Source organism: Tamandua tetradactyla, chromosome 23 (assembly GCF_023851605.1).
Source record: "Tamandua tetradactyla isolate mTamTet1 chromosome 23, mTamTet1.pri, whole genome shotgun sequence".
Taxonomy (NCBI): Eukaryota; Metazoa; Chordata; class Mammalia; order Pilosa; family Myrmecophagidae; genus Tamandua; species Tamandua tetradactyla.
This window is the reverse complement of record NC_135349.1, coordinates 34,590,244-34,709,677: the sequence shown is the minus strand read 5'-3', so window position 1 is coordinate 34,709,677 and position 119,434 is coordinate 34,590,244. Positions and strand designations below refer to the sequence as shown.

Below are 119,434 nucleotides of genomic sequence, written 5' to 3'. Positions count from 1 at the left end.
TTGTTTTTGGTATGTTCTAATGCTTTTTTTTCTTTCAGGAATTCAAATAAGTGCAAATACTTAACACTCTACATTGTGAAAATAGAAAGAGGAAATGAGTAAACGTAATGTAGTTCTTGAACAGTTAAATTTTGCTTCTTTATAAAGCTGTCTGTTGTAAGCAGGGGTTACTGTTTAGACTGTTGAACAAGAGTGAAGGGATTTCAAAGAGACAGGTCGTCCCCCAAATGTCTCATAACTTCGAAATGGACAATTAATTTGATGGTCTATTTTTTGAAAATACTCATCCTTTACCCCTCCCCCCAGAAAAGCACAGAATGCACATACATTTTCATATTTCAAAGATAAAAATAGTTTCTCAAGAAAGTCTGCAGTTCTCTGAAGACCAACTTTTTAAAATCGTGACGTTTATGGTAAAGATTTATACCAGCAATCTTTCTAATTTGAAAATTTGGTTTGTCACCACTCCAACAGATGGCAGTGTTGCTTACCAAGCATCAATGGCTTTTTTTCACCTCTAAATGGAATCATGTTTATTTTTCCAATGTGCAATAAAGCTGCCTTCCTTTCTGCACCATTCCTTGTGTTAAGTGCTTCATATCAAGTTAAGGTTGTGCTAGAGAAATTAAGAAGAGCTCTATTTATGGTCAAGGTAAGCTAGCCAGTTGACCTTGAAGGTCGAGGAGAAAGGATATGCAAGTTGCACCTGTGGTTCATAGCTCCTTGCACCTGTAGTTGAAACTCCTTGAGTGTTTAGACCACTTATTTCAGAGAGGAAAGAAAACACAATGCCCTGAGTCAATTTCCCTTGAACAGAAGAGTCAAAAGCGGTATGGTATTTTCTCCCACTCTGTATTAACATGTAGTCATCAGTTTTTATATATATAGTTGACCTTTAACAGAAAAGATGGTAGATGGGGAAATAAAATAAGACTTAAATAATCTCTGAGTAAAGATTTGCTTTCATTTAGTTGTGAGTATAGTAATAGGCTTATAAGGAAGCAAGTTTTCATTAGTTACTTCCTACCACTTGGTTACTTCTAGTGCCATTCCACCATCGTTTTTCTTTAAACAACCACAGTGTATCAGGAGCTGCTAGTAGCTAAAGTGACTTACTATGCTCATAGATGCCTGAGTATTCAAAAATTACCTTCTCTTCAATGCATCCGTATTACAGCTAAAAGTGCTGTGAATTAGAGCGGTCTGGGCTGAGTTGTACTGTCTAGGAGTTCACTGAACACAAACTTGGCTCCTAAGTGACTTGAAACAATCAGGACGTTCACAAACTTACAGTCAACTTATCAAAGATAAAAAATAATGGATTGGCAGAAGTACGTGCTACCTGTGCCCACCCCAAGGAACATTTGTGATCCTGTGTACTTCTTACCTGCTTTCCCTTGTTAACATCTTTCATAACCGTGGTATGGTTTGTTAAGACTGAATTAATTTTGCTACATTACCATTTACTGAACTTCAGACTTTATTGGGATTTTGTTAGTTTTCCACTAATGACCTTTTTCTATTCCAGGATCCAATTTGGAATGCCACATTGCATTTTTATTTCTTGCTTTTAAAATTGATAATGTCACTGAGCTACAGTACCCACATTTGTTTTTACAGAACAACTTTGTGGCACTGGCTTCATTTTCTAGTTAATTGTGCTTTGTATTTGCTATCAATTGAATTGGAATCAGTATTCACTGATATCAAAATACTTCTTTTTAGCTATGGAATTTTATACTTTGGCGGAATTAGGAAAATATTCTTATATAACAAAACTTAAGATTTCCCTCTAGATTTTAGAGGTATGCTGTATTTACACAAATCAGATATCAAATATGTTTTCCTTACAAAGCCACCTTAAAATTACGTTCAAAATATATAAAATGAAAAGGTTCCTACCCCCTGCAAAAAAAAAAAAAATTACCCTGTAAAATTGGGATGTACTTCTTAAATTCTAGAAAATAACAGAATGCCCAAATGCAGTTTTCTTACATTCTATTCAGGAGTCAGGATGAACCCTCAATACTTTTTCAAATGGTAAAATTGAGGTGGTTTGAGAATTCATTGACCACTTTTATACCGAGTCCTCTTAATACTTGATGAGAACAAAGCAAGTTTTCCTGCACCTGATTTTGCCATCTTGTTTTTATTATTTATTATTTGTAAGGTGACTGTGACTGTGATCTTAAAGCCCTACTGGTTTTTACTTGAGAAGTAACATGTAGAAAAAACAGACAAAAAGAAGGAAATGAAAAACTACTCATCCCATGACCCTGAGAGCTCTACTAATGGCATGTGGGTATGATACATTTCTGTGCATGTAAATACATGCTTGTCTCTACATTTATGACTTTGTAATAGGTTAAAAAAATGTAAAATGTATTTTTATCCTTCCAAGATGAATCATGTGAGAGACACCTATTTTCTAAAAAATTGACAAGATAGGTGACATTTCACATCATTTAGGGCTTGAGAGTAAGCTTGTTTAAAGGACCAAAGAGGAGGGGATAAAAGGAGTTTTTGAGGTTGCTGGACTCTACCTTAAAAATATCAGGTATTGGGATGTGTTTCAGTATGGTGGATTACAAGGAAATCTGTAGAGTGCGCAATTGCGTTATAAAAGATGCAGAACAGTTATATAATCACCCTGCAAACCTACCATTTTTAAGTATTTCCAATTTTAATAAAAATACACTAACATTTGGCTTTTTTTAAGAAAAACAAAATCATATCCTTGTGTTACCACATGGTCTTTGTTTATTATCCACTTAATGGCTGCATGGCATAATCCATAGATTTGCTGGATCATAATTTATTTAATCATTTTCTATTTCAATATTTAAGTTTTTTTTCCCTATCACCTCTTTTGTTTGGGTGTTTATTTGTGCAGTTTGTGCAGTGGTAAATAATTTGGTGCCTAAACTGATTTTTTTTTTTTTTTTTGCGTTGACAACTTCTTTTTCTTCAGATAAATTTCAAGAATTACTGGCCAAAGAGTCTCAATATCTTTTTTTTTCAATTGTGTAAATATAAGACACAAAATTTCCCCATCTCAACCATTCCCAGGCATCCAATCCAGAGGGATCAATCAAATTCACAGTACAGTACTGTACTGCCAACCATTACCAGTAACTTCCCATCACCCCAAACAGAAACCCTGCACCTATTACGCATTAACTCCCCATGCCCCCCAACCTGTACTCGCTGCCACTGTGAAATTATATATTCTACTTTTTTCACGTGAGGAAGCCCAGGGCGGTGACTGTGATCCCCGCTGCTCTCCGTGCCTCTGTTTCCATCTTGGCCGCAGCAGGCTGGCACCGCCGTGCTGCCCCCACCTCCCTCCGCCTGCCCGCCCCCGAACCGATCGCTGGGCGCGCCCTGGGAGTGTCCGGCCGGCCCCGCCCCGCGCCCCCCGCCGACCCGCCGGCGGGACTCAGCACGCCCGAGCCCGGTACTTAGATGCTGCTCGCGCGGCGGCCGGGAGGAGGACCCGGCGGGGTAAAGCGCCGGGCGCGCGGGCGGGGCGCTATTCGCGCCACTGGCCTCTGCAGGGAAGGGCACAGGTGCGTATGGGGTGTGCAGAGAGAAGGGAGAGTGGGCAAAGGAGGATGCTCCGGCTCTAAGGGTCCAGGGGGTGGGGCGTGCTGGGGTGGGGTTGGGGGCGGCTGGTGAAACTTCGAGGAAAGGGAGCCGGACCCACATAGTAATAGTGATTACAAGACGATAACTTTGTAATGCTAATAATAGCAGCAAAACCAAGAGCATCCACCACACTGATGCTAAACTGTTATTCATTTTGAGTTCTTACGGGTGCCATCGGAGGGCTCAGTTCTTTACATGCTTCACACATAAGGAAAGTGATACCTAACATCGTGGCTATTATGAGGAAGAGATGAAAAAATGCAGGGCAAGCAAATAGCACACGATAAGTACTGGAGAAATTTATGAACTTAAAAAAATTTGAGTCCTTATGAGGGAAGTACTACCACCAATCCTGTTGTCCAAAGGAGATAGCACAAGCCCAGAGAGGTTAAGTAATTTGCCCAACAGCACACAGCTAGTAAGTGGTGATCCAAGAAGGGCTCCTAACTCCTGAGGTGCACTGGCCACTTGGAGTTCCAGGATCAGGACTGCTGAGCAGGGAGGCTGGAGAACAAAGCCAGTTAGCACTTGGAATCATTTAGCTCTGGATATGCAGCCTGACTCTGCTGCGTGACCTTGGGCAGGTCACTGGACCTTCTAGAACCTGTTTCTTCATCTGTGAAATGGGGATAATGGTTATACCAGCTTCAAAGACTTGGTAAGGAATTTAGTGAGGCAACACATACAAAGTGGCATTACTTAGTTCTTATTAAATGGTGGCTATGATTATGATTACTGGGGAGTCAGGCAGCCTGCATTGGAACCTCCTGCCATTTGCTTGCTCTGTGACCTCTGTGTGTCCTCTTAACTCGTCTGTGAAACTAAGTCAAGTACATTTCAAGGCTGATGGGAAGAGTAAATGAAAGGGAGGTCCTGGCATAATGCAGGACACAAGGAAGTTGTTCTGTGAGATGTGTTTCTTCCTTTCCCATTCTGTCTCTCCTTCCTTTCTTCCTTTGTTCACTGAAGCCACAGCTTTCCATTTTGCTGATGGAAAACCTGAGGCTGGAAGACAGGAGACTGAGCATGCCCAGGGCCTCACAGGTAGGGGCAGAGCTGGAGCAGGCTCAGCCCTCTATACCTCTACAGTCCAGACAGTACCTGTTCCCTTGACTTCTGCCATCTTTCTCAGAAGCACCGTTCTGACACCAAGCGTTTGAAATAATATCCAGATTCAATTCAATCAGCCTAGTGTTCTGCAAGCCCATTTTGCATTAGTAGTAATGATAATGGTATCTTCTCTTTTTTTGGTGGAAAATCACCAAGTTGGCATGTGTATGTCTATATGTATGTATCCCTGATAACAGACATTACACAGAGCTGTTTTGCAAGCGGTCCACCTATATGTAACTATGAATGGATCATGTGTCTGGGATGGGAAACCTCCCGGTAGCTTTGCAACTTTCATAGAAGATGAAATGTCTGTCACTCTAGGATGACCAAATTGTCCTGGTTTGCTTGGGATTTTCTTGGTTTTAAGACAGAACGTTTTGTGTCCTGGGAGAACCCTCAGTCCCAGGCAGCCGGGACGGTGGATCACCCTACTCAATCCAAACTCTCAGTTTCATGGAAACCGTGTTCGTTTCAGGTCTTTTTACCACTGTTTCTCACCCTTGGCGATACGTTAGAGTTACCAGAATGGGGCAGACTTAAAAAATACCAGAGCCTAGATCCTACCCCAGACCAATTAACTGGGCATCCCTGGGGGGTTTCAAAGGCCTCCCCAGTACTTGTAATGGGCAGCCAGGGTGGACACCCCCTGGGCTGTGGAGAGCAGCTTTCCTCACTAGCAAGTCAGCCTGCTTTGGGGGGGGGGGGGGGGAGGCCTGCCTAGTTAAAATGCAGACATTTTGTGGTTATTGTTGTTATTTCCATTTTAGGTCCCACCAAAGGAGTCCTTGCCTGCTTTATTTCTGCCAGTCTGCAGGGGTGAGTCTTTTGATAGGGAAGGAGGTGGTGGTGGGGGGGCCCATGAAGAAAACCATCGACCCCACTGAATTGCCACTGCCCTGTCCAGTCCTTTTAATTCTTTGGCTAGTCTCCTAAAAGAGAGTAACCCAAAGGGCTTTTAATTAAAGCCAAATCCCTCATTGGTGATGGGCTGGGGTTTCATTGGAACGAAGACATTATGCTCAACAGAGAGCAGAGCATTTATTTCAGTAATTGTAAACCTCCTCTCCATAAAGTTAATAGGGAGACCGGAGCAATCAGCACAAGAGGACTTATTGTCTGGGAAACTGGAGAATTGTGAATGAGGTCAATGCCTCGGGGCAGCTGACCAAAGGGAGGGGAGAAACAAGGGTCCAAAGTTCCCCCCAAACCTCAAAGCCCGGGAACAGTTATTATTTGTGGTCTAACAAGCCCGCCTGGGGGCGGGGCCGGTGGGGCAAGAGGCATCTAGAAAGTGCTTTGGTATCTGGGTTGGCCACAAACCTGTTAGAATGCATGGCTTATGGTGTCTGGAAGTTTCAAAAGTTTCATCGTTTGTTTTTCCTTGGGCAGTAGAATGACCATAACTGTTTCCAGAGCTGGTTGTAGAAGTCCCCGTGGGGGAAGAAGTACTCCATTTGAATAACAAGTGAGACAATACTGGTGGAATCTATATTGTAGAATGCTGGGACACCTGTGAAATAATTTCAAGAAACCATGGTTGTGCCTTATAAGGTTCCCTTCAAAGCCTGTTAATATCAAAGAGGGTGGTTTCAGGCAAAGGGGGTACAGGCTGCCTGGGAATCAGGTGAAGCAAAGCCAGTTCCCAGTCATCACCTCACTTGACCCACCAGCAGCTTTTGATGACATCACTGGTTCCTTCCTCCGTTCTTCCACTTAACCACGAGGATGCCACCGTCCCCTGGCTTTCCAGGATGCCACCGTCCCACTGGCCGCTCGTCTTGGTCACTTTCCCCAATGCCTCTTCATCTACCCACCCACCCACCCCTTATTAAAAACATGCGATCTCTTTTATTTTGTTTTTTCTTTTTAAAAACTTTATTATGGAAAATTTTCAAACACATGCAAAATTGATACGAGTATAATGAACCCCAATGTACCCGTTGCCCAGTTCCAGCAGTTGTTAGCGCATCTGTATCCCTATACCCACCTTCTCCCACCCCTGTATTATTTTGAAGCAAATCCCAAACATCACATCATTTCCTGCGGAAATGTGTAAGCATGTAGCTCTAAAACAGGGGTTGGCAAACTTTTTCTGTAAAGGACCAGATAGTAAATATTTTCAGCTTTGGAGACCATATATTCTTTCTTGCAACTCTGCTATTGTAGCATTAATGACTCCACAGACGATATATAAATGGATAGGCAAGGATGTGGTCTCATGAAACTTTATTTATGGGCGTAAAAATGTAAATTTTGTATATGAAATTTTCACGTGTTGTGAAATATTCTTTTGAATTTTTTCAACCATTAAAAAATGGAAAAATCAGTTTTAGCTCATGAGCCCCACCATAACAGGCAGTGGTTTGGATTTGGCCCACAAGTAGTAGTTTGCCAACCCTTGCTCTAAAAGATGAACACTCCTTAAAAATAGAAGTACAATTCCATTATCAAATTTTAAAATATTAACAATAATCCTTAAAATTTTCAATTATCCAATCGGGCTCTTAATTGGCTCATAATTTTTGTTTTTAGAAGTTTGTTTGTTGTTGACATATTTCTTAAGTTTTTTTTTTTAAGTCTGTAGACTTTCTCTTTCTACCACTATATTTGTTGAAGAAACCAGTTGCTTGTTCTTGAGGGTTTCCCACAGTTTTGATCTTACTAGTTGCATCTGGTCCACCCACCCACAGTTTTAAAATAGGTCTCAATCCTGAAAACTCACCTAGTTACTCCTTAAGCTCACTTTCCTGGTCATCGCATCTAGCCATTGGTTTATTTGCCTTCTTATTGAATTCTAAGAGTTCTTTTTATATTCTGGATACAAGTCGCTTGTTACGTATAACAGAGCCCATGCTTTCAGTTGCTCCTTTTTTCTAGATTGTGGGGAAAGAGGGGTAAGAGTGCAAATAGCCTATAGTAGTCACCCAGCAGAGAGATGATGATGTCTTAGACTGGAAAAGGGGTTTAGATGGAGTAAAATAGGTGTAATTTAAAAATTATTTTTAAGAACCTCAAGATATTCTGGGTCTATTTGTCCCTCCCTTTTGTCTTCTGAATGCTCTTAAATCCTTTTAAAAAATCCAAACCTGAATCACTTCTCTGCTTCAGTTAAACACAGGAGGATGTCTCAGGAACCTAGGACATACTCCTTTCTCCTGCTCCTTTTTCTGAGCCACGCAGTGCTGAGTCACAGAGTTCCAAATCCCAGGCAGGGTAAGTCCCAAGGGAGGAATCACCGCCCATGATTTCCACGTGTCTTAGGTAATATAGTGGGTTTGGTATAGATCAATTTAGGTACATGATGCCTTAAATTATTTTGGGCTGTGTGTGTGTGTGTGTGTGTGTGTGAGAGAGAGAGAGAGAGAGATGGATTTTCAGGATCATTTTAAAAGGGTTTTCTGGGTTTTTTTTTTCTCAGAGTGAGCACAAATGGGGACAGAAATGGTTCAATTCACTAAAAATTTCCTTTGTCAGTGAGTGAGTTCCTTTTTTGGGGCTCTTCTCCTAAACCATATTTGTATTTTTGGAAGGTCACAGAATTCAATTCTAGGTATATATTTAAAGGCTTTTTTTTTTTTTTTTTTTTACAGATTTGCATCCATTGTTGCAAAAAATGGCAGTGAGTAGTCTATTTTCTTTCATTCAAAATCTCCTTTACTGGAATATACTAATGTTTGGATGTTATACTTGACATTATCTCCCTGTCTTTTAGGAAGAAATAGTAGATGGAAGCTATCTGAAAGGTAATGCACCCACTCCGTCCCTACTTGCTTCTTCTGACAGTTTCAAACAGAACACAACTGTGATCTCCTTGGAGTGATTCCTTTTTAAGTTGTCTTTTCATTTTATTCCCATTGTAGCATTACTGGACCTCATACAGTTTCAAAGGTAAACCACCCTAGAGGGGAAGGGATAGGAAGGGTAGATTTTTAATAAAAATGCTTAATGGAAGTCTCATAATTGTAAAATTATGACATTACTAAAATGTCAAGCAATGCACAAGCATTTTAAAGGAGACTCATTTGTTCTACAAACATATATTACTCCGGCTCTAGCATAAAAGCTAACATTTATCGAGTGCTTGCTATGTGCATATATTTTAAGTTCTTTATTCACATAAAACTTTTCTAATCCTCAACGAGTACCCCACAAAGTACCCACAAGATAGCACCTTATGTTAAACATTGTGTAGAATAATGGAAGTGAGGCCCAGGGAGGGTGAATCATTTACCCAAGGTCACACAGCGAGGAAGTGGTGAAGCTGGAATGCGAACCTAGCAGCCTGACTCTGGTGACTATTCCCTTCACTACCGTGCTGTGTAAGGCGTATAGGCCAGTGTTAGGCACTGGGACTTGGGCAGCGAGCTAGATGACCCCATGGAAAGGTCAGTATTCATAACTAATTCTACTGAGTTCTACAATGGAAAAAATTGGAGGTCACAGGGCCCCATGTGAGGGACATCCACTTATGTTAAAGTGAAAAATCCCCGCTAGCAGTCCTTTTCCTAGGATAAGTCCAACTGATAGTTTGGGATACATCCTTTGAGGCTTAAAATATAAATAAATAAATAAATAAATAAATAAATAAATAAATAAAATAACAAAAATGGGATTACAAAAGGCAATTAGTGAGCATTTTCTATGTGTCAGGCACTGTTCTAAGTACGTTACCCGTGAACAAATTGAATCCTTGCAGTGATTGAATATATTTCATAGAAAGGGAAACTGAGGCACTGGAAAATTAAGTGAATTGCCTAAAGTCTACTAAATGATAGAACCAGGCTTTAAATTTGGGTTTCGAGTCCACACTCTTTTTCTCGGGAATCGAACCCGAGTCTCTGGCATGGCAGGCAATAACTCTGCCTGCTGAGCCACCATGGCCCACCTGATGAGCCCACACTCTTAACTATGCACATCTCACCCTCTTGTGGTGTACGTGGTATCTGCTTTTTAAGCAGTGTAGTAAGGGCATCTTGCCAGGTCAGTCTGTTCGGATCTGAGTGAATTGTTCTGGGGATTAGAATGTTGCAGACAGCTCAAAAACTGATCATCATTTTTGAGGGAAAGGGATCCAGGGAGAGACCTGGAATTGGAGCCCCCTCACCTTCCACAGGGTCAGGTTCACACATCTACTTCCAAGCACAAAGTTCCTGGCATCCCCAGCCCGTTCCCACCATCCTCCCGAACTCCCATCCCCTGGGCACTGCAGCGTTGCTTGAAAGAGAGCCTGTCATTGTGATCTTCTCCCATCTGTCTTTGACTGAAGCTCCCACCTGTGGACGGCAGACCTGTCGTCTAGAGTCCTGGCCTACCTGAACTCACAGAATGTCACCTTCACCACCCCCAGTCTGCAGGTTTGTGCCTGAAACTCATTGGTAGTTGCTCTCTCGGTGCTCAGAGATTGCAAACTCAGGGGCCAGGTCCGTTGGAGAAGTGGGCTGGGTGTAGAGATATTCTTGATTTCCACAAAGAAATGTGTTTTCTCATTTTTCTTGAAACATAGTCCATCTTTTGCTTGTCTTTCATTCTCCTACCTTTGATGGAGACCTGGTACCTGAAGGTATAGACTGAGCAGCTGTAACAAAGAGACCCCAAATTACAGCAGCTCAAACAATTTTGGAGCTTCTTTCTTTCTCATGTAATAGTCCAGAGCTGGTGGAGTTTCAGGGAAAGTAGGCAGCTCTATTTAAAAAGCCATCCAGGAACCCAGGTTCCCTTTATCTTGTTGCTCTGCCATCCCCTGGGGAGTGTCCTTGCCACATGGTTGGAATGGGCTACCTGCCACACAGCCATTGTCCAACCCAAGGAAAGAGGGGAAAGAGGAGGTGAAGGGCAAGCAGCTTCTTTAAGGAGTGACCTGTGAGTTGTGTACTTCCTCCTGGTCATACTCCATTGGCCAACATTCCATAGCCTCATATAACTGCAGGGGAGGCTGGGAACATTCTGAGAAGCTAAAACTTGAGGAATTTTATGGCTAAAAAGAACAACAAGATCATGGGTATTTGGATACAATTATTAGCCTCTCAATCGGAGATATTTTTCTTTTATACCCTATACCCTTTTATACCCTACTGTAAGTACAAACTTGTGGAGAGGTGACAACGAATATTCACCCTCAGGGACAGTAGGGCATGGTGCGGACTGTGGTGAATTAGCATGTGGGCATCTCGAGGACAAGCTACCACTCACCTCTGGCTCATGGTATTGCAAGAGTGAGGACTCAGAGTGGCTAGATCTTCAGTTCAGGGTGAGAAAGGAAAAACCTGATTTTATTTGCGTGTGAAATCCCTTTATTTTTAAACACTGGCAACAAATGCAAAACATTTTGTAACTCTATTGAGGAATAACATCGTGTAGACTGACAAAACCATGTCTGTCTAGAGTGTTAGATTTAGCTACCAGTTTGCATCTCTGCTGTTGATACCCAAAGGCGCTGTCATTTGCTAACAAGTGGTGATGGGGTGGTGCCCAACCTTCCAGCATCAGGAAGACTCTTAAGGAGCTGTCATCAGGGGCAGTGGCATGTTGGATTCAGCCCAGAACAGCTCTCGTGGGAGCTGACTATTAAATTTTCAGGAATTTTAAAGCTGGTTGTTAACCATTATTAAAAGTGAAATTATTAAAATTTACAATCAAATAAATTATATTAAAAACAAAAGTAATAGATACTTAAAACACATCGACTCCCAATTATTTTTACAACATTTTACAATGGTCTATGCCCTTGAGGTTAATTTGCATCTATTGTATCCATATGGTGGAGATACTATCTAGGGACTCTGCTTTCGCTGATGTCATGTTGGTCACTAGAAATCAATCATGGGGAGAGTATTCACACCAGGTAAATTGGCAAATACAACATATCAGGGCTTGAGTTATTGTTTTGCTGATTGTCTACGCTTAAGACAGTGACCGAGAAACTGTTCTTGATGCAGATTAGGCTTAAAAGTGCATTGCATTGGTAGCCATTGCATTGTGAATAGCATAAAAAATTGAGGAAATTTTCTTTCAGTGTTCAAAAACTGTTATGCAGCTCAGCACTCACATCATGGACAAACACGTCAACACATGTGTCTGTGTTATTTCAGTTTCTTCTCCCTCTTTAATGTCAGTGAAAATATCAACAAACATGTACGTCAGAACTACACCCAGAGAGCTGGTTGTTCTCCATTTATGAGGACACTGCTAGTTAGAGATTGGTGCTCCGGCATCTGCATTATCTGGCCTGCTCATCAACCTAAGAAGAAACAGAGCTGGCCCCTTTTCTTGTTAGCAGTAAGGTTTAGGATGAACATGCATATTTTAATCTGGTTAGTTGATTCATGAACTCTCTTATATTTCATCATTCAACATCCATTTTGAGCCAGGCGCAGTTCTAGGCTCTGGGGAATCAGTGGAGAACAAGACAGTTATAGTTATACCCACATGTGACCTTTCTAGTGAAAGACACATTAAGTTAGTCATTATTCAAGTAATTGATGATTGAGTACAGTGGCTAATACCTGTTGATCACTTACTAGGTGCCAGGCTTATCAAAAACACGTTACACATTCATTCCTCCTAACAACTCTACATGGTAAGTCCTATTTTTTGTCTCTCTTAATCAGATGAGAAAAACCAAGTACCTTCAGATATAGCAGATAAAAATGCCAGATGTAAAATAACCTCAAGAGCACAGATCATCGTAAAATTTAGTAAAAATCATTATGAAAATGATGTTTTTGGTATTATAACCTTTTTAAGAATATAATTTATTTAATTGTAAACATTGCATTTTGACATACACATGCTAAAGGATTATGAGTTATTTATCAGAAACTAAAATTTAACTGAGTATCCTGTATTTTATCTAACCACCTTGTTAAGTAACTCACCCAAGTCCACACAGCTAGTAAGTGGCAGTGGGGATTTGCACACAGGTTATCTGGTCCCAGAGCCCACCTCTTTCCCACACCACCACACTATGTTGGTAGCTAATGAAAAATGTTGGAGTTACCCAAATCAAACGTGTGTGAAGGGTGCCGGTTTGTAGGCTCTGCCATAGAATAGGTGGAATGACGGGCTGCTGGCCGTGGTGCTGACCCAATGCTCCTGTCATGTCCTGACTGACTTTCCCCAACTCCCCATATCCAGGCAGCCATGGAAAATCACCTGGAGCAGCGCTTGTATGAGCCCCAGAAGCTACTGGAAGACCTGAGGGAAACAGATGCTCAGCAATTCCACACTGCCATGAAATGCCTCTTAGGAGACAAGAAGGACCTCTTGGTGAGGTGTTCCTGGCATCCTGGGGACAGGGAAATCAGGGCCAGTTGACATTTTTTTTGAGTCAAATCAAATTGAGCCTGCCTCAAGCCTTGGCCCTTTTTAATCTTTTCCTGACCCCTTTCTCCCTCCTACCAACCTTTTGGGGCCTAGACTCTCACTTTCCCCCAAGCTCAGATGAAGAACTTTACAATTCATATTCGTATGGGTACTAAGAAGTGCGAGAAGGGGAGCTGAGCATTCTCCCAACAGTTTTGTTCAGTAGACATCCAGGAAGGATTGCTGTGCATCAGTGGGAGCTGGGTTCAGAGATGAAAGACTGCCCCTGCACTCAAGGAGTTTCTAGTCTGGAGGAGAGACATAATTTCCACAAAATGAGGATAATGGTGTGAGAACTGCACAAAGCAAGGTTTTGAAACCCAGAATGTCCTTGGGTTGCAGAAGGGTAAAGTTTGCTGTTTTCTTCGTGGAAGACAGTTTAGTGTGGAGGTGTATTTCCAAAAGCATTGAACCATTTAACCATTTCAATAATTATGCATTTATTAGAATATCTATTATTAAATTATAATGAACATGTCAAACCCATGGTAGGAATCTGTTTCCTTTTGAAATAAATTCAAGCTGAAAAAAGAGTCAGTTGAAAGGAAAAGATGAAGTAAATATTAGTAAGGGTGGTACAAAGATACAGTCAAGATGGAGATGATGGTCTATGGAAATGGTATTGATTGATGTTTAGTGATGTTTTACTTCGTTAAATATCCAGTATAATTCCAAGGGAGGGGTCAGCCAACTTTTTCTATAAAGGGCCAGGTAGTAAATATTTTAGACTTTGTGGGCCATACAGTCTCTGTCTCAACTACTCAAATCTGCTATTGTAGCACAAAAGCAGCCATAAATGATAGGTAATCAAATAAGCATGACTGTGTTCCAGTAAAACTTTGTTTACAAAAACAGGTGGTAGGCCAAATTCGGTCTGTGGACCATCGTTTGCTGACCACTGTTCTGTTGGCTCATTGACTCTTCATCAGGCCCTTTGAAAGAAGGATAATAGTCTTACCATTTCGTTATTCAGATGAGGAAGCTGGGCTTGGAGAGATTGACTGAATATCCTCAGGTTACACAGATTGGAAACGGTAAAGCTGGGATTGGGACCTGGGCCTCTTACTGCTCTCACGAGCCTCTCTAACATCTGGTAGAGCCCAGAGACCCTTCTCAGAATAATATTTTGAAATCTATAAAATAAAATACATAAGATTACAAAGGAAGCTACTTATATTGAAAGGTTGAAAAACATTCGTCAAAATAAATGAGACAGGGTGGGCCATGGTGGCTCAGCAGGCAAGAATACTTGCCTGCCATGCCAGAGGACCTGGGTTTGATTCCCGGTGCCTGCCCATGTAAAATAAAATAAAATAAAATAAATGAAACAAACTTAGGAATAGTAATTTTATGTAATAACTTATACTTTAACATGTTACATGAGATTTAGCAGCAGTTTTAGTAACTTCTGTGATTTTAAGGAATTTTTGAGGGCAAACAAGATGTCAAGGCATCTGCAACAACTTATATATTTTACAAAAGTATCTATAATATCTATTTATGACAAAATCAAAGGTCCTGCAATGACTGCTTGGCTTTTTTCCTGTGTCCATCATTGAGAAAAATGCTCAAGGTCAGTTCCATGTTAGTGAAAATAAAGGTGCTGTTTTTTTCCAATGTTGACGGAAGCCCTAAATTCTATCCGCAGACCTCTGCTTAGGAACCTCTAAGTTGCATTTTTAGCCACTACACTGTTTAGCCATCTACAGTAAATGACTAAAGTTGGGAAACCCTCAACAGTGGTTGAATGTGAGGGTTTAGGTGCAATCTGACTTGTTTCAAACCCTGGTTCCATGAACAACCAGTTGTGTGTGATAGGATAGGTTTTTTATCCTCTCTAAGTTTTATTGTCATCACCTGAGTTATTCAGACAATCACAGCATATAACATTTAGTGGGTGATTGCTAAGTACCAGGCATTTTATGTTCCTTATCTCATTGAGTTCTTAGACAAATCTAAGGATTGGGCACTAATTTTATCTCCGTTTTGCAGAGGCAATTGAGGTTTCAAAAGAATAAGGAATTTGCCCAAGTACACACACATACGAAGTTTGCACCTAAGAATGTCTGACCTTAGGATCGAAAATTTTTTTTTTTATTAGAACAGTTGTAGGTTGACAAAAATATCATTCAGGAAGTACAAAGTTCTCGTATACACCTGTCTCACACGCAGTTTTCCCTATTAACATTTTGCAGTAGTGTGGTAGCTTTGTTACGATTTATGAAACACTAATATCGTAATTGTGGTATTAACTTTAGCCCAGTTTACGCTGTGTTGTACAGTTCTATGGGATTTATGTGTCTGTGGCAACTTGCATGCAATCTAAAATTTCCCTTTTTTCTCTTTTCCAATATACAATTCAGTGATGTTAATTATATACACAGACTTGTGCCTCCACCTCCATCATCCATTGCCAAAATTTTCTATCACCCTAAATGGAAACTCCACACCAATGTAAACGCCTCATTCCTCTCCCAGACCTGGTTACTGGTAAACTGTATTCTAGATTCTTACTTCCTGAATAGGTTTACTTCTATAGAGGGAGTTTGTGAGGTAGGAGGGGATCACAGAGGACTCACCAAGGAAGTGACAGTTGAGCTTGCTCTTAAAAAATGAGCTGGATTTCTGTCGTAGAAGGAGGTGGGAAGGACATTCCAACCAGAACAACAGCACTAGGTGCAAGAGTCACGGTGTGCCTGGAGAGTGAGGGACCCCCTAGTGTGGGTGGAGCAGGCGAAGGCCTTGATTTCATTCTGTAAGTTTCGACATAGCCATATAGTGTTGAACAGTGATCCTGAATCTTTCCACTGCTGCTGAGTGTGGTCCCTCCAAGGGCTTTCCAATCCATAGGCAGCTCTCAGTACAATCTTAGTTTCTCTTCTTCTTTAGGAACTGGGGGACATCATCATCGACTTGGGAGAGATTCGGGAACGAGCTTTGCAGAGCCCTGGAGTGAACCGCAGCCTGTTTCTCATCACGCTTGAGAGGTGTTTCCGGGTGCTGAACCCCCTGGAGTGTGTGGAGATCCTGGGTAGGATGCTGAGAGGGTCAGCGGGCCGTTTTCTCCAGCCGGACGTCACTCAGAGGCTCCCCCGGGACCTGCGTGAGGATGCCTTTAAAAACCTGTGAGTGGTTCCTCTCAATCCTCTAGTTCACACTGTCCCTCAGAGGCTGCCGTGAGAGTGCAAGGAGGTGATGTACGGCAGATGGGAGAAGGTAGGTGGGTCAGGCTGAGATGTTAGGTGTGGATCAGAAGCTTAAAGTCTGGGCGGTTTGATTAAAATGCTGTCTCCCAAACTATTCGAGTACCATCCTCTCAATTTTTGCCATGTCTATCACACTACCTGTTTATTATCTACTTAGTGTTTGCCTTTATACCAACGCGTTCTTTTACTTAAAAAACACTTATTTTAAAAGTAAAATTGATGTCATTACTGTCAACAGGGAACCAGTATCCTCTGTCTTAAGTAAAAGTAACCATAAAAATAAATGCAATGAAAGCAAAACACTGTTACTCGATCCTAGCTAGATATGCTGCTTCCTATGGCTGTGAGCCTATGGTCTGTTCTCATGGTTAAAAAAGATGACATGTTAAAAACCCACTGGCACTAAGTTGAGATTTTCTGGAAAGCAGAAAGTTTGACAGTTGTCAAAATCAATTGGCCATAGGTGTGTGGGTTTATTTCTGAACTCTCCATTCTGTTCCTTTGGTCTGTCTGTCCTCAGTTCCCTTCTTCTACTAATTATAACTCTTTAGAGTCCTGAAAGCAATTTAAATATGATTTAGAAGAAGGAACATTTTGATATGGATGATAGTGAGTTGGGAGATTCCATTATCATTTTTTTTTTTTGTGCAGCCAACCCACTGCTGGACAAACACTCCAGACAATTATTGCTATTGCTCAGACAATATACTGACCTCACCTTGTCTCCAAGGTGTCTGTTTTCTGGCCAAGCTATCTATTTCATAAAACACCTTTGCTCGCAGTCATTATATAATCTCCTCTTAATTTTAACCTCCCCCACCCTTATTTACTTAGGAGAGAACATAATTGGAAGAGGCAGTCTGTGGGCCAGAACCCATCTGATTGTAAGTGATCAAAAACCCAATCATACTGGCTTGAGCCTTAAAGACTATTATTGGATCATGTAATAGAATAGTTGAGGTGTAGGTCTGACTTCAGGCATGGCTGGACCCAGGGGCTCATCCGGAATTCCTCTAGCTCTTTATTTCTCACTTCCACCCTCCTCTGGGTTGGCCTCATACTCAGGTGGTCCCTCTCAATGCAGTAGCACTGGCACTTCCAGGCCAAGTTCAGGGAAGACAAACAGCATCTCTTTCTAACAGTTCCAAACAAAGTCTTAGACAAGATTCTCTTTGGTTAGGCCAGAATCATCTGTCCATCCTTGAGCCAATCGCTATTACTAGGGAATTAATAAAGTGAATGGCTTACATGGACCAAGAATGAGAGAAGCATGCTTTCTCCAAGAAAAACTGAGATTCTGTAAAGAGAAAAAGGAGGATGGATATTGGGGACAAGAAATCCCATGGATGTCCTCCACAAAACCCACATTTCTACGGGGTCTGAATAAGAACCAGAGGAAAGGTTTCAAGCCTGGCAGATGGGAAGACAATAGAATAAGACAGATGCAACATGGCCTGACTCCAGATTCCCAGTTCTTGAGTGGGGGTTCTGAATATGCCCTCATTTCCAAAGAAGCCATCCTAATGAACATCATCTAATCCAACTTCTTTTCACAGACAGGGAAACTGAGGCCAGGAGAGGGGTGGGCATCTCTGAGGTGATTCTATGGGACTCAACTTAATCTAACTTAATGCCAATCTCCTGAATCCCAACTCTGTCCTCTTCCTACTATACCCTACCTCCCTCTTCTCCTTGTGAGGATGATGCTGTTAATCCCAGCCTCATTTTTCAGATGAGGAAATTGAGGCATGGAAAGATGAAATAACTTGCCTTTGGTCAGACTACTAGGAAATAATAGAATGATGGAGGCAGGCGTTTTGCAGATGGGAACACTCCCTTCAATGATGTTTGCCATTTTAACTTTTTTTGGAAGAAACCTATCTGTTCCCTGCCCCTGCCCTTTCACCTACTCTTGCTCTTACACACCTCGAAAAATGAGACAGAAGAGATGAAACTGGGTTTAAGAGAAAGATGACCTATTCACATGTGAAACGGCTGGTGGTGGCGGTGGCGGGAGGGATGCACTTTAAGTTTCGACAGGGTTGGGAGGATTGGTCATTCATTGAATTGATTTTCAGTGGTGGGCAGAGTTGGGGTGAGGGAAGGCTTCTAGGACCAGGAGACCCAGCTGAGTTTTGAAGCTTGAACCCAAGGGGTCATCAGCACCAAATGCTGTGGAAAAGTCAGGTCATATTTGGACCGAATGAGACCCCTGGATGTGACAACAAGTAGGTCCTTGATGGCTTGGGCCATAAGGAGCTGAGTGGTGGAGAAACCAGATGACGGTGGCTTAAAAAGTGACTAGGAGTGGGGACTTGGAAGAAGATATACGGGTCACTCTTTGGAAGGTGTCTAGCTGTGAAGGGGAAGAGAGAACAGTGGGAAAAGACCTACAGAGAGCAATGGAGTGGGGACATTTGGAAGGCGTGCAGGTGTTTTGATTCCCTTTAAAAGGTGGCCTCCACCTCTTGGTTCCCTAATCGGTACCGTGCTGGTGTCATTTAGATCCACAGTCTTCAAAGATGTCTACGACCAAACCTCGGCTCATTCCCAGAGAGCCCTGTACTCCTGGATGACAGGGATTTTGCAGCTGTCCTCCAATACCACCGGTGAGCCTGTGCTTTGGGCTGGGATCCCTCTTTGGGTGACATCCTTTGTGCTTCAACTCTGAGAACAAGGGTTTCATGTCTTTGTCTCTTACGATTTTTACTTTGCCTTCTTCCAAAAAGGATTTGAGGTGGTTTATGGGTTAACACATATTTCAAGTTTCTAGATGATTATTTAGTAACTAATTGAACTAAAAACTATATTGTGTAGTACCAAGTATAAAAAAATCTGCATTTCTTATAAGCCCCCAGATGCTGCTACTGCTGCTGGCCCAGAGACCACACTACTGAGAGCAAAACCTCAGGTGGTAGCATCTGTGATTGCCTAGAGGCAGCATTCATGAATGTAGGCAGGAGGTCCTGACATCAAGATGCTTTAGTGTGAAGGCTTTTATATTAATTAATATATTAATATTTATTTATTTATCGTAGATGACTCTGTTTCATGGGTCAGTGCCGAAAACTTATGGATTTTGGGCAGATATATGGTTCACCTCTCATTTGAAGAAATTATGAAAATTAGTCCTACAGAAGTAAGTTGAAAAGTATATATATTCCCATTACTAACAGGGTCAGGTGTATTTAGTCCAAACTTCTAATGTTCAGCCAGGCAGTCAAGGTGCCCTGGAAATTGTACACCCACCTGAGTCCAATATATTTTGAACCTCTATAGAAAATTCTTGACCTCAGGTGGTCAATCACAAGATTGTGTTCTAGTGTAGAAGTACTGAGAATGGAAAAAGAAGTCTGGACAACTAAGGGAGCTCTGATGTGAACAAACATGATATAAAGGGAATGTTGGCTATGAATCAAAAATCATTTAAGGGTATTTTTGTACTCACGAGAGGCCAAGGACAATAACTATAGAGTTTCGGGTCCTTGAAAGCATGAACCCAAAGCAAAAGCAACATGAATTAATAGCTATTCTATTTATAGTTACTTCTGCTAATAGTTTAGCACGGGAAACAATTAGATTTTAACTCTAGAGTTTACAGTGGAGAAATGCACATGTTCTAAAGTTACTTAGCTCTTTGGTCATTCTGTTTCTCTCCTTCTCCTGATGGTGACCCAATGACCCTAAAATCCCTAGGGCATAATGATTCTGAAATGCAGCCTCCAAAGAATGCTGCTAATAGCAAGGCATTCACAAAGAGTCTTGTGGGGCTTGCCTCCAATTTTTTATTATGTATGCCTTGACTTTCACCTGGCCAGTGGATGAAGAGTTTGTATCAAGTGACTGAATGTTTTTGAGGACCAGTTGACTCAACAGTGTCTGGTTATAGACAGAACTGGTGCCTATCTTTCACCCAGTTGACTGAAAGCACTTCAGATGTCTTCCCATTTTTATAATGCTCAATCCTAGTGTTAATCCTCCATTTTACTTTCCCAATGTTGAGTGACTTTCAGGAAGTAGAAAGAAGGAAATTCTTAGGGATTGGGAAAAATGTCTAGGACCTAGAGGCAATTTTTTCTTCATTTCAAAATGTAGAGCAGGGAGGTAAAGCCAAAGAACCAACACTATGAGGAAATTTTATGTGGACAAGCAGAACTATCCTCAAGGGGTTTACTTTAGGAGCCCCTTCAAACATAGAATAACATTACACCAAAGTATATATAATGCCGCCTGCCATGCGGGAGACCCGGGTTTGATTCCCGGCCTATGCACTTCGCAAAAAAACAAACCAACCAACAAAAACAAGCAAATAAAAATTCAACAAATGGTGCTGCAATAATGAGATACTCACATGGAAAAAGAATGAAATGTGACCCTGCCATATAGCATACAAAAGAAAAAAAAAATTAAAAAAAATACATAATACAAAATTTGGTAGAAATACAAAGGAAAATAGACATGAACCCTAGAATAGTAGAGACCCTCAGTATGACTTCCTTGAGCATTCAGGAAGAAAGTAAACAATATGGAGACTATGAATGACATATTTAATAAAGTTGATTATACAAATGTATGTATACATATATATACATATTGTATGCCAAACTTTGTGCATTACAAAGAGGACACACCCTCTTTTCCATCACCTGAGGGCCATTTACAGATTCTCTCATTTGTTGAAAAAAACCTGATTCCCTAAAAGCAGAACTTTCACGGACCACATTCTGTGACCCCAATAAAACAAATATAGAAATAAATTTGCAAATATTAGCTTTAGAAGAGTTCATCTGCTTAGATATTTAAAAAGAATAACTTCCTAGATAAGAGTTGGGCTGAAAAGAAACCAAGATAGCAGTTACAATCATTAAGGAGTCAGTGCCAATGCGAACCCAACATATCCAGGTGTCTGGGGTGGGACATAGCACAGATCTCCAGGCTGGGGTTGCACTGGACCACTTCAGCCCTCCTCACTGATCTTCTCATCCCTGCTGGACAGATTGGGCTGTTTATCAGCTACGACAATGCCACCAAGCAGCTGGACACGGTTTATGATATCACACCGGAATTGGCCCAGGCGTTTCTGGAGAAGATTGGCTCTTCCAACTTTGACATGAGAAATACCTCAACCATCCACAGGCAAGGACTCTAGGCTCTGGAGCCTTCAGGTTCTTTCCCAAGATGCAATCTAAGCACCAGCTTCCTCTGAGCAGCAAAAGACCCTGGGAAGGGAGGGAGGAGAGTGGCTGGTCCATCTCCTTGAATAGACCTACATCTCTCTGTGCATCTGAGGGAAGGTGTTTCCCCAAGGAGGCATCACCCTTTGAAAGGGTTATGAATTGGGGAAGGGAACAAATGCTTTCTGAGTATCTCTTATGTGCTAGTTATTTTATACAACCTTAGCAAGTGCCAAGATGCTAGCGCAAATGCTCAGTACTTGGCCCATTTCAGGATGAATGGGTGTGCTTCCATTGGATTGGGTCAAGTGTTGGAAATAGCTTGTGGGCCCCCATATTGTGAACCCCTTATTCTCTAGGCCTTCAGGTGGGGAGCCCCTGGATAAGAGGTTGTAACGATTCCCAGGAGCTTTTTCCAGTAAGAGAGGACAAGGAGCTTTGAGCCTGATGACCTCAGAAAGGGCAGATGTCAAGTTTGGAATGTCAGGGGAGGGAACCTGCCATGGGGAGGGGTGGCAAGCCCTCTTCTCTCCATCTCTAGGAGAGCTTACTATCACAGTGTTTCCTCTGACATCTCCATATTGCTTTAAATTCTTTCATATAGGCCACTTTTTAAAGAACGTACTCATATGAGACTACTACACAGTTTTCCCTCATCACTTGTGATTTTCACCCATTAGCAGTACTCCCATTTCTCAGTGGTTGCACAAAAACAGCATGCACGTGGAGACAGACTTCCTGGGTTCACTCCTGGCTCTGCCGCTTAGGTGTTATGTGACCTTGGCATGTTGCTTCACCCCTCTGTGCCTCCATTCATCTGTAAAATAGGAGATAATAATCTGCTGACCTCGATGAGGCCCTTGTAAGGTTTAAATACACCCATCATGTAGCAAGTGCTCGAGAAAGATTGCTTTTAAGCTGATTATTACTGTTGTCTTCATTTTCCCCGAGTCTTCTTTTCTTAGGGTTAAGCACATCCCCCTTTCCTATCTGATGCATTTTTTGAGCACTTTGCTGACTTGGTTGTTCTCCTATGGATATGCCTGAATGTGTCAATGTCTTTCTGAGAGCATGGCTGACCAGTTGAGTTCATACTCAAGTATGAGTTCATACTAACTCTAGGAGCCTCCATTAATGAATGAGTGCTTTGTGTCCACCAAGCATTATGCTAATCCGTTGACATGTCTCTTTGTTACTGGACAAAGGCTGTGGATTCTTTTGCTTGACATGCTCAATAACCAATTCCTGAGACACTGGGGTTCTCAACGAGAAAAAGAGTTTATTACTAGGCACGTAGTAGGAGAGGAGATGGCCTTGTGGCCCAAAATCTGTCTCCCTGAATTATAGTAAATTCTGATAGTTTTATTAGAGAAAAAGATGGGCAGGGTTTAAGATAATGAATACAGTGGCTCCAGATGATATAATTAGAGGTGATCTAATTATTGAGCATGTGCAGATTACAAGCTTAGTCAGAAGGGATGTAAGAAAATGGTGGAATGCAGTATAGATGACTTGTTGTCAAAGTCTAAGCTACTGTGCATGTCAGGTGGGCCCACTTTGGTTAGGTCCAGTTTTGGTTATCAAGATATCTTTGGACTTCGGGTGGGTTAGTTCTGGGCTGACCCAGGACCCTTCATTAATAAACCTTAGAGGCTGTCTTTGGTGATTACAAGACTCTGAAGTTGAAAAACTGGATATCTGGGCACAAATGAAGGTTCGTTATAAGGTTTTTACAATTACCAGGGCAGAAGATAAAGGCTATGCAGTCATTATCAGAGATCAAGGCAGGTGGATTACAATTTAGAGGTTTCAGGAATTTCCCTCTGTCTAGTCCAATTTTCCAGAAAGGAAAAAAAGAATATCTATATAAAGATTTAGTATTCAAAATCATCCCTTAAATCCTGATTTCTCAGTTCATCCTATTTGACTCTCGTTTGCAATATCTGGTGAAACTTGCATAAGAGTTACCCCTAGAATGACCTCTTGACTTGGTTTGAAATCTCTTAGCTATTGAAATTCTATTTCTTTTTGCGTTTTTGGTCAGTTCATCCATGATGCTAGGCCAGGCTCATCCTTGGAACTTAAATCTCATGAGGCCAGGGCCAGGTTTACACCCCTGGAAATTATGTCCCACATAGTGGGGAAGGCCAGAGTTCGACTTAAAGAGAGATCACATTTGAGCAATAGCAGAGATTTTCTAGAGATGACTCTTAGGCACTAATCATAAGTAGGTTCTGTTTACTATTACAGAAATAAGTTTCATAGGGGTAAGCCTCAAAATAAGCCTTTAATAAGCCTTTAATAAATAAGCCTTTAATAAGCCTTGGCTTATTAAATTGAGGGCGCCTCTTGCTTAAGAAAATGTCAGGAATTCCCCAGGTGGGGAAGTTCAATAGTTCTATTTTTCCCAGTCCCTCAAGGGACTTTGCAAACACTACTTCATTTTCTGCCCCAAATACTCTGAAATGCATCATGGTATAACATTGACTTGTATAGAATATTAATATTTTATTCCTTATTCTAGGTTCTATATCAAATAAAGCTGAATTAGGGTGTTTAAAAAACTGACTATATAGATTAACTTAGTGTGCTACAGAAAATTTAAATTTTGGAGGGAATAAACATTTTTCTTTTTATTTCATACAAAAGTTAAAGTTTAAAATACACACGATATTATTTTTTAACTTTGTATATTGGCTTACCTTAGTTTTAACTAGATCAGTTTTGTCATATCTTTAATCAGCATTTGATCTTTCTCAGTTTTTTTTTTTTCATCAGTTGCTGTGTGGACTTTATGCTGACTTTCAGAGCTGGGTAACTAATTCTGAATCTCAGGTGTCACACAGATAGTTAAAGTTCCAGGGAACTATTAGGTTATACAAGGAGTGAAGCATTTAGGAATTCAGAGATAACAGTGAAAGCTTACAATCTAAGCTTTAATTTTTATAGGCATTTAAAAATAAGCTACTTTCAGAAATAAAAACATGACAGTTGTTTTATATTAACAAAACATAGCAGAGGTTTTGTTGTTTCACTTTTCCACATTTACCATAGTTATGTTAATTAACGGATAAAATATATAATTTGTATATTTGTCCTGTCTTTTACACAAGTCTTTCCTTGTTACAGATGGAGCTCTGACCAATAGCTGACAGTGTATACTTTTAGAGAAGCATTAGAGCAAAGCAGTGCAAGTGATGATTTGGCTGTTTCTATGATCTGTAGCTTTTTAAGAATAACTAAAACCATGACTAACAACACCATACCATTGCTTAATATCATGCAGGTTAGTGTCAGGATATAACGTGGACAGTGAGAACATTGTCAAATTTTTAGGACTTTTAAAGAGTCTCTAAATATATGAGTAGTATTATTTTACCTATACAAATCTAACCAGCAAGAAGATAGAACATCCCTTTTAAACACTATAATACTTCCCAAATACCTCCTATGCAATAGATTAAACTATTTTAGCACCTTACTTTTACAAGGTGAAAGAACAGTTTTCTCTTAACAGTGAGAAGACTTGTCTTCTGAAATAAAGGATAAGGCCAATATAAACATTAACAAGGATTTTATTCTGATGTAAAAATCTTTGTTTTCTAAACAGAGTACTCGGATGATTAAGAAAAACTTTTTTTTTTTTTTTGCAAGCTTTATATTAAGAGCAGAGTAAAAATCTGTTCTAGTTTTCTAGCTGCTGGAATGCAATATACCAGAAACAGAATGGCTTATTTTAAAAAGCGGAATTCATTATGTTGCTAGTTTACAGTTCTAAGACTGTGAAAATATCCAAATTAAAGCAAAGCTATAGAAATGTCCTATATAAGGCATCCAGGGAAAGATACCTTGGTTCAAGAAGGCTGATGACATTCAAGATTTCTCTCTCAACTGGAAAGGCACATGGTGAACATGGTGGTGCCTGCTAGTTTTCTCTCCCAGGCTTCTTGTTTCATGTAGTTCACCCAGGGATGTTTTCCAAAGGTCTCTGGCTGCGTGGGCTCTCCTGGTTCTGGTGGCTCTAAAAAAGGGACTCTCTCCAAAATGCTTCTTCTTTTTAAAGGATTCCAGTAAAGTAATCAAAACCCGCCCAGATTGGGTGGAGTCACATCTACCTCTAATCAAAGGTTAATACCCACAGTTGGGTGAGTCACATCTCTGTGGAAATAATCTAATCAAGTTTCCAACCCACAGTACTGAATAGGGATTAAAAGAAATGGCTGCCTCCATGAGATGGGTTAGGACTAAAACATGGCTTTTATAGGGTACATGATCCCTTCAAACCAGCACACAGTCCATGTTATTTTGACAGGGGGAAAGCTAAATTTTAGTTTTGTATGAATACCCGACTTGACACTAAAGCTTTCTTTTTTGAAATATATGATAAACAGATTTATTAAATTTTGGTTGGCACTGACTGTGACAGACAATTCACTTTCATAGACTCCTTTTTCTTTTTTTACAACTCTCTGCATTCATTCAGAGCATATAGTCAACCATGACCATAACAGACAAAATTTACTTCCTCCAACTTTCTACTACTTTCTGTGTTCATTCAATGCTTGTAAGTTAGCAATGACTATAACAAATTCCATTTCACTAACTTTTTATCACCTGCCATATATATTCCATCTATAGTTTTTATTTATCCAGACAGCACATAATCAGGAATAAATTTGATAATCAATTCACAAAGCTTTTGAACCTGCATACTTCTTTCCAATAACAGTATTCATGAAGGGGAGAAGAGACAGAGATACCACAAAATAATGGAGAAAGGAAGAAATTTTTGCTTGGGTTTGGTACACAGCCGTGCATCTATATACTTTATACTGAGAACACACAAATGATTACTTTGCAATATGCCTAAAATCTCTCAGTCCAATTCAGCACTACCTTGAGAAAAGCCCTGAGTTTGAAATATAATCAACTTTTTGATATTTAAGGAATTTATATACAGAAAAAACTCAAACTTTTACATTATTTCCAACTGCTAAATAATACCAGGAATGTGTTAGTTCATAAAATTAAGTTATGGCTTCTAAAAAATAGTAATTCAGAGCTCTATTTAAGTGCTAGTTTCTTGTTAAAGGCCTTACAAATGTCATCTCTTCTATGACGTCCTCTTAGGTCTTTATATATCTGCTATTATCATCCTTTCAGCACTTTTGTTCCTTCATTCCTATTGTCTTACAGTACACTCTTGTACAAGTATATTCTAACTAGAATATAAACTCTTTGAAGCTAAGAATTAGGTTTTCTCTATTTGTGACAGCATTTACTAACAGAAATATTCTGATTGACATTAATAAAACCACTGCAAATTCAAATTCTTTCACATACTGAGATAACAAATGGCCAAGTAACCAAAAGCCAGATTCTTTGAAATCCAGATAATCAAGGTTATTAAAAAATCTATTTATATTTCTTACTAAACTTGACTGATTTCTTAAATGGATATGTTTTGAGCATTAGTATATGTTAGAATTTATTATACTTTATATGTATTATTATTACCAGATACATTTCTCAGTTTATGTAACTTATTTCTATCTAGTTAGGCTCTTTTAAGAGGAATTTTGAGAATGTATTTATAATACTAGCTTATTTTATCAGTAAGTTTATGTAAATTTAGGGAGTACATACCTAAGCAGAATAAAATCACATTTCTTCAATTCAAAATTTATCATAAACTTCCTTTTATTGGAGGTTGAAAACAATAAGTTCATAATATCTTGAAATACAAACAATCTCAAAGTACATTGACTATGTAATACTGGAAAGTATACTTGTTTAATTTGTCCCAAGCCTAAATCCAGGAAAACTTTTCCTTGTCTCTCAAAGATCTTTCAATTTATTTACTGAAAGTTGGTAATTAAATATTTTAGTTTCTCCTGTCTCAAGGATATTTATATTTTTATAACGATCTGATTCCTACAGTTACCATTGCAAAGGTACTGGAAAGAAATAATATTAACAAACATAGCCTATTCTGTAGCACTTTTTTTTTATGCTTACCATTTCTAATTCCCAGGCTCAGTAAAAAAGAATTCTAAACCACACCTCCCCATATCTTTCTGTGCCTAGACCTCCCCTTCCCATGACTGCTTTAGGTTGGACAGAAATAAACCAGGCTCTCTGAGCTTGGATTTGAAAGTTTTAGGTGAGGACCATGGGATTTTGAGAGTTCTTGTGCCCTTCTTTAACTATCTCCAATTGTTAGATTTACTTTAATGAAAGCTGTGACTAGGACTATTGGAAATGGTCTTTGTTTCTTCCAAAGGCAACCCTTTGGCAGTTTTCTGCTGCCTTAGGGAAATACCAGAGTAGTTTCTTTCTAATGTCCAGATTTGCTTACGGTAATTACAAAACTAAGGTTTTGAATCTTGCCATTCAGACAGTTTTTCTCTTTTTACTCTTTTACTTCAGAAGTACTAATTTATATAAAATTTATATAAAACCACCCATTTCTTTCTTAAGCAATTCCAGTACAGTTTTTAAAAAATAATTTTTGTTACTTTGTTATTACCATTCGAGGTATGAGAATAAACATTGAATAGGCAGACAGACAAACATAGAAAGTTAGTTACACAAGAAACAGAAACAAAGAAATACATTTGAGAGTGACAAATAAAGAATTGAATATATTGTCTCATCCCATTTTCACGTTTTGGCAGAACAATTTTTAACTGTAATATCTTTAATTCAATTGTTATGGTAATATTTTCATTTAAAATCATTTTGAGGCCAGCGTTTCTTATAGACTCGTAAATAAAATCTTTCCAATTTTCAATACAGCCCAAAGGTTCTTTTTAAAAAGAATTTCCATAATCAGTAACCAGTTAGGAACATTTGACCAATACAAATGCAGGAACATACCAATCAATAAGTTTAAACAGACACTTAACACTTATTATATTTAAGTAACACACCAATTAATAACTAGACTGAATATACCAACTAACAATTAAATAGGTATTAAATGCTTAACACACTGAATAACAATTAAACAAGCATTAACTTTTACTTTACCCAGGTAACACACCACCAGTACTTAAACAGGCCTACTTAATTTCATTAAATACCACTTAATTGTTGGATTACTCCATTTTTTAGGCGTGTACTCAACAGACAAATTTAGGTCAGGGCCTCAAACCCCGTGTAGTGTGGTTCCCAGAAGCAGATGTAGAGGTCAGAGCAAAGGGACTGTACTGGAAGTGTGACTCAGGCCCAGGCCAAGGAGACACAAACCGCCATGTTTACTCCCTCATCTACTGTTACCCTTATGACCCACTCACCCAGGCAGATGTCTGGACGTGAGACTGGAAACAGTTGTCTCTCTTTGAAGCCTTTTAAGGCACCAAAAGTCTCTGGAGTGGCGGCAGACCCGAGACCCCCCATGGCTGAGCCTCTAGACTAAATTCAGTCCAGTGGCCACAAAGGGCTCATTTACCTGGCTTACCTGCTCTGTTGGGGCTGGGAGCCTCGGACATTTGTCCAGTGGTTACTGGGCAAAGGCCTTGGATTCTTTTGCCCGATGCACTCAATAACCAATTCCTGAGACACTGGGGTTTCAAAGAAAGAAAGAGTTTATTACTAGGCGCTTTGTAGGAGAGCAGGTGGTCTAGTGGCCCAAAATCTGACTGTCTGAACTCCAGTAATTCTGATAGTTTTGTTAGAGAAAAGATGGGCAGGTTTTAAGATAATGAGCACAGGGAACCCAGATGATATTATTGAGATAATTTAATTATTGAGCATGCGCAGATTGATTACATGCTTAGTCACAGAACATATATAAGAAAATGGTAGAATGAGGTCTAGGTGATTTGTAGGTTCAAGTCTAAGCTACTGTGCATGTCAGGCGGGTCCATTTTGGTTAGATCCAGTCTTGGTCATCCAGACAACTGGACTTGGGGTGGGTTATTTCTGGGCTGACCCAAGACCTTTCATTAAACATTAGGGGCTGTCTTTAGTGATTACAAGACTCTAAAGTTGAAAAACTGGATAACTGGGCACAAGTGAAGGTTAGTCACAAGGTTTTTACAACCACAGGGGTAGAAGATAAAGGCTGCACAATCATTATCAGAGATCAAGGCAGCTCGATTACAATTCAGAGATTTCAGGAATTTCCCTCGGTCTACTCCAGTATACCAGAAAGCAAAAAGGAATGTCTGTATAATGATTCAGTTATCAAAATCATCCCTTAAATCCTGATTTCTTGGTTACGTCTTCTCATTTGACTCTCAAGATAATCTTCATCCCCTCATTCATCATATTCATTATGATGTACTGTGATGAACAAAGCAAACCTCCCTTTTATTAAAGATTCAGAGAGAGAGGGACACCCTGTACAGTTGTACATGGTGTGCATTGCACAATTGAGTGTAGCAAGCAATGCAACATTGCAGAGAAGTTACGTAACTCACTGGGGAGCTATGCTTCAAACCCCAGTTGACCTGCATCTGTGTTCCTCACTATTAGGTGTATTGTACCCAGCTAGACCAGGGTTCAAATCCCACCTCTGCCACCACGCTGTTCTGCCTCTTCTTTTTTTTTGCCTTCCAAAGTAAATCTGGATGGGTAGGTAGTAATGGCATCCTGGACATACATCTCTATCTCAGAGGATCCCTCAAAGTGGACAAGCCCCTTATCTGCATGTTGATAATGGAAGTTCTCTGTGACTAACTCAGCACCCCTCTTTCTGGTGCCCTTTACTGTCCTTGGAGGATGGGAGATGTGGTTGGATGTGCTAAGCCTCAGCTCCTTTTCTTGCCTTGGGCCAGTCACTTAATTTCTCTGAGTCTCAGTTCTCAGTTTGTCCTTCTGTGAAATGGGGGTAAGGGTTGTTGTGCTGGGATGATCCAGGGAAAGGACTCAGCACCATTGCCCGGAAGCAGCGGCTGCTTCGACCACGACCTCACTGGTTCTGACTGGGGCGGGGCCATGGCCTTGACCCCCCAGCCCTGCGCCCTGTCAGCCTCCCTTGTCTCCTCTCACAGGTTGGGGCTGCTGGTATGTTTCTACGACAACCTGGAGTTGCTGGATTCCACCATGGCCCAAGTCCTCCTTCATCAGATGATCAAGTGCAGCCACCTGAGGGGCTTCCAGGCTGGTGTTCAGAAGGTGCAAAGGGATGTGAGGCCCCGGGGTTTGCACCTTGGTTCCACCTGCCACAGAAATGGGAGAACAGCTTTGCCTGGCCTTTGAGAGGAAATGTGTAGGGTGGATTGGAATGTGAGTCCGGCCACAGCAGATGGGATCTCAAATACTGGGATGAGCTTAAAATGAGGAGAAATGACGGAAAACAGTATAGGAAAAAACCTCGGGTAATTAAAAAAATCCAACCCAAAGCAGCCATCTCAAGTTTTAATATGCATAACGATATTATGCATATTAAATGGGGCTCTTAAATGGAGATTCTGATTCAGTAGATTCTGGAGATTCTGTGATGGGGCTGAGACTCTGCGTTTTGAGCAAGCGTCTGGGTGGTGCTGAAGTTATATTGCAGAGAGCTGCAAGGAGATGAGCACCGTGGTTCTCGCCCCTGGCTTTGCAGTAGTTACACCATACGAGGTTCCACCCAGAGTTTCTGAGTATTGCTCGGGGTGTGGCCTGGGTGTGTGTGTTCTAAAAGCTCCCCGGGTGAGTCCAGGGCTGCAAACCCTGAATTACTGGATATTTACTGAGTTCCTAGACCAGGGTTCTGGACAAATGGGCAAATCCAAGCTGCCTCATTTTCCCTTCCCCCCCTTTGTAGCTCTCTCTTCTTCCTTCTCTCAAAGTCTCAATTCTACCCCCGCCATTACATCCTTTTGGTCTGTCTCATTTCATTTCTGCTGAAAAGATGACGTGACGGCAATATTAAAGACAACTTTGATAAATTATTGATAAAGCCGTCGCTAATTCCACAGTGACTTTTTATATATATATCCATGAAATCCTCAGTCACGTGTGACATTTGACATAATAGCTCTCTAGCTTGGTCGATGCATGTTTTTGTTTTCAAGGAAAAGAATCTTTCTCAGGAAAGCCCATGCAAAAATAAGAAAATAAATATATTTTATGGCCACAAGGGTAGCTGTGGCAACCCTGACTAGGAAGAAAGCCAGAGGCAATCGAGACAGAGAGAATGTGAGAGACTCCTTTTAGGCCAGTGGTTCTCCAAACTGAGGGTGCCCCAGGGTTACCCAGAAGGGTTGCTAAAATGGAGGTTACTGGGTTCTGTCTTCGATTCCCTAGTACTGGGCTGGGGCCTGAGAATTTGCGCTTCCAACAAGTTCCCAGGTATGCTGATGCTGCAGGATTGAGGTCCACACTTTGACACCTGCTGCTGACGCCCCTGTTTTGCTTTACAGACGTGGTAGGGGAAAGGGATTTGCTGAATTCAGAGAACCCCAGGGCTGCGACGGTTAAATGTCTTCTACTTCACTCTTCTGCCCCCTAGTGGCTATTCCAGTATTGCCTCGAACGGAACAGAATGGCTACATTGCTCATACAAAATCAGCTGTTAAAACGTGACCTATTGTGGTCAGGTTTGGCACAGAGCTCATGCTATAATAGTCAGATTTATCACCGGAAACAGTTGGAAATTATTTGTGACTATAACCAGGCAGGCATATTATAAAACAATTATCATTAAGGTGATTATAGAAACACGCAAACGTGTTTAAGAGGTAATTTTAAGTGAATAATGTAGAATGGAAAATTTCATTTCCCTTCCTATTACAGCTATGTAAAAAGTACATACGCTTTCTGTCAGCCTAAAATGTTTTGGAAGCATACCCAACCAATTGCTAATTGTAGCTATTTGTGTGTAATAAGATGGTTTGGAGTCTTTTAGTTTCTTGTACTGTTGAGAATTCCTTTTACGCAGATTAATTATTATCATGAAGAAATTGGATATTTCATGCATGAAAAACAACCATGCGTGTGGATATAGAGTTCAAAGTCACAAAAGGAAAGTAGATACCATGATAGTGTGTGTGGTCAGGCTGTGGGTGAAGCGAACAGAATCTCCTTCTGCCAGACTTTAAAGTCGACTCAGTAACACATTGGTGTTTAAACGAAGCACAATGTGAATTTGTGGCTGATTAAAGGCGAGGTGGGGGGACTTGGTTTCCAGGGGCGTGTTCACAGCCTGGGCTGGAAGGGGCCTCTCCCTCTTGTCTCTGGGCCCAGAGTCTTTCACGGGCAAGATGGGGGGAGAGTGTTGCAGGGGGCTGCAGTCAGGGAGCAACCCCCTGGGTGTCTGTGGACCCTCATTCTCAGCTTGCTCCCTTTCCAGCTCAAAGCTGACCTCCTGGACATTGCCATGGAGAACCACACCCTCGAGGAGACGCTGGGCTCTTTGTCGGATGCGGTGGTGGGTTTGACCTACAGCCAACTGGAGTCCCTGTCCCCTGAGGCTGTGCACAATGCCATCTCCACTCTCAACCAGGTCTCCGGCTGGGCCAAGAGCCAGATCATCCTCTTGTCAGCCAAATACTTGGCTCAGGAGAAGGTCAGTTGGAGCTTCTAACTCTTCTTTAATTGCTCGAGACCCAAGTCCAGTTATATGCGCAAAGCAGGGGCTCCCCAGTTAGTAGGAGGAGAGTAACGAGCAGGACTGGCTGGTTCAGATCCTCACTCGGCCAGCTGTGTGTCACTGGGCAGTTTGCTTGACTTCTCGTGGCCTCAGTTTCCCCATCTGTAAAATGAGGATAACAATAGTACTTCACCCATAGATTGTTGCAAGGATGATGCAAGTTCGTATACATATAGAGGTTGGGACGACTCTCATTTCATTGAGAATATGAGCTCAACAAGTGTTAGCTTTCACTGAGTTGTTGATGGAAGTGTGGGATCTACCTCAGAATTTTCTTGCTTGTTGAGGCTGCTAATACGTCCCTCATCCTGGAATCAGAGATGATGCCATTTTATTCTAGTCTTGGGCTGCAGGGAAGGAATTGTCACTGCAGAAATTTCCATTTGGAGGGGGTAGGAGCTGTAATCCATGATCTAGTTGCTTCTGGGAGTGGGAAATGGATCTTCTTCCTGGGAAATTAGTCTCCTGTGCTGCGAGTTAAAAGGGCCCTAGGCTCCAGCAATTTGAGCCTTAAACTTTTTTTTTGTTATTTTAATTACCGTGTCAATACCATGCCATTAAGGGAGAACAAGATTAAATCCCTTTATATCCCTTCAGCTCCAATTACCCAATCTCTGCCCTATTTCTAACTTCTGATGACCTCTGTTCTTAACTGAAATTCTCCAAGTTCATTCATTAATGTTAGTTCATATCAGTGGGACCATACAGTATTTGTCCTTTTGTTTCTGGCTAATCTCATTCAGTATATTGTCCTCAAGGTCCATCCATGTTGTTGCATGCTTCCTGACTTTATTCTGTCTTACAGCTGCATAATATTCCATTGTATGTATATACTACAGCTTGTTTAGCCACTCGTCTGTTGATGGACATTTGGGCTGTTTCCTTCTCTTGGCAACTGTAAATAATGGTGCTATAAACATTGGTGTGCAAATGTCCATTTGTGTCCTTGCCCTCGTGTCCTCTGAGTACCTGGTAATGGTATTGCTGGGTCATATGAGCCTTAAACTTTTCGATATCCGCTTTCTCAGTTCACATTAGTAGCCACTTCTGAGGATGTAAACTGCCTATGAGGATTGGATTGGGACCATTTCCAGCATGGTGATAATAATAAATATTTATTAAACACTTGGTGTGTGTCAGGTTCAGTTCCAACTGCTTCAAGAATGTAATCTTCCCAGCAACCCTGTGAGGTCAGTATTCTTATAATCTTCATTTTTCAGGCCATCCGCACGAAGCACAGAGTGTGTCAGTGGATTGCCAAGGCCACATAAAGGAATATAACTGGTATTGAACCTAGACATCTCGCTTTGGAGCCTGTTTGCTTAACTCCCAGGTGTCACTCTCACAATCGGGATCCTATGACCTTTGCCCACCCACTTTTACTTTCTCACTCAGAGCCAGGGCTATTCCCCTGGTCGTGTCCCTTCTAGCCACATAGTGACTTTATTTTGAAGGCATTTTAGCCCTTCCTGTTTTCTGGGCCGACATTGGGGCCACATGGGTCAACCTTGACAGGTCTCTGTGAATTTGATTCTAGAGAGCCGAGGGGTCCTGCTTCCTTCCAGACAAAGCAGTTACCCCTTCCCTGATATCCGGGTCGTCTTACCATGGTGTGAGGCAACTTGTGCTCAGAAGCCAAGAGGTCAGCAAGAGACTATCCGTTCTGTGGGCAATAACCAAAGGGAAACCACTGAAAAATCTTTTCGTAGACCCAAGACAGGTCCCTGATTGTATGGAAAATTATCCAGCATCTTAATTTTAAAAAGTATGATCTCTGATAGGGTACTTAGCCATAATCATATTTTTTTAAATGAAAAATTGGATTTATATCCAGAACAATCTTTATTTCAACTGAAAGCTTCTCCATGGAGACAGACAAGGGTCGGGGTTTATCAAGTTCCTGACAGTGGACAGAGGTGAAAAGAGTAGGGGCTGGGTGAACTGAGAGCTCCCGTTCATCCTAAGGGGCAGCTGCTGCTCAGCTCTTGACACTTGTTGCTAATGTGGGCTGATTATTGCCTCATCTTCAGATTGAAAAAAAAAAGATCTGAATTTCTCCAATTTTAACCTGTTTTCAATTAGGTGAATTTAAACACAAGATAATCACATCTTCTGGCTAGCTGTTGGCCTACAGGTTTTCCGTGTTTGTACTGTAGCTCAGAGAGCATAGCAATCCCAACTAAGCCCTTAGCAACACTTCTTGATTCTTCTTTATATTTTTTACTGTAGTCATTTATATTTTTATGTCATAATTTGCCATTTTAACCATTTCTAAGTGTGCAGTTCAGCGGCATTAATACTTTTACAATGCTGTGCTACCATTACCACCTTCTCTTACTGAAATGTTTCATCACCCCAAATCTCTGTATTCATTAAGCAACAATGCCCCAGTCCCTCCCCAGAGGTCCTCATAACCTCTAATCTACTTTCTGTCTCAATGAATTTGCACTTTCTAGGTATTTCATACAAGTGGAATCATGCAATATTTGTCCTTTTGTGTCTGGGTTCTTTCACTTAATGTTTTCAGGGTTCATCCATGTGGTCGCATGTATCAGAACTTCATTCCCTTTACTGTGGAATAATACCCCACATTTTGTTTATCCATTCGTCTGTGGGTGGACACTTGGGTTACTTCCACTTTTATCTATTGTGAATAATGCCACTATGAACGTTAGGGTGCTAGTATTTGTCCCCGTCCATGCTTTCAATTCTATGGGATATTTGCCCAAGAGTGGATTTGCCGAGTCATATGGAAATTCTATGTTTAATTTTTTGAGGAACTGCCAAACTGTTTTCTGCTTCTTGTTTTTTGGTAGTCAGTCCTCTTTCCTGTTAGAAGGGAGGAAGGTCTGCGAGCGCAGCCTCTGTCTTGTTCATCATCGTGCCTTTAGTGCCCAGCCTGGCACCTGCCATGCAGTCGGGCTTCATAAAGGTCTGGAGGTGGGAGACCCAAGCAGCGCCTCACCCCGTGGCCCGTCCTCTCCCAGGCGCTGTCCTTCTACAACCTCAGCCAGATGGGTGTGCTGCTGGCCGGGGTGGGCACCCAGGCCTTGTATGGCATGGACCGCAGGGACCTCTTGCAGGTCCTCAGAAGCCCCGTCTCTCAGCACATGTCCGATCTGTCACCTGCTCAGCAGCAAGGCGTCCTCAGCAAGGTGAGAAGATGTCTGGGCCTCAGCCACGTGGCTCGTAGAGGATGTGGTTTGGGATTTTCTGTGACTGGGATGGCTTTGGCCCTTAACGTATGGGGTCATTCTGAACCTGGAGAATGCTTTCTCCTGATGGTCCCACCTCCCCCCACCCCGTCCCCCCACTTCCCAGAAAGAGCCTGTTTGGTCATGCTGTGTTTCTTCCCAGACCCCACCCTGTTTCCTAGCAAGTCTAATCGGAAAGCTTTCCTTACATCAGGTTTCTTGATTGATTAGTTTGTTCCTCAAATCTAAAAATGAATCCTGAAGTTCTTAGAATGCTTCTGAAAGTCCCTTCCATGACTCAAAGTTAAACCGATGTTCCCTTTTCTCACTTAGTAGAGGGTCTTTTGGCCATCCTACTCTATCAGACCTGTTATGTTCAATTGCAAAATATGTTAGAAGCAAAACCAAAAGGATTTGGCCTAAACGCCAACACTTCACAGACAACAGTTGCACATGCAGTTAAAATAAAGAGTTTGAATTTTGGAGTGAGACAGACTTGGATGTGAATTTCACTTATTGTCTTTCAGCCAATTACTTTTTAAAAAACCTTTTGTTTTTTATTAAGGTGAAATTTGCATGATATAAAATTAACCACTTTTATTGTGGTAGCATATATTCAACAGAGTTTCCCATTTTAGCTGCTTTTATGTGCAAAATTCAGCGATACTAAGGATGTTCACAATATAGTGCTACCATCACTACCATCCATTATGAAAACTTTTTTTTCACTCCAAACAGAGACTCGGTATCTGTTAAAAATTAGCCATTTAAAGTGAACAAGTCAGTGGCATTTAGCCCAGTGACAATGTTGTGCAATCACACAACTTCTATCTAGTTCCAGACATCTTCATCATCCCAAAAGAAAACTGCATGCTCATTAAGCACTCATTCCCCATTCCTCTCTCCCCCAATACCCTGGCAACCACCAGTCTGCTTTCTGTCTCTATGGATTTACCTTCAACCAGTTACTCTTCAACCCTCAGTTTCCTTACCTATAAAATGGGTATACTCCCAGGTTGCTGAGTGGATCTGATGGGTTTTATCGCTCATGAAGCCTTTGACACAATGCCTGGTCTTTACCCAAAGCCCAATGCTTTGGGCATATTTCTTCTAACTTTTGGCAGGTGATTGAAGCAGGGGATACTGCCTCAGCCATTGTGGATATACAAGGTTCTTTCTTTAAGGAAGTGTCTCTCTATGATTTACGGAAGGAGCCTGGATTCAACTCCTCAGTCCTCAAGGAAAAGGAGCTTCGGAGAAGTCAGGTATCACCACGATACCCACAGATTGCTCCTGTATTTCTTATTTTCTCTTTTCTGGGAAAGGTCTACCTTAAGGCCAGTTTGGGAAGAGATATTGAATTCTTTGTGATTAAACCCAGCAGGGAGAACAGCATATTGATGAGATGTTAGATAAGACCTGAGCCTGAATTCTAGTTCTACCATTTACTAACTTTGGGGAAGCTACTTCTCCCTACCTGGTTTCAATTTCTCAAGAGAATCAGTGATATCAGACATATCCCTATTCCACCTGGTATGTGAGAAGTATGTTATAGATACTGGCTGTTATTCTGTGTATTATTAAATGCTGCCAGCATCGAGGCCACTTGGGAGTGGTATGCCAAGGCTTCCATTCCATTCAGCCAACCATTCATTTTATTCATTCACCAAATGTCTATTGAGCACCTGCCTACCATGTGCTAGGCACGGTTCACAGTGCTAGGATTGCAGATGTGAACAAAAGAGACAAACCCCCCTGCCTTCATGAAGCTTCCATTCTAGTGAAAGACAAGAAATAAGATTAGTGAATGAAATATATATTCTATGAGATGGTAATGAGTGCTAAGGAGAAAAATAAAGAATGGAGCAAGGGATTTTAGAGAGTGGGGAGTGAGCAATTTTAGACCGTGATCAGAGATGACCTCACCAAAGAGAGCATTTGAGCAAAGAGCTGATGGAGGTGGGGAAGGGCCACGAGGCTACCTGGGGAAGTAAGTTCCAGGCAGAGGAAACAGGTAGAGCTGTGGCAGTGATGCAGGCATGAACCTTGGTGTCTGAGGGAGAGTGAGGCAGTCCGGGGGGCTGAAGGGACTTGCGGGCCATTGTGAAGACTCTGACTGCTACTCTGAGTGAGACGGAGAGCTACAGGAGGGTTTTGAGAAGAAGGGGTGCGTTCCGACTTTTGGTTGAAAAAAGGTTTAGTTGCCTGCAATAAGGGAGCTGAATTGGGTCAGGAGCAAGACCAGTTTGGAGCCTATTGCATAATCCAAGCAAGAGATGGTGTTGGTTTGAACCAAGTGGTGGCAATGCAGGCGGTGACAAAGGATCCATTTCAAAGGTTTTAAAAACCAACAGAATTTGTTGCCAGGTTGGATGTGGGGTGTGAAAGAGAGCCAAGTGTCAAGGAGTCAAGGATGACGTTCCAAATTTAGTGGCTTAAAAATGTAGCAGTCATTTTATTATTTTCTCTCATGGTTCTAAGGGTCCTGGCTTGGGGTCTCTCAAGGGGCTTGGGTCAGGTGGTGGCTGGGCTGGAATCCTCTGAAGGTACCATCATTCGTGGAGCTGGCTGGGCTAGGAAGACTTGAATGGCTGGGGCATCTCTCTCTACGTCCATTGGCCTCTCCAGCATGGTAGGTTCAGGGTGGCTGGACTTCTAACATGGGTAGTTCAGGGCTCCCAAGATGTGTGTCTCAAGAGAGAGAACACTGTAGTAGCTGTATACCTTTTGTGACCCAGCTTTGACGTCACACAGCATTACTTCTGTGGCACCCTGTTAGTTGAGGCAGTCACAAAGGTCCACCCAAGCTTTGGGTAGAGGGACACAGACTCCACCTCTTGATGTGGGGAGTGACAAGGTTCTGGACGAGCATGTTGGACAGGAAATCTTGTTGCTTTCATTTAGGAAAATATATCCTGCCACGATTACATCAAGATATTTTTGTCTCAGTCAGTGAGGCGATGGAGTTTCCATTTCTGGACTTGGGAAGACAGTGAGAGGGCCACAGAAATTGACCCTGTTGCCCTAGAAAATCTAGAACACATAGAACATGCAGAACCTTTCTCCCCTGCTACTCCTTCTGCCAGGGCCTTTATGAGACTTCAAACTCTTTAGCTGCTATGTCATAGATGCCTCTCCCTTACTCTAGCTCCTAATTTATGCTGTTTGGGGAATTACGTTCAAAATTTCAGAGTCTATGAAATAGATGAATGTTGTAGTTGATTGTGTCTGCAAGTTAGGCTTTCTGTAAAATTGCATTCCTTAAAACAAATGACACCCCTGACTGTTGTGTACTGTTCTCTGAGTACTCATCAGGGACAGTTCGAGGGAGTTCATGTGGCGAGCAGGAGACACCTTATCGGTAGTAGTTCCTGGTCCATCTTGGTCTATTCACCCATCTCTTGCTTTCTGGGATACTACATTTTCAAGAAACAGTGGGTGGGACTACAGAGTTCTCAGCTGGTCGACAGCTTTATAAAGCACAGCAGGCAAAGCTCCAGCCTCGCTGCCCGGTGACTTTGCTCCTCACTCTCCTCCTTGAGCGGAGGGAATCACCTGGGGGGTGAGGGCATAGGTGCTGGAATTACATTGACACCGGTTCAAGTCCCAGCTCTGCAACTTGCCAGTTGCATGGTCCTGGGTAGGTAATGTAGCTTCCTAGGCTTCCTTTTCTCCCCAACAGGGCCTCCTGGTGCCGGGCACACAGTGAGGGCTCCATCAGCACTGCCAGTCATTCTCTTCCCTCAGGCCTTGTTCCTGTATGAGCTTCTGTCACAGGCGGCCAGAAGACCAGGCGAGCTCCTGAGGTAGGAGAAGGCAGCTCAGCCTGGGGGCTGAAAAGCGCTGTGGAGCCTCACCCCAGAGCAAACTAAGTTCCCAGGGGGGAGAGTTGGACAGCCACATTCACCCGGGTCAGACCTAATCTTCCGTCTTTTGTTCCTTCTCTCCTCCCTCTCTTCCTATTGCCTTCTCCTGGCCCTTGCTTTGTTTTCTAGTATGGGGCAGCTGGTCAAAGGTGTGACGTGCTCGCACCTTGAAGGCATGAGTGCAGACGCCTTTCTGGCCCATTTCCAGCATTTTGAGGACAACCTCTCCCTACTGTCACCATACCAGGTACCATTAAGGCACTTTCCTGCTTCTCTCCTCTCTCCCTACCCCAGTCGCTGGGCCTTGCTTGATCATGGCAGCTGAAGATTTTTATGCCAGATCTCTTCAGACATAAGTGATAATTTGGGGCCAAATATTAAGCCGGGTTTTCTCCAGATCTTTTTCAAAAGATCCAAACACTCGTATCTTTGTGGCCAAAGTTTCAACGGATTGGTTCTTCCATACTCACATTGAACCTTAAAATATGTTTGCATGTTCATAATTATGTTTTCCTGGGACTGAATTTAATCCTTCTTCTAACGTTCCTATCCTTTCCAGGGGCAGCCTTAATGGGGAACATACTCTAAGAACATTTTCTTTTTCATTTAAAATGCCATTTTTTTCAAACTGTTATGGATACTCTTTAATGCTCTGGAGAGATCAGAGGCTGGATTGACTTAATAAAATTTTTATTATTATATTATACATATTATGTATATAGGCTATATATACAACATAACATTTCCCACTTTAACCATTTTTGAGTATACAAATCAGCGGTACTAATTAAATTTAGAATGTTGTGCTACTGTCACCACCACCCATTACCAAAACTTTCCCATCACCATAAACAGAAATTCTACCCATTACCTCCTTAATGCCCCTACCTGTGCTCTATTTTCTGTCTCTGTGAATTTGCATAGTCTGGTGGAATTTCATGTAAGTGGAATCATACTATATTTGACCTTTAATGAATGGTTTTTTCACTTAACACAACGTTTTCAAGGTTTATACATGTTGTAACATGTATTAGAACTTCATTCCTTTTTATAGCAAAATAATATTCCAGTTTGTGTGTGTGTGTGTGTGTGTGTGTGTGTACAAAATGGTTTTATTTATCCATTCTTCCATTAATGGACACTTGGGTTACTTCTACTTTTTGATTATTGTGAAGAATGCTGCTGTGGACATTGGTGTACAAATATCTGTCTGAATCCCTGCTTTCAGTTCTTTTGGGTATATACCAAGAAGTGCGATTGCCAGGACATATCTTATGTTCAACTTTCTGGGGAACCACCAAACTGATATCCAGAATGGCTTCACCATTTTGCATTCCCAGAGAAAATGTGCAAGGGTTCTTATTTCTCTGTATCCTTACCAACGCTTGTTATTTTCCAAGTAACTGACTTTTCACAGTATCTAAGCAAGTACAAATGTGCCTTGTGAGCAAACAATTTTTGGGCTTTGAGTGTGAACCTGAGAAAGCAACCAGGACAATATGGAAGCCAACTTCTCAATTCTGGCCCTAAGTGTGTATCAGACCTGAATTATAAGTTTCTGAACAGTGAATTATCTTCCCCAAAGGCAGGAAGAGTAAAGCTTTGTGTATAATTCTTTGAGATCATTAGAGGATTATGCAAAATTTTGGTGAAACTCCATCATTCCCTTGATTATCTGTTAAATCAGTGATTCTAAAACTTGAGTTTGCATTAACATCTCATGAAAACAGACAGTGGGGTGGGGCACCCCTGAGTTTCCAGTTTAACAGGTCTAAGGTGAAGTCCTAGAATTTACCATTTTAGCCAGTTTCAAAGTGAAAATCACTGCACTATATTGAAAGTCCTGGCCAGGCTGGGAAGCTGATAGTGGTTTGCTGTTTTGAGGAAAGTCGGACCTGCTTTGAAGAAGTCCTCCATATTCAAGCTGGAAGAGTTGACTCAACCAAGTCAATTACCCAGGGTCTCCCCAGTTTTCAAAACCTTCAAATACAAGATAATTAGAAAATTCATCTCGATTTTCTCCATTTTTGCTGAAAATGCATAATCATAAAAAAAAATGAAACAAAATATAGAAAGTAAAATTTCCCAAACTTTCCTCTAAAAGCAGTGATTCTCAACTGGGATAGTTATGTCCCTCAGAGGACATTTGCCAATGTCTGGAGACAGGTTTGATTGTTACATCTGGTCTCAAGTGTGCTGCTGGCATCTAGAGAAGTAGAGGCCAGGGATGCTGCTACGCATCTTACAATGCACACGACAGCCCCCACAAAAAAGAATGATCCCACCCCAAATGCCAATAGTGTTTCTTCTTGATAGCCAAAAGATAGAAACAACCCAAATGTCCATCAGCTGATGAATGGATAAATAAAATGTGGAATGTCCGTACAGTGGAATATTTTTTGATCATAAAAAGAAATGAAGTTCTGATACTTGCAACAACATGGATCAACCTTGAGAACACTATGCTAAGTGAATAAAGTCAGACACAAAAGCCACATATCTTATGATTCCACTTGTATGAAATATCCAGAATAGGTAAATCCATAGAGATAGAAAATAGATTAGTGGTTGCCAGAAGCTGAGGAGAGGAGGGATTGAGGAGTGACTGCTTAATTGGTTACATGGTTTCCTGTTGGGGTCATGAAAATATTCTGAAACTAGATAGAGGTGATGGCTGCACAACTTTGTAAGTGTGCTAAATGTCACTAATAGTAAATTTTATGTTATGTGCATTTCACTATCATTAAGAAAAAATTTTCAATAGTGAGAAACTTTGCTTTAGAGATAATCACAGTGAAAAGGTGACTCCAAGACTTTTTCGTGTCTATGCATTGTTTAAAAGCACAAGTGAGCTCATACTAGACATATTGATCTGTTTCATTTTGTAGAACACACCTACACACACATATAAAATAGGGTATGGATGTTATTCTATGGTAATGTATATAAATTTATATTATTAAAACAAAATAGGGTGATGCAATGGTGGCTCTTACAGAATTCTCACCTGCCATACCTGGAGACTCAGGTTCGATTCCCAGTGCCTGCCCAGTTGAAAAAAAAAATAGATGCATAATCTTCCATTGTTTGGACTTATCATAAGTTACTTAACCAATCCCCTACTGAAGGATAGTAGGGTTACATCTCACTTTCTTGTAGTTATAAACAAAACTATGATAAGCATCCTCATACTTAAATTTTTGTGTTCATCTTATTATTTTTTGCTTTTACTTCCTCATTCATAAAATGGGCACAGTAATGATACCTATATTATAGGATGTTATATCAAATATGTGAGCATAGATAAAATGCCTGGCACACAAAAAGCACTATCTGTGTTATTATTATTATTATTAAACTGAATTGATAGCGCTGCTCCATTCTTTTAGGTTAATTGTTTGGCATGGAAATACTGGGAAGTTTCCAGGTCCTCTCTGCCACCTTTTCTCTTGATCACACTCCCGTAAGTGAACATTGACCCCCCTTTCCGGCTCAGCCGTAGTTGGGGATCACCAACATGATTCTCTTCCCTGGGTTGTCATGGGAACCAGAGGCAGAATGGGGAGTGTCTTAGCCAATCAGTCCCTTCAGGACTAGAATTTAAATCCTGAGCCCCACATAGACATGCCATACAGAGCCTCTTGTTTTGTTAATTGAAAACCAAAGGGAAGGCAACCCAAGCTCGACCGAGTGCCAGTAAAGCAGGTCGCATCCAGGCTGGCGTCACAGCTGTGCCCACGCTCCAGGGCATCAGGGCTGATGTGGGCAGTGGGGTCTCTCCCAGACCCTGCGACTTTCAGGCCTACGGGTTGCCCTGCTTTTCAAGCAGTATGTGGACCCTGTGTCTCTCCCTTTCTACTCCTTTATTTCTTTCTTCTTCCTCTTCCTGGTATTGTCTTCATTCATTTATTCAAACAAATATTTTTTGAGTGCTTTACTGTGTGCTAGTTCTTGGACAGCTAAAATTTCCCCTTACAATAGCTTGTGATCTTATGGGGAAAATAGACAAGCATGAGGGCAATTATATTATCAAACTGATATTTGGTTGAAATTAACAGAAGCTTAACTGAAACTGGCTTAGGTGATAACAAGGAATTTTGGTTCAGGTAACTGTAAAGTCCAGGGCTGGACTTCAGGTATGGCTGGATCCAGGGATTCGAATGATGTCATCTCTCAGTCTCACTCCCAGATTTCCCTATTGGCTTCATTCTTAATAATGTTCTCTCTCTCTGTGACGGCCCCTGGCAGTTCTAGAGTTATATCTTCCCAGCTTCATCTTCAGGAAGAAGAGAAAGATGGTTTCTTCCCATCATTCTTAATAAAAAGACAGAGATTTGACTCTCATTGGTCTAAACTGGGTCAGTTTGCTCTCTTAGAACCAATCACTGGGGGGTGAAAGATAAGCAACTTTGACTGGCTTTTGTTTGTATCATACTCCTGGAGCTGGGAGTGGGATTGGCCCCACCCAAACCACAAGGACTGAAAGTGAAGGTTTTTTCCAAGAAAACCAGGTGCCTTTACTGCAAGAAGAAATAATGAACACCAGGCACAGAGGAGGGAATAGCTCCTTCAGAAGGAAGAGTCAGGGAAGACTGAACTAAGGCTTGAAGAACGAGTTCAGTGTTAGAGTTAGGGTGGGTACTCTGGGTAGGGGCCTGAGAGGTGTCTGGGTCAGTAGTGGGCGAGGAAAGCGAAGCCCTCTGGGGAACACACAGTGTGTATCTGCAGAATAGATGGGAGGGAGAAGGTCAGAGAATAAGGGACATCAGATCACCAAGAGCCTTGTGTGGTGCAATGAGGTGTTTCACTAGTACTCCGGGTACAGCCATCAGATTTATCTGCTTGTGTAGAAGACAGAAGGCAGGGGGCTGACTGGAAAGAGGAAGACAGTGGGAGTCTTTCTCAGTCACTCAGATCTTGGCATGGCTGACTCCTTCCATCCATCCGTTTCTTAGCTCAAACAGTGCTACCTTAGAAGGGGCTCTCTTGGCCACCTCCATCACCATTCCCTATTAAAAAGCCATTTGTTTTTTTCCTTACATTCATAATGGGCTGAAACTGCCTGCTTTATTCATTAGTTGTATGTTTCTCTCCCCCACTAGAATGTAAGCACTGTGTAAGTAGGGACCACTCATGTCTTTTTCATAGCTGTATCTGGTGACTAGCACAATGTCTGGCATGCAGTATGTGCACTGTGGATATTTGTTATATGAATAAATGAATGAAGAAATACAAAAGATGGTGCTGGGAACAGAGAGGTGAAAACAAATATGAGTAATATTAAGGAGGTAACAATGACAGATTTGGGGCTAAGGGAAAAAGGAGTCTGGAATAGCATAGAGGAGGAAAAACATGTTTGGAGAAGATGCTGAATTTGATTTTGGAACAATAATGTAGCGATGATGAGTAGTCTACACAAGTCAATAGCAGTCTTTCTCAAACTTTTTTTTTCATTATCACCTTCCTAAGGAGAAAAACTTAATTTCTCTCTCACAAGAGAAATTCAGTACTAAGGCAAAGAATATTGTTGGGTAGGGTTGAGCTTTGGAGGATAATAAATCATTGTAATATCCAAGATATATTTTGTCTCCAAGAACCAGTTTTCTCCCCCTTTGGGAGTGATACTGTCCTTGTTGAAAGTATGTGGTCAGGATCTCAGGGGAAAGTTCTGGGCTGGAGATTACAGAATTGATAGTCATCACTCTCGTTTCTTCCACTTTCTCCTTCTCGTCTTTCTTTCTCACTTTCTATTTTATTCTCTCTCCTCTTTGTCTCTTTCTTCTTCCTTCCTCCTCATCTCCCCTCAACGGATCCTTAGTGAACATACATTTACGGAGAACTCATTCTCTGATCAGGGCTGCTGGGACACAGAAGAAGGACATGATGGGAAGTTTGTTTCCTGCTCATAAAAGAAGAGCATGATGACTGGGGGCACTTTTTTCCTGCCCGAAGAAGAGGAGCTCAGTGGGTGGGGTACTTATTTCCTGCCCATAGAAAAGGAGCATGATGGGAAGGTTCCTACCAACAGTAGAGGAGCATGATGGGTAGTTGCTTGTTTCCCACCACAGAAGAAGGGCTTGATGGGTAGGAGGCTTGTTTCCTATTCCCAGAAGAGGAGCATGATGGGTAGGAGGCTTGTTTCCTATTCCCAGAAGAGGAGCATGATGGGTAGGAGGCTTGTTTCCTTATAGAAAAGGAATGTGATGGGAAGTTTGTTTCCTTTGGCTACCTGCCAAAAGGAGCCTCAACATAACTGGGGAGAACAAACACTTAAAGAACATTCCTTGAGAAGCTCTGGGCTTGCGGACGCTGATTTCAGGGGCAGGTACAGAGCAGCCACCTTCTTCTTTCCCATTCTCCTCTTCTTTCTCCAGGGCTCACTACCTGGCTTCGGTCCCAGCCTCCCAGTGTGTGCCCTTTCTGATCAGCCTGGGGAAGAGTCAATTGGACTCCTTGGTTTTAGATTCCCACAAGAAGAATTTGGTTCTCAGGAAAGTACAACAGTGCCTGGTAAGAAAACTCTTCTCCAGTAACTCCTGCTCTGTCCATCCCGGGGAACCCTCAGGGGATCTGACTGGGCCCTTGAGCCTGCTGCAAGGACGGGAAGTCTCACCTGTGGATCTCAAAGTTGGCTCTGAAGCGACTGGTTGCAACCATCTTGGAGCTATTGGTTCTGGAGACTTCCATCCCAGGGCCTGAATGAAGGGAGGCTCTGCAGAGGACTGGAAAGAGCACTGTATTCAGAGTCTGGATTCTAGACCTGTATTCTAGACATGTCTCTTCTGGTGTTTAGTTATGTGACTTTGTGCAGGTCACTTCACCTCCCCAAATCTCAGCCTCCTCAACTGTAAGCGGGGGCAATAGCATTTAGCTCGTAGAGTCATTGAAGGGATGAAATAGGCAATGCCTTGATTAATGCAAAGGCTCATGGACAGACTCTCTGAGTGTGTATCCCAGCATTACCACTAGCTGGTGGTTTCTTTATCTTTAAAAAGTGGATAATATTAGTGCCTAAGTCTTTTGGTTCTTTGAAGATGAATGGGTTAAAGACACAGAACAGCACCTGGCACCTAGTAAGCACTCATTTAAATGTTAGCTCATTTTGTCATTTTGAGGAAGAGCTTTGGGGGCTTTCAAGTGGCATATAAAATATGAGGTGCTGTTTTCATGATCACTGAATTATTATCATCATGGTTCTTGAAATCTGAAATATCCCCATAGCAGTAACGACAATGACGGCGCCCTCACTTATTTATTTATTTAATTTTAATTTTTGTTCATTTTTAGCCCTCATTTATTGAGTGCTCAGGATATGCTGAGTCTTCTGCCCACAATCTCTCCCCTGTGGGATTTTCCAGAATCCTGAGTCCTGTGGTAAAACCAGGCCCTGCACCATCTCTTACTTGTCTGTGGCAGAGCAGGCAATTCAGATCCCAGAAACTTTACGAGGTTTGGGGTTGGGAAGCGTTTTTAAGGAATCATGATCTTGAGCCCCGTGGGCTCTTCCCATCAGCCCTGCATGTCGGTTTCAGAACAACTCCATTGTTGATGAGTTCACCGTGGACGTTGTGGGGACCCTGCTCTGCCACCTGCCGCCTGCCATCATCGACCGCGGGATCTTGCCCAGGGCCTGGCCCACCGCCCTGCACAGCCTCAGAGGCTGCCCAGACCTTGGGCCTGAGCAGAAAGCTGCTGTGCGCCTCAGGCTCCTGCAGCAGTACGGGTGAGGAGGGGCAGCTGCTTGGCGTGGGGGTGTGGGTGCCATGGGCGGAGGGGCTCCCAGACTTGGCTCTCCTTCCCTCAGAACAGAGAGAGTTTCTAGCTTAGAATGAGGACAGATAACATGTATTCTGGAACTCTGAGCTTTCTTCTTTTGGCTTCAGATTCCCTGTAAAGAATATAATTTGGCATTAAGAATGGGAAAGAATTTTGAAAAAATAGCATTTGACAAATGCAAGGTGGTGGTGTTAATTTTGAAATGAAATGATGATGATGGTGATGATGCTATTAATGCTGCAGGTAATAGAGGCACTACCACCTCTGGGTGAGCGCAAGCTTCCTGGGGGAAAACAGAACTGTTTTTTCCCATGTAAAGGCTTCTGAAGTTAGGTCAGTTATTTATGTAGGACCTTGCAATCAGTCAGTGGCCAGACAGAAAATGTTTCTTGAGTGATTTCTGGGTTCCAGGCACTGTGTTATCATCATATAAAGTTTAAAAGTGTGGATCCAGAAGCCAGATACCTTGGGTGAAAGTCTTATTTCTATCATTTAGTGGCTGTACCACCTGGGATAAAGTCACCTAATAATTTTGCACCTTAATTTTCGTATCTGTAGAATGGTGACAATAATTGTCTCCACAGTGTGGCGATGAAATGAGCTGATGCATGTCAAGGACTTAGAATTGTGCCTGGTACGTAGTGCTGAGTATATGAGAACTGTTGTTACCATCACGAGTGTTGAAGATGTGGTGGTTACTGAGATAAGTGTGGTACCTGCCTCGTAAAGCACACAGCTTTACGCTAATATTTTTTAATCAGAGAGATAAGGGGGGGGGGGTCTCTTTGGCCAGGGGCAGTTTTCCTCTGTCTTAGAGAGCAGCTATCGCTTCTAACTGGGCAGCCCTCCTTTAGGACTGTTACCAAATATAGCCTGATAGATGCCACTTTACATATTTATGATCTGTATAAAAAGCAGTAGATTCTGAAATCAGTTATTATCTTGTTGTCCTGTCAAGTTCAAGGGGAAATTTTGTCTTACTGTAAGATAAGACTGTTTTGCTAATTTAAAAAGAACAAATGTATCATCGCTGTTCTATTGAAGAAGGGAAGAAGGAAACACGGTAATGTAAAGAACAGACAGGCAATTGAAACAACAACAACAAAAGGGAATTTACTGAGTTAATAAATAGAATGTGGTGGAAAATTCCAAGCTTGGACTTCAGGCATGGCCAGATCCGGGAGCTCGTATGATGTCATCAGGAATATGTTTCTCCTGTGCCTCAGCTCTGTGTTCCTTGATGTGGCCTTTATATTCTCCATTTGGTGATATATAGGCATGGCTTTTGATATCCTCCTTGCTGCTAGACGGCTTCTCTGGTAGTTCCATAAAATTCCAAGATTTGACTCTGATTGGTAAAGTTGTAAAAAATACCCATTTTCTTGGTCAGGGAAGTGAGACCAGACCACGTGACTAACAGTTTCTTCAGGTGTGAAGATTGCCTGTACCTGCAAGAAGAGGGGACAAGGGCAATAAATGTGTACCACAGATTGTTTTTCAGCTTACTACTGATTATCTTTTTTTAGACTCCCTCAGAATTGGACGGCTGAGACGACAAAGGACTTGGGACCCTTTCTAGTCCTCTTCTCAAGAGATGAATTAAGCTCTATTGCCACAAAGGTACCTCTGTGCCATATCCTAAGAAGCCTGAAGAAATTTGAAGGGGAGAGAAGTGCAGACAACTGTATCCTCTTGGGTTCACTGCCAGTCAGTAGTTCTGGAAGCTTCCTCCAAGTTTCATTCTCAAGGTTTAGGGAAAAAAGGTTAAGGTTGTAGCCAAACAAGCCCCGGACCTTCCACATGGTCCCCACTTGACAAATGCACACAGCCTGGGAGCTGTTATGTAGCTATAGCTCTTATACCTGCCAGTGTCATGTGTACATGCATATCTGTGTCCACCCCCCAAAAATCTTTACTTAATCCAAAACAATCTTATTGAGTATGAACTTGGGGTACAGCCCTCTGCTGGGGATTGTGGAGCAGTAGATGGCCTAGGCCAAGAGACACGCAAAACAAGCACCAATTAGTCCTCTTTTGCTGCATAACAAACAGCCGCACAATCTCACTGGCATCAAACAATAAGCACTTATTTGTTGTTAACAGGTTCTGCGGGTCACTGGGCAGCCTGGCTCCACTCATTGTCTCTGGGGACCAGGCTACCTGGAGCTTGTTCTTCCCATGAAGTATGAAACTCTAGAAAAGGGAGCGGGCAAGTGCAATTGCCCTTGTAACCTAAGCTGGGGATGGGCACAGTCACTTCCATCAGCCAAAGCAGGTCACATGACCAAGGCCAGGGCAGGAAGTCATTTCCTTCTCTGGAGGAGGGTGATGGTGAAGTGAATACTCACTGGTCAATAATCAAATCAGCCATAAAGCACACCCACTTCTCAGCTCTGTATTGTACACACAAGGCCTGCATTCTCACACGTGCTAGGCAAGGCCATCTCACCCAGCACATCCCCCAGCACATACACATGTATGTCTGAGTAAAATCACCTGTGGGGACCAAATATATATTCATAAACCATAGATACATAAATCTTATAGATTGTTTTAATGTCGTTAAGTTAACTTTTTAAATGGAAAAAGTCCTGTATCAGCATGGTTAAATCTCAAAAATAGTGTAGAGAACGTTTAACTATGGGATGCTAGTTTAAACACACACCAAAGCATCCACATTTTGTTCATAAATTCATATATATGTAGGAGAAGTTTAAAAGCATGTATGAGAATGGTGAATGTCAAATTCAAGATGACATTACTTCCAAGGAAAAAGGAAGCAAAGGGTGAATGAAGGACCTTCAGCGCCATCTATTATATTTGTGATGTTTTATTTCTTAAGCTGGGTTATGGGGACATAGGTGTTTTGTTGTATTATTCTCTATGCTTTCATGCCTGGAATGTTCAAGAAAACAAGTAATACATGCTCCTAGTAAAAATCCCAACAAAAAGAATATGTGATGTAAAGCAAGTTTTTCTCCCACCTGACACTTCTAGTTCCCCAGTGTCCCTTCTGAGAGGCTATTGCTATTCCCAGGTTTTAATGTATCCTTTCAGAAAAAAATCCTACCCACACTTACACATACTCTCCCTTTTAAAAAACAAAATGGAAAATACCATTGAATCAGCTATGTACTTCACTTTTTAAAAAGTTTGCTATTTGTCTTAGAGCAATTGCTGTCCACCTAGGCTGCCCTTTAGAATCACCTGGGGAGATTGAAAAAGTGACTGGGTAGGTGGTCCCACTCCTACCAGTTGACTCAGCATCTCTAAGGTTGGGGCCTCGTCATCTGTAGAATTCTTAGGTGATTCTCACAGTGTAGACAGTGTTTTCTCACTACTGGTTGCGACTGTGCTTCCAATTCTGCAGATTCATTCCAGAATAGGAAAAGGAGCTAAAGTCTGAGGGTGCCTTCTCTGTGGCACCGGGGACCCAGTGGTGTGTGGCTGTATGAAAGAGTTTGATTAATTGTCTGGGTTCATGGACAGGCCTATCAGTGATATCCTGAATCTTAAGAAAATGTATTATTTCTAGATGAGAAATAGAAATTTCTAGATGGTTCTCCAAAGTAACTAGAAACCCTCTAATTGCTGGTCTTCCCTCTAATTGCTGGTCTTCACACAGAATCCAGATATCACTCTCCTTTTCCATTTAGTGATAAATACAAAATTGAATATTTATTTAAACAACTCCAAACCCAAAAGAGGTAGGCATACCTGCACTTTTTTTTGTTTTACACGGGCAGGCACCAGTAATCGAACCCGGGTCTCCGGCATGGCAGGGGAGAATTCTGCCACTGAGCCACCATCACACCGCCCATACCTGCACTTTTGATAGATATTCTCAGATTGCCCTGGTAACGATGCTCCATTTAACTGCCCCACGGAAAAATGGGTCGGCTCGTTTCTCATGTCTTGGCCAGCATTAGGTAGTATCATTATTTTATTTTTGGCAATCTGATGGTTGAAAAATGATGTATCCTTATGTTATTTAGCATATATTGGATTATTTTTGAGGTTAAGCATCGATTCATATGGTTCTTCATAGAGATCAAGTTAGTTGAGAAGCTGCTGTGACAAAAAACAGAATAAAACAAAGGCAGTAAGTAGTAGTTGCAGTTTAAACTCTGATTAAACTCTGTGTGGCCATGCATTTTACTTATTATTGTTTTTCCTCCTCTTTCATCATCTCTACCCTAAACAGTTCCCTGATATCCTTCAGCAAATAGCTTCCAAGATGGCCAAGACCCTGCCCCCCAAAGAGTTTCTCTGGGCTGTCTTTGCATCTGTCCGGAACAGCAGTGATGAGAGTGCCAGCTCTGACTCCAGCCCTGGTAAGTTTTTGGAGTATTTGAGCCTGAGCCAGGGTGTCTGTGTTTTGGGCTGAATTCCTGGCATTAAGGGATCTCTTTCCAGGGGGACTAGATTAAATGTCTGCAAAGCAATAAAATGGCAGAAATTCACAGGCCTAAGAATTACACCTTTGTAAAGGGATTTGGCATCGCGTCCTGCACTCCTTACCAGAGCTAAGAGGTGAGCATGTGCAACAAACCTTGCCCAAGGATTGACTTACAGGGCCCAAATAGCCAAGTGGTTAAGTATTGCCATGCTGGGGTCAGGGGTGCTGGATCTGAATCCTGGGTCTGCTGCCTGCTGGCTGTGTGCCTTTGGACAAGCTATTTAACCTCCCTGTGCCTCAGTTTCATCCTCTAAAATGGGGATAATAATAGTTCCTACTTCATTGAGTCATGGTGAGGATTAATGGGTTTGAACCCACAAATGTGTTCATAGTGGTGCCTGGCATGCAAGAGATGCTCAATAAGCCTTAGCTATTTTTCCATTATCATTACCATGTACTGACTAAGTGCATACTTGTTCCAGGCAGGAAGACACAGAATTAATCAGACCTAATAACAATTGTAATAATAGTTGACAGTCAGTGATTGCTTTCATTCATCCAACAAATATTTGTTGAGCACCGACTGTGTGTATAAAACAGACAGAAATCTCCATGTGGGAGTAGGTCATGGTGACATTTGGTGCTAGAGTCTTCTTGGCAAAGGGAAGGATGACTGGAGCAGGAGAGGAAAGGGGAGTGGGAGGCTGAAATGGAGAGAGACGAGGCCGGTCATGGAGGGCTTATAAAGGAAGCCATTAGGACACTGGCTTTTATAGTGCATGGGATGAGGAGCTATGGAATTTGTCTCTCCTTTCATTGTTCTATCCTAACACTTCTGCCTTAGAAAGGGGACTTGATGGTTAGGTTCAGTATCAACTTGGCCAGATGATGTTGCCCAGTTGTCTGGTCAAGCAAACACTGGCCTGTTATTGTGAGGACATTTTGAGGACTTATGGTTGATTACATCTTCGATCAACTAAGAGGAGGGTCTTCTGTAATGAGAGATGTTTAATCCAATCAGTTGAAGACCTTTAAGGGAGAGATGATAACTTCAGTAGTCGGAAGAGAGGACTTTCATCTCTACAATAGCCAGCCAGCCTCTTCTGGGAAACTCATCAAAGACCTTTATCCTTATTGCCAGCTTGTGGCCTGCCCTATGGATTTAGAACTCCTGCATCCCTAAGATTGCATGAGACACTTTTATAAAATCTCATATTTACATATAGCTCCTGTTGTTTCTGTTTCCTTAGAGAACCCTAATATAGCGGCATTACAATTTCTTCCAGTTTCTTATTTTATTTTATTTATTTTTTATTATTTTTTATTTTTTATTAATTAAAAAAAATTAACTAACACAACATTTAGAAATCATTCCATTCTACATGTGCGATCAGTAATTCTTAATATCATCACATAGATGTATGATCATTTCTTAGTACATTTGCATTGATTTAGAAAAAGAAATAGCAAGACAACAGAAAAAGAAATAAAATGATAATATAGAGAAAAAAAATAAAAAATACAAAAAATATATATAAACAAACAAACAAACAAAAACTATAGCTCAGATGCAGCTTCATTCAGTGTTTTAACATAATTACATTACAATTAGGTAGTATTGTGCTGTCCATTTTTGAGTTTTTGTATCTAGTCCTGTTGCACAGTCTGTATCCCTTCAGCTTCTTCCAGTTTCTTGATGAAAGGAACTGAGATTTAGAGAGATTAAGGGACTTGGCCAAAGTCACAGTGTTCGTATATGGCAGAACATGGATTTGTACCCAAAGCTGTGCCGTCTGCCACCAGTTCTACTGCTATCAAAGGCCTAGCAGTACAGTCGTGATATTGCACCACTCCTACTGTTTGCATATGGATATACAAAGGTGAGACCTTCCATACTTTGTGGGGAGGAAGCTCTGTTACCAGGTACATGTTCAGAATTTCCTTAAGTTGGTTCTGAATATTAATTACTGCTGTGCTTATAATGACTGATGACTTATCAAAAATTACCATTTTGTTTTATTTTGTTGAGTTTTGTGTGTGTTCACTCATTCAGCAAGTAGTTACAAATACCTACTACATGCCAGTCTCTACTTAAGCCTTGGGAATACAGCAGGGATAAGACAAAGTTTCCACTCTTCTATTAAAGCATTTTGTTTTTCTCTAATTCTGTGTTATCACTGGATCCTGGATTTACTGAAGAGTGATTTGGGAGTCAAGAGGGATGGCTGTTTTGTCTCCTCCAAGTGGTTTGGGATAAAAATGCTTGAGGACCATACTTGATGGCTTGATTTGGTCCTGTTTCACCTCTTGATTGGAGCCAAATGAATTTCCATTAAAGGTGCAGTGAGAAGGGAGTGGCCACAGGGCTAGGAAAATGCCTGACCAGGTGGTGGTGCTGGGTCTGACAGCCTCTGTGATGGTGAGCTGTGAAAACAAGAAATCTAGGATTTCTCTTAAGACAAAGAGCTGGAGGTTTTCTCCTAGGTTGTACAAATCTGGGCCAACCAAAACAGTAGCTCATTTGCATGTTATGGGCGATTGGTTTGACCAGGTAATGTTCAACTTCTTGAAAGACCACAGGGATGGATTTCTTCTGTTTCCAAGAAAAATACAATGGGCTCAAATCTCTTCTCCCCTGGAATAGGGAAATCATAGCCCTCACTGTGATATTTTATGGAAGGAAAATCATCCTTTCAGTTGGATACGAGTATTCCTTCCTCATAATTCCAGAACCCTTAATTCTGGGTAACAGACTCCAATGCATAGAGGACCAAGCAGGTAACTTAAATAACATTTGTTGAGGGCTTATTTTATGCCTGGCACTGTTCTAAATGCTTATATCAGTTAGTCCTCACAACAACCCTATGAGGTTGTTTTATCTCTACCATGTAGATAAGGAAATTGAGTTAATAAAGGAGTTAAATAGCTTTGGATTGAATCTAAAGCCAGGACTGCTCACCATCAACTCTTTATCCTCAAGGGGTTTGCCGTCTAGTTGTAACGTAGCAGACCTGTGCGTGTGGATGTGCAAAAAGTTGAAATTTCCATTATTTTGTTATGAATTCATTAGCAGGGAATATAACAGTGGGATTCGAACTGGTCCCTGAGTCCCTGCTCTCAACTTCTATGCTGTGCTGCCTCTTGGGAATAAACCCTACCGGAGAAGACTATTATTTCAATAAAGAACCGGACTAACATTTCCTGAAATGCTCTTCCCTCCATCCCTTCCCTGCATCTCCCCATTCTTCAGGTTGCCATGGAATTGCTGCTCCCTCTTCTGATGACATCCTCAAGTTGGCCGAAGCCAATGCCTGCTGGACTCCCGAGGACTTGCTCTGCATGGAGGAAGACACGTTCATCAGGAATGTGGAGCTCCTGGGGGCTGTCAGGGGTTTCAGCTGGCCTCAACTGATGGCCTTGAAGGAGAAGGCGATACAGGTAAAGGCCATATCAGGGGAGGAAGCAATAAACAGAGGGGAAGAAAGAACCCAACAGTCAGAGCATTTCTGAGGAGTTTTCACACATGTCATCCTGTTAACATTTTATTGCATCAGCTTAGCGCTGTGGTTGTGATTTCCTCATCTGAGAAACAGAAATCTCTAGTTCTTCCTTCTTAGGGCTGTGGCAGAGAACGGAATGCGATGTGCTTTGGCACATGGTGGCCACCACATTCTGTGATATTCTGGTGCCTCTGGCAGACAGTTTCCAGCAGTCGTGCCTTTCTTTCCTCCACTTGGAGAACCCCAGCTGCTGCTTGTAGCCAATATTCTCAGAATCTGCAGCAAATTCATCTGAAAATAATAGAAGAAGGGGATAAAGGGAGGAGTGGAAGTGGTTTGCCATCTTTAAAAAGGTCTTTTTTAGTGACTTGATTTTATGTCCTAGCTGTTGGTATAGCTGTGGAATATCCACTTACTCTTGTGGGGTTAAAAGTTAGATGCCATAAAATTACATTTATAACTCTTAAAAAATTATGTTTATAGCTTTAAAAAATGTAAATGAACCAAGTTTATTACAAAATGGTCAGAAAATAATAAAAAAAGAAAATCAGTCATAATCCTTAACCCAGATGTAAGCTTTTTTTTTTTTTTTGCATAGTCAGGCACCGGGAATCAAACCCAGGTCTCCAGCATGGCAGGCAAGAACTCTGCCTGCTGAGCCACCGTGGCCCACCCCAGAAATAAGCTTTTAATAGTTTATGGTTTGGTATATAGCTTCTCAGACTTCTATGTGTCTATGTACATGTGTAAAATATATTTCATATATATTTGTGCTACAAAAAATGGTATCACATTTCTATTTTTTTTAAACTTTTTTGTTGTATAATATAACATATATACAAAGTAAAGAGTGAAAAAAGCAATAGTTTTCAAAGCACTCTTCAGCAAGTAGTTACAGGACAGATCTCAGAGTTTGTCATGGGCTACCATACCATCATCTCAGATTTTCCCTTCTAGCTGCTCCAGAACATTGGAGGCTAGAAGGAATAAATATATTTTTATCATCACAATCAAATTTTTTTCTTTTTTATGAAAAATGACATAAATACAAAAAAAAAGCAATAGATTTCAAGCACAGCACAACAATTAGTTGTAGAACAGATTTCAGAGTTTGGTATGGTTTACCATTCTACAATTTTAGGTTTTTACTTCCTGATACTGGAGACTAAAAGAAATGTCGATATAATGATTCAGCAGTCATACTCGTTTGTTAAACCCTACCTTCTCTGTATAACTCCACCATCACCTTTGATCTTTTTTTCCCACTCTTTAGGGGTGTTTGAGCTATTCTATTCTAGCTCAAATAGTTAGAATGCCTATTCTAACATTTTCATGTTTGAAGGGGCTGTCGATAATATGGGGTAAGGAGATGAAACTAGCTGACGTTCTAGAGAGGCTGTGCCCTCTGCATTTCAGGACTTACCTGGTCCAGGGACCCATCTGCAGGTTGTAGGTTTCTGGAAAATTACCCTAGTGCATGGAACCCTTGTAGAATCTTATATAATGCCCTAAGTGTTCTTTTGCATTGGTTGGAATGGTTTTGGTTGTATTTTGCCAAGTTACGATAGGTAGCAATGTCTAACTGAAGCTTTTGTAAGAGTGAGCTACAGAGTAGTCTCTTGACTGACTCTATTTGAACTCACTCAGCCACTGATCTCTTATTTGTTACACTTCTTCTTCCCTTTTGGTCAGGATGGAATTGTTGATCCCATGGTGCCAGGGCCGGACTCATCCGTAGGGATCATGTCCCATGCTGCCAGGGAGACTTTCACCCCTAGACGTCATGTCCCATGTAGGGGGCGAGGGCAATGATTTCACTTGCAGAGTTGGGCTTACAGAGTGAGGCCACATCTGAGCAACAAAAGAGATCCTCCAGAAGTAACTCTCAGGCATACCTATAGGTAGGCTAAACTTCTCTGCTATATATTAAGCTTCACAAGAGCAAGCCTCAAGATCAAGGGCTTGGCCTATTGATTTGGGTATCCCTAATGTTTGACACAGTATCAGGGGTTTCCCCAGTGGTAAAGTTTGACAGTTCCATATTTTTTCTCCCATACCTCAAGAAACTGTTTTATTATCTGCTTAATATATTCTAGGATATATCCAGGCATTACATTAAGCTATACAGGATTAAAGGCCCTCATTCTTATTCTGAACTCCCTGTGTTTAAATGAGCTATCCAGACAGGTTGAGTTAGATTATGTGCTATAGAAAATTTAGGTTCTGGACAAAATAAACCTTTCTTCTTTTGGTCTCAAAGAGTAGGTGAGGTTCTAAAATATAGACAATGTCTTCCTTATCCCTGTTGTATTAGTTAAGGTTCTCTAGAGAAACAGAATCAACAGGGAACACTTGCAAATATAAAATTTATAAAAGTGTCTCACGTGACCGCAGGAACACAGAGTCCAAATCCACAGGGCAGGCTGTGAAGCCGACGACTCCAATGGAAGGTCTGGATGAACTCCACAGGAGAGGCTTGCCAGCCAAAACAGGAATGGAACCTGTCTCCTCTGAGTCCTCCTTAAAAGGCTTCCTGTGATTAGATTAAGCATCACTCATTGTAGAAGACACTCCCCTTTGGCTGATTACAAATGGAATCAGCTGTGGATGCAGCTGACGTGATCATGATCTAATCCTATGAAATGTCCTCATTGCAACAGACAGGCCAGCACTTGCCCAATCAGATAAACAGGTACCACAACTTGGCCAAGTTGACACATGTCCCTAACCATGACAGCTGTCTTCTGAATTGCCTTAATCCCATCCCGATTGGCTTCGTTCTTCTCCCTAAATACCAAGTTATATATGTATATATATATATATATATATAAAACAGCCTCTCAAAATTCAGAGATAATAATTACCACTCTGGATCACCTATCTATTCTATTACCCGCTTCCCACACCTAACTGTACGGAGTATATTTTTTCCATATCAGAAATATACACCTATATCATAATTTTAAATAGTTATATAATACCGAATTAATGGCTGGCCCGTATTTATTCAGTTAACTGTTACACCTTTAAATTGTTTGTATTTTTTAAACTGTTTCAAGGTGCGTATTTGTACATATATCTTTGGGCACTTGTCTCATTATTTCCTTAGGCTAAATTCACAGAGGTAGAATTTATGGGTCAAAGAATAGAAATATTTTAAAAGCTTTTGGCACCTATAGACAGATTGCTCTCTAAAAGGCATGTACCAATTTATATTCTCAGTTGCATCCAATGAGGCTATCCTTAACCCACATCTTTCCAACACCATATATAACCATGATCAGCCAACAACATAGTATTCTTTGTTTTAACTTTCCATTTCTTTAATTATGACTGAGAATGAACTTTTTTCCATGTATTTATTTCTTCCTTTCTCAATTTCCTATTCATATCTTTTGTCTAATTTTTCTACAAAAGTCCTCATCTTTTGCTTATTGATTATAAAAGAGCTTTACATATTAAGGGGATTTATCGTTTGTCTGCTTTAAATGTTGTCACCAGTGCTCCATCTGATCTGGCTTCTTTTCACCTGAAGGTTTGGGACATACCTTCTTACTGGAAGGAACACCATATCGTCTCCCTGGGCCGCATTGCTCTGGCTCTCAATGAGAGTGAGCTGGAGCAGCTGGATCTCAGCTCTATTGACACCGTGGCTTCCTTAGGCCAACAGACAGAATGGAGACCAGGACAGGTAGGCAGATGTTACTTGATCTTTTATTTTTCGGCATGGGCAGGCACTGGGAATCAAACCAGGGTCTCCGTGCTCGATCTTTTAAATACTCCATTTCTCTCTTAATTTTGTTCATGCTTTCCTTTATATCCTTGAACATATTTATAATAGCTGCTTTAAAATCCTTGCAGCTAATCCTGTCATCACTGTCATTACTGAATATTTCTAGTGATTGATTTTTCTCGTAGCAGTGGGTCATATTTTCCTGCTTATTTGCAAGCCTGATCAATTTGATTGGATTTTGCACATTGAATTTTATGTTCTTCAGTGCTGGATTTAGTTTTATTTCTTTAAAGAGTATTAGGCTTTGTTCTGACATGCCTTTAAGTTACTTTCAAAGAAATTTGATCCTTATTAAGTGGGTTCAGAGTAGCCTTTATTCTGTGGTTAATTTACCCCCCATTACTTAGACTTAATTCTCCTGAGAACTCTACCTAACGCCCCATGTATTTCAAGAGCCCTCTACTCTGGTGATAATGTGAACTATTAGCAGAGAATTGTTCAGCCTATTGCATTTTGATATCCATGTGAAGTTTTCACCCATCGCGTATGTAGGTCAGTACTCAACAAAGAGACAAGATCTCTCTGCAGATATCTGGAGCCCTCTCTCCAGTATTGACCCATAAAATTCTAGGTGCTCTGGCCTCTCTTTTATTTATTTATTTATTTATTTAATGATCATTCCATTCTACGTATGTAATCAGTAATTCACAATATCATCACATAGTTGCATATTCACCATCATGATAATTTCTTAGAACATTTGCATCAATTCAGAAAAAAAAAAAAATACAACCAAAAAAAATTCATACGCTCTGGCCTCTGTTGAACTTGGATCTCTGTATCTTCAACTCAACTAGACCACTGGCTTATTTGGGTTACCCTCTCTACCCTGTGGCTTGGAAATCGCCTCTAGGAAATTTTAGGGCCCCTCATTTGTTTTCCTTCTTTTAGGATTACAGTCCTGTGCTTAAAGTGTTGTACAGTACCTGAATACAGTTATTTAATATATATTTTTCCATTTTCTAATTGTTTATGGTGGGAGGACAGTTCTTGCAATTCCTGAATCAGCTAATCGTTCATGGGCTTGAAGTATAATTTCTCCCCAGAATTGAGAGAGAAACTTAGGGTATTTGATCTACTGTACTGCTGGAAAGTGAAGCCTCAGCTCCTTTGTGGCATCTTCATCCTGGGAGGCTCTCCTTCAGTGGTCATTTTCAGCACTAGGCTTACATACTATCTAATTAGCAATCCCATTTAAAAAGTGACTCTTTCATATTAGTTTTTGAAAACACTCCAGCATTGACTCCTGTGATATTTAATTGTATGTGACAACTTGGCATCCTGTTGTTTGGTGAAGCACTAGCCTAGATAGTGCTGTGATGGAATTTTGTACCTATGATTAATATTTACAATTAATTAAGTTTAAATAAATGAAATTACTCTCAAGCATATAATGTTGGTGGGCCTTAAGAACAAAACAACCTGAGGTTTTCCAGAGATGAAGAAATTCTGCCTCTGCATATCAATTCTCATCTAAGTTTCTAGCCTGCCAGCCTTCCCTACAGATTTTGGACTTACCAGCCTCCACAATGGTGCAAGCCAATTCCTTAAAATAAATCTCTCTCCACACACGTGCACGCACACACACACACGTTCTGTTTCTCTAGAAAACCTTGACTGATACAATTCCAGTCACATAATGCATGTAATTGCCCACCCCTGAACAATTACTTTGGTCATATCTTGGTCAGCCTGACATCCTTAGGAAGTGTAGTCTGTCTCACAATGACCACATGAGTGAGAGTAAGAATGGATGCATAGTAAGTTGAATAATGGCCCACCAAATACATCCACATCTTAATCCTTGGAACCTGAGGATATGGTGCTTTATATGGCAAAGGGACTTTGAGGATGTGATTAAATTAACAATATTGAGATGGAGATTATCCTGGATTATTCAGGTGGGCCCAAGGTCATCACATTATAAGAGGGAGGCAAGAGGATAATAGAAGATGATGTGATGACAGGAGAGAGAGAGAGGGAAAAAAAAAGCTCTGAAGATGCTACACTACTTGCTTTGAAGATGGAGGATGGGGACATGAGCCAAGGAATGTAGTCAGATTCTAGACGCTAGAAAAGTGAAAGGAATGGATTCTCCTCTAGAGCCTTCAGAAGGAATACAGCTCTGCCAACCCATTTTAGGTCTTCAGACCTCCAGAACTGGAAGAGAGGATAAACTTATGTTGTTTTAAGATACTAAGTTTGTGGTAATTAGTCACAGCAACAATAGGAAGCTAAGAAAGGGTGGTTCTTCAAAGGAAAACCATGAGGTTAGTATCAAAGGAAGAATGGATGCAAGCAAATCCAATACCTGTCTCCCCTCCCTCACTTTTTGTCATTAGAGTCACCATATCATATAACTCAGTTGCACCATCCAAGTAGAATAGAGTGCGAATGATATTCCCTCAAGTAGAAAAACATACAGGTCCTGGTTATAAGGATTAAATGAGTTAATACATGCAAAACATGTAACAATGCCTTGTATGTAGGTAATACATTAAAATGAGTTCTCATTATCGTCATCGTCAGCATGATTTTGTGGTCATCGCCATCATCCCCACACTCCTTCTCTCTGGGTTGGTTTCCTCCTTTGCAAGATGAGAGGCTTAAAGCCTGCCACCTGAGGGTCCTTCTGTTCTAACATTCTATAATCCCGTGGCTCTGTGATGCTAAAACTGGTTTGGTTGGTTTGAGAAGTTCCATATCACACTTCTGGTATTAAAACCATTCTATTTGCAGTCTGGGAGAAAATAGAAAAATATGTCCTACTTAAAACTAGGGTATCTCTTTCCCTTTGCACCGTTTTTAATTCCCATGGATGGTAGTGAGATTTATCAATATGTTTGAAGGGGATATGAAAACCTAACATTTGCATATATCATTTGCAGTCGGCTCCTCTACTTTAGTTCCAAATCAACCTTAAATGCAAGTTTCTAGATTAATAGTCAGACCTGGCAGAAGAACATTAACAGATAGTTCAGCTTAAAAACCAATATAAGGGAAAAACTATTATAGAAGCCAGAGGGATGAAAAGAAAGATTGAAATCTTACAGTTATTCATTTCTCAGTGGTTAATATCACCTAGAAGTGTTGGTATTAATTGTCTTGGCATCATTATATTTATGCTGGTCCAGTCATTCAAGGAAATACATTTTGACTTATCATCATGCAGGCTGAGCTTGCATCTTTCAGATTCCAGTGGCAAGGGCAATTTAATACCACATCTTCAAAATAATTTTATTTGAATTGTATTTTTGCACTTACATTTTAAAATGCGCATGTCTGAGAGTAGGGCAGCACAGATTGCTAAAAGCAAACTAGTGAAACTTGATTGTGAAGACTTAATAAGAAAAATTCAAAAGCCAACTTGAATCTTCATTTATTTCTCCATACTCTAACTTCTTCACTGTCTAGTAGTACTAGTTCTAGGGTCAGACTGCCTGATTTTTAATCTTAGAAGCACCATTGACTAGCTGTGTAATCTTGGCCAAGTTACTTACCTTCTCTGTGCTTCAGTTTCTTCATCAGTGAAATAGGGATAATAGTAATCCTTACCTCATAATGGTTGTTGTGAATATTAAATGAGGCAGTAAGTGTAAAGTGGTCAAAACAGTGCAGGCCCATGGTAAGCATTCAATAAATGTTAACTAATATAATTTTGGATGTACATTCCTGTTTGGTCAAAGACAATCAAGTCAAAGTGTGGTATTACTGAAATTCCCCTACAATGGCTGTGAGCTTTGTAATTGTTGAGGGCAACTTTATGAAGATTCTGACCAATCTGATTTGCAGAAACATGGGAAATCTCTCTGAAGCTAATCCATCATGGGGAGGCAGCAATATGATGCCATTTCAGAGGACTATGCATTGCATATGACTTCTATAGATTACCCACTCATTCATTTCATTCTTCCGTTTTTCCAGATATTACTTATTGACTTGTACTGTGTACAGGCATTAGGCTCTGTGCTAGGCATATAATGATGAAATAGCTAGATATGGTCCTTGTTCTCAGGAGTAGAGTAAAAAATGAGTGATCTAAGTGAAAAATTAAAACAAAATCCTGATAAGTGATAAGCAGAAAATGGACAAGATGCTTATGGAGATAGTGAGGAGGGAAGCATCTTGAGGGGGTATCGGGTAGTCTTCTCTGAAGAGGTGGCATTTAAACAGACTTAAGGAATAGAAAGACAGCAGACACATGTAAAATAGAATCCCGCTGCAACATTTCATAATCATTCCCAATTTTATCCTTCTTTCAATACTGTAATGATCTCTATTGTGTGATTGGGATGGACTGATGTTGAGGAGAGATGGGAAGATTCACTGTATCCCTCTGACTTTCACTCTTGTTCATCCTTGGATGTTTTCTCACTGTCTTTGCCTCATGAGTTCTTATCTTCCTGTAATCTTCTGAAGGATCCATACCTTATTATACAGCTCATCCCCAATGAATTGTTTTAGATCCTTCCTCAAATGCAACATAGGAAAGTCAGATGAATCTTAAATGTGTTAGTCGTGGCTCATTTAGTTACAAATGGCAAAAACCGAACTGAAATTGGTTTGATCAAGAAAAGGAGTTTATTGACTCCTGTAACTGAAAAGTTCACTTGTAGAGTTCAGGTATTGCTGGATTCAGGGCCTTCAACAATCTTATCAGAAATCTCTCACTATTATTTATTTATTTATTTTTTCAAAGAGAGAGTTTATTACTAGGTGTGTAGTAGGAGACCAGAGGGCCTAGTGGCCCAAAATCTGTCTCCCTGAACTGCAGTAATTTAGATAGCTTTATTAGAGAAAATATGGGCAGGATTTAGGATAATGAGCACAGTGGCCTCAGATGGTGTAATTAGAGTCTCACCATTATTTTTGATACTGCTTTCCTTTGTGTTGGCTTAGTTAAGAGGCAAGCTCTCTCTGTATGGTGGTGTGAAATAGATCTAGGTATATATCCTTACAAGTTTAAGTCCAGTGTAAAGAATTGCTCTCCTAATTGCTTCAGCCAAAGTCCTGATTGTTTCTAATTGGATCACATGCCCAAACCAGAACCAGTCACTCCAGCTAGGCTAAATGATGATTTGATTGTCCATACCTGGATCCCATCATTGCTCCTGGAACTCAGGATACAGTTAGCTCCAGCTGAACCACCTGAAGTAAGAGTGCAGGAGGGTGGTTCCCAGTGTGGTGTTTTGGAGCCTGTACCTCTCTTAAATATGTTTAAGAACATATTTAAGAAAAATATGTTCTTAAACTTAATCCATTCCTGTTGGTGTGAACCCATTGTAAGTAAGACTTTTTGATGAGGTTACTTCAATTAAGGTACGGCTTAGGATGGGTCTTAATGCTGTTATTGGAGACCTCTATAAGCAGAATGAAACTCAAACAGAGAAAAAGCCAAGGAAACAAGAAGATGAAATTCAATGGAACCTGGAAGAGAGGCTGTCATGTGCATTGTCATGTGATACAGGAGCCCAGGACCAAGGATCACCAGCAGCCAGACCCAGAGTGCTAGTCTTTGGGAAGAAAGCATCACTTGATGATACCCTGATTTGGATTTTCTCTTAGCCTCAAAACCATGAGCTGATAAATTCCCATTGTTTAAGCTGACCCATTGCATGATATTCTTTTGAGCTGGCAATGAAACTAAAACACCCAGGGAAATTCTTGAACAATGAATGGCCACTCTGTCAGAATTACAGGGACACTACACATCAGTCTCCTAAATCAAAGCTCTTTGCAGAGATGCTTGTGTGGTTTTTAACACCAAAGCATTTTAAGTACTACTCTTTGGAATTAAAGAGTGAGGGACAAACATATTCCATAGGCCTTTAGAGGGAAATTAAAAAATAAATAAATAAAAACTTATTTTTGTTTAATAAAATAAATTATTTTATTTATCTAATTAAAAATGGAATAAATTCATTAAATAATATTTCATAAAATTAACAAATTAATTTAATAAATTAATTGGCTGGGATGGGCAGGGAAGACTTCATGAAGAAGGTGACATTTGAAAAAATTAAAAGGTAGATTTTAACAGGTGGGAATGCAGGAAGGGCATCCCAGATGGAGGGGCTGATTTGAACAAAGGAATGAAAGAAGAAAATGATAAGGTCTTGCTACAAAGTTGTGGAAAAAGATGTTGGAAAAGGTTGGATCCCAGTGCAGAGGAAGTTGAATGCTCAAACTGCACAGAATACATATGATTGATCGAAGGAAATAAGTCACAGACAGATGCAGGATACAAGCTTAATGTTAGCGAAAGACATGAGAGCTTCACTGCCTAAAGATGCCTTCATAGAGCAGTGGACGTCCTCAGTTGAAGCAGCACCTTAGGGACATTAACTTGGATGCAGTGGCCAGAATGGTTTGGAGTGAGGAGTGCATGCAGAGGGGGAGGGGGAAAGGTCAGTCAGAAGGCTAATACAATAGCTTTGTTATCCCCACAGCACTTCAGGTCTTGGCCATACCTGGATAGATCATTTTCTATCTTTCCTCTTTTTTTATAGGCTAAATCCATTCTGCAAGGGTTCCTGGAGGATTCAGGCTGTAATATCCAAGATCTGAAGAGCTTTCACCTAGTAGGACTTGGTGCAACCCTGTGTGCTATGAACATCACCGAAATCCCACTTATAAAGATCTCAGAATTCAGGTAACCAAAACACTAGTGTGAAAAGTAAGAAGTGGTTCATTCATTCATTTGTCCATCCATCCGTCTATCCATCCATCCATCCATCAAGATGTTCTCCACTTCCTCATGCTTTGCCACCTTTCTGGGTTAGAATAGGGAATGGGATTAGCTGGATCCTTTCTTGGTACTGAGCTCACCTTCTGCACGTCTTTTTTTTGGTTGGAAAGTCCCCTGGGCTCACACTGTATCTCTCCATCTTAAAAAGGGTGGTGGTGGCCAGAATCGGAACCCTGCTCTGCAACACAGCTGTCTTGGTTGAGTTTAAGAGAAAGGCAGAAGTCGTATTTGGGGATCCCACTGAGTGGACCAGCTCCATCTTGCAGGAACTTGGGACCATTGCAGGTAAGGAGCATCCTGTGCATGCCTTTCTCTTTCTTTCCAACCTTGAATCAGGGTACAAAAGAGAAAAGAATCTTTGGCCACATGTAGTGAACATTGTAGAGCTACAGTAGAACCTAGATTTCGTGACTTGTAGTTGCTAAGATTAGAGTCTGCAAATCTACTTATTGAAGAAGCGCCTTTGATGATTCTTTTTAACACTACAATTTGAAACAATTGGTTTAGAATGTGATTTAATTGCCCACCAATAGGTCTGTACACAATCTGAAATTGTATAAAGTGAAGCTTCTTCTTGTCATACATTTCATTATAGGAGGATAATCAGGGCCAATAAGACCTGTGTGTTTTTTTTTTTCTGAGTTGGTTAAAGAATTTTTCCCCCAGTATTATTTTCAAGGCCTTTTGTAAGGAATGATGTTTGCACAGAACATACAGATCCGTACATTATGCTGCACCATTAATAAAACAAGAACCATTCCAATGGCATGAACTAAACCCTCATAGTTCCTTTTTCTCTCCAGCTGGATTAACTAAGGAAGAACTCCGACTGATTGACAAAGATTTGATGCCATATTTCCAGCCATCAGCAGTCAAATGCCTTCCTGATGAGATATTCAAAGTAGGTACTCAGTTCTTCAAGGAGAAAAGTGAGTTTGACCCCATTTCAAATCACACCAGAAACCAGGTGACAGGCCTTGGGTTCCAGGGGCTTGCAGTCCGTGCTTCTGCTGATAGGAGATTTGTGTGCCAACAACAAATGCATCTTTTAGATGTTTAAGGGGAAACTTTCCTTAAGTTTTAATGTATATTTTGGTTGCATTTGCTTCTATGGTTGCGTTCTCTTTATAGCAAGTAGTGCTGTTTTCTATTTATGGTGGTGTGACAAGTTCATAGTCCCTTATCTAAAACCTTTAGGAAGGATGTGTTCTAGAATTCAGAATTTTTCAGATTTTAGAAAGGTCACTGTGCATATACTGTATGTAACTTAACACCCCAGCAGTGTCTAGGGAAGCACCTTGTAAGCAAACACATTAATATTTCCATGGAGAAGTCTATAACAAGTCACACTAATTGGAATAAATAGAGACTATAAATAGTCACAGATCAATTCAGGTCAGGTTTTTCTGGCAAATAAGTTTTCCCTAAGCTTTGGTGACAACTTTCAGTTTTCAAATCTTTGGGACCACAGATTGCAGATGAGGGATTGTCGTTCTGTATGTAACATTTCCTTTTAAAACAAATTTAAATAAAAAAGTTTTCAGTTGATTTAAAGACAAATATTAAGAAAACCACAATAAGAAAGAGATGAATTGTATGGAAAAATGGAGAAGATGGGGTTTTATCAGCTAAAGTTTGGGAAGCAGGGTATCCAATGAGAGGTATTTGATTTCTGTACATGTACAAAGATTTTAAGAGTTTGGTGGGGACAGTCTACTCTGACAAGGAGGGAGTGACTTTTGGGTCCTTGTTTACTGGGTCACTTGGGAACATGTCTACTACAACTAGATGAGGCCTAGAAACCAGGCTAGGCAAGCTCCCACGATGCCTAATCACTGGTTAATTTCAAGACAGCAGACCCTGAACCGTTTCAGCACCCTGGAGAGCTCCCAGACAAGGCAGGCGCAGTAGCTACTTTGAGGGAACAAGTAAGCCCTCAAGGCCTTTGGGCAAATACTTGCTTCCTCTTCTGGGACAGTCTGCAGGGGATAGACAGCTTGGTCCTCGATGCTGGTGTCATTTGGAAAGCAATCTGCAGCTGCTTCCTTGTTCAAGTATTTAGTTACCAATTCCAGAAATTCCTGTTGTCCACCACATTGTGGCTGGCTCCTGGCTAGGTTCTGAGGATGCTTTGGTGAAGGGATTAGAACAGTGTCTTCAGGACCTGGAAGGTGACATAAAAATGTGGCTTGGGTAAGGACTAGTATGAACTGAGGAGCCCTGTCTAAAAGGGACGGCTGCTTCTCATAGCACATTAATGCATGACACCATGGGCCTAGCGTTGCTGGATCTTTCTTTCTTAGAAGAAGCAGTCAGGAACCTTGACTTTTATGTGAAATATTTTGATAGTTAAATTGTTATAAACCAATATTGTTTTGGTTATAAACCAATTTGAATTTACTTTTTAAAATACAGTGTAGGTCTATAGATTCAGTCTGGCCTGTGGATAATGAGTCGGCAACATCTGAAGAATAGATAATTGTTATAATGTAGGCTCTTACATGTAATGGTAGATATAAGCCAGGAGAGCACCTGTACAAGTGTGTGGGGTATGTATATGTGTATGTGTATGTGGTGTGCGTGTGTGTGTGTGTGTTGAGAGGGTAGGAAGTGGCACTGCATTGTGAAGAACAGGTTAGCCAGTTGGAGAAGAACAGCATTCCAGGCAGATGGAAGTGCATGGCAGAGGTGCTGCCTCCTGGGAGGCTGCAAATATTGTTGGTCTTTTTCTCCTCCTTGAGTGCTATGAGAGAGAGCTGAGCAGTGAGACTGGAGGGGTGGGCGGGGCCCAGAGTTCACCAGCCTCATTGCCACATTCAGGAGCTTCACTCCGTCCTGGAGGAGGGGAGAAAGGAAGGGCTCTAAGTATGGAAATGACTGATTCCAGGAAAGCATAGCCTCTACCTGGTCAGGAGAGAAGAGGACGATGAGGAAGGAGGAAGGGATGAAGGTACCTAACCACTTTTCCTAGAATCTTGGGGATGGCTTTAGAGGCCCCTCCACAAAAGCAGAATCCTGCCATCTCATCTCTTCCCACTGGAACTAGTCACTCAGCCCTTTGAGCTAGTGGGGACTTCAGAAAACACCTTGGCCAAAGTCTTTGAAGACATGGGGTGCATGGCAGAATCCCCCACTTCCCACGTCCCTGAAGTTATCGCCAGCCATCACACTCTTCCTCCATTAAGCCCTGACAGGACTCATTGGCCTAGTGTTCAGGCAGTCATACCAAAGGATCAGAGTTGGCACAGGAGATGGGTTCTTGGTGCCACCCACCATTTAGACCAAAAGCCCAGAGAGGCTTTGTAACTTGCCCAAGTCCACACAGCTAGCATGTGGCAGAGCTAGGGTTTAGATTCAGGTCTTTGGCCTTTATGCGTGTGCTTTCCCCTTCACACCAGTGTTTCCTCAGATGACTAACAGGCATTGGGATGCACCTTGCATTGCATTAAACGACATTAAATCACACGGAGAAAATAATGTCTCCCTTTTCAACTCTCCTTTAATACTTCTGATTATTTCAAGGAGGACATTTCACTTTAGTGCTAAAATGTCCTAAACACCCCTGTAACACTTTTTAAATCTGTCCCTTGGGTTTTTGTTATTCTTTTAGTTGTTAAAAAAGAGAGAATAGGTCTCAGATTCAGGTCTTTGTTGGGCCACAAATCTAGAATTTAGCAATGCTGTTTTATTTCTTTCGACTGATTTTAAATGATTACTTATGGTAAGTCATGCTGGTTTTCGATTTTTGGAAATTTCCATTTAAAAACTTCCATTTTAGATCATTTACTTTAGCAGTGAGTGAAAGGAGTGAGCTGATTTTTAAGGAAAAATACTAAAGGGGAGCACGGAGGTATGGCAAAGCTGTGCGGCCTTGGGCACCTGGTAGAGGTTTAGGAAACCCGGGGAGGGTCGCTCCTGAGGGCCCTGTCCCCCTTCCCTCCTGCAGGAGCTGTCCGCGGAGCAGATCGCCTCCTTGGGCCCAGAGAACGCCGCGGCGGTGACTGACGCCCAGCGTCGGCAGCTCAGCATGTTGCAGCTGCAGCACCTCCAGCGGGCGCTAGATGGCGCCAAAACCCGCGCCTGGCTGGACGCGCCCCTGAGTGCCAGCCCCACCCGAACCCCTTATTCGGGTTCTCCCAAAGGTGAGCAGAGCCGTCCCCTTACCCCCAGACCCTTTCCTGCCCCTCGGTGCGCCCGGCCGGGCCTGGCGCGGGCAGGTTCCAAGGTTGCAGGGCGGGGACTCTTACAGTCCTTGGGAATTCTTTACACAGAGACAAAGCCCAAGTCCCTACCTGGCTTCCAAAATGGTTCTCAACTCTGGCTGCTTCTTAAAATCACCTGGGGGAGCTTTAAAAAAAAAAAAGCCAACTCCCTTGGCCCCATTCAGAAACATTCGAATCAGAATCCCTGAGGACTAAATTCACTTCAGTGGCTCCTTTGCACCCTCCCCTCCTGCTCACTGCAGTTTTAATTCAATCAATATTGGTTATTTGTCATAGGGGACCTACTTTGTACTAAGCCTGTGCTAGGGACTGGGAATTCAACAGTGAACAGGCACCTCTGCCTTCTCAGAGCTCACAATCAAGTAAATGATTTCGAGACTGACAAGACCAGGGGAGGAAGGAAACAGAGGGGAGCCATGGCCACTTAGGATCGGGTCATCAGGGGAAGGTGGCGACCTCCTGGAGGTGGTCTCCTAGACCCTGGGGGCACAGCTCTGAGCAGGTCGGACGTTGCTCTGGTTCTCCTTGAGTTATCAGGCAAGCACATGGCATTAGGGTGGGCACTGGATGCAGGACTCACGGGAAATGGGGGTGGGGGGGTGGTCATGGGAACCTCTTAAGAAACTGATTTCAATGCTGAGACCCAAGATGAGGATAAAATGGACTTAGCGAGGGACACAGCGGCTGGTGGAGGGTGCTGCAGGAAGAGGGAGCAGCATGCCTAGTCACTCAGAGGGGAGAGAGAACTTGGTGCTTAACTAAAATCTTTTCCTGACTGGGAGCCCTCCCATGGAGAATTGGGGGGATACCCACAAGTGGTTGGAGGTGGCGCTTTCGAACACCAGCCATGATCTTTGATTGATGATTAATATTTAAGGAGCTTGTTATTGAAGTATAATATGCATGCAGTTAAAATGATTTTTTTGATAATTAGTAAGACTATTTTGTGTAAATATTTAATATATGCCCATGGCTCAAAATATAAAAGGTTTGAAAAAGTACCCAGTGAAATACCTCTCTCCAGCCCCTGTACAACCCTGCCATCCCCCCTCCCCCCCAGTTCCCTGTCCCAGATGCAGCCAGTATTACCATCTTCCTGTGTTTTGGTCCAGAGATCTTTGCATATACAAGCAAATCACATGTAGATTAGCTCCCTGCTTCTACAAAAGCTTATTATACGCCTTGCCCTGCACCTTGCATTTTTCACCTAACAATATACCTTGGAGACATTTCCATTTCCATACATAGTTGCTATGCAATTGTCAGTTTTATGGATACCCTATAATGGTATTTAACCAGATCTCTCTGGATGGATATTTCAGTTGCTTCTATTGTTCCGCTGTTACAAACAATGCTGCATCGAATGACCTTGTACAGTTTGCATCTGTGCAAGTGTGTCTGTAGGACTGAACTCTTCAAAGTGTGATCGCTGGGCCGGAGGGTACCTGTGTTCATAAATTGGATGGATTTGCCAAATCCCCTGATACCAGTTTTCCCTTGTGCCACATTGTCAGAAAGTGATGAGAGCCCTTTTTAAAAGTGTTGACTGCAGATTCTCAGCCAAGGAAGGTTCTAGATACCCTTCCCTTTTCAGCTCAAGGCTGGGGCGGGGGAGTGATATGGGGGAAACATTTCTGTGGGCCACCTGCCCTGAATCTCTTGTTTCCTCTATTTGCTTAATTATCAAAATCGCCCTGGGGTGATGCTTCATCTCAGATTCCCATGCTCAGAATCTCTGGGGGAGGCGCCTGGCATTTGCACATTGAACAAGCTTCGCGGGTGGCTGCCAGGGGTAAGGAAAATCTGGTACACGCCGATCACACAGTCTCATTCAGTCTTCACCACTCCACTGTTTGTGGTCGTTATTCCCGTTTAAGAGACGAGGAAACCAAGGTTCAGAGGGATCAAGTGAGTGGTCCCAAGAAAGATTCGGGGAGCTGGCAGGTGTGCCCAGTCTCTGTGGGCTGCCCAGACCTCACGTGCACTCTCGCCTGTGTTTTGTTATAGGAGCCCCCATCTCCTGGGGTCTTTGGCTTCGCTGCCTTCTGCTGGTTCTCATGCCCGAGTCTCCGTGGTGAGCACAGCACCCTTCCAGTGTCCCCACCAGCGGAAGACCTCCTTCCCGGTTCCAGAGCCTCAACTAGGGCAGGGGGACCCAAAGTCTTGAACTTTAAAAGGCACCAAAGGGGGAAAATAATTAGTAAAAATGATCTTAAAAGTCAAATTTGCCTGTCTCTAGCAAGGAACCTTTCTCTGCCCCATTTCAGACTTCTTTTTTTTTTTTTTTTTTCTGGCTTGGAGGGAAGGGTATTTTCTGCCAACGGGTGAGGACTTCATGCACAAGTTACTGTCCCCTCCAGAGAGAGGTGCCGGAGAGAGGTGGGTGCAGGGAAAAGCACATTTCAGCCAAGGCTGACTCTGGTTTGTGCTCTGGCTTATTTCACTTCTGTGGAGGTACGGGCTCATTGGATTTCTCCTTCTTATATATTTAACATAGTTGAAATAAATGAATCCCTCATCAGAAGCCAATATTCCTGCCTGATTGCTGGGAATAAGTGATGTTTTGGTGGGCATTGCATTGCTTGGAAATTAAAACATTTAACATGACTCAACATTAAATCAATTTTTAAATACATTTTCCAGCTGTCTTCCATTTCCTTAGGAGTCAGCTAAATGAATGCCTGTGGAGTTATCAGTTAACCTTTCAAAATATCCCTCTTTTTTTTTTTTTTTGGTGGAGGTGTTGACTGTTCTCGTTTTAAGTTGCTCTGGGCTTTGGGGAAGTTGAAATAAAAAAAATACACGGTGTAAGTTAGTCACCCATCTGATGATGCCACAGCAGAGCTAACTTCAGCCCGCTGGCCCAACCTTTTCGGAGGCTGGGATGCAATTATTTCTGGAAATTTCTAGGACGCCTTTGGCTCAGGAAGTCAGAGCTCAGGAAAGTGGTGGCTGCCACCTCCTTCAATGACAACAACCCAAATCTCTTCCCACGGCCTTCCTCAGTGGTTCGCCAGCCTTCCGGGGCCCCTGTGTCCCTCCGCTGGCATATCCTGCATTCCCTTGTTCACCACTTCCCCACACACCCGCAGTAGACCTCACGTCTGGAGCTGAAAGAAAGGCTCACTTGAGATTGCAGAAATCCTGTGCCTTTCCGTAAGAGGTGGGCGGATTTTGAAAAGCGGCACCAGGAGGTGTGTGCAGAGTGGCATTTTCAGATGTCGCAGTGGTTAATTACAGACAGTTAAAAGGCTGGGGTGTGGGAGGTCTGGTCCACAGTGTCATTCAGTGTCCAGTTCGGTTTTCTGTCATCCTGGCGGGGAGGCGGCCGCTGCTTTTGCCTCTCCAGCACACATCACTCAGCTCCTTGTGAACGACGTCCCTGGCTCCGGGTGACCCGGCCGGACCTGGTGCGCGGAGAGGAAGGCTGGGTCCAGCGCGTCTGCACAGCTTCCCATCAGAGAGGCGTGGAGCTCACTCAGCGCTCCTTCTTCAGGCCGACCTTTCCACCATCCCGGGGGACTGAAGGAGAGCAGAGCGCCTCTCCTGGGCGTCAAGAGTTCACGCTGACCCCGTTTTGTAGCTTTTTGCGTCTTGCCTCCCTTCCGATCATCTGTCCCTGATTTAAATCCCAGCGCTTTCCTCCCGTCTTGGATACTCATCCCGCTCTGACTATCGCATCTGCCTTGTTAGCTCGTCTCAAGGTCATGACGACCCGACTGGGTCGGTACAGCCAGGATTCCCATTTTCCAGTAGTGCGGACTGAGCCCGAGAAACTATCAAGTCTAAGAAACTATTGTCTAAGGCCTCACAGATGGTAGGAATTTAAACCTTGGCTTCTTTCTCTGTACACTCTGCTGCTCCCTGGATGGGGAGCGGTTAAACTTCTCTAACAAGTTAGATCAGAGCGAGAACCTGAACTCCCTTCTCCACCTCCCCAGGTGGAGGCCCGCGTGCCTCGCAGCACCTATAATTGGCGATGGCCTCAGGCAGGAAGACAAATCTGGCTTCTGCCCCGCAGGACCCCTGGGGTGTCAGGGCCCTGGAGTGCACGGCCCTGTGCGTGGAGGAAAGCAGCAGGTCGCACCGGCTGGTGCTGCTCCCATCCGCCTCGCAATGCCAACCTCCTGTCGCGTTTCCAGTCTTCACCTTCTACAGCGCCCCCAGCAGGTTGCAGGGGTCCTTACTGTTTGTTTGCAGGTTCCCGTCTCTTCCTGGTCCCGGCTCTGATTGGTGGGTGACTCTTCTAACCGGTCAGGGAGCTGGGCCGTGTTGATTGTTAGATACTTTGACTATCATTCCGGTTAGATCCTTGCGATAGAACCCCCACCCTCAGGCCCACCCCAGATACCAGCCTGACTTGGTGTCAGCTAGGATCTCCTGGTAACTTCAATCTGCCCTCCAAGGGGACGTATGATTCAGTTATTCACTCTAGTTTTGGTACCCAGGGGTCCAGCCTACCTCCCCCACTCTCTCGCTCTCTGCCTGGTTTTACTGAAGAAATGCTGTCATGAAAGAGAGTTACAACACAGTAAACAATTTAATATGAATTATTAGGCTTTCTTCGCCCTTAAATATTCTTGCCGGCTCTTGCCTCCTGAGGAGGCCTTTGAAACGTCTGTGTTGTCCTCTCCCCACCGTCCTCGTAATGCATGCATGTAATAAAAATTTAAGCACTGAAGAATTTCCAGGCCAACCAGGGTCTAGTTAGACCGTCTACAAAGTATGTGGCTTGAAGTGAGTGCTCTTTCCACAAGTCCTTCAAAGACACCCAGTAATTCCTGGGACTCTCTAGCCACCGCAGGCAGTTCATTAAAAAAAATTTTTTTTTTGTTATGAAATATAGCATATATACAAGGCAAAGAGAGAAAAAAGAATTCTCAAAGTACACTTCAAGGAGTGTTACAGAACAGATCCCAGAGTTTATCATACGCAATCGTTCCACTATTTCAGATTGTTCCTTCTAGCTGCTCCAAAACACTGGAGACTAGCAGGAATATCAATATAGTGATTCAGCAGTCATACTCATTTGTTAAATCCTATTGTCTCTGTGATGTCTTCTCCTTTGACCTTTCTGCTAATCTATAGGGATCTTTAGGCAATGCCTGTTCTGACTTATTCATGTTGAGGAGGGGTGTGGACTCTCAAGGATAGGGGAATGTAATTAACTGATAATTCTGGAGCGGCTGGTCCCTCTGGGTTTCAGGATTTATCTGACCTGGGAACTCTCTGGGAATTATAGGTTCCAGGAAAGCAAACTTAGTGCATGAAACTTTTATAGAGTCTCAGTTCGAGCCCCAGGTGTTCTCAAGAGACTCCAGGAGTGGTGTTGGTTGGAGTTTAGCAAACCATGGCAATTAGCACTACCTAACTGAAGTTTGCGTAAGAGTCCCCTCCAGTATAGCCTTTTGACTCTGTTTGATCTCTCTTGGCCACTTATTTGTTTATTTATTTTTAAATGATTCAGCAATCATATTTATTTATTAAATCCTGTCTTCTCTGTATAACTCCACCATCACCTTTGATCTTTTTTTCCTTTTTAAATTAATTTTTAAAATTAAAAAAACAACAACAAACAAACAGAAATTCTTAACATATGATCATTCTGTTTTACATATATAATCAGTAATTCACAGTATCATCACATAGTTGCATATTCATCATCATGATCATTTCTTGGAACATTTGCATCAATTCAGAAAAAGAAATAAAAGACAACAGAAAAAAATTCATACATACCATACCCCTTACCCCTCCCTTTCATTGATCACTAGCATTTCAATCTACGAAATGTATTTTAACATTTGTTCTCCCTATCATTTATTTTTATTCCATATGTTTTACTGTCTGTTGATAAGGTAGATAAGAGGAGCATCAGACACAAGGTTTTCACAATCACACAGTCAGATTGCAAAAGCTATATCATTATACAGTCATCTTCAAGAAACACGGCTACTGGAACACAGCTCTACATTTTCAGGCAGTTCCCTCCAGCCTCTCCATTACATCTTGACTAACAAGGTGATATCTACTTAATGTGTAAGAATAACCTCCAGGATAACCTCTCAACTCTGTTTGGAATCTCTCAGCCATTGACACTTTATTCTGTCTCATTTTGCTCTTCCCCCTTTTGGTTGAGAAGGTTTTCTCAATCCCTTGATGCTGAGTCCCAGCTCATTCTAGGATTTCTGTCCCACGTTGTCAGGAAGTCCAAACCCCTGGGAGTCATGTCCCACGTAGAGAGGGGGAGCACAGTGAGTTTGCTTGTTGTGTTGCTTGGAGAGAGAGGCCACATCTGAGCAACAAAAGAGGTTCTCTTGGGGGTGACTCTTAGGCCTAATTTTAAGTAGTTGGTCACTTATTTTATTACACTTCTTTCCCTCCTTTTGGTCTGGAAGGGATTGCCATGTCCTACTTGGTGGGGAGCGTAATGATTTTCCTTACAGAGTTGGGCTTAGAGAGAGAGAAGTCACATCTGAGCAATAAAAGTGGTTTCTGGACCAAACCTTTTAGGCTTTGTTATGGGTAGTCTTACCTTCTCCACTACAGAAATAAGTTTCATAAGGGCAAACCTCAAAATCAAAGGCTTGGCCTATTTTCTTGGGAGTCCCAAAGGCTGAGAGGGTACCAGGGGATTCCAGATGGGAAAGTTTAATAGTTCTATTTTTTCCTTCAGTTCTTCAAGGGACTCTACCAATACTTCTTAATTATCAGCCCACCATAGTCTGAGCTGTATCCTGATATTATGTTAAGCTATAAAGAATTACAAGGCCTAGTTCCTGTTCTGGACTCAGGAGTTTGGGTTGTTTAAATGAGATATCCAGCCAGGTTAATTTAGATTGTGTGTTACAGAAAATTTCGGTTCTAGACATAATAAGCCTCTCTGCTTTTGGTCTCATACAGTAGGTGAGGATCTAGAGTACCTACATAATCATCTTTCACCCTGTGTTCTGATTTACCTTAGTCTCAGCTAGATTGGCTTCATTTTTAACTCTAATAGAGGCCTGATCTCTTTTTTGGTTACTTTAACTGATATTGTGTATACCTATGCTAACTTTCAGGGCTGCAGCACTTCATTTCTGGGTTTTAGGTGTCACAGGGTTACTCAGAGTTCCAGGGAAATACCAGCTGATCACAGGCAGTTCATTTTATACTTCTATGTCTTCTCTGCCCCAATTACTGATTTCACAAAGGGGCATGGGTTTGTTTGATGCTTGGAGATATTTGCAGCTCATTGGCTATTGAAGGTTTTATTTGCCTTCGCCTCCATCCTGGCTTTGTGGTAGCCAGACTAGATGTGTGCTGATGAAGTACAGAGGGCAGGGTAGTGGGATCTTCCTTTCAGTCTCCAAGACTCCCTGGTACATGCCTGTGGGTGGTGGCTGGACTGGATGATTAGTCCCAACTGCTCTGCTTACTCCACTTACTAAGTTAGACTCCCAAGCCTCCTGCCATGTGAATTTGTAGTGGCTCTCATTAGGTAGAATCTATTTCTCCATCTCACTATGTTTGGGTTTTGGCCATTGGAATGTGAGCAGACTTGACATGGTCCGCCAGAGGGGGTTTTACATGTGCTTGCATGACTTGCCTTGGCCTCTTGTGTTCCTGCACTTGGCTACTAGAAGAGCGTGTCAGGTAGGAGACACATGGAACAGACCTGAACCCAGCCTGCAGCTGGGAGTCAAGCTGAGTTCAGCAGAACCCAGCTGAGCTCAGGCAAGCCAACCTGAAGACTCATAAGTGAGAAATAAATACATTTTATGGAAAACCATTGAGACTTTGGTGTTATTTGTTATTGCCCATTCATGGATAGTGCTAGTCTCATTCTTGATAAGAAGATAATACATTTTATCCCTTGACTCACCCATTCCATAATTTACTTAATACATGATGCCCATTTATTAAGCTCTTCTGCCTCCAGAGTGCTATGCTACTGACACCTGATGATGGCTCTACCTTCTGTCCTGCACCCACTTGTTTCCTACCCCAAGACCAGGGTCATAGTAATCAGGTACCAAAGGAGAGCTGCGGATATAGTTTATGCTCATAACTTAGTTATCCCACTTTCTTCGCCATGGAAGACTTTGTATCTAATGACTTACCAAATTCCTTTTTTGGAACACTCACTGTTCCAACAATGATTTCCTCTGACTTATCACTTAGCTGCATTCTCTGGTGCAGTCAGAGCCCTGCTACTGCGAGTCTCCCAGAAGTGGTTTCAGGACAAGTTATAGCACATGAAATAGGCACATTGGCCCCATCGCTAGGGGATAACCATCGTTGGGAGGCTTCTCCCCCAGGTCACTTCCTTTGCTAATGCTGGGAACTGGAAGACCCTTTGCAGTGGCTGGGGTCAGTAAGTCTGGCCCTTAGCTATGCTCCCTCTTCAATTTCACCTGATCCTTGTCATGCCTGGCACACTGAGACACCTCTCTCCACCGTACAACTCTGCGACTTTCCCTGGCATCTTAAGAAGCAGAAGTTGAGACTCTGATGAGCAGCTCTTGGATTCTTTTTGGTGCCCAGACCAGCTCCAGGGCCTGTCATATTAGGAAGGGTTTAGGATTTGAGAAATGGACACGACTACTCACCAGCATATATCCCCTCGAGAATGGAAGCTCCTTGTGGAAAGGAAACTTACCTGTCTTCTTTACTGCTGCATTCTTACTGCCTGCAGATCTCATAGGCTGGGTCATGGCTAGTCTTCATTAAATGTTTGATAAATGTGTCAGCTCACTTCCCTTTCCACACACTCCACTCAGTAGAACCTTCAATCAGGAAAATGTTAGGAAATGTCACCTCTAAACTGGGGTAGGGGGAGTATGATCAGAATATATTCATTCAACTTACATTTATTGAGAAACTACTTTTTTCCAGGCCTTCTACTAGGCGTTACCCTGCCCTCATGATGCTTACCTTCTGCCATGGGATGGGGGAGATGGACAATAAATACACACTTGCATGTCAGACAATGAAATATACTATGAGAAATATAAATTTGGTAGGAAGAATTGGGGGCTTCTGGTGATGATGGGGAGAACTATAAAAATCATGTCATCATGTAAGACCTCAATGAGATGATGTTTGAGCAAATACTTGAAGGAAGCGAGGGAGAGAGCCATGCAGATATCTGGGGAAGAGCATTCAAGGCAGAAGGACAAACAAGTACAAAATCCCAGAGGTGGAATCCAAGCTTAGGATGTTTGAGGACCTGCAAGGCAAACAGGTGGCTAGGACCCAGGCGTGGGATTGGGGTAGGGAGAGGAGTAGGAGATGAAGTTGGAAAGCTGATGGGGGCCAGATCAGGCAGAGCCTTGTGGTCTTGTATTTTACTATGAATGGAATGAAAATAGGAGGAGGTAGAATCCTGGGTCTTGCTCTTTACAATAGCTCTCTTTCTCAGATAAAAAGTCCACCTAGGAAAAGCAATAGCAGTGAATGAAATTTCTCTTGTTTCTGTCATATTCTCTACATGTTGTCTAACTTCTTTTAGTTTCCATGTTGTTGCCTCCTTGGAAAGGGATCCTTAAATTAAGTTTGACCAACATTGTCTTACAAGATCAGATTTGGGATTTTGTTTCCCAGATATGGGGAGATATTTTGGTCCTTGATTCTGTGCTGCTGAGACCTCCTCCTCCACCGCAGCCCAGGCACGGCAGCTGCCAGACTAGCATAGGTGTTATATGAGGACTCTCTTGGCTCACACAGCTGCCATGAGCAGAAATAGATAGATCTGGGATTCAGGCTTGGCTGGATCCAAGAGCTCACACAATATCCCCAGAATTCACTCTCCCTCTTACTACCGTATGACTCTAAATTTTTTGGAACTGGCTTCCTTCGTAGGCAGTGTTTTGGTTTGTTAACGCTGCCAGATTGCAATATACCAGAAATGGACTGGCTTTTATAAAGGGAATTTATTAAGTTATAAGTTACAATTCTAAGGCCATGAAAATGCCCAAATTAATGCACCAAGAAGAGAATACCTTCTCTCAAGGAACGCTGATCAGGCCTGGGTTTTCTCTGTCACATGAGAAAGCACATGGAGACATATACTGTCCTTCTCTCCTGTTCTCTGGGTTCAAATGGTTCTCTCAACTCCTTCTGCATCTCCAGACATCTGTGTCTTGGTTTCATTTCTCTGCCATCTGTGTCAGCTCTGAGCTCTCTCTGTTTCTGCTTTTATTCTCTTCATACAGGGCTCCATTAGAAGAATTAAGACCCACCTTGATTGGGCAGGTGACATCTCCACGGAAATAACCTAATTCAAAGGTCCCACCTAGCAATAGATATCCCCCCACAAGATTGGATTAAAAGAACATGGTTTTTCTGGGGTGCATAACAATTTCAAACCAGTATAGGCAGGCTCTCTTTTTGCTGTAGCCACCATCAGCTTTAGGCTTATATCTTGAAATTTCATCATCAACAAAGAGAGACTGAAATTGATTTTTCCTGCTCACTTCATCAAAAGTCCCTGGATTTGCTCTGATTGGGTCTCCCAAAAGAGGGCACCCATCTCTGATCTAGCGCTGTGGCCAGGGCGATGGGGGTACAATTGGCCAAGCCTAAGTCAGGGGCCGACTCTGAATCCTACCTCAAATCGTGTTGACTGAGCAATGAAGGGCTGATTCCAGAAGAGTTAAGTTACCAGAATGTGGTAGTTAGAATTCTAAGATGACCCCAAGATTTCTTTTCCTTAGTATGCATGCCTTGTGTAATCTCTTCTACTTGGCTACAGGCAGACCTGTGATGTGATGGAACATCACTCCCCAGATTAGGTCACCGATCAGTAGACTTTAAGATAATTACAATAGACATTATCTGGGTCAGATGAGCCCTTAAAAGTCAGAGATATTTAAAGTGTGAGAAGGTCATGGGCAAGGACCTGAGTGTGGTCTCTGGCTAAAAACAGCAAGAAAATGGACCTCAGTCATATTGCAAGAAACTGAATTCTGCCAGCAACCAGAGATCTTGTAAGAGAAACCGAGTCTGTATTTTTTTATTGTGAAATATAATATAAATACAAAAAAAAAAAAAAGAAAACAAAAAGAAAAAGAAAAAGGAATAATTTTCAAAGCATGCTCCAGCAAGTAGCTACAGAACAGATTTCATAGCTTGGTATGGGTTACCATTCCACAGTTTCAGGTTTTTCCTTCTAGCTGCTCCAAAATGCTGGAGGCTAAAAGAAATATCAATATAATGATGTGGCAGTTATACTCATTTGTTAAATCTTGTCTTCTCTGCTAAAATTCCTCCTCCTCCTTTGATCCTTCTCCCACTCTATAAAGATCTTTGGGCTAAGCCCTTTCTAACATTTCCATGTTGAAAAGGGGTGTCAATAATATAGGATAGGGAGATGAAATTAGTTGATGTTCTAGGAGAGGCTGGCCCTCAGGGATTCAGGGTTTATCTAGCTAGGAACTCTCTGGATGTAATGGGTTTCAGCAAAGCAAACTTAGTGCATGAAACTTTCATAGAGTCTCAGTTAGAGCCCTAAGTGTTCTTTAGGGTTACTAGGCATGATGTTGGTTGGGATTGTGGCAATTAGCAATATCTAGCTGAAGTTTTCCTAACAGTAATCTCCAGAATAGCTTCTTGACTCTGTTTGAACTCTCTTAGCCACTGCCATCTTGTTTTCTTACCTTTCTTTTCCCCCCTTGGTCTGGGAGACATTATTGATCCCATGGTGCCAAGGCCAAGCTCATCCTTGGGAATCATGTCCCACGTTGTCAGGAAGACTTCCACCCCTGAATATCAGGTCCTCTGTAGGGCAAGGATAATGATTTTCCTTGCAGAGTTGGGCTTAGACAGAGAGAGAGAGAGAGAGAGAGAGGCCACATTTGAGCAACAAAAGAGGTTTCCTGGAAGCAACTCTTGGGCTTAATTATAGTTAGTCTTAGCTTCTCCATTACAGAAATAAGTTTCATGAGGGCAAGCCTCAAAATCAAGGGCCTATTTTCTTGGGCCTTCCTAATGCTTGAGAGATCACCATGGGTTTCCCAGATGGGAAATTTGAGCTGTTGCATATTTTTTCTCCAGTCCCTCAAGGGACTTACCTGTACTTTCTAATTATCAACCCACCATAGTCTGGGATGTCTCCAGGTATTACATTAATCTATACAGAATTTTAAGACTTTGTTCCTGTTCTGGTCTCCATATGTTTGGGTTGTTTAAAATGAGCTATCTAGACAGGTTGAGTTAGATTCAGAAAATCTCAGTTCTAGACACGATAAACATCTCTGCCTTTGGTCTCATACAGGAGCTTGAATCTTAAATGAGATTGTAGCCCTGGCTGACACTTTGATTTCAGCTCTGTGAGACCCTGGGCAGAAAATCCAGTCCTTGGACATCTGACCTACAGAACTATCAGATAATACATTTGTTTTGTTTTATGCTGCTAAATTTCTAGCCATTTGATTTGCAGCATTAGAAAATGAATATGCAGAAAAGGGCAGGCAAAATGACTGATGTACATGAGTGTCTGAGAGACAGCCAGCCGTCTTTGGTTACTATATATTAGCACTGGAATTTAAGGCTAGCCTGGAAAGCACAACCCTGCCTCTGACCTCCACTGTGGAAGGAGTTTCTTTGGGTGGGCATCCTGTTAGATTCAGTCCCTCTCTCGGGTGTCTTTTGTTTCTTACAAGAGGGAATCCTGGTGTTTTTCTTTTGCCTAGGTAGAAAACACTTGGTATTTACAGTGATTTGGCATCAATTCCTTCTTCTCCACCAGACTATGAACTTCCTTTGGAGAAATACACCTCTGGGACTCTCACACAGGTGGATTTAGGTGGATTTAGCTTCAGCTCCAGCCATGGGCTCTGATTCACTTCAACCATTTCACCATTCCATTCCCCATGCCCTAGTGACTGGCTCAGGAACGGGCCAAGGATAAGGAGGCCCTGGATTTGTATTCAGCTGTTAGAGAGAGAGACCCTTGCTTTTCTTCTGGATATGAACTGCCAGCCATCTTGCAACAGTGAGAGCAGAGGCTGTATGAAGGCATGGAATTAAGAAACGGTTTAGTTTGAGAAGAATGAGTTAAGAAGGAGTGTGAGGAAAACCAGGTCCTCGTAAAGGTTTTTGGAACCCTGGATTAAGCCAAACCCTGGGCCAGATTTGGGTTGGAATTTGTGATACTTATAACTGATTGGGTTGGCTTCTCTCCCCTGTTTGTTTTCATTAGTTTTTGGATGCCTACAGTCTTAAATTTTATTTTATTGTGGGTGCAGCTGATCACAAAGTGCCCATTTTCTTTGTAACCAGAAGAGAGTGTGGGCATCTCTGCTTTACAGGGTCCCTAATAGCACTAAGCATCTCACTAAATCTAGCCAGATGTATTGGAGCCTCCCACTTCAGCATCTGATGGATTATATTGATCCTGCTTTGGAAATCTTTCTTCACACAGTTGACAAAATAGCAAAATAGTGTGCCAGGCTTTTTTTTTTTTTTTTGCCTCAAGCCCTGGGCTTGTTCAGGAGATGCTTCTCATTAGAAATAGGAGATTGGCTCCTCTCACCTTCCTGGCGCTTTCCTTGTGGGGAATTTGGTCTCAGGGGACTGGGTCATACGTGAATGACTCCAGGTACCCACCACTGGAAGCGAGCTGGCCTGCAGGTCCAACTGGGTTTGTGGTTCCTGTTCCCCGAGGTAGCCAGTATCACTTGCTGCTTTTCTTCATTCTGATTTAGCATTACAGATGGTAAGAACTTTGGGGTGCAGGGGAGGGAACTTTAGTTCTTTTGCACAGTCTGAATTTGCTCACACAGCAACCTGCCCTCAGCAAGCCTGATTTTATGAGTGGCATTCAGCAGCACTAAGTCAAATGACCTGCTGCAAAGCCCTCTCTGGTCTCTGCACATATACAGGTTTCTTTTCTCCTTCCTGGTCTATGGCCAGAAATTTAACATCCGTGAGTACCCCCATAATCAAACATCCGCCCCCGTCTCGTTAAGTGCTCAGCTGTAGAAATGGAAGAACGGAAACTTGGAGATTATGTATAATGATGCTGAGCCTGGAAAACATTATTAAGCGTCTCCAACTCCCACTTCTGCTCCAAGGCCGGCCACTCTTGCAGAATCCTTGTGGCATGCTCAAAACCCCCTTTTAAAATGCTTGGCACTGTATTTCTTGGTAATGCTTCTAGTCTTGGATTGTAGGAACTTCTTCTAATGACGCCAGTGCTTGCTTTAGTCCAGGCTCTGGGGAATTCCCTCTCGGCAGATACAGCAGGATGAAGGGAAGGAATTCACGGAGGGTGGGGACTTCAATCCTTCTAAGCACACTGCTAGGGACCGCCTTTCTCTACCGGAGAATACTTTCATTTAAAGAGTTATTCTGTGTCTATCCAGGCTGGTTTGAATGCCAGCTTCTTCGAGCCTACTGTACTTGCTAATTCCTTGGAGAATTTAAAAAAAAATTTTTTTTTCTTTTCTTTACATGGGCAGGCACCGGGAATTGAACCTGGGTCCTCTGGCATGGCAGACGAGTATTCTTGCCTGCTGAGCCACCATGGCCCGCCCTTCTTGGAGAATTTTGATGACTTCTGGGCTTTTTAAAAACTCTTACCAAGCTGCCTGGCTTTTTGTTTATGTATTGGATGGTTTCCATTTACGTCTCTAGATCTGCTCTCCACTCTTCAACTCTGTTCAGGCTCTGGGAGCTGGGTTAGGTCCCTTGACTCGGACTTCCAGTTGGGGTCTGTGATGGGGTCCCAAGAGGAGTTTGGAAATTGGAAGGCTGGAGAAGAGAGGGGTTGGGATATTTATTGTCTTGGCTTCCTCCCTGACTCCTTTCTTCTTTCAAGGCCACAGCTCCTGTTGGGTGGCTCTTTCTTACCGCTCTCTAGGATCCAGGGGCCTCTCTTTCCTCCTGCCCTTTAGGCTTGGGTGGTGATGGCTCTTGGCTACTGGTTGTCTGAGGATACTCCCAACCCTTGTTTTCTCTTGACCCTTACACATCTCTGTAAATAGTCTCTTTATTTAACTGTTCTCAACTATCCCATTTGAGTGTGTCATTCATTTCCTGCTGGGCCCTGACTGATCCATTTAAAACCTACAGTATTAGAGAATGCATTCCCCAAAGATTGCCAGGTGAATCCCCAAGAAGTTTCCTCAATATCCCTCTGATTAAAGGTGATAGTCTACCTGGCATGGCCCAAATCAGGTCAGTTCACACTCCCCTATTTCAAGTTGTCACTGATATAATGAAATGAGAACCTCTTCCCTCTGGCTCTGGCTTGGGAATGGCTGGGCACTGAACATGTAGTCACAGACTCGGGTGTGATTCTTAAATTGATCTGGCATCACGTGGACGAAACCAGTCTATGAGGAACCCCCAGTCTCATGGCAGAGGAAAACCAGTGCCTCATCGGTGTTTCTGTCATTCCTGGGGACGTTGTATGTGCATCTTATTTCTCTAGATCTGAGTCCCCTCAAAGAACCCATTCCCACAAAAGTACTAATGATGGCTTCTAAGATGGTCCCTAAAGATCCCTGCCTCAGAGCAGCACATCCTCATGTCACTACCTCCTCTTGAGTGTGGGTTGGACCTACTGATTTGCTTTTAATGAGTAGGATACAGTAAAAATGATGGGATATCACTTCAGGAAAACAGTCACATTTTGATATCCCTTTGCTCAAAACCATCTCTTGATGGTTTCCCATGTTACTCAGAGTCAAAGCTAAAGTTTTTAAAATCGCTTCTGAGGACCGACACCCTGTCCTGCACTCCTGAATTCTCCCAGCTCACCTCTTCTTCCTCCAGCCGCGCCAGCCTCTGGCTGTGCCTCCCACAGACCAGACAAAAGCCTCAGGGCTTCACACAGGCTGTTCCCACTGCCTGAAAAGCGCTTCCACCAGCTTCCCTCATGGTTTGCTACGTTATCGCCTTTAGGTCTTTGCTCATATGTCACGTTCTTGGCAAATCCTTCCCTGGCCACCCCATACAAAAGACATTCCTGGTATCTCCTGTTTTTCTTTTCTGTAGCATTTCAGAAATAGCATTGTGCTAACTTATTCATTGCCTGTCTCCCTACTCTCACCCCAGAATGGAAGCTTTATGAGGCATGGATTTTTGTCTGTTTAGCTCATAGCTGTATTTCAGAACCTGGAACAGTGTCTGATAAATAGTAGGTGTTCAATAAATATTCATTGAATAGAGGAATGAAAAGCTATTGTGTGTTCAAGAAGTCATTATATATTGCATAGGAAATCGGATCTACTAAGGAGACACCAACACTCCACAAATGGCGCAGGAAATGCCATACAAATTTACTAAAGTGTGCTTTTAAAATCACAGACTTTTGACGATAACTTTTACAAATAAGGGTGACACTTCTCTTATTTGTGATTTTTTCCCTCCTTATATTTTACTCCAACTCTCGGGCGACTGTCTAGAGAATGGGTGAGTCTCTGCTGCTCCTCTCCCTCGAAAAGGAGAGAAGTAGCTAAATCCAATGCTGACCTGTGGTTAGAAGGGATTGTCCCGTGACTTTCCATCTGTGGCTTCCTTTTGAAACGCTGCTGGTTTTTCCTCTTTCAACAGTGTGTTAGTGTGTTGATATACCTGGTTTGCGTCTCCTGATCATATGGGCTCCTTCTGAAACTTCAGAGCATAACAATCAACCTCTTTGAGATTCTCCTAGGAGCTCCCAAGGTGAATCCCCCACGATCACGTGGCCTATATTTTAAATTAAACCATTACAAACACACCATCCAATCTTGGTGAAAATCTGTCAAGCCGTTTTCATTTGGTACTGTTAGAACAGAAGCCTGCCCATGCCAAAAACAAAAACAAAAAACAAAGCAGAAACCTATAAATGTCTGTATACTGAGGTTCTTTAGTATTTATCTGGACACTGGATTACTTTATGTTTTCATCTTGTGATACAAAATCTTCTGTATCTCTGAAATCGTTGCCTTACAAATCAATCTGTGTTACATTTTAAAGGGGGGTGACATTTCAAGGGAGGTGAGTATTCTGGGAAGAACCTGTACTTTGACTTGCAGGGAAAATAAGAATCAGAAAGAATAGGTCTTTTAAGTATAGACCTGGAAATCCAGGGTTTAAAATAAGGGGTGAGGCCTGAGAGACAATAGTAGGGAAGGCCTGCTGGGGAGGGTTCCAGACAAAAGCTCATTTTTACCTACAAGTCGCCTGAGAATCACCTTAGGGGAGCAGGTAGCAGGTGGTTGGTCTCCAGGGCCACAGCTGGCCCCTGTGGTTCTTTTAAGTAAATAACAAAGAGGCGTCTCTTCTGGGCAGGACAATTCAAAAGTACCTCCTCCCGGGTGGAGTGGATGAATTACCCCTTCCTTTAGCAGCATCCCTTTGGACCAGGCCAGATGGTCTAATCAGTGGCTGGAGCATGGGCTGGATTTCCCTCACCACTTTGACCGGGTGCCGTTGTGCAGTGTGCAACCAGCCCAACTGTGCTTGGAGCCCTGCGGTGCCTTCCACTCCTCTTCATTTTTAGCAACTCAGACAGCTGAGAGAAACGTTTTAAAATTTAAAGAAGTTGAGATAAAATTTTGTATAACATATAAGGAATGTCATCCTTGGCGAAAGGGGTTGTACAGAATTGGTCATAGCTAATCGAATCAGAATTTAGGAACTTTTCTTGAGGTTTATCTGAGAACTTGGTTTCTTCCTTACAGTGTGAATTACACTGTTTATTTGATTGAACGGGGGCTTGCGTGAAATTTCAGGTGAATTTGAATGTATATGTATATGTTCCTATGCTGGTTTGGAAATTAATGCTTGAATTTATGTAAGAGGGGCCAACTCAGTGTGAGTGAGTCTCCTTTATTCTTTTCATTAATTGGTAACTAGGAGTTGATTTATCCTGAAATCATTCACGGCCTTTTCTGTTTTAGCTCTGGGAATAATGTTTTTCTTCTCTTCAAAGCTGTAATATTTCCACTAACAGTACAGAAAGATAACAAAGATAAAAACCTTCAGGGATTTTTTGAAGACAAAATGTTATTCTGAATTGGGCATTCATTAGCATGAGGGGGTAAATCTCTACATCTTGGTTTTATGATTTTAGGTTTGTTTGTTTAATGGATTCTTTTGTTTTAACTTCAGGTGCATGCATGGTAATTTTAATTTGTAGAGAGATGGACAAATGTTATTTGGTTTCTAAGTCTTTTCATTAAAAACGTACTGCAGGTTTGGTTAGGCTTATTTTTCATGTTCTTGCTTGGAGGCAGGAGTGAATTTCGTCCTCCCTCCACGCCTCAGAAAGATGGAGTGGATTTTCACTTATAAATGCTTTGACCTCAGAGAGGGAGGGGGCTGGTGCTTTCCAGAGGGGCTGGGGATGAAGCCCCCTGGGGGTGGGGAGACACATTCTAATTGCTGTTGGAAACAGGAAACCACGTCGCTGGTTTAGGATTTCTGGTTTATGAAGGGATTGGTTTTTTGCTTTTGCAAGAACAGGCAGCTGGAATTGAACCTGGGTCTCCAGCATGGCAGGCAAGAATTCTGCCACTGAGCCACCGTTGCACCGCCCGAGGGGATTGTTCTATTTACCTCTTGGTCTTCTTGTGAGAATTAAAGAAAATAATGGATATATAGTGCTTGAAGTGATAGCTATTGTTGTTATTCTTAGTACCGAATCTAGGCTTACTGGACATAAGAGAACATTGGTGCCAAGAGAAATGGGAGAATAAATATACAGTCAACCACCTGGCCCGAGAACTAACCAGGACCAGGCCGAGGAAAGTGGGGATGGCCCTGGGGTCAGCTGGCCTGGTGGAAGCCTCTTGCCTTATGGTCCTCAGAGCCCCAGGATAGAAGATGACAATTGCCACAAAACCCTGGCACTGACACTATCACTCAGACTCCTGGGATAATGGGCTCGAAACTCAGATTCCTCTGACAGTGGAGCTATTTTTTTTTATAGCATTGTGAATACCTGGCTTTTCATATGCTTTGTGTTCAGACTTTACCCACTTTGATGTTTTGTGAAGCATTTTGCTCCTCATCAAAGCATGGAGAAATCCAGCCATAAAATGTAACCATGGTGGATTACTCTCATTAATTTTTTAAATGTTGCATCTGATTTTTAAAATCGTAAGTTATTTTGAAGTAGTTTAAAGCACACAAGAAGTTGCAAAAATACAGACAGCTCCTGTGTACCCAGCTTCCCCCAGTAATGTCTTACACTGCCAAAATTAGGACGCTGATGTCGGTATAATACTATTCCAATTGATTTTTAAAGATTATTTGTTTGTTCATTCATTCATTCATTACTTGATTTACCTGAGGAGAAGCAACTACTATGAACCTTAAGATTCCTGGCCCATGAAGTTAACTTTAGTAAAACAGTCAACAGCTTAAACTTTAGGAATTTCCATGATGGCATCCCCTGGGATGAGGCAGCAAAATGTGATTCAGTGCATTATGCATTATGATGACTCCTTCATGAGAACCATGGGTGTGGAGCATGAGTATTTCTAGAATAGCTTGTTGGAAGGTATTTTTATTCTTTTTTTGGCTGAGCAAATGCACTAGCAACCTTGATGGGGGCCAGGAAGGCCGTGTTTTAAGTGACCCTGTTGCCACCAGATTAGTTAAAGCTGTGAGGCTGTTAAATAGACCTTGGGGTCTAAAGGACCTGATGGTCCTAGAAGAGAACCAGCCCTGTGCTCAGCGTTGCAGAAGACACCAAGTCCGTTCACTGGGGGATGAGAAGGGTAAGCTCAGTTTTTGCACAACAGGGTTAGGCAGGGATTTTGGGTGAGGGTCGGAGAAAGGGCATAGAGAGGGAAAATCTGGCCTACTTGAAGAATAGTAAAGCTACAAAAGAGAAAGTTAGAAGACGGGCAAAGAGGGGATAGTGATAATAATAGCACCATTTTTGAGCATTGACTATTGATACTTTCCATGCACTATCCCCTTTCATCAGGTAAATGGTAGAGTTCTTATTTCATAAATGAGCAAAATAAGGCTTGGATGTGATATTGGCAATGGTTAGAGATGGCTGTGTTTCAAGAAGGGGGTGTGGTTGGCTAAACCATGGAACAATCATTCTGTTTCCAAGTACTATCTTAGCTTCCCAGGCTGCTGTGACAAATACCACACAGTAGATAGCCTTAAATAACAAGAATTATTTGGTTCACCATTTTGAGGCTAAAAGTCCAGAATCAAGATATCAGTATGCCTGGCTTTCTCCTGGAGTCTGATGTTGGCTTCCAGAAATCCTTGGGGTTCCTTGGCTTGTATCTCTGCCTCCCATCATTTGGAGATATCCTCTCCCTTTGTTGGTTCTTCTGGTTTCCAACATCTTCTGGATTCTTCCTGTGGCCTTCTCTGACTCCTGGCTTCTAGTTTTTCCTCTTCCTAAGGTCTCCGGTAGTGTAGATTAAGACCCACCCTGAAGTGCTGCTTCAGTAATAGTAACATCTTCGAAAGGTTCTGTTTTCACATGAGTTCACACCACAGGGACGCAGATTAAGATTAAGAATGTGTGTTTTCATTTAATCTACCACCCCATCCTATCTTCAAAACATACCTCTCGTTCATCCACTTCTTTGCATCTCCCCTGACATCACCCTATTCCAGGCGATCATCAGGTCTCAACTATAAATGGCAACACCTCAGCTGGTACCCCCACTTCCTCTTTTGCCTCCTGCTTTGTCTATGTTTCCAGCAAGAACCAGAGAACCTTTAAAAAATCATATCTGATAAAGCTATTCCTTAATTATACCCTTGAAAGGCCTGTAATTGCCGTGGTCTATGTAGTTCCCATAGAATCTGGTCCCTGCCAATCTTTACAGTCCTATCTTATTTTCTGTCCTTAATCTCTGTACAGCAGTCATGCTGACCTTCTTGCATTTACCTGACTGCACACCCTCTTTCTTTTTCCATGGTCCTCACTTCATGCTTTTCCCTCTACTTAAAATACTTTTACTCCCATTTTGCACTAGGAAAATATATTCTGATCGTTCATTTTATGTGTCAACTTGACTAGGTTAGGTCTCCTGTTGTTTGGTCAAGCAAGCACTGGCCGATGGCTATTGTGAGGGTATTTTGTAGATGGATTTGCATACATAGTCGGTTGATTGCATCTATGGCTGGTTGCATCTACAATCAACAAAATGGATTGCCTTCAGTGATGAAGGAAGTCTCTTCATTCAATCAGATGGAGGTCTTAAGGAGAATTGCAGGTTAGAAAGAAGAATTCTGACCTCTATGTCATCCAGCCAGTTTCTCCTGAGGAATTCATCCCCAGCTTCATTGGAGTTTCCAACCTGTGGCCTGCTCTGTGGAATTTGGATTTGCTAGTCCCTATGGTCACATGAGCCAATTTCTACAATAAATCGCTTAGTATTTATATATATATATGCACATATGTATCCTGTCAACTTTGTTTTTCTGTAGAACTCTGGCTAACCCTGTTACCTTTCTTGTTTCATCTTAAATATCACTTATTTAACCTTTCAAATTAAAGTAAGTCTACTATATTCATTTATGATAGTGTATTTTTCTTTAGAACACTTTACATAATATGTTAATTATATGCTTGCGTGATTATTTATTTAACATCTGTATTTCTCCCTAGACCATAAACTCCATGTTATCAGGATTGTGTTTTTATTCCTCACTATTTTATTTCCAGGTCCCAGTGCAATGCCTGACATGTAAATAGGCATTCAATAATCATTTGTTGAATGAATGAACTATGCATAGGCTTGTTGATAATGCGGGCTTTTGGGATTTTAGTGTCAGTTTTCATTTACTTTCTCAAAGAGCAGGGTATTAGTTTCCTAGGGCTGCCATAAGAAATTGCCACAACCTTGGCTTAATGTCACAGAAATTTATTATCTCATGGTTGTGGAAGCTAGACATCTGAAATCAAGGTGTCAGCAGGACCACACTCCCTCTGAAACCTTTAGGGGAGAACCCTTCCTTGCCTCTTGCTGGCTTATGGTGGTTTGCTGACAATACTTGGCATTCCTTGGCTTGCAGTGCAGCACATCAATCTCTGCCTCTGTATTCCCCTGGCTATCTTCCCTCTGTGCCTCTCCTCCCCTTCTCATAAGGACACTATTCACATTCGATTAGGGGCAGTGTGAATTCATCTTAATTTAACTAATTCCATCTGCAATAACCTTATTTATAAATAAGGTCATATTCTGAGGTACTTGGGGTTAGGACTTCAGCATATTTTTTTGGGGGAGGAACACAATTCAACCCTTCACAAGCAATAAGTTGGAAATTATACTTTCACTTGGAAGGATAAGAATTTGCAGAAAAGCCTTGAGATCAGTGCCATGAGCCTTATGCCATATCATGAATGGATGTCCATACAACCCAAGGCATTGCTTGAGTTTGCCATGGTGAACTTGACCACAAAGTGCTGAGTGCACTGCCAACCACAACTAGCAACTGAGTAGTAAGCAGCAGTGTCAATTTTAAAAGCGTAGGATATTCTTAGATGCTTATTTTTATTATTGGTTTTATTATAGAGTTGCTAAAATGGGCCTAAACCATATGTCTCTCGATCAAGAAAAGCCTGAGCATCGACTGTGGGAAACAAAACACTTGCGGAGACATTGAAACAGCACTTGTGTGACTTTGGAAGTAAAACACTAATATTTATAAATATATTTTGCGACTGAAAAGAAAAGTCTTGTGGCTTGGAGCAGTACAATCAGAAGCACAATCAAACAGATGAAAAATTGTTCGTCTCTTCATTCAAGGTCGGTTCTAGAATCAGCGTGAAAGGTGCACGTAATAACAAAAATCATGGTGGAGCCTGGAGCTGTAGAAATGGTTGAAATTATGTTGGGTCAAAAAAGAGGCAGTCAAGTTGAAAAAGGTGCTCTTGCTGAATGACACCGTCCGACAGGCTCAAAAGACGTACCTGAACATTTGGTGGAGACCCGGCATCAGAAAGTCCTTTACATTTTGATGAAAGGAGACTTGTCACTGACTTGGCCATTTTTCCACGTTTAAAATAACGAAGTCTGTGAAGACATGCTAATTTGCAAAGTGCTTTATGGTATGATGGCTGGTGAAGGAATTTCAGTAGAATAAAAATTTCCCCCTTTCGAACATGTGCCGATATTTACCATTTGGGTCCAGAAATTTACTGTGTCTGTGTCCCTGAAGTACTTGGACCCTGAGCAGGGAGAGAGCTGAAGCTGATATGTGGTCTCCATGCTCTTTGATGGAGGCCGGCTTTTCTAAAACTTGAAGATCAATATGAGAGTGTCTTGCAGGGAAATTTTCTTTTTCTTCCTCAAATAATTCATTCATTCATCAGAACATTATGCACCATCTTTAATATATTTTTTTTGTGTGTGGGGGGTTGTAATTACATGCATATGGCAAAACTCGAAGCAGTAGCAAAGCATGCTCAGGGAAAATTGAGTCTCCCTCTGCACTGTGACCCTTGGTCTCTTAGTTCTCCTTCTCAGAAGTGAACACAGTGCCAATTCATGTTCTTTCAGAGACATTGCATTCTTGTACATGTATGTAAGACAGGAAGTCTATTTCCTGTTTTTGAGAAACCACAAGTGGTAGTACATTATATTCTTTTTTTGTTCTTTATTTTTTCATGTATGTCCTGGAGATTGCTACGTGTCGGTACATGCAGCTTCATCTCTTTCCTTTTCATTCTGTAGGTGACTCTTCCAGACGGGAAGGCGAACTACTCAGCTCTCCCTTGAACGAAGGTTTCAGCAAGGAGTGGGGAACTGGCAGCCTTATGATGACAGCTCCTTTGAGGTCCACCTTGGCTCCTGAGTCACAGCATTCTTCTGGCTGGGGTGACCTCCAGCCAGGAATAGGCAAGGTGGCAGTTCAAGGACCTGGTCATGTCTCTAAACAGACAGTCAGGGCTCTGGAGCTTCCCCCTGAGTTGGTGGACACTTGTCAGCTCTGACTGCAGTCTAGTGCCACCTCATCCCCCTGCCCCATCCTATAGTCTCCCCCTTTCCTTCGTAGGTGTTACTTAAGAAACCTTTTGCACTTACTCTGACTGGGCATCTGCTTCCCAGAGAACCCAACAGACACCTAGCATTTCTCATCTGTCCAGTCTCCTACTGATTGACAATGGGAGAAGGGTTGCTAAGGAAAAGCGTGATAGAAAAATTTCAGGGGTCCTGCACATTGTACAAAGGAGATTTTCTTAAAGGTCAGGAGAGCAAGTGTCCACCTCTGTAATAATTTTTCTGCAATTTACTGCAATTATTTAGGTTTAAATACTAACTGTGTTTTTACTTAAAATGTATGATGAATTAGAAATAATCCTTTTGTGTGAATTTTCATGAGTTGGTGCTTAAAATGTCTTAATTCCTACCATTAGTTAAATTATGTCAGGCTCAGAAAGATAAAAGATTGTGCTAGAAGTGATTAAGTTTCCAACTTTCCTGAGTGGGTCTTAGGGAGAATGAGGGCGGTGAAGGCGCAGCTCTCACTTCTAATGTGTCAGCTGTGAGGAAGGACGGCCAGTGGGGTATTTGTCATTTCTGGTGACAGGAGCAAGGTGGAGGTGGGGTGGAGACTGAAGGGATGCTGGAAGAGGTGGTAAAATTCTGAGCTCTGATCACAAATGATATCCCGAGACTCATTCTTACTTCTCTGACTCTCTAGGGAAAGGGAGAGAACTGACTCAGTTGCTGTAACAAAGCAACCCTAAGATACAATGGCTCCAAAACATGACAATCCTATGTCCCTCTCATATTACAGTCCAGGTTTCAGGGCTGAGTCGGTGACTTCGTTCCATGAACTCATTTAGACGCTCAGGTTCCTTCTGTCTCATTGCTTTGCTATCGCTGGGGTTTTGCCTTTATTCACATGGTTGAAAGTGATTCACCAGCACCACAGCCATGTTCCAGCTCACAGGGAAAGAGAGGAGGAAAATCTCCTTCTAAGGAAGTGGTAATGATGCTAACATGTTACTTCCACTCACATTCTCATTGTTGAGAATTTATTAACATGACCACACCTAGCTGCGAAGTTAGACTTCAGAAGGGTGGCCACATGCCCTGATAAAATTCCACTGGGGAATGTAGCAGAGGAAAGGAAGAGAGATGTTGGAAGACAACAACCATGGCTTCCATATGGGCTCAGATTGACGAAATCACGGTCCAGGAACAGACAATAATTCTACGTCTGTCACTGGTCACACTCATTCTGACCACCCTGAACTGGGACTAGAATTGGACAAAATAGTGGAGAAGAGATGAGATGATGGTACCTTTATTTTTTTGATCCTTCAAATAGGCCACTTTTGTCCTTGTGAATATGGTATCAAAGATGCCCAGTTATCTAACTTGGAGGTCATTTCATCATTCGACAGATAATTAATGAAGCACTGCTATGAGCCAGGCTATGTCCAAGAGAAGTGCTCATGGAGCTTCCAGGAGAGCAGAGGAGGTAGATGTTAAACAAAGAATCCCATATATATAATTACACATTATGATAATTGCCGTGAAGTACAAAGTAGAGAATTCTGTGGAAGAGCAAGATGAGAGAAGTCTTGGAGGAAATGGCATTTGTGTGGGATGGTAAATGTAGGTGAAGGAGGAGGAAGAGATGTCTGGGTAGAGGAGCTATAATGTGTGAAGGCTCTGTGGTGAAAAAGTTTTTTTTTTTTTTTGCGTGGGTGGGCACCGGAAATCGAACCTGGGTCTCTGGCATGGCAGGTGAAAACTCTGCCACAGAGCCACCGTGGCATGCCCAAAAAGAGCTTGTTGTAATAAAGATTTGAAAGGGACCAATGTGACTGGAGTATAGTGATCAAAGAGGGAAATGATGAAATATGAGGCTGGAGTGAGAAGTAAGGAAAGTTCTAGAGCCTTCTAGGCCATGTGTATCAGTTAGCCATTGCTGCATATCAAACTGCCCCAAAATGTAGTGGATTAAAGGGACAGTCCTTTGTTAGTTCATGATTCTGCAGGTCTGCAATTTAGGACAGACTCAGCTTGATGGTTTTTGTAAGGGGCAGCTCCCTTATGCATCTATGGTCACCTTTGGGTCAGCTGGTGCATCTGCTTCTGTGGTTAGGTTGGCTGTTGGGTGGGTTACTTCTGCTGTCCTCCATGTGGTCTCACATCCTCCAGAGCTAGCTCAGGCAGGCTTGTTCACAGGATGTCAGGGGTCTAAGAGAAAGTGAAAGCATGCAAGGCTTCTTGAGGCTTAGGTTCCAAACTGAAACACCTTCATTTCTGCTGTATTCCTTTGGCCAAAGCAAGTCCCATGGCCGGCCCATATTCAAGGTGTGAGGGAATATATTCCAACTTTTTATGGGAGGGGCTTCAAAGTCACATTGTAGATGGAGGGATCCAGGGAAGAGTGAAAAATTGAGGGTGTTTTTGTAACCAAGTTAGGAGTTTGGGCGATTAGAAGGCACTGGAGATTTTTAAGCAAGAACTAGCAAAAACAGGGCAAGGCAATTTGTGCTACACTGTGATGGAGACTTTCAAGAGTTCAGGTCTTACCTCCCCATCTTGATTGTGAGCTCTTTCGTTGCAAGGTTTGTGGTGTCCTTCCCCAGGGCTGGACATAGTGCCCATCTGCTAAATCAGTTCCCTCAGCTAGAAACAAGATTTGAAAGCTTTATGTTTTCAGCACCTCCAGGTTTCCCAGGGAGGTGCCATTGAGGGGGGTTTCACACAGACAGCTTAGCTTGTTTGGAGTTGCGAAGCTAATACCGTCACCACAAGCTGAGCTGTGAAGAATCCCAGACTTTTCTAAATTGTAATTTGTTTGTTGGGCCTTGAGGGGGTCTGGAAAGTCTGTTCCAATCTCTCTCTCTCTCTCTCTCACACATCCTCTCTCCCACAACACACAAGCGTGTTTGCCCAAAACGGTAGTGTTTTGCCAAGTAGTGGGCTGGTCATTAAGCTATTGTCTCTAAGGTAACCCGCCCTCCTATACTCTGCTTTGTGGTGTTGGATCTGGAGCTCTGTGAATCAGCATTCTCCTTTGCCAACTCAATTCCTGTTATAGCATGTCTACAGGGAGAATGGAAGGAAGGAGGAGGGAGAAGGGAGAACTGCCTCCTAGTTTGCTTGCTCTTCTGGTCAGCATCATTCCAGCAATTCTTTCTTACCCTGGCAGGAGAAATTGATTCTAGTCAAGGTGATTCCACTTTCTAGATCCTTCCCACACCCAGAACCAGACTCCTGAGCCCCTCAGAGAGACTAGCACTGTCAGGGGGTACCTCCTCCTCAGAGGCCCGAATCCCAGCTCTGAGGGTTTCCTCCAAGTTTCTAGGTTCCGATAACCCTATCCTCTTGCCTTTGTTCCTTCACATGAGTAATTACTGCCTCTGTATTAAATTAATTCAAGTGCTTCCTTTTGCTTTTTTAGTATTCTCATGATATTTAAAAAGTTTCATTAAAGTAAACAGGTATAGTTTCTGTTATCCTGACCAGACCTCTACTGTTACATATGGTATATAAAATAACTTAAAACGATAACCAAGCTGAACATTAAAAAAATTTAATAGTCATTTGCTTAGTGTATTGTCTATTAGGAAAAATATAAGTGCTACACCAAACCTAGATAGCATTGCTTCAGAGAGTTAAAAAAATAAGTTAAGAATAAGCTGATTTAAAGACCAATTTTAAATAATAGAACAGGTGGAAATCAACTAAAATGGTGAAGATAGAATGCAAATGATTGAACTTTTGAAAGCACTGAATTAAGGCATATACACCTTAAGGCTCATTGCCCTTTGTTCTAGTTTGCTAGCTGCTGGAATGCAAAACACCAGAGATGGATTGGCTTTCAATAAAAGGGGATTTATTTAGTTGATGTATAGTTCTTCAGTGGAAAGGCAGCTAACTTTCAACTGAGGTTCATTCTTACGTGGGAAGGCACAGGATGATCTCTGCTGGCCTTCTCTCCAGGCCTCTGGGTTCCAACAACTTTCCCCAGGGTGATTCCTTTCTGCATCTCCAAAGGCCTGAACTGAGCTGTGAGTGCTGAGCTGAGGTATGCTGAGCTGTTTTTTGTTGTGCTATGTTGAGTCTCTCATTTACGCACCAGCCAATTAAATCAAACATCATTCATTGCAGCAAGCACACCTCCTAGTCGACTGCAGATGTAATCAACAAGAGATGAGCTTCACTTACCATTGGCTCATGACCACAGCAACAGACCTAGGCACCATCACCTGGCCAAGTTGACATCTGAACCTAATGACCACACCCTCCCCCAAAAGGATCCTTTTAGCAGGAACCTTGGTTCAAGATAGAGGGGAGATTAGAAAAGCCATGCAGTCTAATTTCTCACACCCCTCCACATTCTCAAGTTTCCCATGTGTAGTGAATTGAATTGTGTACCCCAATTTGGAGATGCTCTTGATATTGCTTTGCATTCTGGTAGATGTGAACCTATTATAAATAAGATCTCTTCAAGATGTTACTTCAGTAAAGTGTTTCCCAACTGAATCCATTTGGGCTATAATCTAGATTACTGGTCTCCTCTATAAACAGAGTGAAAGTCCAACAGAGAAAGAGAAGCCAGAAGAGCAGCCAGAAGTTGAGAATCAATGGAACACAGAATAGAAAGGAGAAGGTGGCTCCATGTGCAGTGCCATGTGATGGAAACTGCAAGGAAGCCCAAGACTGTTGCCAAGGAACCCCAAGATGACTAGTCAGCCAGAAAACACTGACTCAGGAGGAAACAAGCTTTCTAGCCTCTAAAACCTGAGCCGATAAATCCCTGTTGTTAAGCCAACCCATTGTATGGTATTTGTTTTAGCAGCTAGGGCACTAAATCAATGTTTGATGTCAACCAGGGTTCCAAAAATAGCAGCTAAACCTGGTTGTTTCCCAGCACCTGGAGTCCAGCCAATGGATGACTCTTCGTTAAATTTGGAGGATGATTTTTACACATTCAGATCAATCATAGCTGGGAGGGTTGGCTGCCATTTTGAAGGGCATCCCTCACAAAATGGCACAAGAGAAATGGCAGATTAACTACAATTGGAAGCCCAGATCCCTGTGTTTCCTCATCATTGCTATGCTGGACCCTAAGCGTCTTTCCTGGTGGCTCAGTCTGGAGATCAAGTGCCAGATCTGGGAAGATTGTGAAGCCAGGTCAGCAGAGGGAAACTTGAAGATCCACTCAAACTTGTCCCTGTAGTTGAGAAGTAACGAACTACAATGACATCCTGTTCTAAGAAATCTAATGCCATCTCCTCTTGCTTTTGTGGCAAGGAGTTGAAACAGTTATTTTTGTTCCAAGCAACCCCAGTTGGGGAAAAAGTCAGTCCACACAGTCTGGGGCAGGGAGGGGGCAGGCATTAATTCTTAAATAAGAGATTTCTCAAACAGCTACAAAGGTGACCAGGTCTAATGAGCCTACCCATAGAAGCTGTGCACCAGAAATGTGACTTTGAGACTATGTGAAAATGAGTGGGAAAGAAGTACAGCCCACTAAGAGGAGACTCAATGTGAGACAGGTATCACCGGAAACACTTCAGAAAAGGCAAATTTGGGAACATATTCCTCTATGACTGCCACTCAACATCATGGGCTTTAATTTTATTTCACTTCTGGAAAAGAGTTGACATAGGCAAGCTACAAACAGAAGGGAAAGGGATATGAAAAACTATTTCACTTATACCTGAATGTGACAGCAAAAACTTTTCAATTTAGACACTCAGTCCCTCACAGAGACTTCTTAATCTTTAGAGAGATTCTGATGTGCTAAAATTTTCTGGTTGAACGTTTTCCTTTAGGAAGCAATCCTTTAGGAACAGAGGTCCAGAGTTAGAGGCAAAAGCAATTCAGAACCACAATTTTTCTAAGATAGCTAACACTTCCACTTGAAATGATCAATATGATATAGAAAAAATGGTTCTTTGGTTTCTGCACTGATTTTAATCTTTTTGGAATTATTTCTACACAGTGTCTTTAAAAAGACCAGGTTTGGTATTTATTGGGCTTCCTGAATGTCTTGCCACCCCCAATTTTTTTAACCTTTGTTTTATTAATCATCAAGTTTGCCAAGTGCAGAGGTGAAGCATATCAGACAACCTTCTCATTTTTTATTTCTAAATTATTTTTGACACGTCCATTTTCTCTGCTTGTATCCGATTAGTTCCTACTCCCTCCCTCCACTCTGGTTGGGGCCATTCATCTATTCAACAAATACTTATCAAGCATTCAAAATGTGCAACTTTCTCTCTCAACCTGGAGATATTTATCCTTTAAACTTTCATTCAGTGCTTTTAATTGTGGGTCCTTTGCATCTTGTGACACAAGGTGTCTGCCATTAGGACAGGAAGTCTCTTTTTTGTTTGCCTGGGCAGGCACAGGGAATTGAACCCGGGTCTTCAGCTTGGCAGTTGAGAACTCTGCCTACTGAGCCACCATGGCCTGCCTGGGTCAGGAAGTCTTTTGACATCAAGAATACCACTTGGATTAGTAATTTCCTCTCATGTCCAATCATAAATATAACTATCAAGTGTGTGTATATATATATATATCAATTCAAATAGGAAAATACAAAGAAGGCATAGACATTCCCCTCCTCCCCTCAATTTGGTTCACATGTCAAGATTGATGATGTCACAAATGCATCAAGAGAGTAGGAAGAGTTTATTACATACATAATGAGGTTTTCCAGGCGAGAGCAGGGCAAACTCTGAAGGGGGTTCATAAATGAGAGCAGGGTAAGGGGACTGGCTTACAGTGATTAGGGGGTGCGGCTAAGATGAAGTTCTCGATTGTTAGCCAAGACATTCAGTTCTAAGACGACTGCCTGAAGTCTAATTGTACTGACCTTTGGGTCCTTTCCTTCTCCAGGGATGTCCCAGTTAAGGGAAGGGAAGCAGCAGTCTCCAGCTGTTCACTCAGTTGATTCTATGGGTCTCCCCAGGTAGTCAGTGGGTTTAGGAGAGGCATGATCTACTCCAGCACATGGCATCATAAATACATGCAACTTCAGGTCCTCAGTGAATGTGTCAAATGAGTATCTCAGAGATGGGTGTCATCAGTGTGATGCCACAGTGTGCCCCTGGGAGGAAGATGCTGTGGCTGGGTGCCCCAGTGCATAGCCAGGTAGAGGTGTACTGTGCCACTCGGACATGAAGACAAACCACAGCTGAGAGGTTGTTAAAAGAAGTGTTGAACAGAAGAGATTTTGCTAAATTTATGACAGCTCCTGATTGAGTGGCTTCAGTAATTAAATAATACTGGGTATGGGGTTTTAAGAGATGGGACCATGGCAGTAAGTCTGCAGTACCCACAGGCATGGCGTTCCTTGCAAGTTCAATAACACCTCAAATTAGGCTGTTAAATGAAGATACAGTGGAGATATCACCCTTTTGTCTATGTAGATCTTGGATAATGGGTTTCAATCCTTACAGGCTTTGTTTTAATTTATATTGGACCCTATTAAATATTTTAAACAGTGGCAGGGAGGTCCAGGGGGTCCCATTTTGATAAGCTAATTGTAAAAACCAAAGATTCAACTTAATTTTAACTTTTTATACTGTGGGTAAGCACGTCCATGTCAACTATGGAACATGTCCACTATGGGACATGTCCACTATTTTAGGACAATGGGCATTACGAGTATGGAGAATTTAGGCAGGGCAATATATATATATACATATCTGGGTGCATGGTCCGGGAATCGAACCCAGGTCTCCCACATGAAAGGCGAGCATTCTACCACTGTAGCACCCGTGCACCCCAGGGCAATATTTTTTTTATGCAATTTTATTGAGATATATTCACACACCATATAAGCATCCAAAGTAGAGAACTAATTGCTCACAGTATCATCATATAGTTGTGCATTCATCACCACAATCAATTTTAGAACATTTCCATTACTCCAAAGGAAAAAAAAACATTAAAAGATAAAAAAAGAGCACCCAAAATGTCCCAACACCTTATCCTCCCTATTATTAATTTATTTTGTCTTTTCTTACTCATATGTCCATACACTGGATAAAGTGAGTGTTAGTCATAAAGTTTCCCTAATCACATTGTCCTGACACCATAAAATCCATATAGGTACACATCATCTTTAAGAATCAAGGCTACTGGATTACATTTCAACAGTTTCAGGTATTTACTTCTAAACTATCCTAATAAACTAGAAACTAAAATGGAATATCTATATAATATACAAGAATAACCTCCAGAACGGTCGCTCAACTCTATTTGAAATCTCTCAGCCACTGAAACTTCATTTTGTTTCATTTCTCTTCCCCCTTTTGGTCAAGAAGGCTTTCTCAATTTCATGATGCCAGGGCCAGGCTTATCCTCAGGAGTCAGGTCCCATGTTGCAAGGGAGATTTACACTCCTGTGAGTCATGCCCCATAGAGGGGTAAGGGTGGTCAGTTTATTTGCCGAGTTGGCTTAGACAGAAAGGCTGCATCTGAGCAACATAAGAGGTTCTCTTAGGCATCATTATAAGTAGGCTTAGCTTCTCCTTTGCTGGAATAAGTTTCTAAGGGTAAGCCCCATGATCAAGGGTTTGGCTTTTATGAAATTGGGAGTCCTTAATGCTTTGTGAGAATACCAGGTCTTCCCCAGGTGGGGAAGTTTAATTATTTCCATATTTTTCCTCAGTCCCTTGAGAGGACTTTGCAAATACCTCTAACTTTTCTTCAAGGCAATATTTTTTGATGGTTAAGGAGGGGGCATATCTATTTGTCTCATATTTTGTGTTCAGTAACTCTCCTAAGATTATGGGGGGGTACCTTGTTTAAATTTAGTGGGATCCCCAGGTATAACTGTAATTTGATCCCCAGTATTCCCAGTATTGATTAAGACCATGGACATTCCCAATTGGTGCACCTTAGTGTCCTGTAGAGGTAGAAGACCCAATTGGCATCTTCTAAAAAATAGTTTTCTTGTATAAATTTTTAAATTAAAATTTCAGTCTCCAACTGGTTCAAATTGTGGCCCTCTGGTTTTTTTTTGTTTGTTTGTTTCTTCTTGGGTCCAAAAGACTCATATTGACATCTTCTTTTTCTTTTACTGGATTTACTCAGTTTGAGGGAGTCACCTCTCATCTGCTCATATTTATATGTTTCTTCCTCCAAAGAGCTGCAAATCATGTCATCAGAATTAAGGGCCTCCCCATGGCAAAGGTTGCTGTATTGGTTTGAATTAACCCCTTAGCTGTGCCACAGGAGTGTCAAGGGGATTTTTCCCTATAACTCTAAGGATCAAGATCTTTGTCATGGTTTAGGTAGCAGCAGCTGCAGCAAAGGCTTTTTGTAGCAAACCATCTGCTTTTAGAAGGTTGAGCTCAGTGTGCTCTTCCACACGAGTGACCATCTGATGGGCATGTCTATTGCACAGGGTAATGGATTTTGACCTGTGCACTGTATAAAATGGAAGCCACACAACCAACTGAATGTGATTGAGACACACAACCAGTGATCACAGGGTAGGAGTCATTCCTATGAGCTTAGCATCAGTCATGACTTTTGCTTAATCGAGACATGATTCAATCTGAGACAACAGATAAGTTCGGGCCAAGACACACGACCCATGGCCCGTTCAATCCCATACTCTTGTTCCTAAATGCCAATTATCTAAACTTCTGACTTAGGTCAGTTAAATATACAACAGGAGTTTGAAAGAACTCAGAAAATTCAGTACAAAGCAGAATAGCTCAAAGAGCATGCTAGCCAGCAGGCAGAAGCTCAAACTGCATGCTCTCCAGCAGGGAGCAGGGCCAATTAGCAAGCCAAAACAAAAAGAGAAAGACCCCTGGTGGTGGTCATTGCCTAGACATCAGGCTTACAGTGCCGGCTGTTCTGGTCACTGCTGAAGCAGGATGGGCCACCACCCAAAATTTGGTTCACCTGTCAAGATGGATGATGTCACACACACACCGCAAGAGGGTAGCAGAAGGTTTATTACTCACATAATGAGACTTTCTGGGGAGCAGGGCAGACTCCTGTGCAGGTTCAAAAATGAAAGTGCAGGAAATGGAGACTAGCTAAGCATTTGTGGTGGTTAGGAGGTGAGGCCGGAGTGGGGGTTCCTGGGTGAGGGCTATGGCTTGTGTGGTGTGAACTTCCTGCTGTTGCCCAAGGAGGGATCACCTGGGCTCTCTTATTAGTTTGGCCAGATGTGGGACAGAAGGGGAAGAGAATGGGGTAAGCTTGAAGGTTGTCAGCAGACATTAAAAATGGAGTCAGACTCTTATTACAGGTAATTTATCTCATCTAATCCCCATTTTACAGATGAGGAAGTAACTGTAGAAATATTAAATGACCTGACCACTTTGCTATTAAAGGAATAAAGTAAATAAAGGAGCCAGGTGTCAAACTCAGGCCTGTCTGAACTTCAAGCCTGTTCACTTGATCACTAAGCTATGTAGTCTCCAGGGAGGAAAGTGAAGGGTTCAAGCTCTAACGAGCTGAGCTCTACAGTTATTACCAAGAGAATATGAGTTTTCACAGGAGGACTCTACCCATAAATAAGGAGCTGGATAGTATTAGAGTTTAAAAACATGACAGAGGAGGGAAATATTGGCCAAGTTGGACTTGAAATATATGTGGACTGTCGACCTCTGTTACTTGATCTGGTTTCCCAGAACATCTTTACAATTTGATTATCCCCACTTTAAGTTCCTTTTCCAATAGATCTTGTAAGCATCGGTGGGACATGATGGGGGAAGGGGCGGAGAAGGGGGTTTGTGGATGAACGTTAAGCCTTCCGTAAATCACATGCACACACACACGCATGCGCATATATGTTTTTCTTTCTAACTTTGAAAGCCATTTCTGTGAACTAAAAAAAATTAGTGTCAAATTATATAATTAAGGCATTGTTTCATTCCAAACAATTGTACTGTGGTCTGGGAGGCTAACTCAGTCAGGTAATATACAATGTACATATGTCACTGCCTAGAATGATTTTTCACTGATAGAAATTAAGGAAGGTAGACTAGCCATAATGCTTAAGGAAAATCTGTCTGTTTATATCAAGCTCAGCTAAATTGAGAAGGATCAAGCAACAAAATGCATGCTGGAACCTATATATCCATTGATTTCATTGTTGACATAGAATATAATGGTACACTAATGCCACAGTGGTTCTTAGAATGCAAATTACTTTTTACTGGGTGCATAAAAGCCAGAAAACTGAAGGAGCATTTTCCATCTCAGCATCCCAATCAAGCATCTTGCAGAGTGACTGTTGCATGAACAGAAGGTTAGGTTTAGAAAGGATGGAACTTCATCTGAACTTCCTTTTGCACCAACCCCAAAGTAATTTCTTTAAACTGCCCAAAAATTTGTCTTTTGTATTTCCAAATAACAGAGTATCTTGATAATAGGGAAGGTGATTTCACCTCTTCTGAGACACAGACATTTCTTCCTGATATTTTGAGGTGGGAATTGCAGTGATTCCACTTTCCTTCAGCTTCCAGCTGCATGAAACTCCTGATGCCTTTCATTGTGAAGTTACCAGTTCTCATTTATTATGTGCGCTGACGACATGAGAAGAAACATTTTCTTTTAATGGGTCTCTTTGGAAGCATCAAAGACTTGACCAAAGTCCTGGAAGAAGTCTTGTCTAATGCCATAAAAGATGGCCTTTTCAGGAGTTTGTGTCACAAAATGGATGCAGGACATCACACTCTTTTTGTTTACGCATGAGTGTGCTGCCTTTTCAGAAAACAAATCCCCAAGCTCTTGGGTACACATTGGGTACAATTTTCACCTTTTTGAGGAAATGAAAAGCCCCCTTGCAGAACAATCTGGCAGGGAATTCTTTCACCCTATACTTACTTTTTGGCCATCTAAATGAAGGAAATATTTCTTTCCTAGGTCCATCTGTTAGCATCATGGACAACTGCAGAAAAACCATGAGGTTTTAATCAAGTAGATACCCTGCCAGTGGACAACTTTCCAAACTTTTCAAGACTGAAAGATATGCTTCTGTAGACTGCAGTTGAGAATGACAGAACCATATTAATTTCTTGGTGTACCAAAATCTGAAGACACCTAGAAGCAATGAAGAACTAATTTGGAGGCTGCTTATACTCAGTCCATATTAAAATTTAAACATGCATTCATTAATTCCTCCAGCTTTCACCCAGCCTCACTAACATAAGGGCAAAAGAAAAGAGACAACACGAATTCAATTTTTAAAACCTCGAATGTTTATTGATAGAACTCCACTCTGACGTGGCAAAGTGAGCAATGGATGTTCATTCTGTCTTTATGTATTTTGTTTTTGACCCTTGGAGGCAATGAAAATAAAATTTGAGATTGATTCTATATGGACATTAAAAAAGCACCCCACAATTCCAACTTTTTAATCAATCCAAGAAATCATAGCATTCTCATTAAAATGTGACTTGGAGCAGAATGTAAAATTTTGCTTTATTTACATTTTTGGATGTATTTCCCCACCACCCAAATAGACCTTGAACCTTTCAATAAATGATAAAAAATAAGACTGAGATTTTTTCCTGAGGTTGCTTTGAGCTTCTATTCATGTGCAGTTAATATTTTTCCAAGGTGGAAGAATTTAAATGTGAAAGTTTAGGTGTATGTATTTCTGTGCAGTTTTCTGGGAAGGAGAGGGATGGCTTTATTGAGGTTTTCAAAGAAGTATGTGATGCTCATAAAGGGAAAAACTGTAGTATTACGTCCAGGTTGGTTGCTTCGACCTCTGTTCCACCTGGTTCCAATTACTCCCAATCATTACTGTAGGCTGTTGCATTTTCAGCGCATCTTTGCATCTCAGCCACTCTTTGAAAACAAAAAAAAAACCCTAGGAAGGTTAATCAGTCTGGTCCCTGGTCCTTAAATCAATCAGTACAGCAGTTGAAGTTATGCAGGAATTTCCCAAAGGTAAACAGATTTCTATTTAAATGTTATTGCTCTCATTAGCATCAGCTGTTTTCATTATAAATGTGCTGAGAAGTTCTTTTCTAATCTAGTTTATAAATTATGCTTATTACTTACAGATGTTGAGAAGAAATCTTTTTTTGTGTGTGTTTTTGTTCCCAGTGTCCTTTCTCTTGACGCCTATATTATTTATTCTGTTTCTTTGTGATGGGCATGATTCTATTAGAGCATTCATTGTCTTTCTCAATGAACATCCCTTCCACTATGACCTCTGAGTCCCTGCTGTTATAAATCCTGGTTCTTCTCCCACTGCTCTGAGTGCTACTGCTTTGACTCATTTCCTAGCTTATTTTCCCTCCTTCCACACTGTTGCCTGTAAGTCCTTCAAGGTCCAGTACTAACCCACCTGCTTTCCTCTGCATTTGTTCCCGCAATCCCCACCACCTCCTATCCTACTGCTGTCTGTACTACAACATGGTTACCCGAGCTGTGGTAGCTACTTTTAGCTTTGGTATGCTGCTAATTTTTATAGCCATATGTTTATTTCACTGTGATTTTCCACCTGTGGCAAGGAATGATGTTTTCTATGTCAGTGATATAAAATGATCTATTTCAAAATGCATTTCTTTGTGGGACTGTACAACAAACACAGTGTATGTTACACTATATTATAACTTAATGTAAGCTATGAGCAAGTAATAGTACAGTTAGTTGTTAATAGTACAATTCTAAAAATATTCTTACATCAATTGTAACAAAGGTACCTGTGGTAGTTAGATTCGGTTGTCAACTTGGCCAGGTGAAGGCACCTAGTTCTGTTGCTGTGGACATGAGCCAATGGTATGTGAACCTCATCTGTTGCTCATTACATCTGCAGTCGGCTAGGAGGCATGCCTGCTGCAATGAATGACGTTTGACTTAATTGGCTGCTGCTTAAATGAGACAGTTCAACATAGCACAGCCAAAGCAGCTCAGCATTCCTCATCTCAGCACTCGCAGCTCAGCCCAGGCCTTTGGAGAGGCAGAAAGAAGTCACCCCGGGGAAAGTTGTTGGAACCCAGAGGCCTGGAGAGAAGGCCAGCAGAGACTATCCTGTGCCTTCCCACGTAAGAAAGAACCTCAGTGGAAAGTTAGCTGCCTTTCCTCTGAAGAACTAACAAAATAAATCCCCTTTTATTAGAAGCCAATCCGTTTCTGGTGTGTTGCATTTGGCAGCTAGCAAACTAGAACAGTACCACACTAATGCAAAGAGTTAAAAATAGAGAACACTGTTGTGTGAGGGAGGTATATAAGAACTCTGTACTTCTTGCATGATTTTCCTGTAGACCTACAACCTCTCCAATAAAAAACGGCATTTAGACTTAAAAGTGAGTTGGCTTAAAGTAGGCATTGGTAAAATGCTTCTGTAAAGATCCAGATAAAAATCTTTGGCTTTTTGGGTCACGCATCTCAGCTGTGCTGTTGTAGCACAAAAGCAGCCATGGACAATATCCAAATGATACATGGTTGGATTTGCCTGACCCTTGACTTAAAGGAAATTATTATTAAGACGAGGGTTCAAGGATGCGTGGATGGTTCAGTGGTAGAATGCTCACCTTCCATGCGGGAGACCTGGGTTCGATTTCTGGACCATGCACCTCACCCTCCCTCCACCCCCACCCCCCAAAAAAAGACAAGAGTTCAGATAGTGGAAGATATAGCAAAATATAATAAAGCTGGAATGCAAATGCCTTAAGATTGAGAAATTTTAGCTTACCTGTTGCTTTGTTCCATGCATGTTTTTCTTTTTTTCATAGCTCCTCTGTACCAGGCACATTGATAAGTGCTCAGAACACTTAGCTCTATCTTAAAGGAGCTTGGTTTATCAGGGAGACAGACACAAGAAGAGATTATTATAGTGAGCTGTCACATTGACCTTGGAAGTGCCACCCGATGTGTGTGTGTGTGTGTGTGTGTGTGCATGCGCGCGTGTGTGGAGGAGTGTTGGATCTGAAGAAACTACCCTTTTCACCCTCTCCAGATGACTCATCTATAGTATTATACACTTAACTATGTTAGCCCTTTGCTCATTTTACAAATGAGGAAACTGAAGGTCAGAGAGGTTAAAATATTGCCAAAGGCCACAGAGCTGGTAAATGAAGGAAGTAGGGGTTGAACGAGGCAGTCTGTCTCCACAACCCACTCACATAACCACAGGCTACCCCTTGTCCGGTGACCTTGACTAAGGAATTGGTTTATCCTCTCAAGAGGATTCAGTATATCAGAAACCAGCCCAGTCCTTTGAAAGTCGTCAACGTACACGCATGCTCTTGCTGTCCTCCCTTGATTCTCCTGCAAAGGTGACTCAAACTCCTTAGAGGGGAGAACCTAGTCTCTTCACCCGCACCCAGGAGCAGACTGAGGGCCACTTGCAATCCTACAGCTCCAGGTGGTGGACCACAGCTGAGGACCGCTTGCCTGCTTAAGGGACAAAGCATCTGCCATAGTATTAAGAACAACCACGCTACGCTTCCACGTGACTCACTATAGATCACTCTTCTGAGCACTTTGCCTTCATTAACACGCGGATCCTCAGAATAAGCCCCACCAGGTGAGCTCTATTCCAGATTCTCAAATGGACACCTTAAGGCACCGAGAGCTTTAGAACTCATCCAAGGTTACTTAGCTTTACTAGCTCTACGAGTCAGGGTTTTCTAGAGAAACAGAACCTGCAGGACGTATCTGTAAATAGAAGATTTACATAAGTGTCTCATGCAACCATGGGAATGCACCAGTCCCAAATCCGTAGGGCAGATGTGAAGCTGACAGCTCCGATGAAGGGTCTCAGTGAACTTCGCAGGAGAGGATCCCTGATTGAAGAAGCAGGGAAAGTTCTCTCTTCTCCCTTAAAAGTCCTCAACTGATTGGATCAAACCCAACAGATCAGATTATCTCATTTGCGGGAGACATACCCGTCATTGCGCATTGATGTAAGCAGCCACAGCTGCAGTCAGCCGACAGATGATTTCACAAACCAGCCTTCTGGTATATCAGACAGCCACGAAGTATTCTTGCAGTAAGGTTTAGGCCAGTGCCTGTCTGACTGGACAGGTGGCCGAGTTGACACCAGAACTAACTACTACACTGGCAGAACAAGAATTTGAAGTCAGGTATTGGGGGAGTCTGTGCTCTCAACCCTAGTGTTGACGGCTGCTTTGCCTGCAGAGCCTGCGGGCCCGTGAGGACCCTCTGCAGCTCCTGGCATTGACTCCCGCCCTGAGTCAGCTCACAGAGGATGTCCACAGCCCCCGGGCCCCATCAGTGCCTGTTTCCCACAGGCCCGACGACGGGTGCGCCAGGAGGGACCCTTGTCTCCACGGAGAAGGAGCTCTCAGCGCGCCCGGGGCGCAGGACCGGCTCCCCGCTGCTACCGGGGCAATTGATTCTCTGTGCTCGTTTCAATAATGAACAATATTAAAGAGGCTGGGGATGCAATAGAGATATGCAAGCATTGTGGAAGGAACAAAGAGATTTTAATATGGGGAGTCTCGGTTCTGGGGGAGTTGAGGAAAATGACAATCGAGTATCAAAACAGGAGAGTATGCAGCGGCCCTGGAGCCATCCATCATCGCTCGGGCCTCAGCTGGGAATAGGACTCGGAGTCCGACGAGATTCCCGCATTATCTCCGCAGTTTCTTTACATCTCAAAACAGGTTTCGCTGACAGGAGTGAAAGGACTTTCAGGAAAGAAATGTAACTACACGATATATTTCCTACAGAAAGTGCAAACATAATACAGATTAGCTGGTTAAATTTATCATCCCAGAAACGATCCAACTACCTAATGCTTAAGTCTGCACTTTATGTCGCTTGCCACGAGACCATTACATTCCTTCGGAGACCCCCTGGCTCTCCTGTTCTCTACTTTCCGGATTCCTTCACAGCCTCTCCTTCCACCCCACCCCCATCCTTAAATGTTGGTATTTCCCAAAGGTGTCTGTTTTCCACATTGTTTCCTTCTCCCTTCTTACCTGTTTGGACAACCTCATTTAGATCATGGCTTTTACTCCTGGCTGACTGTGTACTGATGACTTCCAAACTGTACCTTCGTAGGCTCCAGACATTTGTTTTTATTCTCTTTTCAGTTATTCAAAGACTGTTTTGAATTGGTGCTACATTTTCATAGTTAAGATTCCGAACAGTATAAAGGCGTCAGTAAAAACTCTCCCTCCCTTCTCTTATCTTGCATTGGCCTCAGTCCCATCCCCACAGGAGACCCTTGTTCTTACTGTCTTATGAATCTTTCCAGAGATTCTTTACCCATATGCAGGAGAGTATAAATCTAAATGATGACTTCCCTCAAATGCGCCATACCCTACATACTTTCTGCGCTCTGTTCTTTTCACTTGAGACCTTTCCATGTCAGGTCTTATTTATTTTTTTCTTTTCCCTTCCCTTCATTTGTCCTTCCTCCCTCCCCCCTTTCTCTCTCTCTCTCTCTCTCTCTCCCTCTTTCTTTCTTTTCAATTGCAGTGTTCTGTTGTATGGACACTGCATTATTTATCCAGTCACCTACTATTGGACTTTTCAGTTGTTTCCAGTCTTTCATGCTACAAAAAAGGTTCTAATGAATAGCTTTGAACAAACATGATTTCACAGATGTGCACTTATATCCTTAGGATAAATTCCCCAAAGTGGAATTTTGAGTACAAAAGGTATATACAATTGTAATTTTGGTGGAGAGTGCCAAATTGCTCTCACAGTGATTATATGAAATTACGCTCTCACCAGAAATGTACGAGAGTACATGTTTCTCCACGGCCCTCACTGACAAAATATAATATCAAACTTTTGGATATTTTTTCAATCTGATAGGTGAGAAATGGTATTCAGGATAGCTAATTTGCATTTCTCATATTATGAGTAAGGTTGAACATCTGTTTATATATTTAAGAGCTGCTATTGAAACTTTTCTATGAACCGAATCTTTATACTCTTTGCCTATTTTTTATTTTATTTTTTTCCTTCTAGGACTCAGCTGCTGATTTTAATGTCCAACTCTCTATTTGGATATCCTAGATGTGCCCCCAATTTACCGTAGTCCCAAAGAAAACTCCTCGTTGGTTCTCCCCCTACCCCAACCAAGTTCTCTCTGTGTTTGCCTATCCAGGTAATGAGATCCAACCAGAAATCTTAAAGCCATCCTAGACTCCTTATTCCCCATTTGGCCTAAGCAGCACTGTCAAAATACTTGACCCAGCTCCTTGACAGGGAGAGGAGAGCTGGAGGTCAGTCTATTTGCAGCATAGATGAGAGGTGATAGTGAAAAGGAAAGTATGTGCTGAGCCTCAGAGCAAGATGCCCATGGAACCTGGGAGTTATTACTCCAAAGAGGCTGGCTCACCTGAAGAGGGGAAGAAAAGGAGGGAGAGGGATGATGAAGAAGAAGGAGGGAGGGGAAGAGAGGGCGGCAGGGCAGAGGTAGGAAGGAGAACAGGAGGGAAAGAAGAGAAAAGCTCCCAGGCTGTAGCTCTCCAGGGTTCTACCCACTGTCTCCCTTCTCTGCTCCTTTGGCAACTGAATAGACATCAGAGAAAACGTGATTCATATTTAGCTCCACATCAGAGCCCAAGAGAAGTACCAGGTAGAGCCCAGGTAGATGAAAGGAGAGGAAAGATTTCTCCTCCCCACTTTACCTTTAAAAGCAGCAGCCCCCGCTTTATTTTTGTTGCCTGAAGACCTAATTCCTCATTGTCCTGATTGAAAGGAACAGAAAACTGTTTCAAAAGCCTTGAAAAATGGCATAAGACTTGACTGAATTTTTGAAGAGTCAGAAAACTTTGTAAAATTTTTTTTTTCCCTTTTCCTCTCTTTCCGGGAAGTCCTCAACCCTATGGCACCTGCCTGTCATGTCTCTCTTCCCCTTTTCTCTAGCCATCTCACTCTTGCCCCCTTTTCTCAGCTTCTGGATGCAGTCCTTCCTTCCTCTATACTCTTCTTTTATATATAAATCAATTTATTTTCTCTGAAGCTCCTTCCATTTTTATCACCACAAGGAAAAGATATAGGAGAAGTTAAAAAACAGAATTTTTCTTTAAAGGCTATGAAATGAAAAAGGGTCTGAACACCTTACAGTTTAATAGTTTGTCCCCATCACACTGGGAATTATCTGTTCCTTGCTGATCTAGTGGAACTTGCCTATAACCCCTCTGCAGGCCTCATGTGGTTTTAAGGAAAGAATCCTTCTGAAATTTTTCTTTTTCTTTTCCGTAAACTGTTCAGGTCTTCTATTTCTTCTTTGTAATTTTATAATTTCTTAGAATATTAAGCATTATATCAAAATTATCAACTTTGTTGTAGATAGTTGCATGTAGTATTCTTTGGCAATTTTTTCAAAATCCCTTCTTATCGTTCTTATTCCTAATATTGAAATATGTGTTTTGATTAATACATGTCAGATTTTGCAGACTTAAAAAATCAAATTTTTTTTCTAATTCATGATTCTCTACTTTTAGTTTTATTCATTGTTTTTCCTGTTTGATTTTGTGGTTCCTGTGATTAGTTTCTGTGTTGGATGCCTGGCTCAGTTATTTTGAATTTTTATTATTTATTAACCAAAACAGTGAGGCTACAAAATTTCCTTTGAATATGCTTTTAGCTACATTACATATGGGAGAAAATATTTGGAAACCACATATCCGGTAAAAGTTTAATATTAGAATATGTAAAGAAATCCTTTAACTTAAAAAGACAAACAACCCAACTAAAAGTGGGTGAAAAACTTCAATAGACATCTCTCTAAAGAACATACTCAAATGGCAAGAAAGCATATGAAAAGATGTCCAAGTTATTAGCCATCAGGGAAATGCAAATCAAAACCACTATGAGATAATATTTCACACTCATCAGAATGGCTGCTATTAAAAAAAAACATAAAATAACATGTTATTCTCATTTTTTTTATTTTAAAGATAGTCTGAAATTTCTATGTTATTTTCTTCTTTTGCTCAAGATTACATTTTAAAAATTACAGTTATTTGGAGTTGGTTGTAATGGTGGTGATATTTGGCTCTCCTTTTGTTACTAATTTCTAGTTTATTCTGGCCAGAGATCATGGGTTATATGATTAATTAGATTCAAGCTGTTCTGTTGCTCAGTTGAGTTTCTTGTATATACAGACTTTTTTATAAGCTTATTTTTCTGAGTCATATTTTGTTCAACTGGCATCTGTCTTTAATTAATGAATTATTCAACAATTAATAAACGTAATATGACAAGGTACTATGCAGATACTGGGGTTACAGCAGTGAACAAAACATACCTGATAGAACATAGACTTGAACACGGAAGAGAGAAACAACAAATAAAGAAACACATAAGCATTAAATATTGGTAAATTCTATGAAGGAAGCATGTAGAGAGTGTTGAAACAGAGAATGAGAGGGAGAGCTGAATTGTTTAGGATGTGTAGGAGAAACTGGGCACCATCCGTCCTTCCTCTCTCCCCTTCCCCCGATGGTGGAACCAGCCTCTCCCTAAATAAATGTGAAAAAATGCTTAACCAATGGAAGTTGGAAAAGCTCCACATTATCACCCTGTGTAAGCAACTTTCGTATCTTTGCGAAGCCTTCTGTCTCTTTCCTTCCTTCAAGATGGCAGTTAGGGACCTGCTTAGTTCCAGTCCAGCTGAAATGCCATGGGATCCTGAAAGATATCTGGATCTGTCACCATAGTTTTTTCTCGACCCATCTTTTTCGAGGACCTGCAACAGGTGAGGAGAGGTCTGGTTGGGCAAAGGCTTCCTACCTGAGCATGACAGCAGCATTCTCTTAAGAAGAGGAACTTTCCTGCCAATGAGGAGGGAAGCATAGTAGGAGAGGAGGGGTGAGAGAAACTGTAAGCCCACAAAGCCTAAAATATTTATTCTCTCGCCCTTTACAGAAAAAGTTTGCTGACCCCTGCTCTAGAAGTAAGCACTCTTTCCAATTTGGTGTGAATTCTTTCAGCTTATCTATTACTGCATTATTTGGTGTGTTTTTAATGGCATCATATCCTTCTGTACCCTTTTTTTCATACATCAATAGGTCTTGGAGATTTAACCTTATTAGTAGATCTACTTCATGGTTTAATTGCTGCTTGCCAATTATTTTATACTTTATATTGGCAAAAAAGCTGGAAACATTAATAGAATTGTGGAATAATATATAAGATGTTCATACTTCAGAATGGCAGGCAGCAATTAAACCATGAAGTAGATCTACTAATAAGGTTAAATCTCCAAGACTTATTGATGTATGAAAAAAGGGTACAGAAAGATATGATGCCATTAAAAACACACCAAATAATACAGTACTAGATAAGCTGAAAGAATTCACACCAAGTATGAACATCTTAGATGTTATTCCACAATTCTATTAATGCTTCCAGCTTTTTTGCCAATATAAAGTATAAAATAATTGTGTACACCTCTCCTTATGCATGTATGTGAGTGATTCTCTGTAGTTGCTACCAAGACCAAAATTGTTGGGCCATGAGGTAGGTACGTTTTAAATTTTAGTCCTACTTTCTGAATAGGTTGTGCATTTCTATGATGCAAAAATTAAAAATGATATGTAAGGTATGTAAAACAGTTTTTGGTGCTGGAAACCTGGGTGCTGCTATGTCGAAGTACCTAAAAATGTAGAAATGGTTTTGAAATTCATTATTGGGTAGAGGTTGGGGAAATCGTGGGGTGTTTGATAGAAACAGCCTAGGTGACTTTGAAGAGACTATTGGTAGAAAAATGGACATTAAAGTTACTGTTGATGAAGCTTTAGAAGGAAATGATGAATGTGTTATTGGAAACTGGAAGAAAGGTAATCCGTGTTATAAAGTAGCAAAGCACTTGGTGAAATTGTGTTCTGATGTTGGATTGAAAGTGGAAACTGTAAGTGATTTCCAAACTTAACTGTGGAAGGTTTAGCCTAGTTTCTCTTTTTAGCCTCTAGTAAAATGCAAGAGGAAAGGGATAAGCCGAGTTTCAAACTCTTAAACCCAAAGGGACCAGAATTTTAAATATTTTTAGTCTCTCCAGACAATGTACTCTGAGACTCGAGCCATAAACCACTCTATCAGAGACTTCCCTAAGTTTCTGGGAAGTGAATCCTCAGAGAACAGCATTCCACATGAGGGTTTAACTGAATAACCCTTTGCTAAAGAAAATGTGACTGAACATGGATCCAGTCAGCCATTTCGGTGGATTTCAGGACTGGAAACACAGTTATCCAGGAAGGATCTGTGGTATGTTCTGTTTTCTGATGTTTTGGATCCCCTAAACTGCACACAAGCTCAACAGGGTTTTTGTGAAATTTGTAAGAATAGAAGCAATGCATGAAGCAGGAAGGACAAATGAAGGAAGAATGACTTCAAGGACAGAACTATGAAAGCTGAGGTCTGGACCAGAGACATCTCCTGGGGCCCAGAGAGCTGTCCCACCCACATGTAGGGAAAGGGCACGCCCACCCAGTGCTTGGAGAGGGAAGGTCAACTGCCTTGTGCCCGGTTGTTCAGGAACAGTGGTGTCATCCCAAGCAATGCTCAGAGAAAGGCCTGTGCCCCAGCATGTTCAGAGAGCCCGGCCACCATCCCAAGGCTCTTAGAGGGTGGAGCCTACACCCAAGAGCATGGAAAGGGTTGGGCTGCTGCTCTAGCAGATCTGGAGCACAAAACATCAACCCATAGATGACTTCAGATTCTGAAATCTAGTGAAGTTTGCCCTGTTGGGTCTCATACTGGACTTGTGACTACCATTTTTCTTTTAATTTCTCCCTTCTGGTATGGGAATGCTTATTCTATCCCTGTCCCACCATTGTATATTGGAAGCAGACAGCTTGTTTTCTAGATTTTAGAAGTTCACCAGACAGAGGAATCTTACCTTAGGTTGGGCGACACTTATAACCGATTTTGATGAGTCTTTGTATTTAGCATTGTTAAGGCTGTCGAGATGTTGCAATGGAATGAATGTATTTTGTACGTGGGAAGAACATGTCATTTTAGGGTCCAGAGGGTGGGCTGTTGGTGATCAAATCATGTCCCCCATAAAAGGCATGTTCAGGTCCCAAACCCTTGTCCTATGGGTGTGAACCTACTATAAACAAGATCTCTTCAAGATGCTACTTCAGTTAAGGTGTGGCCCTACTAAAGTTTGAGCTTTAATCCAGGTTACAGGAGCCCTTTAGAAGTAGAGTGAAGTCAGATGGAAAAAGAAGCTATCAGGAACAGCCAAAAACTGGAAGTCAATGGAACCTGGAAGAGAAAAGAGAAGATGTCATGTGCATTATGAGATGACTGAAAAGCCAAGGAATCCCAGGATTGTGGGCCAGCCAGAAGACACCAATCCTGGGAGGAAATAAACCTTCCAGCCTCTGAAACCGTGAGTCAATAAATTCCTGTTGTAAATTCAACTCATTGTATGAATTTGTTTTAGCAGCTAGGAGTCTAAAACAGTATGCGTTACAAAGTCTTACCCCCACCTCTAACCCAATCTATTTTCCGCTCACTCATATGGGTAGAAGTTTCTTATGTATCCTTGCAATGTTTCTTTATGAAAATAAAGCAAAAAAGAATATATTTTCCTATTTTGTCTTCTTTTTTATAAAGAACTCACAGCTTTATTGAGTAATTCATGAATCGGGCAATATCCCCTTCAGAAAGCAGAAGGGAGCTCCCTTCTCTTCTTTCTTACACAAAAGGTAGCATACTATATATATATGTATATTCTTCTTTATCACACTTATTTTTCCAATTGCCAGTTTGTCTTCGAGATCTTCCACTAAAGAGCGTGTACATGTACTTTTTTCACATAACGTTTAGTTTATACAGTACTTCTTTAACTTGATGTACCATAGTTTATTTAATTTGTCCTTCATAAATGGTCACTTGAAAAAAAAAAACTTTTACTAATGCAAACAAGACAAGCACATTTAAAATTTCAATCGAGACAGCCATGTTGCCTTTATAAGGGGCTGTGAATTTTGCATGCTGTTATGGTTGCATTTTAAAAGCACCCAAACAGAGCACATACTTACTTCTACCTTATGCTCCAGAAAGATCAAACTGCTAATGGTTCACAGAATGCAACATGCTCTATCATGCACCCCTGTTCTCTTTATTTAAACCTTCCTTTCCACGTCTTGTCAGTCCTGCTGTCTCTAACATCTTTTCAGCTTTGCCTTGAGAATCTGTATGATTTCTCCTCTGTATGCCCCTGGAAGTTATCTGCATCACTATTATTGAGTCACATGGCTCATTAATTCCTTCTTTACTGGCTTCCTATCCTTTTGTTTACTGGGGAGTTCTAGAAAGATGAGACCATATCTTTATTCATTTGTGTATCACTAAGTCCTAAGACAGTGCCTGTTTCAGAATAGCTGCTCAATAAACGTTTCCTGAATGAATAAATTAAGAAGGAAATTATCATTAAAAACGGAGATGAATCGACCAAATTGAATTTGGACAACGAATCCATGGGTGTGTTTATCCACTAGTCTGCCAATCATGCAGATGAGCTTATCTGCTTCTGCTGATGGAATTTCTACGTGATTTAAATGCTGGAGGGGGAGGCTGCCAATTCACAGAGGATTCTTTTGGGCATTTGTCGTTCATTATAGAACATAAGCCTGCATTGGAGTTTATGCACCACGGTGCCAGCCAATTAGAGGAGATTGTAGCTTTGGAAACAAACATCTGCTTGATGCTGGGTAAATAATATTTAGAGTCTGGTGTTTATGCCTGTCTATGTGATTAATTTGAATCGCATATAATTTGGTATTTGGCCATGTGGGACTCACAGGGATAATCCCTAAAACCTAAGTTACAGCTGCAAACACCACATCTGGCATTTCCTACCATGGGTCTCTGGTACCAGGAGATGCTTTCTGGTTGGAGTGATACCTGGGGCTAGAGGTGAGAATGTGATAGTAACCACCTTACATAAAAGATAATAAGGAAGGACACCTGTCTCCAAATTCTATCCTGGATAACCCCCCCCCCCCCCAAAATTCATGGAATGTTGGGAGAACATGAG

At 41.9% G+C, this 119,434-nt stretch overlaps 1 protein-coding gene and 1 long non-coding RNA gene across 2 annotated transcripts; one reads left to right on the top strand and one right to left on the bottom strand.

Moving 5' to 3' along the window:
• The first annotated feature begins 5,521 nt into the window (after positions 1–5,521).
• Positions 5,522–73,220, top strand: OTOA (otoancorin). The gene is given in 30 exon segments (XM_077141562.1): positions 5,522–5,577; positions 7,870–7,974; positions 8,352–8,380; positions 8,474–8,504; positions 8,622–8,649; positions 10,028–10,115; positions 12,895–13,026; positions 16,012–16,247; positions 18,834–18,937; positions 19,367–19,467; positions 21,325–21,493; positions 21,618–21,624; positions 30,502–30,625; positions 32,787–33,002; positions 36,074–36,241; positions 37,405–37,545; positions 40,028–40,086; positions 40,276–40,393; positions 43,536–43,609; positions 46,521–46,656; positions 47,679–47,869; positions 49,449–49,542; positions 52,127–52,256; positions 55,572–55,759; positions 59,357–59,512; positions 66,124–66,266; positions 66,511–66,647; positions 67,166–67,263; positions 70,309–70,504; positions 72,593–73,220. Coding segments are annotated over 29 exon segments (3,456 nt in total). The 5' UTR covers positions 5,522–5,577; positions 7,870–7,883; the 3' UTR covers positions 72,664–73,220.
• On the bottom strand, positions 45,577–46,326 carry LOC143667383 (uncharacterized). Its single transcript, XR_013168017.1, has 2 exons — positions 46,169–46,326; positions 45,577–46,003 (listed from the first exon to the last, which is right to left on the bottom strand). It is a non-coding gene; the product is annotated as an uncharacterized LOC143667383 (long non-coding RNA).
• Positions 73,221–119,434: the final 46,214 nt, after the last annotated feature.